We start from the raw sequence: 126,357 nt of genomic DNA, 5'->3' as shown, positions 1-126,357 counted from the left end.
CATGTTACTGCGAGTCATATGCTAGCCCCACTGAAAGCATATTTGTTACACATCACATATTATACAAGTCCGGATCAGTCAAGAAAAATTATATGCATATTCATCCAAACATTATGAGAGTGCTTTGTCGAAATTTTATGGGATTTCTAATGAAGTCAAAGATAATTTTCCGCAAAACATCATCACAGCTTCCTTGATTTAATTCCAACCACATAAAACACATCTTTCAAATGGGTGATGGGCATGGTAAAGTGCATGAATAAAAAACTCCTACGTCACTAATATTTTAAAAAGTATCTGAATGGTAATAACCATTTCTTTGCCTTGAAACATGCTTTGGGAGTTTGGGTACTAGAATTAAGACACCCTATTTTAGGAAGAAACTAAAATAACCTAATCAAAACACAGGCGACGGTCTGCAAATGAGGCTGCAGACAAGTTGGCAAAAGAGGGGGCGGATAGAGATGAGATGGTGATTATTCGGTCGGAGCATGTGGGGGAATCGAGGATCACCTAGAGGTTTTTTCGATGCTCTTCCATCTCACTGGTAGCGGCCTAGCGGGTAATACTGTTTATTGGGCTTGATGTAATACTGTTACTTTAGGGGGACATCTTGTCCCTTCATTGTGATAGACCTTGCATTATCAAAAAAATCGTTACCTTTCAAAAAAAAAAAAATCACATCAAATACACTAGTCATTCACAGATTAACTAGAAAGCGTCAACAGGGGGTTGCAAGCTTCTTTGAAAGTTACAAGAAACAACTTCAAGATTCTATAGCATGCAACTTTAAATCTGCAACTACATTTTTCATATACTGAGACATAAAGAAAAGTCTCACCATCAAGCACATATTCTATGGTACTCAATGGAGTTCCAGGGTTTAGGACCACTCCAGCTTTTGCACCTAAACTTTTAATCTGGGTCACAAAAATCAAATATATGGCAGTCAAGGAAAGAGGCATGCAAATCTAATCTTAAATTTTGCTTGCAAATATCCAGATTCAGAACTGATTACAAAAAAACACTTGCATCTGGTGATCCAAATAAAACTATGTGCCAAATTCATGCTTAATATCAAGGTACCAAGTACCACAAGATTGAGTATAGCATTACTAATCACTCGATTTTGGATAATGTAAACAAGGGCAGAAGCACATCATAAACTTGCAATTGTTTCTCTTTTATAGTATTAAAAAATTCAAATCACCATGAGAAATACTTAGAGCAATCTTAAAATTCAAATCACAGATTATAAAACTGGGAAGGGGTAGCTTGAACCAAATTATAAAATAAGGTCGTGGATGCAAGTTTTGATTTTATAAGTTCAATAAAATAATAGTAGTAATAATAATAAATTATATTAGAAAAAAAGAGAGGAAATGGTCAATACAATCATAATTTATGGTTCCCTATAAAGATTCAGTCAATATTATAATATAAGAAACTGTTGGAAATAACAAATGACCTTGACAAAAGCTTGACCCTCCATGTGCATGCAATCAATTTCTAAAAGATATCCTTTGAATTTAATTGTATTTTTGCAATGTACCTTGACAACAAGAATTTAAGCAACATCTGGTTGCACATATATTCTCTAAATAACAAATGACTGGCGTGACAGTTACATTCACATAATCATCATGGCTCCCTAAGGTATCATATAACTAATATGCAGGACGCCGCATGTAGCACAATGCACTGGCAGTTAGCTGAGGTGAAGCTTAGCACGTGGTTTGATGTATACATTCGCATAATCTTTGTAGGGCAGGCCACATGGTAGCATCCATGGCATCAAACAGAACCATGCCATGGGCAAAAGCAAAAAGAAAGTCCCATACGGATTATCTGACATTCTTCGGAACTGGTGGGCAATGATATGGTACAGAACTATTCGGATGAAACCGATGCCAAAATGGAAGCCACGTCCTTCAGGCTGGTCAAACTGAATTTTGACAGGAGCTCCATAGGTAACCCAGGTAAGGCTGGGATTGGGGGTCTGATAAGGGATGAAAGGGAATCAACTATCATGTCCTACTCAGGTCCGGTAGGAGAATGTGATGCAAATGAGGAAGAAGTAAGAGCCCTCCTCTTCGGACTGAGATGGGCTTTTGAACATGATTTGAGGCAATTAATAGTGGAAGGGGACTTGGCTAATGCAATCAGTTGGGCCTCGGATGCTTCAAGGGGTCCTTGGCGGACTCAAGGACTTATTGCTGAGATCTTAGACCTTATACGAATATTGGAACCCAGAATTGAGCATAGAAGAAGATTGGCTAATGAGGCAGCGGATATCCTAGCCAAGGAAGGAGTATTTAGGACAGCCATGTTGGTCATTGTTCCTTAAACTCAACTGATGTTGTAAACTACGTAACTACTTTAATATCTGCTTTGTACTTGGCGTGGGACACCTTGTCCCCGCCCTGATTGTTAATGAAAATTTTCATCTTTCAAAAAAAAAAGATAGAACCATGGCATGGCTTTTCATGCTTTTTACTAGTATATTAATACAAACGATCAGAAAACTTATTCTAAAAAAAAAAGAATGCCTCTCTTTAGTAAGACTTTTATTGTCTGTTCACTTTTTTTCTTTTTTTCCCTTTTTTTGGAAATTATACTTATACATAACTAAACAAAATTACCTCCATAGCAATGATACTGTGGAGAAGCAAACCCATTCCTATTCCACTAATCAAATCAATCTGAATTAGAGTATACATTCAAACATGGGTTCAAAGGTAATCTTACTAGATTAACTGTCCGATGCAAATGGATAGTGGAAGATTGCTCGCAGTGAACGCTGACAATGTCTGCCCCAGCCTTGATAAAATCAGGTACTCGCTGCTCAGGTTCCACAATCATCTACATGGTTTGATATTTTGCATGAGCAAAAAACATGATGTGATAAAGGAACTCCCAAAAATGCATCTAAAAACCACCATCTTAATCCATTATCATGCACTAAATAGAGCAGGTAGCTAAACAGAAGTATCCTTGATATTCAATGGCACGAAAGGAAGGAATGTAACAAAAAAGATACCAGATGCACGTCCAACGGAAGATCTGTTACTGGGCGCAGGGCATCAACCACGAGAGGTCCAATAGTTATATTTGGCACAAAACGTCCATCCATTACATCGACATGAATCCAGTCACACCCAGCCACTTCCACTGCTTTTACCTAGATGAATGAGAATATTATTCAATCCTGACGAACCATAAAATTTGGAGCCTTAATGATTTCTAAAATGTAAGATTAGATAACAATAGTCTGATATTTCAATATCCGATTGACTGGGAAAAAGACAAGAAACTGAAAGAAATAGGAAATGAAATATCATGACTGGGGTGGATTTAAGTAAATTGATGGGCAGATCATGTACGAAGTTACATAACCCTGCTGATCTGGAGAGGCAGAAAGGCGCGTATGTTATTCTATGATATTCAGCATTTGCCCGCAAACCTATTGAGTGGTGGGTGCTCTACTCTTTTTTAGAATGAGTTAGGCAATTAGAAAATGATGCATCTTGTTGCTAACGAAAATTTCGGAGCCTTTGTCATTTCTTTCAACTGAAAAGAGTCCAATTCACTCAAGGGATTTAATGGGCTGATAACATATCCATGTAGTTTACAAGGGAGGTTTGTCTTTCATTACCGCACACCTAAACTGATTAGGCATAACTAAACTGATTGAACTTAACATTCAGAAATGAAAATAAAAACGTATGGGATACAAATGGAGTTTGAAGAAAGAAATTTTAAGATAAGATGCATAAAGATGTATTTAATAAATAGAAAAAGAAGAGCAAATGTCCATTTAAAAAAAAAGGATTAACAAATGATGTCTTCTATACACCGTTGATTTTGGATAGCTAAGAAAGCATTTCAAGATTCAAGCTGCAAAAAATTGCATTCTTGATGCTATCAGATCTGTATCATTAGAAACAGGGATGTTTGACTATAAAATGAATTTGTTTCCAAATCAGAATTATCAGGATCAGAAATGGAGAATATGGCTGATTGCTACAATTATCATTTAAATCAAAATTCACAGAACAAGACAAGAAACTATTCCTCCAAAGAAAGGTTTTAACCATTTAGATTCACTGATGATTCATATCACAGCTTCACAAAAAATAAAATTAGTCCTAGTAACACGGTCCAGAAGAAAACCTGTTCGCCCAACTTTGAAAAGTTAGCAGAAAGAATAGAAGGGGAAACGATAATGCCACTTTTTGAGAATTTATCAACGCGTGCTGATGCTTTCACTGCAGTTTGAAACTTTCTCCTGGATTTTAGATGAAGACAAGAAACAAAGCTGTATCAGAAACAGAATTTCAATAGGCTGTGTGCAACCGACAAAGCACACCTAGATCTCTTTTATTTGTTTTTCTGAATACTTCTACCTACAATTATCTCATGTTTTGAGTTTTACCCATCCTAATAGTAAGTTTTTTTGAAATGGACCCTAATAGTTTATTAAATAAAAAACATTATATCTACTTAACCTATTAAAATTTTCAACATATTACTTATTATAATCATATTATTATGTAAAAAAATTGAAATTTGAGAATTTACTAAAACATTTTGGCGAATTCACGAATTGTTCTTTTCAAGGTTCGCCAAACCCAACACTCAGTACCAATACTGATACAACATAGCTTGAACACGACCTTCTTTTTTTCCCATATATACCAAAAGTGACCAAATTACCAAGATATTTGACACCAACAAAAGAAATCAGTACTCACTAAATCCTCTTGCCCTATACTTGAAGCTGAAACTATGAATTTATGAAATGCCTGTTTCAGTTTCCATCATTATAAATATTCCTATGTTTTGCAGATTCTAAACAAATTTTCATCAGGAAGAAATTTGTTTTGCATATTTGCAACAAATTTGCATTAGGATTAAAAAAAACCCATGAAGTAAAACTAGAAAAAGTTGAAGAAAATCAAAGGGTCAAAGGAGGAAAGAAGAAAAGGACTTTCGTTTTATTTCCATCATAAATTCACTAAAATTCTCATACTATGCTTCCATTCCTTCTTTTAAAAACATTTAAGCCTCACAAGCACACAACAACAGTACAAGTTTCGAATATTCCACCAAATTTGGACTAGAACCATAAACAAAGAAGGTATTAGTGGTCAATACTCAATAAAATCCAAAAGAGCAAGAGCAGAGATAAAAAAAGAAAAAGGGGTTTTACATGGGTTCCCTTAAATAATCACATAATTCATGAGAAATAAAAGAAATTATACTTCCTGGTACAATACCCAAAAACATTTTAGCTCCACTAGCACATTAAAAAGAAAAACGCTTCACATAATTCCACCAAAATTTCATCTATTTCAGCAAACCCATGAAATTAAACAAAAAAAATAGTTCAAGGGCCATGATTCCATTGAGATAATTTTACAAACATTTTAGCTTCATGACCAGATAGAAAGGAGTACATAGATTCTTCAAATATCTATTGAAATCCCAACAAACCAATTTAAAGCAGAGAAGATATATAGAAAAACCTGGTGGAGGTTAGTGAAGAAGGGGAGATGAGAGATGTTTTACGAAGGTGTAGTAATCCCCCATTAAATCCCTGGATTTGGGATTGAACAACCGTTGTTGACATCTTACTTTCTCTTTCTCTACGCTTGTTGGGTTGGCTCGGTCTCTCTCTCTCTCTCTCTCTCTCTTCATACCAAAATCTTATGAAATAGAGGAGGCTTGAGAGGGCGACACGTGTCTAGTTTGGATGGGTCATTTATCTGCCCAAATAAAAGATAACGCAGTGCGTCATGACACGCGCCTACATTTTACTGTTGTATTGTTGAGCAGGCGGATAAGCAAGTAGAAACCTTTTTGTTTTGCTCGCATTACGTAAAGACAATGGTGCCCTTAAAATAGCATCCAACTTTCAAAAGATTGCCCTCAAGAGGCACCATACCCTCTCTCTCTCTCTCTCTCTCTCTCTCTCCAAAGCTGGCATCTTGGGAAGTGATATGGGTGTTAACCGATCCGAAGTGGATCCGTTCGACCTATGTCTCGGTCACAATCCATTCAAATCCCTTATTGGTCAGACCGGATTCGGAGTGTTCTTCGGATCCTACTTCTCTTGTCTCAGTCATGACCCATTTCAAATCGGACTGCCTTAATTTAGGTCCTACTTAGGTTGTACACAATTAAAATTCTCAAAAGTGGGTGATGGATGAAGCGGTTTAGAGACTTAGAGTCAATGATTAGAAAAGGAAAAGAAGAGGCTGACTCAATATTTGAGACCTATGAATGACAAAGTATTGAAAATAAAAATCGCTCTAAAAATTAGATATGGCTTATTTTTACTAAAGTACCTTTGAAATAATACTTAATGATATAAAAATTGAAGGGGTATAAGTAGGAGGTGTCATTCGGATAATCCATCGGACTGTCTAGATCCATTGACACGAACTACTGAACTCAATCACTTGCTGCCGTTACTCTTCGGTTTTCTATTGAGGTCTATCCCGTAGAGGTACTCAAATTGGATCAGTGATCGATTTCTAGGTCTCGTCGTAAACCTAATTGGTTACTTCCAATTACGTAAATCAATAGTTCAAACCGCACTCAAAGGTAGGGCAGTTCCCATTGATATAGGAACTTCTGTACCAGAAACAATGGTATCTCCAATTATAGCTCCTCTGGAATGTAAAATATATCTCTTCTCACCATCCCCATAGTGTATGAGACAAATGTATGCATTTCGATTAGGAAGGGGGGTATAAGTAGGAGGTGTCATTCGGATAGTCCATCGGACTGTCTAGATCCATTGACACCCCGAGATATATCCTCCCTTTTCTTCCCCGGGCCACCACCCTCTAGTCCAAAGGGGGATAATATATCATTCCCTTTTCTGCCATTGGAAAATGATATTTACACTCTTACTTGATAGTGGCAATCCTTTCTTCATGTTTTCACTTTTCTAATTAGCCAATAAAAGCTGATAAAGCATCAAATGGCACAACCATCCAATGAGAGAACTGTCCAAGAGGGAGTCAGTGAGAGGGAGGAGTGCTATTAGCATAATTTGCCTAGAATTACCTCATGGATAAGTAGTGTTTGGTTGTGGGGAGTAAGGGTATGTGTCATTACTAATATAAACAGAGAAGAGAAAGCGTGGGAAGAGAGAGAAATAGAGAAAAAGAATCATTCATAAGATTTTTCAAGCAAAATTCCACATTTTTTGTGCAATTTTGCTTTGAAAATTATAAGGGAGGGGAATGCCACCTCAGCAGACATGCAATAATTTCCCGGTAGACAACTTAGAGAGGCTCTTGGTAGCAACCAAACGAAGAATGGCATCCCCAAGTCCAAACAATCCCGATGGCTGCAATGATTTTGGGCAACCAAACACAGAAATTACAGGCCCCATAATACTAAGGAATTTGTTCATAAACTATCTTAAAAACCGGATAGTAAATAAGTTATTTAACAACTCCTCAAAGCATAAAGCAGAGCAGCACACCAGAAGGTGATTGCTGCAATTCTATATAGAGATTCCCTAAAAATCCTTTAATTTTCACATCGCATGAAACATCCAAAATCCATTTGAAATTGGTAAAATTGAACATGTCATTCTCTGCTTCATCTGCTAACTTCTTGACTACCACCATGTTTTCTCTATGTACCAACATGGGTCCCAAAGCAAATCTAACTACCAGAACCACTCCTTTCGCCGGTCCCCCTCTCCCCACTGCAACAGTAGAAGTGTGGGAGCTTCACTCGACCGCAACTCCTGCAACATAAAGTGCACATCAAGTAAGCTTAATATGTTCATAACGTGCACATCAAATGATAATAATGAACAATGTTTGGTTTTACAAATATTAGTTCATACACGCATCAGAAATGTATCTAGGTAAGTAGAAACGAAATGGAACTATACAAAGAATATATATATATATATATATATATATATATATATAGAGAGAGAGAGAGAGAGAGAGAGAGAGAGGAAACTGTTGGTGAGCTAGCTTGCCCAATCACATGGTGGCCCACTTTGTTAGGATGATCCAAAGCATTCATTTGAAAGTCCCTTACATTTGTGTCTGTCCATTTTTGTCCTCCACAAATGGAGGGGTTAGGATGATCCTATGGAGCTGATTTTTGGTACACCCCCTATCTATGATAAGGCCTTGCAAATGAATGGTTTGGATCACTCCCCAAAATGTGGGACCCATGTGATTGGGCAAGCTAGCTCACCATAAGCTCACCAACAGTTTCCTCATATATATATATATATATGAGGAAAAGGATTGTGAGCTTGAGCGTTGGAACATATTCGTGAGCTTGAGCTCAAAAACCATTGAGGCCCACATTGTTAGGATGATCCAAAGCATTCACTAGAAAGGGCCTTACATAGATAGGGTGTGTACAAAAAATCAGCTCCATAGGATCATCCTAACCCATACATTTGTGGAGGTCAAAATGGACATACCACAAATCTGCCCATTTTTGCCCTCCACTTTTGGAGGGGTTAGGATGATTCAATGGAGCTGATTTTTGGTACACTCCCTATCTATGATAGGCCCTTGCAAATGAATAGTTTGGATCCTCACAGAAATTGTGGGACCCATGTGATTGGTGCACTCAAGCGCACCATTCCTTATTAGAGCTTGAGCGCATGAACATATTCCTCTCTCTCTCTCTCTCTCTCTCTCTCTCTCTCTCTCTCTCTCTCTCTCTATATATATATATATATATATAGAGGAAAGTGGATAGGCCGAGTAGAAACACTTTCCTCATATATATATATATATATATATATATATATATATATATATAGAGAGAGAGAGAGAGAGAGAGAGAGAGAGAAAACGGTTCCTACACATATGTGTAGATAAGTTATCTACACACTAGCTTAAAATACAGTGGGGGCCACATTATTTGGGTGATCCAAACCATTCATTTTTAAGGCCCTCACATAGATAGGGTGTCCACAAAAAATCAGATCCATAGGATCATCCTAACCGTTCGAACTGTGGAGGCAAAAAATGGACTAATTTGTGAAGGTTTAAAGACATCCATTTTACCTCCACAAATCGTAGGGTTGGGATGATCCTATGGATCTGATTTTTTGTAGACAGCCTATCTATGTGAGGGCCTTTAATATGGATGGCTTGGATCACCCAAACAATGTGGCCCCCCACTGTATTTTAAGCTAGTGTGTAGAGAACTCTCTACACATATGTGTAGGAACCATTCTCTCTCTCTCTCTCTCTCTCTCTCTCTCTCTCTCTCTCTCTCTATATATATATATATATATATATATATATATATATATATATAGGGATTTGCTAGCGTCCATTGCAGAAGGCATTTCGCGGATGGTCTGTTACATCTGACGGCAGCCACCTCGTGAATGAAGACAAAACCTGCTGAAAAGTGAGCCTCTGTGGCTGCTGTCAGATGCAACAGACCATCCACGAAATGCCTCCTGCGATGGACGCGAGCAAATCTCCACCACCCACCCACACACACACACACACACACACATAAAAAAAAGAAAAGATTATGTTTTTTTAATATCCAGGTTTTTGTGTTCAGGATGAATTTCTTTTAAAAGGATTGTCCTTTCTAGTTTCTACGTACCATGTCGATCTAAAGAAGAAATGAGACCTCTTTGTCCTACGAAAATTGCAAACGGGAAATATGAATACTAGCACCCTATTCTGTTTGGATGCACCAAAAAGTGGGAAAATCAAAGTAAAAGGACACATTTTCAATTTTCTACCATTAGTTGCCATTTACTATTCACAGGGCACTTCATGTCAGCTGTAAATTTTCCAAATACAAGCCAATTTTGTACTGTTTGACTTTCCTATCAAATCAGAAGAAAAAGGAATGAAAAGTTATGGGAATCTAAAATCCTTTCCTTCTACTTCTATATTGCATGCATCCAAATGGACCCTAGGGTGAATTCTCATTGGAATTTAAGAAATTTTAAGAGATACGAAGAAAGATTCTTTTAGTTACCAGAAATGAAAGGAACTGGACATGGTAAATGCCAACAAAGACTAGAAATTAAGTTATGTTATAACCCAAAGCGCCAACAATTACAATAAACATGTAAGTTTCATGCAACTATAGACAGATTAAGATAAATGAAAAATGAAAAAGAAGAAGAAGAGATCCGTACAATCGCTAGTTCTACCCAGTGTTTAAAAACGCGGATTTGACGCGGAACGCGGCCAAGAAAAATCCTTGTTGACTCGGCGCGGACGCGGCCAAGAACGCGGTTAACACGGTTGGCAAGGTCATAACTCGGGAGAGTCAAAGGAGTTTATTGACTCTATAAGGCAAAACGCGGAACGCAGATGTGGTGAAACGCGGAATGCGGCCGAGGTAAAAAGGAGTCGACTCGGGCGAGTTCCTTGCCGAGTCAAGGAGTTTTTAAACACTGGTTCTACCTTTGTTTCAAGATTCCATTATTTCAGGCCTAAAAAGCAGCCAAGAGCTCAGTGATAGTATTAGTGACAAAAATGGAACTGAGCCTCTGGCTCAATGGTCAAGGCTTTGTTCTTCACCCTGGAGGTCGAAGGTTCAATCCCAGATTAAACGGATCAGTGAAAAATTATTAGTGGTCTAGTTGTTGTAGTTCCTAATTCTAAGGGTGATTCTAGTTATAAAAGAAGGATATGACTTGATGATAATGAAGGTATCCCAGCTCCGCCCAGAGTTTGCGGTTTTGGATGCACAGCTCTTCTTGACAGAATTCTTACAGTGGACCACCAGCACAAGTGAAAAATGTTGGTCTACGCATTATGTGTGGAGGCAGGAGGGTCAGTGGATCACATGTTCCCTCATTGCAAGTTGGCTAGAAAGGTGAGGAGCAAAATCTTGAATAGGTTCGGCATCTCGGGGTTTTCCTGGCTAGACTTATTGTATCTCTTTGAGGGCTGGTCCTTTGTACCTTGGCAGAAGAAAGGAAAGATCTTCTAGAACATGTCACTATTAGCTATGATATGGGTATGATGGAAGGAAAGGAATGCAAGAGTATCCAGGGGGTTGGTTGAAAGCCCCCAATTCATCATCTCAAAAGTGCCTGCCTAAACCATATCCTGAGTAAAGATCCTCCCCTCTTTCAGATTCGTTTCACCCTATGAGCTTTGGCATGTGTGGAGGGAGGTTTGCTATATTAATGAATAGGTGATAGCTCCCAACAAGGAATGGGAACCACCAGGCCAAGGTAGTTTAAAACTTAATTTCAATGGATCCAGCATGGTGAATCCAGGGCCTTCAAGAGTAAGAGGTCTTCTTAGGGATGAGGATGGGATGACTAGGTGGGCCTTCTCTACCCAATCGGGATCACAGATTCAAATGAAGCAAAAAACAAATGGTCCTCCAAGGGATCAGCATAATTGATAGCAGCCTTCTCAATCATATTTTAGTGGAGGGAGACTCCCTCAATGTTATCAGGTGAAGGGAAGTCACCCTCACCCATGGAGATTTGCGCATTGGATAGATGAGATTCGGGGGCAGGTGGCGGGTTCTTCTATTTCCTTCACCATGTTAAAAGATCGGCTAACTCAGAAGACGATAGGTTAGCTAGGGAAGGCGTAGCTAGAGAGCGCCTAGAGCTATTTGATTTCCGTCCACCTTGAGGGCGATCATGGGTCTGCTTTGAGAATTTGAGAGATTCTGCTCCTTATTTGTGATCTTTATCATTAATGTTGATGTTTAATTTCACTGGTTAGTTTTCAAATCCAGCCCCTAAATGTATATGTAGATATTTAGAATAAATTTTACGAGCAAAATGATAGGAGGAAGCTCCTCCAATACCCACTCCCTGGGACAGACATTCCTTTAGTTTTTATGGTTTAATGGTTTTCACATGTTAGCGGGAAAGTGAACTCTCATGCTGACCATCTTCAAAACTAAAAGCAAATCCAGATTCTTTTCAATATCGATTACACTCTCTACCTCGCTGTTTTCCCTTTTTTTTTTCTTTTTTTCTTTTTTGTTGAAAGTTAAAAGTAATATATGATTTTCTTTTTGTATGTGAAGATTAAGTTTTGTTAATATAAAAGCAAAACGTATACAATGGAATTGAGAACTTCAGATAAGAAGAAAAGAAAGTTGCTTTCTCTTTTAGCTTCCTATCACAAAGATATCAGTTTTATTGTATGCAAATGCCTTGTATTGTGGTTTCCTCTTAACTCTAAGAACCTACTGAACACTAATAAGTCTAAGTCATAATAGCCAAGCCCAGGCATGACCTGGTGGGGGCCCTTTCCCAAAATTTTAAGGGCATTTTTGGTACGTCGAAAACAGGGTTCCTAATTGAGATGAAGGTTCAAGTATTACAGTAGGTTCCTTTGAAGTGGGCCACATAAATCGTGTTTTCTATTTTATTTTTGCTTCCTTTTTACCGTTGTATATTATCATAATTGTTTTTTATGCGGCATAATAGGTACATTTTGTATATTATCTATTTGTCACCCTAACATAATGAAACTCACTGTAGAATACTTGCAAATCAAGAAACACAAAACTGCATATCACCATTACATAGGCAAGGAAAGTGTCAAAATTCATAAACTAAATATTAAAGCTCTTACTTGCATCTGACAATCACCGGAACAGGTTTCAAGGCCTTTGGACCATTTCTTAAGCCTCTCTTATAGCGAGAAACCTGCATTTAACAAATCCTCATCAAGCATCTTCAAGCAATCAACATATTTATATAGATATTCAGAATTGCATCCTTAAATTAATCACCAGAAGAACATCACACAAGGGTGGTAAAGGATGGAGAAGAAGATAAATAGGTGCAGGCAACCACAGGTTCCCAAAACTCAAGATACAACAACGATCAAGAGGAAGATAATGTGAGTCATGTACATGCCCTTAATTATTTTGGAGATTATATAGACAGTAAGTAATTACACCTGCCCATATGGTTGCCAATTTAATTCTGCAAATCTAAAAGCAAATGGTTCATTAGAAAGCAACAAGCTTTATTAATAAATTAAATACTGAAATAACATAATGATAAATATCTCCCAACATAACATCTGCACTTGCACTTTATCTTTTGAAAATCCGAATCGAATCGTAAATCGTAATAGGGATCATCATTAAAAAAAATCATAATAGGGGTCAAATCGTATTGGATCTTAAATCATATCGTAATTCTAAGATGCATTCAAATTTATATAAAAAAGGGCGGCCCAGTGCACGAGGCTCCCGCCATTGCGGGGTCTAGGGAGTATGATTAGTCATTTAATATCATAATATAAATTATCTACTAATAAAGTCGCCACATACTAATTATCCATTTCCCATCCAAACCAATGCATTTTGGATAATAGTCTTAAAAATAATAAAAAATGCAAGTTCATATCAATTCTCAAAGTCTCAGATATCAAATGACAAATATCAATTATAAAAAACTGGTAAGTCGGCATCGTTGACCTCAATATCATCTTTTCATTCCTCGATGCCCTCAAGCACATATATTGTGCTCGAGCGAGTGCAGATGCTGCCATGCATCCCCCAAACCCAAAGAAGGCGACGAAAAAAAGTATGCCGTAGTGTTAGTATTTATCTATATTATGCATATTCAGTTTTGTAACACTGTGCACCATTAGTCATTATAAAAAAATAGAAAGTAAGCGTGAAAAATAAACAAAGAACTTATAATCACACATGGGGGTGTCTGTGTACTTGGGAATGGACTTTTGTTTGCTTAATCATTCTAGCCCGGAGAAGATCCAAGATTATATTTGGAGATGCCCACCCCGCCCCACCCACACGCTCTTATAGTAGTCTACCCCAACACATGATAGCATCCCAAACTTAATAGCATATCGTTTAGAACACATTCCTAGGAAGAACAGTCTAGACTAGAAAAAGCCTTTGAAGAAGATAAAGCAGGAAAAGCGATTTTATCTATGAATTTAAGTTGTAAATTCCATTTTGTTTCGTCTGAATCAGATGAAAAAATTCGTTCAGGAAAGAAAAACAAAACAAAAACACCAACCGAAGCGTACCGGTCAGAATTTTGTTTCGATCGGTCCATTTCAGCCCATTTCACCCGTTTGGCCCTATTTTGGATGAAACAGGGTGGCGAAACAACATGTTTCGTCTTAAAACGACTACTTTTTAGAAGAAAACAAATATGATTTTTTACTGGTAGAAAAAAATCATGATTTTAAGCCTCGACGGCTAGTATTTTTATTTTATATTTTACTATTTACCCTTATTTATGTTCATTTTATAGCTATTTGAAGGGTATTTTTCGTCTTTTTGCCTCTCCAAACAAAAAAAAAAACATATAAACCCATACAAGCCTGCATTTTTTTCACTTCTTCTACATACTCTTTCTCAATTCCTTCTATTTATTTCTACTCTCATCAAGGGGTGGAAGATCTTCCTAGAGTTGTTGTTGCGGACGACGAAGATGAGGACATTGATCTTGATGGTGTTCCTAGAGATGATGGCGGTGATGACGAGGGGTACCACTCCATTGAGTATGATGTTCGGACTTATAAAAGCCCCTAGGAGATGACTTATGTTTGAGCGATGAGAAGTAATTTTTAACATTCTTAGCATTTTGTATGATTAATTTTTCTTACTTTTTTAATGACGGTGACTTTTATTGAGAAAAATGAGAAAGGCAAAAACCCACGAGCGAGGTGGCCAGTACAAGAGAAAAAATCGTACCCATCAAAACAAAACAAAAATCAGCTTCAGTATGAAATTTCGGCCAAAATCTTGTAAAATCACGAAAACATTTCGGTACGATCATAGGCGAAATCCAGGTAAGATTCTTCACTACTGGTTTTTCTTTTTATTTTTGTACTTTATCTAGAAATATATTAAAGGAATCTCGTTGTCGTCCTCCTTTCTATGGTTGGAGTTGATTTTTGCCAAGATTTTGGTCGAAATGTCAACATTTCAACAAAAACTTTGCTATGCTTATCTTAAAAGCTGCATGTTTCGCATATTTCGGCTGAAACATAAACGAAATTTCAAAATTTCGAGCAAAGTTTGTTATTTTTCCAAATCCAAGTGGATTTCATTTCGGCAGCTGAAATTTAAAACCATGCCATGAATCTCCAAAGCCATTTCCGAAAAGCACATTGCTCCTTTGCACTAGGGTTCACAAGCATAAACCCACTCTACCAAATGTCTAAGCTTCTTCTGTTCCTCGTTTCTTCTCACAAAGGAACTCTATGTTATCCCTCCAACATATGTTATATCTTCCCATGAATACTAAAGAGTGCCATAAAATAAGTAGAAAAGTTAGACAATGCTTCCTTAACAAGTGTCAACCTACCCCCAAAGATAGAAAGCCTTCCTTCTAATCTACTAGTACTAACTTCTTCTCCATCCTTCCCACCAACAGACCAAAATGCCTTACGAGGAAAGCCCTCTCTACTCTACATTCAAAGATCCCCACCAGCTCCCATTCCCAACTATTTCAGAGCAGTCATTGCACATTCACACAACCCCAAAAATGCCTAGAACCATCTCAAAGTGAATTTCAGATCCTAAACTTGCTCCTTCGTATAACCACAAAAAACAAGTGGCATTCGACAACTGCAGATGAGTTATGAGACCCAAATCTCCCATCTCCACCCTTTGAACAGCCCCTTTCCTCTGCCCTACTCGATAATCTAAATAAGCATCTCACCAGCCAATGTAAACAAAAAGGGAGAGAGTGGACCCCTTTGGTAAGACCCAATTAATTTTTAGCAAAATAGGAAGGTAATTTATTCACCTAAGTTGAAAAAGATGCGTTTGACATGCACTCCGTCACCTGCCTCCCCCATCTCTCCCCGTATCACATCCTCCTTAGCAGAAAATCCATGAATTCCTCATCAACATGGCCAAACACATTTTCCATATCGATCTTCTAAATAAGAGCCGCCTTTTCCTCTCTTCTCTGACTCCAAGCATTCATTCACAATGAGCAACCTGTCAACAATCTGTGCACCCATGAAGGCAATAATTTGTGCGACCACGCCCTTGGGAAGGCAAAATGAGAACCCCATTATTTTCTTTAGGCATATTGACAAGATTTTGCAGTTATCATATAACAATTCCCCTCTAAGCTTATTGGTCTAAAATCCTTAATCTTTATTGCCCCTCCTTTCTTGGTATGAACTTCAAAATATGTGTTCATGTTTTTTTTTTACTGGTAATATATCATAAATAGAATAGGACTATAGGAGGAACAATGTACAAGGCAAAGCCGACCGTGTAGGTCAACCAAGAAGAAAAGAAACAAAGAAAAATAAAAAAGCATCGCTACAAACAAGACCATTAGGGGGGCAGAAAATCATAAAGCTCAAGCTCTTGACTTCGCACTCCAGCTTTCGCAAGCTTGTCTGCCTCAGCCTTCGCGGACCTTTGACATGCTTGAAGCCTACGTGTTGATGTTATTTCCCTATAAAAAGGGCGGCCCAGTGCACGAGGCTCCCACCACTGCGAGGTCTAGGGAGGGCTAGATGTACACAGCCTTACCCCTGCTTTGCAGAGAGGCTGTTTCCGTGACTCGAACCCGTGACCACCAGGTCACAATGGAGCAACCTTACAGTTGCGCCAAGGCTGTTTCTGTGTTGATGCTATTTCCCCACCAATCTCAATAATAAGTCCCACATTTTTATCTCTCCCATAACTCTAGTCATTCATTTGCAATGAGTTCCCCTTCAAGAATGTGTGTCCTCCACAAAGGCTGGCCGCTTGGAAAGGTAAAATGATAACCCCATCATCTTCATTACCCTCATGGACAAGATTGTGAAATTATCTTATAAAGATTCCCAAGTAAACTTATTGGTCTTCCATTTCAAAAAAATAAATAAACAAACTTATTGGTCTAAAATCCTGTATCTTTGTTGCCCTTCTTTCCCGGTATGAGTCAAAAGTCGTGTTGAAGCTTTTATTCAAACAACCCTGCTTGTAAAATTCCTGCATTACATCACATTTCACACACTCCCACATCTCTTGGCAGAAAGCCTTTATAAAGCCAACTAGGAGCTTTATCGCTAATCATTGCAAACATTGGCTCTCTGACTCGGCAAGCATGCAACATCATTGGATAAGGAATTGTACTAAAAAAAGTTCAGACTTACCACCAAATCAACTTGATTAGACACTAGTATGCCACTAAATCACGCTTCAAATTTTGGAGCATGATTTATTGGCATCTAATCAAACAATGTGAGCCCAAATTTCTGGAACAGCTGAAATTCAGTACACAAGATAGTCGACAACCTAAAAACACCAGCAAGACAATACTCAATTCAGGAAAAAATGAAAAAGTTACAAAAGTTAAATGTTTTTAAATGATATCATTCCCAAAAAATGACCAAATTTATTTAAGACATTCCACAAGACACCACTTCAAAAACACCTAATTCCTGAAGTACTCAAAAGCATCAATACTCAACTACGAACAAACCGACAGCCATAGATAAAAAATGATCAATCCAAAGGAAAACCCACAAAAGTCCACACTCGAAAGTGTCAAGGGAATTTTTTTATTTTATTTACTTGCTCGAAAATAGCCCAAGAAGTGCACAAGCCAAAACACATAACAGAATAACACAGACCGAAATCTCCAAACAGTCAGAAAAGAAACAACCAAAATCCAAATCACTGAAACACCCTAACAAGCACTAGCCAAAAGAACCAGGCCCCAAATATCTTAAGAACTCATAGAGCATTCCCACATAACCAAAACAGCCAACAATCAGTATCCAAGAAAATTAAAAACCCCAGGAAAAACCAACCGGAAAATCCCCCTAATGCACCCAAATAATAATCAATAATTAAAAAAAAACACAAAGAACCAAAAACAACTAAAGAAACAAATATATAAAACCCAGAAAGAAAAAGGGTAAGATGAAAAACAAAAACCTTTTTCTTGGGAACAGCCATAAGCTCCATGGAAGCACCAAAGGGGAAATGAGGAATCTCTATTCCTGGGTTTTTTTCCGCTCCTCCATTGAATTCCGGCAAAACAAAAGTAGTCTCTATAGGATGATCGATCGCCCTCTCCAATGGGGCTGCAACAGCAAAATGACTCCACCTTCTATCGCATAACCTGTACCCAATACTCAACATTGCATTTCGTAGCATCGTCCCCATTATTTGCAGCTTCGAGACCAAAACCTCAGACTGCATTTTATATGGTGTAAGCAAGCCCTTATAGTCCCGTATTTTTCAAAATTGTACTGTACGGACCACACTATAGGATGATCCGAATCGTCCATGTGATGGAAAGAGGTTGTGCACTTGTGCCCAAAAAAAAAACATTTCCATAGGAAGATCCTAGCCCTCTAATCTATAGAGGTTTCCATAATACGCAGTTCCTCTGTAGATCAGATGGGTTGTGATCATCCCGTAGAAATGATTTTTTGGGCACAACCTATTTAGGGAGAATTTATATGATGGGTGGCCGTGAAAACACGTGAAGTCTTGGAAAACAGGTATGGCCCACTTTTTTTTATGATCCAAATCGTTCATCTGTTTGGGCACAACGTAGATAGGTTGTGCCCCAAAAATCATTTCCATTGGATGATCCTAACCCTCCAATCTGAACTGATCTGAATATGGAGATTTCCAAAAACCATTTATGGAATCTTCTACAGATCGGAGGGTTAGGATCATCCTATGGAAATGATTTTTAGGGCACAACCTATCTACGTTGTGCCCAAACAGATGAACGGTTTGGATCATCAAAAAAAAGTGGGCCATACCTGTTTTCCAAGACTTCACGTGTTTTCACGGCCACCCATCATATAAATCTCGTGGCCCATCACATGCACGGTTTGGATCATCCTATAGTGAGGTCGGTACATTACTTTTTGAAAACATAAGGGACTATAAGAGCTTACACCATATAAAACGGGAATGGCTAGCGTCCATCGCAAGCTGCTGTCTCCATTCACCAAGTGGGCGGTCTGACATGCGAGGGCCTACGGTTCGAATGGTTAGAATGATCCTATGGAGCTGATTTTTTGGGTACACCCTATCTATGTGAGGGCCCATCAAATGAATGTTTTGGATCACCCAAACAATGTGGCCTACTGTATTTTAAGCTAGTGTGTGGATAACTTATCTACACTAGTGTGTAGAAACTCTTTTCTTGGTATTTTTTGTTGCATGGAAGTCTTTTCCCTTCTTTTGAACAAATGATGTCTCCTCCCTTTCACTTGTTTCATTCTTTCCTCTTAGCTCTTCTCTTAATCCTAGTTCCCAACTAGTTAGATATTAGCGTAACTCCAGGGGCCAGATCCTTGTACGTGAAGATTCAGCGCACTGGGATGAGCTCCGCCGACAACAAACAAACATGCAAAAACTCTGGGTGACTAAATCAAGCCCACATATGAACGAAGGGGATAATCAAAGAAAGCTAGGACTTTCCTATGTTAAGAATATTAGTTCTCTCGGGAGGATGAGGATTATCCTGTCATTTTTAGGCACATAACCTCTTATGGCTTTTCTTATTAGGGTATTTATACCCTTGGGGGCGGCAGTTGCTTTTCTAGTAACTTTCTTGTTGCTTTTCTAGTAACTTTCTTGGAAAGGTTTTACCATCTCCTCAATAGGGAGAGAGTATTATATTTCCAATAACTTCCCTCAGGACTTCTCCATCTCCTTAACCGGAGTAGTTTTTTCATTTCAAGCCATGGCCGATCATATTAGGTCCATCACGATGAATCGATCAAGGACTGAGATCAACACTCTTGAAGGACTTCTCCGTCTTCCTAACTGTAAACCGGGAGAGACTAGCCACTTCCAGCTATGGCCCATCACCACCAATCATACACACCCAGCTAAGTTAACCACCCTCTCATTAGGTGGTATATTGTCAATCATCTGATGAGCCACCCTCCAAGCTGGTTTACCAACTGATGTAGCAAGCACATACTCTCCCAATATTCCCAATACATATGACATGAGATTGATAAAGCCACCTAGTTGGAAATCAATTTCTAATACAAAATAATAAATACACTATAATTTGGAAAACAATGCATGTGGGTGTGTGTAATATGTGTCTGGGGATTGTCATGTGATGATTGTCACCATTACGGATCTCCAATCGAGGAATGATGGCCACACGATCCAACAATACCAACTTTAGACTAATTTCTTTATTTCAACCATAATTTTACTTATTTATAAGCTTGGATTAGTCACAAACAACTAAAATGTGCAGATAGATACTAATAGTGGACATAACACAGGGGTTGAACCTCTAAAAATAATGCGAAAGATACTTTTCCACTTTAAGATCTATGAGAAATGGCACATGAGATGAATGCTATTTACATGGAAAGTGATTTGAGTACCTAGAGCCTTTCCTGATTTCTCATTTTCCACCATTGGTTGCCATGAAACTAAAGTGCTTGTGTGTTTTTTGAACAATCTACCTGAGAAAACATCTAAAGACTTGTGAAGAAAATGGTAGCTTTATTTTTTGCCTAAATCAAACGCCTTATTATTCCCAAAACAAGGAAACGATATCCTCACTCCCTTCTTTTGGTAATGGGCTCCATGCATCATTTGAGGGTTTTTTTTATCAGAGCTTGTGTAAGTCCCCAAAGATTCCCTAACCAAAAAAGCATTTAACAATCAAAACAAGGGGTAAATGAATAAGAGAAAAGCGTTCATGTGCTGCAGCTAGGGCTGCAACAGGGTCGGGTTTTGTAAAACCCTAGCCCAACCCTAGCTGCCATTATCTTAGCCTCCTCAACCCAATACCCGCCCTATAGGGTTCAGCCCAACCCTTGCCCGCCCTGATTGGGCCGGGCCGACCCTGATTGGGCCAGGCCGGGCTGGCTCTGCTTGGGTCGGACCGAGCCAAGCAATTTTACATGTTTTCGGTCTGTTTTATTGTCAAAAATCAAAATACTTCCACACAATCTATTATTCTAATTGATATATGATTTTTGGTGATAAATACATAACCAAAACCCAATAGATGGAGAAATGAAAAACAGAAAGGCTCAAGGGTGGGCCGCGGGTAAAGTGTAAACAGGGTCGGGTCGAGTCGGGGTTGGGCGGGGCGGGGCGGGGTAAAGTGTAAAGGGGGTCGGGTTGACCCGGGGTATCAACCCGACCCGACCTGACCCTGAGTCAGGGCCAAAAAATGTACCCAAACCCGCCTTCAGGGTTAGATTTTCCAACCATGACCCTGTTCCGGCTCAGGGCGGGTCAGGGCTCACAGGGCCAAACTTGCACCCCTAGCTGCAGCGCAAGGAGCTTGACTGCGCTTAAGTGGTTTATACCGCCTCCCATTGGTTTGTACAGCGGGCCCCCCTTTGAAACATATAGCGGGTCCACAAGAAAGGAACCAATGGGTAAATTTCCTGTGCCGCAGCGCGGGGAGCTTAACTGCGCTTAAGTGGTTTATAAAGCCTCCCATGGTTCATACAGCGGGTTCCCTTTGAAACATATAGCGGGTCCACAAGAAAGGAACAAATGGGATGCTTTATAAACCACTTAAGCGCACTTAAGCTCCCTGATCTCTAGCGCAGGAACGTTTTTCTTAATGAATAATGCCATAAACTATTAAACTGTTCTAATAGTTCTACCACCGACTAAAAGATTCAAGTATATGGAGGAAAAAAAACCCATACTAATTACCTCTCTTTGTAATAGTTCCACCACCGACTAAAAGATTCAAGTATATGAGGTTTTACAGAGTTGAATATAAGCTTCTTACTGCCGCAAAAACCTCAAAACAGAGTCTCCACTCTTAAATTCAACAAATCTGCGACTGGTCTACCAATCTGGTATTTATATTAGCATAACGAAACCTTCTTTCTATCATTTTTTCATTATTATTGTACATTAAAATGCTAATTGCCCCCTGATTATGCAATCTAAGTGAAAGTTGTACAAAACCCAGATCGCAAAATGCAATTTTTCGAAGAACTCATTTCATTTCTGCTCGAAACATGTAGAAATTCGTGCACCTAGATGACGATTTGATGGACATGAAGAGGATCAGGAAACAGCTTTCTCCGTCAAAGCACACGGATCCGGGAAATGTTGATCTTTCTCGAGTTTCAGAGAGGAAATCTGGTTTAAACATGATCAGATTGTTGGGGATTTTAGTTGCTTGTTTGATGGTTTTGCCGATTCTGGTTACGGTTTTCGCTTATCGAGACCCACCATTGAATCACATTCGTGGATTTGCAGAAGGTAGAAGTTTTCAAGAAAAAACTGAAAAAGGTAGTTTTTTGGGGGGGTTTCTGTTAAAATGGGGTTTTCCCTCTTTTGGATATTTCAGTAGATATGTGATGGTATATTTTTCCTGTCCTCAGCTTTGGATAATTATATTTTATTTTTATTTTTTTAATTTTCTTGCTTGTATACTGTTTTGATTAGATCGAATTCATGAAGTCATTGATGGCGGAAGTTTCGAAGAAAAAAGTGACAAAGGTACTTCCTTTGGATTCATTTTCTGGGAAATGTGTTTTTCTCTTTTTGGTAATCAGTAGGAATTGTGGGTTAAAATCAAAGATTTTTCATGCTTCCATCCTTTATGAAGTTACTTTTTCTCCTGTGCCTCTTTATGTTTTCTGTTTGTTCTGATTTTTCCCTTGTTTTAATCAGATCGAATTCTTGAATTTTCGTTTACATTTTTTTTTTTTTTTTTTGAAATAGCGATTTGTATTAAATGACAAGGGAGCACCTGAGAAGGGGCAACCCAAGAGAACAAAAACAAGAAAGATGAAACAGGGAAGAAGAAGAAAAGATACAACAATTTTTGTTTACATTTTCTCTTTGGTACTTAATCTGAAGTCTGGACATTTTGTATAGAAGGTATTCATAAATGATATGACATGGGCATTTTCAGAAAATGTGGTTTTTATTATGATCTGTATGTCGAGATGGTTGATTTTCATGATCCCAGATCTGGATGGGATTCCAGTGTTTTCCCTTGTCTGGGATGTTTTCACTGGTATCCTGTTTTGATCAGATAGAACTCATGAAGTTCAAAAATTTAGTTAGAAAAAAAATGGGATTTTCTCCATTGGATGTTTGTACTTGTAGCACAACTTTTTTACATCGATTTTGTAGATTTTTCTTGCTCTAGGGCTAGCCCTTAAAGGAATTACAACATTTTCTCTTATTTTTGGTGCTGCCACATGTATCATGTGAGAACACTTGAAATCACATCAAATTTATGGAATTGTAGAGATTACATTCTTTTTCAGTTTTTTTTATTAAAATGTGGTTATTCTCTTTTGGGCAATTTCAGTAGGATTCACATGTGGAGATGGCTGATTTTCTTCATCTCAGTCATTAGATTCTAGGGTTGCTTTTTTTTGAAAAATGACAGTTTCATTAATATTAAGATAGCAATCGGGACCAGGAGTCCCGTCCTACTTTACAGAATATTAAAGGATAAAGGCACAGGCATACCCGAGACCAAATCGAAGATGTAAAAAGTAAGAAAAGTACAATAACCTAAACTATTCCTTACTACCTTTCAACAGCCTGATTTCTTTTCAATTCCCATAACATTCTTTGTGCACCTACAACTGTGCCCCTCTCGAACTGCTGGTCAAACTTGCACTCTGAAATTCTAGAGCTTTGAATCAAACGTGAATCTCCAAGAGTGTATGGCATGGCTAAAGTATCCAGACAAGCAAGTCTTTCTGGATATAGAAAGGAATATAACACTTCTATTAAACATTAGCTATCTTGGGTGGGTGTCAACAGGGTTTACATCAGATTCTAGGGTTATATCTTGTTTTGACAGTCACCTGAATCCTGATTTTAACCATATTTTCAGAAAAGCGTGACCCAGTTTGATGTACGGCTTGATTTTCCTCTCAGAGCCACTTGTGTGCTTTGGCACTCGAGATGGTCCTCTGGAAATTTGATTAAGTTGGATCATCAATGTGTGTTGTAATCCCTATGTTGCTGAACTATCTGACTATGGTTTTACTGTTCCATGTTATTTTTATCAAGCAATGCCTGATGACCAGGTTCTGGGTTGTTTTTGTATTCTTATTGTTGTTCTCTGATGCACTTTATACATACTCATAAACCGAAGTGCTTGACTTATACGACTCACAACTTGGTGGGTTCTATGAACCTTTTTAAAAACTTTTCTTCCTAGAGCTACTTCTAACCCATCAAAATATTCCGTACTTTTGATTCTGGTTTGTAATTGTTTCAGCAAGAAGATATCTTTCTTCTGTAACATTCTAGCATCTGAACCACTGAAAATGGAAATTTAGATTAAGAGGACAAGTGGCACTGGCTCGTCTTGAATTCCAAAGCTACTTGTGTGCAGGGAACTTTTCTGTGACTTCACTGTATGCAGGGCCTAGATACATTCATGCATGCTTGCAAACATGCATGAAGCATCTTTATGCCAACATAGTTTGGCAGTTACATATATTGTTTATATCATATAAAAAATGGATAAAAGATTTTGTGAATGAAGACATTATGGGATGTAAATCTGATTGCCTTAAGAATACGTATATATTCTGATTCTTTTAATTTACTCTACCGATGTTGGTTCTCCACTTTGTAACTGATAGGATTAATTTTGGCCAAAGTTTGTCTATTGCCTTCTTTAATGAACTTTCGATGTTCGTTTAGTTTGTTAATCTGTCATTTTTGTGTCTGATTTTTCACATCTTTTTAGGTTCAGAAGATGATTTCTCTCAGCAAGCGGAGGTTCTTAAGGACAAACTGCTTGGTGGCCTGCTTGCTGCTGGGTTTGATGAAAGCTCCTGTCTGAGCAGATATCAGTCCATCTTATATCGCAAAGCATCAACTCATATACCTTCTTCTGATCTCTTGGATAGGCTGCGAAGGCATGAAGATCTTCACAAACAATGTGGTCCAAACACTGAACTGTACAACAAAACCCTGGAACAGCTGAAATCAGGTCATAATATTGGAACTATGGATTGTAAATATGTGGTATGGATATCATATAGTGGCTTAGGGAACAGGATATTGTCACTAGCTTCAGCATTTCTCTATGCTCTCCTCACAAACAGAGTCTTACTCATTGACAGAGGGACCGACATGGTGGACCTCTTTTGCGAACCATTTCCTGAGAAATCATGGCTGCTACCACTTGATTTCCCTCTACATCAATTTAAAAGCTTTGATGGAAAATCTCATGAGAGTTATGGAAATATGCTGAAAAACAACATCCTCAATGACAGCATGAATGATGTTTCAACTGGATCGTTACCAGCATTTGCCTATCTCCATCTAGCCCATGATTATGGTGATTATGATAAGATGTTCTTCTGCAGTCAGGATCAACTCCTTCTACAAAGAATCCCGTGGTTGATCTTGAGATCAGACAACTACTTTGTGCCTTCTCTCTTCTTGATCCCAACATTTGAACAAGAACTAAGTATACTTTTCCCTGAGAAAGATACAGTTTTCCACCATTTGGGTCGTTATCTTTTCCACCCATCGAATTTGGTATGGGGCCTGATCACCAGGTTTTATCAGTCTTATTTAGCTAATGCAGAAGAAAAAATAGGCATACAGATCAGAGTCTTTGATACCAGAACTGGTCCTTTCGAATACGTGTTTGATCAGATTCTAGCTTGTGTGTTGAATGAGAAGCTGCTGCCGAAAGTTATTATCCAAGAACCCATCACTCCTCCTGTTAATCGTGGACGGAAAGTTGTTTTGATGACATCTTTAAGCTCTGGGTACTTTGAGAAAATAAGAAACATGTATTGGGAACATCCTACAGTCAGTGGTGAGATTGTGAGTATCTATCAGCCGAGCCATGAAGAATATCAGCAGACGGAAAAGCAGATGCACAACATGAAAGCATGGGCAGAGATGTATCTTTTAAGCTTAACTGATGTTCTTGTTACTAGTTCATGGTCAACTTTTGGATATGTGGCACAGGGTCTCGGAGGCATAAAGCCGTGGATTCTATTCAAGCCTGAGAACCAGACCACACCGGATCCTCCTTGTCGTCGTGCCATGTCAATGGAGCCTTGTTTTCATTCACCTCCCTTTTATGACTGCAAAGCTAAGAAAGGCATCGATACTGGGGCACTTGTTCCCCACGTGAGGCATTGTGAAGACATGAGCTGGGGTCTTAAGCTTGTTGGCCATGATGAGTGGTAGATTTTGAATGTAGTTACTTGTAATTGGGTAGCCCGAGTCAGATTTTGTTCTGCATTCTTTATACATTGCACGCTTTATTCCCGATTGACCCATGTCTTGGGAACTGTAACTGATAGTGGTGAAACAGCTTGTATCACTATATTATGACATGTTTAGGCAGATTGAATTTATATCTCTATGATTTGCATATATGGAACTCCCATAGCCTTTGGCTGCAGTAAAATGATCACAATTCTTATTCTTATAAAGTTATTATCATGAAAACCAACATGCTTATAAGTAAGAATTGTGAGCATTAACTTTATTAATAGGGCTCAGCTAAGCCTCACAAAGCAAAAGACAGAAAAAGTTGCAGGAACATAGTAAACCACTGTGCACATTCTAAATGCCACATATTACTGCTTTGGACACAATCCTTCATAGTATTCTACCCTTTTCGCCAAAATACACAATCGACCACCTGGTCAGTAGCTCAAATTACCTTAACAGGAAAGCTTAATCTATGCCAGAACACTTAATGATGGTTTCCCTCATCCATGCATTGTATGGAAAGGTAATTTGTTCATTCTTCTGCCTCCGGACATATCAACATCTACTAGGAAGTCTAAATTCCTTCCAGTTGCAAGTATCTCTAATAAGCAATCTATCTTAGAACGCGTTTCATAAATGACACACTCATTGAAAAATAACAAAACATGTTGCCAAATTCAAACCCTACAATGAATTTCATTTGATTTGGTTGGATTGGAGAAACGTTCAGGTCAATTTTCTTCATATCTTTTGAGGAAAGATGCAAAAGAATACTCAATGGTGAGCAGAATTTCATGAACCAATTCTCTCTAATAAGTTCCAATGATTCGTTTTTGCCTGGCTTTTATTAATCTTTAAAGTTGTAATCATCCAAGTCAGAAGAACATGGCAATTATAAAATTTCATATTTTAAATTTCTCATTTTTATTAATATTTAAATAATTCATGGTAGAAGAATGTGACAATGATAAATCCTCTCTAAAAATTTTCAAAGATTTGATTGAAATTTCCTTCTACCTTTGCAAGTGTGGTTTATTTTTGCAACCTCTACAAACATTCTTAAAATTTCCTTCCAAATGCCGCAGACTGAAGCAGAATGAATAAAGACCAAAGCTTCAATGGTTTGCAAGGAATCCAAGATTCCAATGTGTTTTTCAGTGAACTGCTATTTGCAAGATCAAATCCAATGAGCCTCGGATCTGTAATACATGAGATGGATTCCCAAATACAATCAGTGAGTTCAGAACTGCCCTCCCATGGAGAAAGTTCAGCAAACCTCCAACACAAGCCGCTGTGGTTTTTCGAGGGATTCCTCTCCCAAAGTAGTTGAGCTTCTGCTACTAGCAATATGAACTTCAACCCCACAACAACAGCCAAGATTCACACGATCTTGATGCCAGTTTTCAAGAAAAAAAACAGTCCAAGGATCTACATATTGGTTGCGCTGCTGCTATATGAGGATCACACTCTAACCAGGAAGGCTATATATTACAATTTGGTGTTGAACTATTGAGAAACATAAGATGTAGAGCCTGTTGTTAACCAAGTCTTAAATTAATTTCATCCAGAAATCTTCAACCATACAAGAAACTGAATTGCTCATAGGGATTCAAACCCAAAAGTTGATGCAATCTCCTTGCAGTCCCAAGAGTGAAATTGTGGATACAATGCCATATTCTGTACTATTAATGTTTAACCCAAAAATATTCAAAAGGAGATGAAGAACTCAGTTCCCTTGCCTTCTTAAGATCTCGATCTGATTGCAGTGCAGAGTTCAGCAACTGATTTCGCGTTTCAGATGAGGTTTGTGGTGATGATTTAAAGCCCACAAATGAAGTGTATTTAAAGATGGGCCAATTGGCACTACCTTGATAAACTAAAGAATATATCTAGGTACCAACTTTAGAAGCTATACAAATATGGCATACAAAACATAAGCAAAGAACAAGGTTGATACAGATCACTTCCCGATGATGTGCATCGGCTACTATCTTCAATTCTCTTGCTTTCTTTCCCAGATCAGTTTATGTCATTCCAATTTCTCCATAAGAAAATACAACCAATATAACTACCACTAAATATCAGAAGGGGAGCGAAAGTCTGAACAGCCAAATGTCAATGTATCTTTTCGACTGCCTCAGCATTTTTGAGCCATTTTCTCCCCCTAGAATCACATCTCGTCTTGATGATGTGCATCAGCTACTTTCTTCACAAATTCAGTTGATTCCAAAGCTAATTCTCCATAACAAAACACAATCATTACACCTACGACTAAATATTAGAGGAAGGGTGTGGATGCGCATGAAAGAAGGAATTTAATGCAGTTACACTGCGGCCGCTTGCAGGGGAGCACCTTGATATACAGTGAGCAAGTATAAACATCCTTTGGATGCAGAATAAATGAAAAATATTATTCCCAAAGGCTAGTCATGCCAAAAACTGGAGAGAACAAGCCACAAGCCTGTGAATCAGGGGGTGATACCAATATTGGATTAACTACAATGTGTTAGAAAATGAATCAAGTAATTGCAGAGTTAAGGGTCTTGGTGGATTAGAACCACCATCCTGTCGAGACACGAGGGACTAAGCCCCATTTCTCAAGTGAACAACTTGTTTTCAGCTTATGAACCACTATAAATATACCAGGCATGTGAAATTTTTCTTAGAAACTATCAAGAACAATTCAGAGAATCTACCATATACAGATCTACACAAATACTTTCAAAATGACTCCGATCCATATGGAATTTTAAACACTGCCACTAGACTTACTGAGCAACAACTCCAACTTTTATATCAATAGGAGACATGTTGAGCCCAAAGGAAGCTAGAAACACAGCATAAACAGGGACTATGGTTATAGAACCAAGCCAAGTAAATTTCTGTACATTGAGCTTGCATCTCCTGTAATTCAATTAAAAATGCAACGTATGTTCCTTTAACAAGTTCTGCCTTTTTCATTGAGGAAAAAAAGTCTCCAAGTTCTGGTAGAAGTAGCTCTCTTATCCCTTAGATTGTCGTTTTCAGTGAATGTTAATGGGCAAATTTCAATTTCGTACGTGTTCAATAGGACTACATGGGAAAGATAAATTAATTATGTCTCGTAGTAATGCAATTTAATGAAAATCAGTGAGATTCGTAAGTATGCAACATGAATCAAGTCATGCCCATAGCTAGAAAGAACAGGCTGCAATCCTGTGAAATAACGAGGGTGATAATACTTTTGAACTAACTACAAGGTGTTGAAAATAAATCAAATAATTGCAAAGTTAAGATCTTGGTGGATTAGAGCCACCATCCTCTTGAGACACGAGGCACTAAATCCCATTTCTCAAGTGCTCTACCTGATTTGAGCTAAAGATCCACTGGAAAAAATACTCAAGCATGTGAGAGAGAAAAAGAAATAGCAAAATACTCCATCCAAATATTTAGTAAAAAATTTCAATTGCTTATCAATATGCTTAGTTGTGATCAGATGAACTGAATAAAATGCGGAAGAATCTTTTAGTTAAAAACTCGTAGAAGGCAGGCATTCTGAATAATTACTTAAAAATTAACATAGGGTTCAGATTCATGGTCTTTAGTGATTAAATTGTCATTATGGGACTTGAAAGGATCAACATCCCCTAAATGATAATGGAAGGAATTAATCCATCCAAGGAATTGGATTTGTCAATATATAACTGAAAATTAACTGTTTTGAATAGACAAATGGCTATTATAGGTAAATCTATGCATTTATTCATTATTAATGAGTAGTCACTTTGCTATACAAATCAGTTGGAAATGCAAATTATTCCAGGTATAAACAGCTAGTCACAAAGAAGAAATTGTGTGATTTAACAACACAAATAAATTCAAGATGCATAGATAACCAATGCCTCTAGTCACTTATATGCAATATTGTTCGAATTCCAAATAGAAAAATGCAATATTGTTGGTTCTTATAAAAGCCATTCAGTTTCACCATATTACTCCATGATTTCAGTACTCAAGATCATGGCCAAATAATGTGGAAAATAAACACAAAAACAGGGAACTAAACCAATGATTTTAAAACAAAAAAAATGCCCATATCTAGGAGAAACCTGAGTTATTTCAGCCAGTCAACAAGAACTTCCATTAAATCTGATTGTTTTCAAGTGAATTCAACTTTGCTGCTATTTTTGTCACCTTGAAACCTACAATCCAAGAAGATTTCAGCTACTTAAATCACAGCAAATCACCTCCCGTAATCCTCCCAAAAAAAAGCTGTTGGTGCCAACAAAATGAGACTTTAACACCCAAATTTCACCAAAAATAATTATAGAAGTGCTTTGGATGGGATCATTTTGGAATGAAAAAATCATGTCTGGGTTCCCCAACCTGGGTCCAAATTTTCATTTTTCATGTTGCTTTTCTTCCTGAAATATCTCTTATAGTCTTTTGAATTGTTTTGATTCTAAATTCTGCATCAAAGTCCACAAGATCCCATGATGAAGACAAGCAGACCTTTAACAAATAACAGAGCTATTTTAGCAACAGCAGCCATCAATGATGAAAAATACAAGCAAGAAAAGTAACGTACATTGATATGAAAAGACAGAGACAAGGTGCATGTATAATAAAAGCAATGAATTCATATTATCAGCAAAAAATTACAATAAATCAGTAATTCGATTATTATGCCTGAAGAAAAATTTATGAAGTATGGAACAAGCAAAAGAAGACAACAGAATCATTTTCAAGAAATATCAATTTAGTTAGTTCAATTTCTAGTGACATTGTCAGGATGAAGAAATTTCCAATGTTGCAATGCTATACAGAGACCACATGGAGGCCCAAATATATTAAAGAAAAGGGAAACAAGACGAGTCAGTTATTGACAATGTATGTTAATGAATTATCTACCATGTAAAACAATAAGAAGACTACCAAATACAAAAGTCAGAATTGAGAGCACCACACAAAGTTAGAAGGAAGTGGAAGGAGCCCTTTACTTCAATGCATGACCAATCCATGAACTGTAACTGAAAAAGTTTTTCACTCAAGATTTGCTTCAATTTCACTATAATAAAAAAGGACCATCCCTTTTGGCCAGAAAATCTTTCCTTCAATTCTTTGACGTGATTTTGGATGCATGGAAGGTCTAGCTCAAGAATAAAACTATCAGAGTCTATGGGAAATTGAGTGCTTCACTCAAAGAACAGCATGATAATAGTAGAAGTAATCATCAAAATGAAGTTTTTTAATAATTCAAATTGAGTCAGTACCAAAAATATGGCATGAACAATCAAATATTTCATGGTGAGACTGTAGAGGTTACTGTAACAGAATGTACAACTGAGCTTTCAATACAAGTGTCAAGAATAATACAATCTTTAGAGAAAATAAGGAAACAAAGGAAGAACTAAGAATTGCAGAGGAAGAAGATCTTTTTCTCCAAAAAAAGAAAACTAATATAAAACTTAACATTTGCAAACATATGAGCTTCTTCCTCTATATATAGGAAACCAGACTTAATCTCACTGAAATAATAACTCGCACTCCAAGTCAAACAATGACGCCCATTCTAACCCAAACATGAATCCTATTCTAACCCGAACATGAATCCTATTCTAAGAGTGAATCCTCAACTATGAATCCTATTCAAGGAATAATCCTCGACTATGAATCCTATTCAAAGACCAGCTCTTAATCTAACTTGGACACTGCACTAAATTTGAACCCATCTGGTGTTGTGCAAGAGTCTGCGAAACTCCAACAGAGATACACTTTTCAGGCCATCAAGGAGATCATTTGCGGACAGATACTTTTTATGCAAGCATGGATATAATGAGATATTGGGTACAGAGCTGCAAATGTATAGGCATCCATACTCAATATCTCCACTACTTGTGAGAGTGATCGATCATCCCCTTCTTTGATTGATGTAACCGATTGATTTTTGATGGTTTTAAGTTTTGGAAATATTGGCAGATAGGGGCTAAGACCCATTAAAAATCACAATTTTGAGAGTAGAATGACACATTCATGGCTGATAGGCTTTAGTATTTCACTATGTTTCAGCCAACACTTTGAATTTATTGTGGACACCCGTGTTGTGTGTCGTGTCCAACACGACACCCATATCCACACGTGTTGACACTCCTTTAGACACGTTTATATGTACTATTGGAAGTGTTAGTAACAATAGTAACTTTAAATGTATGTATGTGTATGATCGTGCCACTATTTCTAGATTTTTAGGGTTTGGCATGACAAATACTCGTATCTGTGTTGAAACTCGGCATACAAGTCCGTGTTCACAAATCTTGATTATATGTTCTTCTATTTTAGCCATGTCCTTGTTTCTAAATTTTGGGAGTTTGCCGTGTCCGAGTGTCCATGCCGACATGCGACACTCTTGTCCGTGTCCACAAATCATAGGTATTTCAAAAGATGCAGAAAAGTACAAAACTAGATTGTTGTTTGAATATTTTCAAGTCTTGTTTGTGGTGGAAGGGACTCCTCCAATGTAGTCGAGTGGATGAGTAATTGACTAGATATTGATGACACCCCCTACCACTACTCTACGAGGTTGACAACCAAACATTACCCACCACTGTTCTCCTACATAAGTTCCATGCAAATCCAATGGTTGCTCCTCCCCGTTGACTGCTTATTCCTCTACTCTTCAAGTCTATATGCCAAAAAGACCATGATTGGATAATGGTGCGAATTCCATTCTTACATTTTCTTAAGGAAATGATATCAGCACAAACATGTTTTGATAATTGCACAAACATATCCTGTCTTTTACTATTGAAGGAGCTGTCAAGGGTTATTACAATTCCCAAAATGCTCTTACAAACCAATTAGAAACAAAAAGACAAGCTGCGTTTGTGCAATTGTTAAAACATGGTTGTGCTGATGTCATTTCCCCGTTTTTAAGCAGTTGCTAAGAGCTAGAGCTTTTGGTCGTGCCGATATCAGTCTCCTTTACGACTAAAGTTTAAACGTCGATCCTCATTCCTCATTTTCTTCTTTGAAAATTGAAACCCTAGAAAACCCTTTTCTGCAATTCCATTTCCGAATCCTCGCAATCCCACGATTCTTCTCCGGTACTCACTCTCTCACCCTCAATTTCCTTCTTCTTCCCACGCTTCTTCTCCGGTATTCACTGGCTCACCCTCAATTTCATTCTTCTTCTTGTTCTTAATGCTGTGTTTGGATTGCAAGAAAACTATATCTTGCCAAAAATTTTGATCTTAGGGTTTTTTTTTTGTTACCACAAATTAAATGGTAATGATATGGTTATCGGTTATTTAGTGGAATATCATAATACCTTTCAGGTCCTTGTAAATAAAATTCCTACAATCCAAACAGGGCCTAAAGGGGATTTTTCTCGTTTCTCTGTTACAAGAGATGTTTGTACTTTGTAGAATGTGAGAAAATTAACTCTGAGATTTTGGGTTTTCTCTTATTTTCTCTCAAAATTTTTATCATCATTTACCATCATGCTTTCTTGAGTTTTTGGTACTGCTTCTGTTCTAGGTTATACATTTGATTCTTTTGGATAACAATTTAGCAGATTCGTTGCTACAATTTAGTAGAAGAATTTGGTGTTACTTTTACATATACTGAGATGAGATCTACTGAGATATGTTGACACATTTATCCAGACTAACCCCTTTTTTTGAATCCCTTTTTTTTTTTTTTTCCATTTTTTTACTACTTTTTTTAAAAAAAACCAATACCGCATTAAACCCGAATTTTTCCTTTCCCTTTTTTTGCTGTATCACATTTTGCTAACTATGGTTTATACTACCAGGGTTTAATTGAGTGAGTGTGAGAGAGAGAGAGAGAGATGTCTTTCATGCGGGGAGATCTGCTTACGAAGACTCGGAAGCTGGTGAAGGGTCTTGCCAAGGCCAAGCCCGTATGGCTAAAAGCCATGGAAGAGTATGTTCCTCTCTCTCTACACCATATGCTCTTTTACCTGTCTTCTATTTGAGAATTTTTCACCCTTGTTGTTTTGAACTTTGTTGCGGATTCCAAGGACGAGTTTGAGGATTTTTTTCAAGATGAAAAAGCAAGTTTTCAATCTTGCTTCTATGATTACATTCTAATTGCGAAAGCTTCCTTATTTAAATTCCTCTTTTTCCATTCAATGCTCTGAATTTTCATGTGTTTTTCCCTTGCCCCGTCTCCCAATCTTGAACATTTCATGAAATTTTTACTTCATTTTGAGTCATTTGTCATTCTTTAGTTTTATATGTTCCTAATCCTAAGTTTTTTTAATCTTCATTCATTCTTTCAGCATAGTATTCCTCTTTAAGTCTTGGTTTAATACTTTAATCTATTCACTCAAAGTCATCTGGTTCAGTTTTGACTTTGAGTCAATCTTTTTTCACATCCAAGCTTAAGTTAAGTTCTTTCCCTTTACATCAGTTTTAATTCTCCAGCTCTTCTCAAAAAAGAAAATGAACTAGGAAACTTGTTTCCCAAGATTTGTAATACTTAGGAAACCCTTTATCGAAGTAATCTCTGGCTACAGAAACCCTTGCTTATTTCTCTGCCACTTGGCCCAAGAACTTTGAAAAAAGGATCAACTGTGCAAATTATGATAGGACCCATGCTAATGGCATAGCATTTTCACCATTTGAATTTATTTATCCAATGGAAAATGAAGACCGCAGGTGGATTGAGACCATGAAAACTTTGACAAGTATTTGTGTTTATCATAATTTAGACCATCTGTCTTGGTCTGGATAGAGAAACACTGATGGGTGTTCTTTTAGTATTGAAAATGAGTCAACTTTTCTTTCTACTAAGGTGGACAAAGGGATCTGCTTCTTGTTGGGATTAACAGTTTTGACTAATATTATTGCCACAATTAAGGCTAACGATTGAATCATGAATCATTGTTATAATAGAGAGAGTCTGTCTTTTCTTAATGGGCTAGTCTTGTTGATCAATATTGATTTCTTTATAGTACTTTTGTTAAATAGCTTAGTCTAGCTGTGAAAGATGATACATGTAATAGATTGCTGTTATGGAAAATGTTGGCAGTTTCTTGATATGTTTGAGCTTTAGAAAGTTTCTCGCCGTCTTACTCGAGAATGACTAGATGTACTATTCTTATTATTGACAGTAAGTTGGAACCAAGAGAAACGAATTGTCAAGTTTTTCTACTTGGTCAGGGAAAGATAATGAATGGTGATGGTAGAAGTATCGAAACCATTGGAAAATGTTGGAAGCTTCTTGATATGAATGTTTCTAATTGTTTAAATGAATGTTTCTAGTGAGGTGGAAGATGGTAAATGATAATCCGTAAGGTAAATTAATAGGAAGTAGAAGAAATTTGACCTGGTTTTTTATTTTATTGTTTCCTTGATTTCATTGTTTCTCATGGCTTTGATATAAAACAGGATGGGTAGCTTCCTTTTTTTAACCCAGAATTTATTTAGGAACCCAAGCTAGAGAGAGGTAAGTGAATAATGAAGGTAATCCGTGCCTTGCTGCTATTTATGCCCTTCTTCGCATCCCTGAGTGTCGTCAGATGGACGTACTTTGGAATGACAGGTGAGACTGATTCAAATGAGATGGAAGTTGTGGCTCTTTTGAGAGGGATTTGTCGTGTAGACCCCTCCCTCCTTGACACAATGATGGTGGAAGGGGACTTGCTCAATGCCATTCGTTGGGCGAAAGGAGGAGAACGAGTTTCCATGGAGATTTGCTGAAGCCATGGAGGAGATCTTGGATATGGTGGAGGGACATTGGACACCATTTTAACATGTCCTCTTCTCAACTATAGTAAGGAAGATCAGTTAGCTCGATCCGTGTGGATAGAGGGGATTTTGAGGTGTGTGATCACCTTCCTCCTTAAGGGGTTTGCTTTATCTTTTGCTTTTGTTTGGATGTTGCCCTTGACTAGGCTAGCTCAGTCGAGGTTTTCCTTTTCATTATTAATAAAGCTTCACCATTCAGATAATAATAATAATAATAACAACAATAATGAAGTTGCTGTATTAAAATCTTGAAAAGTTTCGTTTTCGAGTGATAACATCAAAATTTATTGAAAGTATTTACATGAGTGGCAGAGGTTGATTGGCAAAAGTTCAGATCCATTTACATCTTGAAAAGTTTCTTTTTCGAGTGATAACATCAAAATTTATTGAAAGTATTTACATGAGTGGCAGAGGTTGATTGGCTAAAGTTCAGATCCATTTACATCCTCTCTTGCTAACATGTCAGCAACCTCATTAGCGGCTCTAGCAATATGTGAAAAGTGATAGCATGCCCTCTACATAACTTAAGGATCTCATCAATAATATGAGCTAATTGCCTACTTAAGCAAAGAGTCCGGGCAATTGCATTAGAAGCCCCTTCCACCCGTAAACTACCTCCAAAGTGTCTGTGAAACAGGCGAAGACCAGTTTCTTGATTTATTTGAGGTTTAGAATGTTTATTTCTATCATGATAGAGAAATGTTAGATTGGTTTATACTTATTTTTGAAAAATCAGTCAAGATTAATGGGAATGAATGGTAAAAATGTTTCTCTTTGGGTAGAGAAAGGTAAGTAAGTAATTGAAGAACGTAGACAGGTTAAATTTGTAAGTAACACATATCTTTCTTGATTTATGAATCTTAAAATGTTCTATTATGGCTTTGATAGAGAACAATGAGATGGGCTTTTCCTTCTTAGAAAGGAAGTTGGAAGTTGGAAGTAAGTGGAAATTGGTTGAATCTTTCTACTAGGGTACAGGAACGCAATATCTTGAAATATTGTACCAATTTCTTGTTTTTTTAGTTTATTATGACTATCATGGTTTGGTAGACAGAGACAAATAGATTGGTTTCTCCTTATAATTGAAAGTCAATTGGGACTGTTAAAAATGAATAGTCAAATCTTTTTGCAAACGTAGATAAAGGAGTCTATTTTCTTGTCATGTTAATTGGGGTCACCATGATTTTATCAATGTCCTCGAAAGGTTGTCTGCACTTCAGTTATAGACTCTGCTAACTAATTTTGGATTCTTATGGTGTTCACTTGCATGAAGACTATTTGTAAGATGGTTTTGATTAGTGAAATATACTTTCCACTTTAGCTTGAGTATCACAAGTTAGTTTTCCATGTGTATAGTTGGTTTGATACTACTGACAGTTGATTGAATTGCACAGGGCACCTCCAGTGTCGTTTCCCCGTACTGATGGTAAATTTGAGCCAATCACTCTTCCCGAGGATGTCTATATCAAAAAGTTTTTTCAAAAGCATCCGGATTCTAAATATGAAGACGCTATTAGGTATTGCTTTCTTTGATATTTATTTCCTTTTCATTTTGTTTTTCTGTCTCCTTTACATTCTTTATTTAATTTTCTACATAAAATTGGACAGGAAAATTTTCTTTGAACAGTAAAAAAACTCCATTAACGAAGAAGAAAAACATGTTGGGTGCCCCAGAGATTGCTCCACACAGAGAGGATCTCTGTTTACAGCTTCTATCACATGAAAATCTTTGCTTCTCTACAACTATCACAAGGTTCATTTAAAAATAGACTTGGTTATTTACTTGCCCAGTCAACTACGTTGACTTGGTCATCAAGTTGATGAACATTGACATAGTACTCTTTTAACCAATTTAAGATTTATGTATGTAAACTACTTGGAATACACCAAAAGTAGAAAGCTTGCTAGAGAACTGAACTCACACACAAATAGTCCAATAGATCTTTAGAAACAATTCTATAAAGAGAAGACGATAATCATTAAAAAAAAACAGAAGAGAGAGAGATACGATGACAATAAATATGGTCAACGGATGATCAAAGCAGGCTTTTCCAAAACTCAATAAGGAAAGCTCATTCTTTATTGACCTCTGAATGTTTGACCATGTTAATAGGCACAATTATTTAATTGCTTAATCCAAACATCTATTTGATTAAAAAAATAATGAGAGGCATATTCATCACCATTGTTTCACTTTCACGCGTAGTATTATTGGAGATTTTATGTGGTGTAAGCCCGTATAGTCCCTTATTTTTCAAAAAGTACTGTATGGACCACACCATAGGATGATCCAAACCGTCCATGTGATGGGCCATAACGTATATAGGTTGTGCCCAAAAAATCATTCCCATAGGATGATTCTAGCCCTCCGATCTATAGAGGTTTCCATAATATGCAGTTCATCTATAGACCGGAGGGTTGGGATCATCCTATAGAAATGATTTTTTAAGCACAACCTATTTACGTTATAGCCCATCACATGGACGGTTTGGATCATCCTATGGTGTGGTCCGTGCAGTACTTTTTGAAAAATAAGGGACTATAAGGGCTTACACCGTATAAAATCTCATATTATTGAACTTTATCAGCTTCATCGCATAAGAAAGTTTCCCTAATAATTGCAAATCTTCCACGTCTACACCAAGGTCCTGCAAGTAAAGAATCTTCTTAGTTATACTAGTTGAATCGATTCGTATTTTCTATTTCCGTCTGTTGATCAACTCCCACTTGTTAGATCCTATTAAACCAAAATCCATTGAACTTCTCATTAGGAGAAATCAACAACATTATTTCTAATCAAAGAGATTATTTCTAAATCCCTAAGTCTACAAAATCTAGGTCGTGGTGCATTGAAGCTCTTGAGACCTATTGTTAATTCAACTATGTCATAATCTATTGCCATAAAAAATTTTCCTTAAAAAATATGAACTCCATGGAATTAGTTGTTTTTCCAATACCGAGGTCTACTGCATGCTTTGGACATACAATATTATGTGCGTAAAAGCACATTGGAAATGAGTGAGTTGCCAGAAGCTTTAAATCTTCATCTAATGGCTTGTTAAATTCACATCCCATTGTGACATGTTCCTAAAAGGTTTCTATTGAGCAAAAAGGCCTTTAGAACACATGGATCTGAGGGACATATTGACAAGTTAATCACATGTTTGATTTTAATTTAGTCTTATAACCTGATTTCCTAATACACATACACCCCTACACCTCATAAGCATCAACCATGTCTTTGAAAACACAATTCTCTCTCTTAGGATGGGCGGCAGCATTATCAACTTGATAACTTGAACATTCTGAATTGAGAGTATTATAGGGGATATTCTGTGCAGTATAAGTTTAGAATGTTTATTTTGGTTAAAATAGAAAGACATTGGTTGTTTTTTTATTGTTGAGAATCAGTTGTAAGAGAAACAAATGGTAGAATCTTTCCATTTGAGAGACATCAATATATCCTTTGGGTTTATTGGCTAGGCTCAAATTTAGGGCGATGATATTTTCACTCCCCCCTGCATTACGCGCACGCTCCCCTTATAGCGTGATTTGACGTGAAAAGTGGGCAACTTTAACGCTCTTTGACGTCAAATCACGTTACAAGGGGAGCATGCACGTAATGTAGGGGGAGTGAAAATATCATCTCCCCAAATTTATTGGTGTTTTCTTCAATTTAAGAACTGCCACAATTTCGGATGCAAAAAAGACTCTTTAAGTTGTTGGTTGTATTCAGTGTTTCGTTGTTGCTCAAAAGTTTACGTATATCTCGAAGGAGATTATACTCTTCTTTTCTTTTTTTATTAGGCTTTGAATAATTGCTCACATGCTGATTTATTATCTTTGGCCATTGAATATGGATTGTCTATGGAGATGCTAATTATTTTTGCTTTAATTCAACAGGTTTAGTGGTTTTGATCCTCCTCCGGCCCGGATTTTTGGCTGGCGTGTGCTCGAGTTAAAAGAGCAGGGAGTCAGTGAAGAGGAAGCCATGGCTGTAGCTGATGTATGTATTATCCATCTTTGCAGTTATTTTATCACGTTTTGTGCCAAGACATAGGTCTCTCTGCATTGCCATTACCTTCCATGTGATAGTATATTTTTTTTAGTGAATCGTGGATTCTTTATGACACTTGAAATGAATCACGAACCTTAGTTACCTTTCACTCCACAATTTTTTTGCTGTCACAATGTATTGCGTGTTTGGTGCAGATGGAATATCGAGCGGAAAAGAAGGCAAAGAAGAAGGCGTACATTCGGCTGAAACAGATTGCACGTCTACAAGGGAAGAAGCTACCTCCAAACCCATTTCCGAGTGCCATCAAGGAGATACAGGCCGAGGAAAGGAAATTTGTTCGTGACCGATTCACCAATCCCAAGATACTTGAGATTGTCAAGAAGATGAGAGAAGACAAAGACATAGAGATGCAAGAAAGACTCGGTGGCGGTGGAGGTGGACGTCGTGGTGGCTGGTAAATTTTAGTCGCGGATTTACTTTTCTAGTCTTGCCCTATGTTCTTACAAGCCTTGATCTGATTGATAACTATAAGGCGAAGTAACTCTTGGTTGGATACTCCATCTGATAATTGTATCCTTGTTTTGCACACCCCTGCACAAAAATCTTATTGGTATTGCTGAGTGAGCTCTCTCTGAGGGCTAATAATATCCAACACTTTCTGGAGATTTTGTTAAGAACACTTATTACATCCGATTTTGTTAAGTTACATCCCCTCTCTCTCTCTCTCTCTCTCTCTCTCTCTCTCTCTCTCTCTCTCTCGTGTGCGCAAGTACACACTATTTATATCTATCACCCAAATGTTTTTTTTTATATTTCAATGATCTCGTTTATGTTTTTACGCTAGTTATGGATGGGTATCCAGCGAGGATGAGGTGCCGTGGTGTATGTTATTTGCAGATGGCATAGTATTAATCGACGAAACCAAAACAGTAGTAAATGCTAAATTAGAGTTACGGAGAACTACTTTGGAATCTAAAGGTTTTAGACTGAGTAGGACTAAGACAAAATATATGGAATACAACTTTAGTAATGTAAGGAGGCTGGACGAGGATGTAGTAAATATGACTGGATAGGAGGTACCTAAGAAGGATATCTTTCGCTATCTTGGTTCAATTCTACATAAATGAGAGATTGAAGATGATGTTAACCATAGAATACGAGCAGGTTGGTTGATGAAGTGGAAGCTTGCCTCAGGAGTTCTGTGTGGCCGTAAAATTCCTACCAAGTTGAAGGGAAAGCTTTATAAGACAGCTGTGAGGCCAGCCATGTTGTATGGCTCAGAATGTGGGGCTACCAAGAAGCAGCATGTGCATAAGATGAGTGTAGCGGAGATGTTGATGGATGTGCGACCACACAAGGCTAGATAGAATTAAAAATGAACATTCGTAAAAAGGTGGGGGTGGTTCTAATTGAGGAGAAGGTGAGAGAGCACCGCTTAAGATGATTTGGACATATCCAACGTAGGCCTTTGGATACTCCGGTGAGAAGAGACGACTCGTGCCAAATTGATGGAGTAAAAAGAGGTAGGGGCAGACCGAAAACAACTTGGGTAGAAACATTGAGGAAAGACTTGATAGCTAGGAACATAATAGAGAACATGACCTTGGATATGATAGAATGGAAGAAAATGATCCACGTAGAAGAACCCAACTAGAACCAGGATTAGAGCCGGGTATATTTTTTACTTTCATGAATTTTTTCTAAAGGATCCATTTAGCCGACCTCAACTAGTTTGGGACAAAAGCTTTGTTGAGTTGATCGAGTTTATGCTTTGATTACCATTTTAGGTTCACTGACATTTTCCTGCATTTTTTTTTTCTAAATCTCTGAATTTTAAATTTCTTGTGGCAATCTTGAAAAAGAAAAAAAAAAACATCGAATCTGCTTCTATCTAGTCGTGGGATTAGGGGCGCGATAATAACCTGGCTTTTCTTTTCTTTCTTTATTTTTATTATTATTATTGTTTGCGTGGGGGTAGTATTTCTTATGATCTGCCCCCTTCATGTCTCCTCTCACAACTGGCTTCACAAGTATTTTTATATATTGGTAAACATTTTGGCATTAGCACCACTGAAAGCAAACAGTATTTTTTTTTATTGCTGTTAAGGCATACGAACGGTGCCATTCGGATCCTGAGTGGTACCTGTTATCTTTGGACTAATTAAAGCAAAAATTGCTAGAAAGAAAGACATTTACTGGGCCTCACTTGTGCTTCGTTTACGCTGATCTGAATGACACCAATAACTCCGGCCAAATGCCATTGTGGACACTTGATCGGATTATCTTATTCACTTGATCCGTCAAGCCTCCTGTTGTTCTAAAAGAATCAGTGATCTTGATTTTACATACATGCCTCCCTAGCCCCTATAATATCCAAATATTGCCTGTTACCCATTTATGGTAAATATGAATGGGTTGTCCTCTTTAAACACATGTAACACCAAAGCATAGATGGGAATAGGAATTACATGTACTTCTTAAAACAAGTTCCACCATTTCTTTCACAGAGCAACATACTGTTACCAACTTAATGTCCCAGACACCAGATTAAAATACTGTGCTCCATCGAAAACTACAAAGATGCACCATTATTTTTTACTCTTTTCACAATAAGGATCGCCCGCGTCCGAGTGCAATCAACTGGGCTCCATCAGTTTTTCCTTCCCTCGGACAGAATTATGTGGTACCCATGCCTGCATCATTTTCCACAAGAAAAAAGCATTAGCCATATTAACACATAAATACTAGGATCGGCTGATTAGGCCCATTAATCATCGAGGCGATTCAGCAAATGTTTTGGCATGCGCTAACAACAAAGGAAGCGGACCGTGGAAGCTAATTTTTACATTGGGTCATAGAGCTCATTAGGAAGGAAGTGAAATAAAGGCTTCTTCATGAGCTTTTGGGTCAGTAGCCAGGGCATTAAAAAGCCACTGGGTTATACAATCCATTGACAAAGTAGTACATACACGAGGAACAAAGTATGTCTCACTGGTCTAATCTGATAATGTGACCGGAGATAGTAAAATGTAAATACTCACGTTGATTTGAACGGTGCACTGGTAGCTCCAACTGGTGTGCTGAAAGCAACATCCTGGAAGGGACCTGCCATCTTCCCACGAGGAAACCATCCAAGGTCCCCACCTTTCTTTCCGGATGGACACTCTGAATACTCCGAAGCCAACTACAATATGAAGTACTTGAAAGAATTAAAATAATAATATGGCCTTAGTCATCAATTAATGTACATGCAAATGGAAGACAATCACAGTGATTCCAGTTTCTGCATTGATTTTCATTTTTGACTTGATTGGTGTCTTGATCGAGTCCAAGAAGATTCAGCTGGGTTCTTGACTACTGTACACTCCAAAATCAAGTATTCAGATAGTATTTTCTGTCATGCACATTAAAGCTCCAAATAGATGTTGGATGCGTCCCTGAGATCATTAATGAATGAAGGAGTTGAAACTTGCAAGATTGTTGAGTCTGACATTTACCTTTGCAAACTCTGCAGGAGGAACCTTGTCTCCATTGCTTAGCCAACCATCTTCCAGCTTCTTGTATGCTTCATTGATCTTCCCTTGTTTCTCACATAAGATGTGTCTTGCTGAAACAAAGTGCAGAAAAAAGGACAAAATCAAAATGTATTAGCAGCACATAACCTGTGAAATAGTTAATTCTTATGTGATGCTGTAAGGTTCTGCTCAATAGCAACCCCTGAAGGATATTATATCCTCCCTAGTCTAAATAGTTTCTCTGGTTTTACCATATTGGGAATGCTAAACAAAGGGAAGATAAAAAACATACATAAATTCTTAGATCATATTAAGATTGACAAATGCCCGAAAGAGATAAAGACTTCAGCTATCATTACACTGTTATTTAGCATGTATTTGTATTGGTGCTAGAGATGGCTAAGTGGTATTAGATATGGCATCCTGGACAACCCGGTACGTAACATCCAAGAAGGGCGATCCTTCTATAACTGTTACTTTGATAAGTAAATCTGCATTGCATCTAATCTGATCTCCTATGAGAGGACCAGCCACATTGTAGATTATTGCTACATCAGGGAGAAGGTGGCACCAAGTTTGGTTACCCCTTCTTACGTTTATTCTGGAGGATAGTTGGTTGACATTTACAAAAGACAAGGAAAGAGCTTCATCCCAGAATATTCTTTCCAAGTTAGGGACAAAATATAGCATTGTTATGACATGAGGAGTGTCACAAAATGGTGGAGTTACCCTTGTATGGTGTGTTAATGTTTTTTTTTTCTTTTCTTTTAGGCAATGTGTGTTTATGTTTACGCAGGGAAACTTTGGGATTGCCAAAGTGCCATTCATTAGTGCCACTCTTACATTTTAGTAACCACTCTAATTCAATAGAAGTAGTGGGGTGTGAATGTTTTCTCCTTTTTTCCTTCAAAAAACTCCAACGATGCTCTATCCAGCCCGGTCCTAGTCAGCCCATCTACCTCCAAACATGATGTAAGTTGATCGAGCAACCCTCAATCCTGTCCAAAATCTCTTCTACCGCATCCACCAATTTCCAAGGTTAGGAAAATACAGACTTGATCCATCGGATTACACTGAGGGAGTCTCCCTCAACTATGAGAAAATAAAGATCCGCCTCCTCCATAAAATGCAAGCTTGAAAACAGACCCAGCACATCAACACTGGTCGAATCCGAGCTACCCAATGGACAGGAAAAACCCCACTTGGTGGTGCCATATGACTCTCGCAGAAGCCCCCGACCCTCGAAGCCCCTGGATTTCCCACGCTTGATCTGCCAAAGTTGAGCTAAATACCAATTTTGATAGATACACCCTTGTTTTGATAGATACATGCATGCCTTCTATTTTAGAATTCTTGGCTGCTACAGCTCCTGAGGAATTGTAATAACCAATGCAAAAAACTTAAAATAAAAAGAGTATATCTATCTAAAGTGGGTGGAATGCATAAGTAATAGTGGGAGCGAGCTCTTACATAAGGCAGATAATTTCCGACCAGAAGTATTGGATGATTCATGGAGGCGTAACTTTGTTTAGGACCATTTCCACTAGAACTTTGTTGTCTAATCCTACTTCAAGGGGTTTTATATTCAGAGACTTACAAAGTCTTAACCAATCAAGGAGGGCCCTGCATTTTGCCAGCATGTTGGATCCTTCACCATAGAAGTGATAGAATGCCACATACACCTTTTGCTTTCTCAGCAGTATATTCCATTACCCTAGAAATATTATGCTACGCCCTCTAAATGGAATAATATGTACCATCCTTCCAAGTACAGAGATGGGTTCTATGGCCTTTGGCCATTGACATTTTGAATGCTCTTCCAATCCTACACTTGGAATATGAAGAATTGAAGACCATGTTTGTTATCTAAAGTGACACAATGCTACGTTTCTCCCATTGAACAATAAGGCCGTCCATCCATCAACGAGAAATGGAAGTTTTTCTAAGAGATTCCGTACCTCCTCAGATTTACAACCTTTAACATCTCCCATGTGCCTTTTTAGGGAATTTTGACTGAGAGAATAATTTACAACAAGAAATCTGAAGGATCTTCCTTAGACAAACGATGAAATTTCAATTCTTTTTCACAGTTATGGTAAAGCTTATTAATCACATAGAGCAACAAAGTAAGAAAATACATGAGGAGAATAGATTCCAACCCTAGTGAGACATTTACCCTAAAATCAAGAAAGATATGCATTAGAGGTCCAGAGAATTATATAAACAAAACAAACAACTAGTAATACTACATAGATTTCTACCACCAAAAAAGCACAAAAAACACTTACTTTAACGAAAACCCAATTCAAAAAGAAGGAAAATAATCTATGAAAAAATAGATAGAATGAGAGAAGAGAAAACCTTTAACATAAGTACAGGTACCAAGACCATCTGCTGCCTTGCCAGATTTCCCTTTACCCTTTGAAGCATTCTCATCGCCCCCACTCGATTGCTTTCCTTTTCCTTTCCCTGATGATGATTCTTTTGCCTTGGAATCCTTCCCCATCACTTCCCCAAACCCTAAATTCCTCTTCTATGTTCAACTCTTCTTCTTCTTATCTTGGGACACACGAGAACAAGAGTCTTTTTCATCTAGAGGAGAGATAATAAAACATAAAAGACAAAAAAGTTCGACGAATCACAAAAGTACCACTCCATTGCTACTGGGCTTTTTAAATGTGTGGCTACATAGACAAGCCCATCTCTCTAGGCCTATCTCTAACTATTCTAGGGGTGCAACTCAGGTCGGGTTGGGGCCAACGCGAACCCGACCCGAGGAACCATTTACTCAACCCGAACCCGATGAGTTGCAGCGGATCAACCCAACCCAACCCAACCCAACCCAACCCGAGGAACCCTTTTTCCAACCCCAACCTAAACCCGGCCTGAGTTCCAACCCGAGTTTTTAAGCTTACTAAAAACTAAAAATAAATAAATAAAAATGTCGGGTATTACTTGGGTCGGGTTGCCCAAACCCTCAACCTAAACCCGACCTGAACTCAACCAGGTTAGAAAAACCGAACTCGAAAGACACCCAACCCTACCCGACTTTTTCGGGTTGAAGCCGACCCTATTTGTTTTGGATTTTGAGAACTGATTGAGAGTCCAAAACCGATTATTGGACTCAAATTATCCAATAACCGGTTTCGATAATTTGAGTCCAATAATCGGTTTTGGACCCATAGTTAGTTCTCCCTCCAAATCCCAAACAAATACGACCCAAATCTTCTAACTTGCCATTCACACCTCAAACGTGTGTGTGTGTGTGAGAGAGAGAGAGAGAGGTTGCAATTTGTGTTTTAGTTTGTCTAATACTGTTTATGATCATTCAGTTGGTGCAATTTGTGCATGGTCGCTCATCAATGATGGGCCCTCCATCATTGAACGGTTACGATCAAGCAAAAGCAAGTTGTCAATATAGTAAGAAACCGGATTGGTTCACATTTTTTATGGTAATTAAGCTGGGTCCGAACCTTCGACCTCTAGGTTGAAGAACTAAGCCTTGACCATCAATCCCTGGTTCACATTTATGGGTCCTCCCGTCAGAGCCCAACTCGGCCCATCTTTGACTCCTCATCCACATTCCTTTCTTCCTCCTAAATCAAAGCCGCCCCCCACCTTTTTCTTTTATGTTTCTTCCTTTGGCCCTTTTTCTCCCTACAAAATCAGAAAAAACAACATCATCCCAAAACTCAACCAATTTCCCAATGGAGGCAGTAACAGCAGCAGTAACCCTTAACCTCCTCGCATCTTCCACCACCCACAAACGCACCACACCAACATCTCTCCCTCGCCCAACAAAAAACCTGCTCACTTTTTACCCAAACCCTAACCGTAGAAAATCCCTTCACCCTTTCCTCACACACTGCTCCACAAAACCAGACATAGACAGTGACACTTCCCACAAACAACAACAACAACCCAACGGTCAAATCAAATTCAAATTCAAATTCAGAACCCCAACCCCCATCTCCCTCCCTTGCCAAAACCCCCTCTTCTTCTTCCTCCTCTACACAAGGCCTAGTGTTTGATCTGGGTCCCAATTGGGACAGTAGAGAAATAGGATCCCCTGTAGTAAAGCGATTCCTCAGCGACGATGAGGAACGATGGTACATGTGGTACCATGGGAATAACTCGTACGCCACGGATTCAATCGGATTGGCGGTTTCGAGCAATGGGATCCATTGGGAGAGAGGCAATGGATCCATTCGATCGAGCGGGGACGCGGGTGTGGTCATGAATTGTAGTGATGATTGGTGGGCTTTTGATACCAAAAGCATCAGACCTTCTGATGTTCTGATCATGTCCAGTGCCAAGGTCAGAGCCTCGACTGCGGTCTACTGGCTTTATTACACTGGCTTTAGTCCTGAGGAGATTGAATTTAGGCTCAACATTGAAAACCCAGAAAAGTTTCTGCATAATTGTGGTAATTGTGGGTTCAGATCTTTGCTGGGTTTGGCGATCAGCCAAGATGGTCGGCATTGGGCTAGAATTGAAGGGGAACATCATAGTGGGGCGTTGTTCGATGTGGGTCTTGATGGGGAGTGGGATTCTCTGTTCGTTGCTGGACCCAAGGTCGTTTATCATCGGAGCGGTGATCTTCGGATGTATTACCATTCGTTCGATGTGGAGAATGGGTGTTTTTCGATTGGGATCGCAAGGTCGAGAGATGGGATGAGATGGGTGAAGTTGGGGAAGGTAATGTTTTGAACTTACAAAGAAAAGAATTTCAAACTAACCTTTATTTTGGTTTGAATTTTAAAAAGTAGTTACGATTAGTTTCTGATATTTCACTTTGTTTGCAACAGATAATGGGTGCTGGATTGACTGGTTCTTTCGATGAAGGCGGAGTGATGAACGGGCACGTTGTGGCAATGAAACAGGGAGGTTATATAATGGCATATGAAGGGGTTGGGGCGGACGGGAGGAGGAGTATTGGAGTGGCTGAATCTTCAGATGGTTTGAAGGATTGGAGGAGCTGTGGAGGTGGAGAAGCAGTCTTAATGCCACAAGAGAAGGGATGGGATAATGAAGGAGTTGGGTCTCCTTGTCTGGTTCGGATGGACGGTGACGATGAATGGAGGCTTTATTACAGAGGTATTGGGGAGGGTGGGAGGACTGGAATTGGGATGGCTGTTTCTGAAGGTGGTGGAGTTCTAAGTTTTAGAAGATGGACAGGGTTTCACCTGTAACAGAGCAAATGTATTTTTTTTGTTTTTTCATTTCAGGTTACAAGGAGAAAAGCTACCCATTGATTTTCTATTGGACAACTGAATTACCAGATTCAGGATTGAAGCATTCACTATGATGGGGTTTCTCCTCCCCACTGCTCACAATTTCAAAGATTTTTTCACTCTCCATCCTATTGTCCTCTTTATAAGCACCTGCAATCCAACTGGTTAAAGAATATCAACTTATCTAATCACATCCTAGTCGCAAGTATAGAATTTATATAGGGAAATCATATTTTTTAAACTTGAAACACTTGTTTCTTCTGCACAACACTATCAATCACCATTTGATCGGTCAGTCCCACAATGGGTAGGACATTGCCCCTAAAACCCCACAGATCTCATGATCGTAATCATCTGACACGAATGCTAATGGACTTAGATTGCTAAGAAACAGACCATATTCAATAGCAAAAGTTCTGCTGAGAAAAGAGCAGCACATCAGTGTGGTTCTAGATAGTATCTGATCAAAGATATATTAGATAGTATTTCCAAACAAGAGTTTGGGAGAAGGTATCTCTAGATGGGATTAGCTGAAGGATATGAAGTTCAATGGCAAGAACAACATACAAATTGATTGAATTGCTTAAAGATTTCAAGCAATTTTCTAGTCACAGATGATGTGTGAAGTTCCATTTGGATATTGATTCTTATAGGTTGAGGATCACCGTGAATATGAGGAGTGTATGTAAACTAGGTATTTCTCATTATTGTACACGGATGGTTTATTACTTGAGAAACATGATTCGAGGCATAACCAACTTCAAAACGAAGCTGATGACTGAGCCAAGAGACGTTCACGGCCATTGTCTCCTAAATAAGAACGTTCAATTACAATGAACGTTCAAATCACTTCTTATTTGCACATAATTTTTCTTTAAGTTGATCTTATTTGCAAATGGGGCATTAAGACCTCTTTGGAAGTCATTAACTATATCATTTCCAAAATGCATTCAAGATTATAAGCAAATGGATTTTATAGTTATCCAAAGAAGCCTCAAGAATAGCCCCCCTGTGATCAGATGATTCAAAGCCCTCAAAACTGGTTAGGGTTTCCCAAAAAACGTCTAACCATTGATTCTTTGCAGATCTTTCTCTAAGGGCCGTTTGGATACACTAATTTTAGAATATTGGGTTTCCTCAAAATCTTGGATGGGAGGCGAGAGAAGGAGACCATCCATTGTTTTTTTAAATTTCTCGCCCTTCTTTCCATCGAGTGAGAGAGTAGGAGATCATCCTGTGTTTCCAGGTGTTAGAAATCTCATGATGGAGAGTTTCTAAAACCTGACTTCCTACCTAAAAATCCAGAATTTTACACTGCTTTCAAACTAAAACCTAGATTCTAAAATCCACGTATCCAAACAGCCCCCTAGTTACTGTGATATCCATTTAGCATGAGACTAAAAGCCATTGTCATGAGTGATGGCCCGTCCGATCAATTGTACTCTCAAAGGACGTAGAAACCTATGAGCAATTTGGGTGCCATCTGGTGTGAAAGAACCTGGATTTCTGTTTTGTGACGTGTTGATCGCGAGTACGTACCAAGGAAATGTACATAGAAACTCATACGGCCATCTACACCTGTGACACATGATTCATATTTTGTGCATGTGTGCGGTGTATACATGTAATTGTTCAATAACAGAAATAGTGACTCACATAGTATTATTTCCCTTTGAATAAGTATAACACATTTTGTTGATCTTTTCAGTTTTTCATGCAAATCAAAATTGAACTATGCTTTGTTTCTTAATGGATTTGCTACATACATAAAAATTATAATTTTCGGTTGATTGAACTCAGTGACTTGCATGCATTTGCTTGACTGCCTCTTTATAACTGATTAAATAAGTAATCTTGACATTTGAACCTCGAATTAATGATCACCGCCAGTCTGCTTGCTTCTTATTACTTTAGAACTTGTGTGTTTTGATCAGAGCATTTGCTATTCTGAGTCAGAATCGGTTGATAAGATCTGGCGTGCATCTTTGGGTTCAACATCAGTGATGGATGATGGCGGATTGGAGTTTGGAGTTGTACTTGTGGTACCTCTGCTTCTATTCTGAGAAAGTAGCATGAAAGCTTGTAACTCAACTGATTTACATTGTAATAAAAAGAAAAAATTATAGATGTAAGCAAGCATAAAACAGGATGGCAGCAACAATAAAAGGCGCATGGATTTACATGCAAAAACACAGTAAGGGACATATCAGACTCACAAAACACATGCACATCTTTTGCTTTTAACAGAATCTTGTGAAGATATCCACTTACGACAAAGAAAAGCCCTTCTTTGGAATGATGAGAATGCGGGAGACGGGAACCTGATCCTTTTAACCTACATAATTCTCAGCAAAAGTCTACACACTAAAGCTTTAATATCCCAATTACTAAATTTGTTGAGCCATTTTAATATGTCAGGGTTTTATTGGTGCCAAACCCTATACAAATTCATGCTTCTTACCGCTTTCAGCATGGTTTTATCATTATCATATCATTTACAATTGATATTGAAATCTCAAACAGTGTATGGTACTGATGCTAACTTATGAATACCGATATGCATATGCACAACAATGGTAACATAGACCATAGTTGCCGAAAAATCCTTGACAGAGAGAGAGAGTGTGTGTTTTCAGAAATGCATGGGAAGCATATGAAAAACATGTCGAAAATATGTGGGAAACATGTGGAAAATGTATAGGAAAAAGATGGGAAACACAGGAAAAATATGTGACGAAAATATGTGGAAAATGTATAGGAAAAAGATGGGAAACGTATGGGAAACACAGGAAAAATATGTGAAAAGCGTGGAAAGTGTATGGGAAATATATGTAAAGTGCATAGGATACATACGTGAAACATGTGGGAAATGCATGAGAAACGTTTTGCAAAAATCATACCAAAAAATTGCGAAATAGATATTAAAAAGGAAAATAAATAAAATAATAATACCATTCAAATATATATATATATATATATGAGCATGCATTTGCTGCGCTCGAGCACAGAAACAGGGTGGGGCCACATTTTGGGTGGGATCCAAAGCATTCATTTGATGGGCCCTTTTATGGGTAGGGTGTCCACCAAAAATCAGCTCCATTGGATCACCTTAGGGTGTCCATTTGTGGGGCCAAAAATGGACGGATTTGTGGACAAACAGTATTTGTCCATTTTTGGCCCCACAAATGGACACCCATTGGAGCTGATTTTTGGTAGGCCCCCCATCCATGATGGGGCCTTCCAAATGAATGCTTGGGATCACCCCCCCCCCCCCCCCCCAAAAAAAAAAAAAAGACCCCACCCCCCTGTTTCTACGCGAGAGAGAGAGAGAGAGAGAGAGAGAGAGAGAGAGAGAGAGAGAGAGAAGGGTTGCTGCGCTCGAGTGCTAGAAACATGGGTGGGGCCACATTGTTGGGAGGATCCTAAGCATTCATTTGAAAGCTCTCATCATGGATGGGGTGTGTACCAAAAATCAGCTTCATTGGATCACCATAGGGTGTCCATTTGTTGGGGTGAAAATGGACAGATTCTGTTTGTCCACTAATTTGCCATTTTTTCACCCCACAAATGGACACCCTAAAGTAAACAATGGATCTGATTTTTGGTGGACACCCTATCCATGAAAGGGCCCCACAAATGAATGCTTTGGATCCCTCCAACAATGTGGGCCCACCTTGTTGTACGCTAACAGATAAGCTTACCTGCTAACGTTAGCAGGAGCCCTTTCCTCATATATATATATGAGAAAACTGTTAAGCGCACCATTTTTTTGGTGCGCTTAAGTTGTTATAACGCCTCCCATTCATTTAAATGTTTGGGTTCCGCTAAAGCGCACCAATGGGAGGCGTTATAACAACTTAAGCGCACCAAAAAAATGGTGCGCTTAAGCGCACCAACACTTCTCTCTCTCTCTCTCTCTCTCTCTCTCTCTCTATATATATATATATATATATGAGAAAACGGTTCCTACACATGTAGATAAGTTATCTACACACTAGCTTAAAATATAGTGGGCGCCACATTATTTGGGTGATCCAAACCATTCATTTTTAAGGCCCTCACATAGATAGGGTGTCCACAAAAAATCAGATCCATAGGATCATCCTAACCATTCGAATTATGGAGGCAAAAAATGGACTAATTTGTGAAGGTGTAAAGACATCCATTTTAGCTCCACAAATCGTAGGGTTGGGATGATCCTATGGATCTGATTTTTTGTAGACACCCTATCTAAGTGAGGGCCTTTAAAATGGTTGGCTTGGATCACCCAAACAATGTGGGCCCCCAATGTATTTTAAGCTAGTGTGTAGAGAACTCTCCACACATATGTGTAGGAACCGTTCTCTCTCTCTCTCTCTCTCTATATATATATATATATATATATATATATATATAAAAATAAGAAAACATCTGCTTGAAAAATAAAATATATAAGAAACATAAATAAATTATAGATGATTGCCTCTAATTTAAATAAAAAACTTGTAAATGCATGTATTTATGCGTAAAAGGTTGTAGATATTTGAAATTAACAAATTCCAAATCTACATAAAAACACATACAAAAATTAACACAAACTTATGGAAATACAAATTAAATATAATAATATGAATTGTAATTAAATAAAAATAAAAATAGGGAAATGTTATCAGCACTACTGTATTTTGATGAGGGCACTCCTCACTTTCTTAAAAGTACAGTATGGCCCGCACCATAAGATGATCCAAACCGTCCATTAGATGGGCCACAGCCTAAATAGGTTGTGCCACAAAAATTATTTCCATAGGTTGATCCTAACTCTCCGATCTATAGAGGGTTAGGATCGACACTCTAACATTCAGATCGGTTGGGTTAGGATCAACCTATGGAAATGATTTTTGGGGCACAACCTATTTAGGCTTGGCTCATCTAATGGACAGTTTGGATCATACTTTTAAAAAGTGAGGAGTGCCCTCATCAAAATACAGTAGTGCCGATAACATTTCCCTAAAAATATGCTAGGAGCATCTCTCAGATTTAGGAGGCATTCCCTATTTACATTCAAAGCATTCAGGTGAGTTCCTCTTGCGCTTTATATATATATATATATATATATATATATTTGCCTCAACGCTTCTATCGTTTTCCAAAAGTTTCTAATGCATTTCCTAAGATGGTTCTCAATGCATTTCTCATACGCTCACCTATCACTTGGTTCTCGCTTCCTCTCTAATTTTCCCCATGTTTTCCACCTCATATGCTTACCTATCATTTCTCACACGCTTACCTTCCATTTCTTGTTTCGCTTCTTGAATTCCTTTCCCAGGCAACTAACTATACTATATACAGCTACCCACTATCTTAACTGATAAAAGTACTAAATTTAGTTATATGTTTTAAAACTATCCATACGTAAATTTTAAAAGTGTACTGCCTGCAAACACCAACTTAATCAAAAAATATAATCATGTGAAGAATATTTGAAGTAGATACTCACTGTTGTTTTACTTGGCTGAGTTGTCTGGCTCTTCTGCAGCCAGATGCTACCGAGAGACATGCATGCTCCTAATAGAAAGATTGGACCAAGCTTTGGATCTTTCATGCGATCATATATATTGGCCACAATGCCCTGGATCTTATGTTTCATTCCCTTGCTTGTAGACATAACCCCTTGGGCACCTTTTAACCACACTGGATCTGCATCCTCGGGACTAAGCTCTGCAGACTTTGTTGTCTGCAGCCAAAAGGCATGTCAGTATGCATTGGTTGTAAATAGTTAGTTGAGGTCACAATAAAAAACATCACATAAGGCAGAAGCCATCTGAAATGCGAAGTCAACAATGCAAGATTCTCAAATTACGGCTAACAAAATGTGAATAAATGCACTTAAATGAACCATATATGGAGGGGTCATTCTTCTCACTCATCATTTGATTTGATGAACATGCATTCATAGATAGCCATAGAAGATGAGGAGCTAGTCATGTACCACTTCTACCAGTAACAGTTAAATTAACATTTCTATGAAACCTCTAAGCAAGCCTTCTGCCGCTATAAGTGAATGTCTGAGTAGTATCCAAGAGATGGTGTATACCTCATCCCTTTATGATGCATGGACATCTGTACCGCTGTGAATACAAATCTAGATAGGGTGAGGAATACAATGCAAAGTTTTATAAATTGGATATGGGATTTGCTAAGGTCCATCGCAAAAGGCTTTTCGCGGCTGGTCTGTTGCACGTCAGACCAGCCACCACGTGAATGGAGACAAAACCTGTTGTCTCCATTCACGAGGTGGCTGGTCTGACGTGCAACAGACCAGCCACGAAATACCTTTTGTGATGGATGCTAGCAATTCCCATTGGATATATATGCAGACATAGAGTCAGGCATTGCATGTAGCTACTGACATAGTTTCTTTCAAAACAAAAATATATCACGTACACAAAAAATTCACATGTTTTAAAGTCTACAAGGTTAGAATCTAGATATAGAGTTTATTCAGGTTATCAGATTAGATTCTGGGCGGGCTCAACCCGAACCTGACGGGTCGGGTCGGGTCGGGTTGGGTTTGGGTTCGGGTTGGGTTTTCTCAACCCAGGTTGAGTTCGGGTCGGGTTCGGGTTGAGGGCTTGGGCAAACCGACCCGAGTGAACCCGACATTTTTAATAATTTTTAAAAATTTTAAAGCTAAAAATCTTGGGTTGGGTAGGGTTCGGGTTGGCAAAAAGGGTTCATCGGGTCGGGTCGGGTTGAACCTTGTCGAGTTGGAACTCAGGTCGGGTTCGGGTTGACCAAATGGTTGCTCGGGTCGGGTTCGGGTTGGCCTCAACCCGACCCAACCCGACACGAGTTGCACCCCTAATGATAAGTGGTGCACCCAGCTCCCCTTAAAGGATCTCTTTCCGGATTTGGCAGAATCCAAGGAGGTTTTAGTGAAAGATTGTTTCGATCGAAGAGAAAACAAGGTGGTGTGTATGCCGACGTTCAGAAGGAACTACTTCGATAGAGAACTCCATTCGGTGGCCAGGTTTCTTGAGACGCTAGAAGGGTGCTACATTAAGCTGGAAGTAATAAAAGGGTTTGGATCAGTAATTCTTCCGAGGAATATACTGTCAAATCGTTCTATCTACACCTAGTGCCTTTCCTTGTGCAATCTAGAGAAGCTAGAGTATGAACTTTCTAGGCACCGCCCAAGTATGTGCTTTTGGTTGGGCTGCCCTCCTTGATAGGCTTTAGGCGATGGATTTCCTGTGAAAGAGGGATATGCTGATAGTTGACTTTTGTGCACTTTGCATAGAGGCCGGGGAATCGGTTGATCATATGTTTATGCACTGCAAATTGGCTAGGGAGGTGTGTGTGAAGCAGTATATTGGGCAGATTTGGAATGTCCTTGGTGTTCCCAGCCAAACTCAGAGAACTATTGGACTGTCGGTCGTCGGTCCCATGGAGGATGAAAGGAAAGATCCTTTGGAATGTATCTCTCTTAGCAACAGTTTGAGTGCTATGGAAAGAGAGAAACTATGAAGCACGGGTGCGGGTGCGGGGTGCGACACGACACGGGTACGCAGGTACATGATTTTCCAAAAAACTCGGGTGCGGGTGCGTTCAGGTGCGTTGAATATAATAATTTTTATTTTATTTTATTATATATTTATAAATTTTTTAAAAAATAGGAAAGCAATCAAATAACAATAACATCACCATTCACCAAAATGGAAACTGAGAGGGAGAGGAGAGAAAGAGAGAAGCCCGAGAGAGAGAGAGAGAGAGAGAGAGAGAGAGAGAGAGAGAGAGAGGGTGAGGGACGAGACAGAGAGAGGGAGAGATGCGTGAGTGAGGGGGTTTTAAAACCCCTTTAATAATTTAAACCCCCCCCCCCCAAATTGTTATTGGCAGCCACATCGTTTTTTTTATAAAAACACTTAAAAACGTGTCGGGTGCGTCGGGGTGCGCACCCCAAACGCACCCGACCGTAATTTTTTTTTTAAAAAGGGTTTTTGATTCGGGTGCGCACCCGACACGCACCCGAGCGCACCCGTGTCGGATACACACCCGATACGGGTACGCGGGCTGTTTTGAAGCACTCGTGCTTCAGAGGAGAGAAATGCTCGAGTATTTAAAGGATATACAATGAGCTCCTCTTTCAATTATTTCAAAGTGATTGCCCTAGCGATTTCCTGGGTGAAGACTCTTCCTTGTTTCAAGTTTTGTGTCTTTTGACCTGTGGAATGGTGAAAGGAGGTTTGCTTTAGCTCAGAACATAGACCCACGATATCGCAAGAATGGGAACCTCCCCGGGCCTCTTGAAACAACCCTTACCCATAAGAGTAGGCTTAGTCAATTAAATATACTTAACCAACATAAAGATAAGAGGAAAGATTTTTTAAATATATTTAACCAACGTAAAGATAAGAGGAAAGATCTTGCTTGTTATTTTTTCTTTTTTCAATTGATGAACTTTATTAGGAGAATAGAACCTCAACACAAAAAAGACAAGCTGGTCTGAAGAAAATCTTTCTTGGGTAATGCTAGCAATTTCACCAGATAATTGACCTAAAAGCATGCTCACATCCTGCTTGTAAATACTACTTACAAAGAAAGGGAGATCCCTGGAGTCACCATCCTTGATTATATTTGAGATCCACTGAGCTATCTGCCAATGAAACAGATACAGTGAAACCAAAAACGTATAATGAGAAAAGCCCATTAATTCATAATGAGTGAATTTAGCATACGTAAATTTTTAGCTCTAAAGATTCAATTACAACATGGTATACTTCTCAAAAAACTTCGTAACTCAGGATTATAAATTTTTATTTCTATTTAAATTTAAAATGATTATTATAAGAAACACCAATTCCCGAAAGTCATAAAACCTGGGATATTCAGTAATTGGCTTTTGGATCTGTGACAACATGACTTGGAAATTACGAATCATCACTTGAATATGGTCAAAGTTTCAGGTAATTATAATTGTTTGGGCTTGTGCAAATGGTGACCTACTCGCAAAGCCAATGTTTAGTTAAAGTTAGGTATTAAGTTAAGGGTCAGTGAGGATGAGCATTAGGATTTTAGAACACCTGTGTGGAGTAGACCTCTTGTGTTATGCATACCCAGCATCCTATATATATATATATATATATATATATATATATGAGGAAAGTGAAGCTACATCGCCGGTGTAGCTAACTTAGCTACACCGCCGGCTTAAAATACAATGGGCCCACGTTGTTTTGGTGATCCAAAGAATTCATTTGATTGGCCCTCACATAGATAGGGTGTCCACCAAAAATCAGCTCCATAGGATCATCCCAACCCTACGATTTGTGGAGGCAAAAATGAACGTGTAAAAACCTTCACAAATTTGTCCATTTTTGCCTCCACAGTTTGAAGGGTTGGGATGATCCTATGGAGTTGATTTTTGATGGACACCCTATCTATGTGAGGGCCAATCAAATGAATGGTTTGGATCACCAAAACAATGTGGGCCCATTGTATTTTAAGCTGGCGGTGTAGTTAAGTTAGCTACACCGGCGGTGTAGCTTCACTTTCCTCTCTCTCTCTCTCTCTCTCTCTCTATATATATATATATATATATATATATATATATATATATATATATATATATATGTGTGTGTGTGTGTGTGTGTGTGTGAGCAGAAATTTGTGATTTTATGAACAGCTGAGAGGTACAAAGATTTGGCAATAACTCTTTAGTCTCAAGTAGAATTGCAAAAACCAAGGAATTGAGTTTCCTATTAGAGTTATTAAGAGATTTGAAGAGGTGTATGTCTCTAGGGGTAGGGAAGATACAAGAATTCGGTCATGGATAATCATAAGTTTTTCTTGGTAAACCTGTTCTTCTGGGTTCTCTCATCAATAGAGGCAACACTTCGCCTTTGATAAGGGGTGGACCTTATGGACTAAGGCCACCTAAGCATTTTGTTGGAGAAAAACGTGCCAACAAGATTTCATGTATGACAAGTTGAAGAAAGGAAAAACTAGCTGAGTGTGGAGCACATACCTTAATCTTTCAGAGAGGGTTGGGTATCACAACCAGAACTGTGGACCTTCTGGAGAAAGATCTAGTGGATCTTTTTGATAAAGGTCTAGTGGACCTTTCAATGACAAAGGGTGAATTTTGTGGATAAAATTCCGCATGCTATGGGAAATTTGGAATGAAAAAGTAGGATTATAATCAGAGATGAAGATATCACCTTTGAAAGCTAACATGGAAGATCAAGTGTTTGATCATTCAATGTGCCCAATTACATGAGTTTGAAGGATTGTGATGCATGAACTACAACAGAAGCAATGCAAGGTCATCATTTGAAGACCAGGAGTTGGTCAGTGGCCAGAAGGGTGGCACCTCTCATCATTTGAAGACCAGTAGTTGGTAAGTGGCTAGAAGGGTGGCACCTCTAGGAAACACTGTCAAGCTTAATTTTGATAGAATCTCTCCTAGAAATAAGGTCCAGAAGGAATAGGGGGAGTGTCGAGAGTCTAGACATGATAGAGGGGAAATGGTGAGAGTAAACTCCAGTCCATGAGGGGTCGATAAAGCAAGGCTTGACATTGTCACTATTCAGAGGATATTTTGTAGCAACTTCTTTCGTAAGCTTCTAGTGGAAGGTGATTCATAATGCATTGCTGGAAACAAAGTAAAGCTTTCGTAACTGGAGGACATTCCATGTTTGCTGACATGTTAGATAAATTCGAGGTAAAGATATGGTATTTACACACATCTTGATGGAAGAAAATGAGTTTGGTCATTAGATAAGGGGTGTAGCAAAATGGAGCGGTGAATTATACAAGCTCTGGCCTTGTAATTTTTTCCCAAAAAGCAGCAAAAAATCAGATCATCACAACTGAAAGGGATATTTTTGCCATATCTGCAATTTCTAATAATTAACAGCAGGACAACTTTGTTTACACAACATACTATGAATACAAGAAGGATAATTAATAGATCCAAGACCATTATGCTTATAATTACAGTTGGCACTAAGATAAGTATCTAGCAACAGAGCAAGTGCATACCTCTGAAATGTCCATTGAACCGTTATACCTTGCCACAAGCTGGGATGCAAGATTGGTATCCACCTCTTCAAATGAATCCCAGATAGTTTTTCGTTTTTTCTCAACTTTCGATTCATCTTTTGTAGAATTTCTTTGGTAACGCACAATAAATAATTGAGGCAAATCGGTAGGATCTTCATACCTTCTAGGTCCACAAGTTTGATAGCTGTCCTCTGAATGGAGGTAAAAGAAACAATATTGCTGGATAAGAGAAGACAGTGTTAGTGCGTAACATTATTACATTACAGAAAACTAGTATTTCAAATGCCAATTCATACACACTTCCATTGTGAGTTTCTACAATGCTTTGGAAAATGAACTATATTAAACTTAAAAGAAAAGCATGAGAAAAAAACGAACGATGAACCTCGCAGAAAAAAAAGTTTTGTGTGCTTATCACTTGTCCATTGAACACAGAATGACAGTTCTAGTGCTTGCATCAACCACAACATACATATTTTAGTGGTTAATCATTTTCTCATGATGACAATCACAACCTGGCATGGGTTTTGCATCAACAGTCTTCTAGACGGTGGATCAGGCTGCCATAAGGGAGGGTCTTGCCCAAGGAAGCAGGATTCGTTCCTCTAGGCGGGGAATCGCGATTCCCCGGAACGCGAATCCGATTCGGGATTCGATTCAAATCCCCGAAAATTGGGAATCGGGGTTCAGATTCGTCGGAACCCCGATTCCCACTTTATAGGACCCCGATTCCCAGGCGAATCCCCAGCGAATCCCAACTCCCCAGCGACTCCCGACGATTCCCCGACGAATCTCCGTTGACTCTCTGGCAAACCCACGATTCTCGCTTCCAACCATCCCCGGAGCCTTCGATTCCCGCTTTCGAATCCCGAATTGAATCCCGCTTTCGATTCCCGCCCTGGCAACCTTGGTCTTGCCACCAACCAACACAGCCCGGAGGGGAATCTAGTTGGCAATTTGTGGTTGCTCTCAATCTAGTTGGCAATTTGTGGTTGCTCTCTGGTCAGCAACAAATGCTGGAGTTGCTCTCTGTCGCGCAAGGGTGCCCTCACCCTTTGGTTGCCGACGATCAACTGATTTGCCAAAGATGCTCTTTCACACTCACCAGTAACCACCGGAGTTGTCAAAGATGCTCTCTCCATTCACCACACAAGGTCTGAGAAGTTGGCTCAACTTGCAAGGCAATAGGGTAGTGTTTTATTTAGAAATTATTTACCTGTGTAGCTGATTCATTCATTTCGCACTAGATACGTGGCTTGCCTATATTCCGAGCAACTATAAACCTGGCAGTTCCTCAAATCATTATTCAAACATACAAAGAAGAGACACCACTTCCATTACATGACAAGTCTGTAAGTATCAATGACCAAAATCGTGAATGTCCATCTTAACAATCTCAGGATGCAACAGTGATTCTGTAAGGGACACCCACATTCAATCTATTGAGTGATTGTATAGCAAACAAGTATGCAGCATCTGTAACAAAAGATGTTACAAAACCTTCATTTTTAATAGAAGTTATGAGTCTGTTGACAATGAAACTTTAAAGTAATGTATATTTAGAAAGTAAAGCATTCATGCATGTTACCAAGTGATGCCATACTAGGGAGCTGATGGAGGCTAGTGAGCATGTAGATCATTACTCTCAAAAGTAGAAGGCAAAACCCTCACATTTCAGGTGCACAATTATAAAAACTAATTAGAAGCAGAAAAAAAAGAAAGAATAAAAAGTGTCTAACGTCATTCACTTTCTACTGTAAAACACCAATGACAAACAATCTCCACTGCGGACGACGCTATAGACACTCAGAACTAGGAATCATGATGGTCTGAATACAAGTTAACTCGAGACATGGTTGAATAATCATGTGGCTACTTGTTGAGCACTCAATCTTGTCCAGGGCCAGCTGCATAGTCACTCAATCTTGCCAGGGCCAGTTGACACTATGCAGTATGTCATACATAGATCTTCACATTTAAATACATGCAATTACGTATTAAGTGATTGCTTTTTACCATAACCAGAATGCTAAACAAACTTTAGTATATGCAACATAGAGAAACAACTCACTTTCTGGGCCTCTCCATCAAGCCATGTAAATGTCAAACGCTTCTCTGCCAATGCATTTGCAGCTGGTTGTGCAAGCGAAAAGTTATCCTTATCGCCAGGATTTGACACAACATCGTTTAATACATCTTGGACCCTGCGAATGGTCTATGAGAATGTCAGGTCCATGCTGTACATTATAAGTTGACACGAGAGCATGATGATAAATGTAATAGAAACAAACACTAGATATTTACTAATAAACTCTAAGTATCTTCAAGAATTTAATCAAGTGCAAATATTAAGTTAGTAACAAACTAAGAAACAGAGCTTAACTCTAATAAACGCAGGTGAGAAAAGAGAGCTTACTTCACGCATTTTACCAAGTTCAAGGCTTGTCCTCCCAGCAAGAATCACACAATACCAAGTCATAGTACTATTTCCCGCACGGGAATAGCCTCTTGCATCACAACCCAGCTCCATCGAAGTTACACTTCTTAATTGGGGAAGATCTGGAGAACAAGAAAAACGAAAATGCATGTTACAACTTTAATCGGAAAAATATATTTTATTGGTACTTGGGTTGATCCTTTTTCTTTGTAGCGCTAAAATTTATACATTAATTATGACAATAGGTGTCTTTTTTGTGTTATTTTACATTTAAAACTAGAAAAGCCTCAATCTTTCCTTAAACATAGACCAGTCCATGACCTAACTTTCGAAACAAATTTATTGATTCACATCAACTCTAGGTGTGTTTGAACCTGAAGTGGGTCAAGCACTGAAGACAAAACTTATCCAGGCTGTACTTAGCAACTCAGATTACACTATATTCTGAAAAAGAGTGATAGGAAAAAGCACTAGACGAAAGAGAACCTTTTTAAGTATACAACACAACAAACCTAAGCCGGAGGAGTTTTCCAAAACTGGAGTAGCCAAATGCACATATAAGGTTTAAAAATGATCACTAGGATCAGTACATAATCTCAGAAGCAGCTATCCTTGTTACCATTCCAACAGAACTCAGCTACCAAAAGATACTTTTTACATCAAGGCTGAAGCAAACCATGTAGCTTACAAATGCAGGGCAACATCTATGCATACAAATATTAAGGTTTTAGACCAAATTTAATCTTACATTCCCAGAAATTAAAGAAGTACCTTGGTTTTTATTTTGTTCCATTACATTGAAAAACCATGAACTATTAAAGGCTCCTGAAATAGAAAGGGAAAAAGAGTAGCTTGTTAAACCCAAAAGGCAACTTTTTATTCCAGGCCATACAAGGAAACAAAGGGATAGTAGCATGCCATGGTACACAACAGGTTTTGAGCCGGGATCTTTTAGAAACACAACAGCAGGGGCAGACTCCACCCCAAACCTGTTACAACAACAAAGAAGAAATTTCATGAGTTGTTTGTGATACGGAATCATGAATATTTAGGAACAAGACAATATACGACACTATATTTGACCATATATCCTAAAAAAATCCCCAAATGGATGTTTTCAGAGGTTAATCGCAAAAAGACCAGAAAACAGAAATCACAGAAAAAGAATTGATTGAGTATTGGATTTAAGATTACTACACACCAAAACACAAGACAATATATGACACTATATTTGACCATATATCATTCAAAAAATCCCCAAATGGACATTTTCAGAGGTTAATCGCGAAGAAACCAGAAACAGAAATCACAGAAAAAAGAATTGATTGAGTATTGCATTTTAGATTTCTACTCACCAAAACGTTTTAATCTCAGGGACAAAAAATTCAAAAAAAGTTTTAGGTTCTTGTCATTTAGGAGAAAAATAATTGATTGACTAATGCACTTTAAGATTACTACACACCAAAACCATTTTGATCTCGGAGATAAAAAAAATTCAAAAAAAGTTATAGGTTCTTGTCATTTAGGTCTACATAAGGTCCCTATCGGTTTGGTAGCTTCAAAGGCATTACATTTTCTAATAACACTACACCCTGAAGACCGAAATAAATTCAGCAATGTTGACATCCTCTTAGCACACATATACATTGATACCTATGATTTAGCCGACACTTTGAAGTTATTGTCGACACATGTGTCCTGCTGTGTCTGACACAACATGCATGCCCACCCACGTCGACACTCCTTGGGACACTTTTAAATGTACTGCTATAAGTGTTAGACTTAATGTGAGTGTGTGGGTGGACACATTTTTGTGCCATGTCAAGTGTGACATTCTATTTTATTATAGCATCTTGTGTTTACCTATTTTATTATAAATTGCTTTTAGCTCTTCTTTAACTAATATTTGTTGTTATATCATATATACTTTTTATTTTAGCCATGTCCCCATTTCTAAATTTTGAGTGGTTACGGTGTCTGACACTCCGTGTCTGTGTCCACAAATCATATAGATTGATACACATTCACCATTGACAGAAATCTAAAGTTGTCATGCATCTATTAGAATGTGCTATTCACAATATATCTATATAATTTTAGCAAATAAGTCCACTTCTCATGGGTGAGAGAGCCCCCTTCCCCTTTGGATGAGTGAGCCCCGATACTTTTCTTGTTTGATGTTGTACTTGAGTTTTATATTAACAAAATTTTCTCTATTCCCCTTTTTTACGGTTGTTAACTTACCAACTTCTCCAATAGCTTAAGTTGTTGGAGAAAGGTGTTATTTATCGTTTATACTTTAACACTCCCCCGCACGTGTGGCCCACTTGGCAAACACGTGGCACATGTGATCCCACTTTGGGCTGACCATTGCATGTGGATTTTCGCTATCCGAGAGGTTTGAACTCGAGACCTTTGGCTCTGATACCATGTTAACTTACCAACTTCTCCAATAGCTTAAGCTGTTGGAGAAAGGCGTTATTTATCGTTTATACTTTAACAACGGTATTCTACTTTTCTTTTCCGCTTTCCTTGTTGAAGCAATAAAGAAGAGGGAACAACCTAAATATGGCGGTAGAAACTTGCAATACCATCATTAAAAGATGTTTCTCAAGATTCCTATTATTTCTCAAACATCAGTATTTCTGTTTTTTGTTTTTTGTTTAGACAGTAACAGACAAGGGTTCGGAGGTTTGTTTGTAGAATCCGAACATCAGAGGTAAGAGTAGCTATAAAAAATATGAAATTAGGTAAGGCTAGGGGGGCTGACGATATTCCTATTGAGACTTGGAGATGCTTGGGTGATGTGGGTTTGGTTTGGTAAACTAGATTATTTAACAATATTTTGAAGACTAAGAAGATGCCTGATGAGTGGAGGAAGAGTACATTAGTACCTCTTTATAAGAATAAAGGCAATATTCAGAGTTGCACCAATTACCGAGGAATTAAGCTAATGAGTCCAACCATGAAGCTTGGGGAGAGGGTAATTGAGCATAGACTAAGAAAAGAGACAAAGGTGTCAGAGAATCAGTTTGGCTTCATGCCCGGACAATCGGCTATAGAAGCTATCTTCTTGATTAGGCGGCTAATGGAGAAATTTAGAGAAAATAAAAAGGACCTTCATATGGTTTTCATTGATTTGGAGAAAGCGTATGATATGGTTCCCAGGAGTGTTACATGGTGGGTCCTTGAAAGGAAAAAAGTGCCTACTAAATATGTTAATGTGATTAAGGATATGTACGATGGAGCAGTAACTAGTGTCAAAACCACAGATGGAACGTCTAGTAAGTTTCCAATTACAATAGGACTGCACCAAGGATCAGCTCTAAGCCCTTATCTTTTTACGCTAGTTAGGATGAGCATACACGGAGGGTATCCAGGATGAGGTGCCGTGGTGTATGTTATTTGCAGATGACATAGTATTAATCGACAAAACCAAAGCAGGAGTAAATGCTAAATTAGAGTTATGGAGAACTACTTTGGAATCTAAAGGTTTTAGACTGAGTAGGATTAAGAAAAAATATATGGAATGCAACCTTAGTAATGTAAGGAGGCGGGATGAGGATGTAGTAAATATGACTTGACAGGAGGTACCTAAGAGGGATATCTTTCACTATCTTGGTTCAATTCTACATAAGGAAGGAGAGATTGAAGAGGATGTTAACCATAGAATAAGAGCAGGTTGGTTGAAGTGGAAGCTTGCCTCAGGAGTTCTGTGCGACCGTAAAATCCCTACCAAGTTGAAGGGAAAGTTTTATAAGACAGCTGTGAGGCCAGCCATGCTGTACGGCTCAGAATGTTGGGCCACCAAGAAGCAGCATGTGCATAAGATGAGTGTACCGGAGATACGAATGCTTACATGGATGTACGGCCACACAAGGCTAGATAAAATTAAAAATGAAGACATTCGTAAAAAGGTGGGGGTGGCTCCAATTGAGGAGAAGATGAGAGAGCACCGCTTAAGATGGTTTGGACATATCCAACGTAGGCCTTTGGATGCTCCGGTGAGAAGAGGCGACTCATGCCAAATTGATGGAGTAAAAAGAGGTAGGAGCAGACCGAAAACAACTTGGGTAGAAATAGTGAGGGAAGACTTGACAGCTAGGAACATAACAGAGAACATGACCTTGGATAGGATAGAATGGAAGAAAATGATCCACGTAGAAGAACCCAACTAGAACTAGGATTAGAGCCAGGTAGATTCCTTTTACCTTCTTCATGAATTTTTTCTAAAGGATTCATTTAGCCGACCCCAACTAGTTTGGGACAAAGGCTTTGTTGAGTTGAGTTGAGACAGTAACAGACAAATTTTTTTTGATGGGCAGTAACAGACAAATTTATTTATGAAGAAAAGCAAATTTTCATTTGGGGCAGAGGTTGCCCCGCATATAGTACATCCTATGAACCCCACATTTAGCAAGCATGTCAGCATTCTCATTAGCAGTATTAGCATAAAAGAAAAGGAAACAGCCCTCACTCTTGGCCAAACACCACAGACTTGCACTCTTACATTTTGCCCACAATATCGCCAACAATGCCCCATGCATACCCCCCAACTCATCCATTAATGAATGCAAGCCCATAAGAGGTTCCATAGCCTCCACTTCAGTGTTTGGGACGGGCAAGGCCAAAATCACTTCCTCCAAATGATTATGAAAACACCCTCCAAATGATTATGAAAACACCCTCCAAATGATTATGAAAACAGCCTTCAAATGATTATAAAAACACCCCCAAATTCCCAACTGTCAATGGATCTTGAGAGATGAGTCATCAAATTTAAGTTTGATTTCTTTAGTTCGGAAGGAAGCCCATCTCGCCTTCCGCATACAACTAGGTTTCTGATGTCAATCTGTAATGATGACCTCCTAACCCTTTGAAAGAACTTTGAAAAAATAATCATGCAAGTCCTCTTTTCTTATGGCCCAAATTTAAAATTGCACACTTAACCTCTCAAATAAGCTTAGCCACCGAAAATTATTTACCTTAACATAGGACTTATAAGGTTTTAATCGAATAATTACAGTTGACAAGAACCAGCCAATCCATTAGGAACTCTAAAACTAAGACAACTAAACTTGCTGTAGAAGTTTTAAGCTTAAAACGTAACATGATAATTAGTCACCATGTTCTGTAATGTTTTATCTCTATTGGCGCTTTGATTGAAGAAATTTAGTTCCTGGAAGAGAAAAGTCTGCAAAATTATTGACTAGTATAGTAAGTATGATCATCAGCCCCATTTTCTTAATCAGTAATCACAAAGCTTAATGTTTTTCCTGCTAAAATCAAAAGCACAAATTGGTTGTATTGAAAGTTTATGCACATACGTGTTCCACCAAACGGAAGATTCCTCCTCCCTCCACAGCACAAATGCAAAAGAGGCATAAGCCCAGTAGTCCTTGGCAGCTTGCCGCAGGAATGGAGCAGCACGCTCCCCTGTTTTGGAGAAGAAAATAACTTTTACCTGAGTAAAAAGTTATAATACAGTGAGTATAAATGACAAGGAGATGACTGTATACAGTAATAAGTGATAAACTGAAAGCTAATGTTTGAAAAACTTACTACACACGTGTCTTTGGGATATATAAAACTAGTAAAACAACAAACATTACCGCCATATATGAAATAGTTATATGATCGTCAATTAGACCAAGTGTGTGCTCATGTTTCTTGAGGGGAAGGGTTGGGTTGGGGAGTTGGAGAAGTTGTACAAGAGATGAACATGAACCCTTTCTATACACCCAAAAATTAGGCCCTTACTTTTTTTGCTTACTTCTATTTTTTCTCATATTCATTTCTAGATTTACCTATGTTTGGATAACTTTCATCAAAGAACTGCTCTGACATCTAAGCAGAGACTTGTTTTAGCCTTTAGTTGAGTTCCAGTTAAAAACTATTTGAGCAAAGGCATGTTAAAACGTTCTTATGGAACGGGTAGTAAGTAGAATAGCCTATAATTTGCATTTATAAGAAAAATTAATGGGATTGGAGAAGAAACAGTTTCAATGACCATAGTGTGGCTACAATGAAGTTAACTAGGGTAATCTCTTTAGAAATTTTAGTCGCAGAAACCAATCTCATTGTTGCAAGCTTGCTCACGAAGTTCAATTTTTGAAAACTACAACAACTATTCAAATGAAACAGAATTGTAAATGCAAGATGGACATATAAACAAGATCATTCACAGGAAATAAATTAAATTAACATAATGAAAAAATACAGATAAATATAACATACAGTTGCATGGGTAACATTGAAAGAGTACTAGAGTATAGAAAAAGGTCATGTTTGAGACAAATAGAAATGGTTCCAAGTTCGGCAGCAAATGTGCAATAGACCTACAATTTTATTTTCAAGAAAAAATGTCTAGAAATACTAGAACACATGAAGCATGTTTATCAAATGTAACTATTCAGTTGTCATCAAAAGAAGTGTTTCTCAATGTTGCTACTAGTAGTTGGCTCCTATAAACAGAACTAATTTTATCTTACACTAAGCAAGTTATGGTTCAATATTACAATTTATCTTTTTTCTATGATTTAGCCGATACTTTGAATTTATTGCTAATACACAAATATTAGGCCTAAATAAGTGGCATATTTGCCAATTAGTATTTTATTAGGGGTATTTTAGTCATTTGGTTATTTAGAGTTCTTATTTTAGTAGGCTTCTTTAAGAGTTCATGTTTTAGTAGGTTACTATTTCCTAAGTTATTTATTTGCCTATATATAGGCCTCTTTACAATTTATTTTGTAACTTTGATTGATATTGAATAAATATTGATTCTCCCTCTACTGTTTTCTTCTTCTCCTCCTCTTCTCATATTCTTCTGTTCTCCCCTAATTTCGTCTCTTCTTCTCTTCTTATTCTTCTTCTATTCTTCTCCTTCTATTCTCTTATTCTTCTTCTATCCCCTTTCGTCTATTTCTCTCCCCTTTCCTCAATTTCCCTTCACGGTGCTGCATCAAATTGGTATCAGAGCAAAAGGTCCACGGATTCTTGTGTTTTGCCGAAAAATCTGCGAAGAAAATCAGCGAAGAAGGTGTTTATCTTGGTGCTGGGTTGACTCACCCAGTCAACTCAGTTGTATTCAACCTTTTGAAACCCTAACCGTCATCTCTTTAACCCAATCATCCTTCAAGAACCCTAACTTTCAGCCATAACCCAGCCCCCACTTGCATCTGTGTATGGCAGATTGAAGGAAAAAAAATATCAGTTTTGAAAACCTACAACCTATCCCCTTTTTTATATCAGCCATTGAAAACCACTTGGTAGCTGCTCCAATAATCCGAACCCTAAAGAATCAGTTCACCAACCGAACCAGTTTTTGGCAATCCATCTTCAGCCCAACTTGAGATCATCCACCTCTCAACACCACAAACCCACTCTTTCCTTGCCTGTTACCCTCTCTGTTTCAGCCCCACTTCCATAGTAAACCAGTCCCAGTTTTCTTAGTTTATGTGATCCCAAAAAAACCTGCAGATAATCACCCGCAAGATCCAACAGGGAGAATTATCAGTTGCTGTTTCATGGAAAGAGAAAAAACCCAGAAGGCAGTTTCTACTTTTGTGATTAGAAATTAGAAAAGAGGTGACGTTGCCTTCTCTCAATAGTGACTTGGAAAGGATGACTTGTCGGACAAGTAACCATATAGGAACAAATAAACAGGGTATCGTGAGTCGTGCCTTCTACACCAAACTCTCTGCCAAAAAAAGTAAGTATAACTTTTTGAGAAGGAAAGAGGGCATCGTAACATTATGTAATTTCTTGCCTAAAGTTTATGTGGGCCCAAAGTAGATTTTTTTATAGGTTATTATTAAAAGGTAAGCTGCTCTTTATTTTCTATTTGGTAAGTGACACAAGTACCTGGTAACTTGTAGTTCAAGGCAACGAAAGAAAAGCAAGACTACTTTTACTAGCCCCCTCTTTCTTCCTTCGGGCACCCCTCCTCATATTAGTACTACTTAGATTTGACACCCCTCCTTTTAGCTTTAAACACCTAAAAAAAAATCGAAAAAAAGAAAAGAAAGAAAAAAAATAGAAATAGAGTTTCTTTTTCTCTCTCCTCTCCATCTAGCTTCTCTCTTGTTTTCGGGCTATTTCCACTCGAAATTGGCCGGCGACTTCAACACAAAAGTTGAAGTACTTGATTAGTAGAGCACACCCATATCAGTTTCAGCAGCAGACAGTGACTTTCAGCAAAATTTCAGGAGCAATCTCAGCCGTCGATTACGTGCCATCATCCGGTCATCACCTTTTCGTCATCTGATTTGAGATCCGAGACAGGCATTGTATTCCATTCGACATGACAAACAAATCAAACGGTTGATTTCAGTTCTCGACGCCGAACCCAATGGCTCCGCCCTATGTTCCATATTTTGTTGGGTACGACGAAAGCTATTGGAATGGCCGCACTCACTTTCGCTATTATGAGGATGCATGTTTACATTGGATTGATGCTCTAGACGCAAATCATGAGTACAATGGCCATGATCACTACCAGACTATCTATTGGGCTAAAGAAACTGTGCGACGACAAGCTCGATGCTCATGGAGCCACATTGAAACGAACCGTCGTAGAAGACGTGAGCAGTCAATCTGTCGTTGGGAGGATGTTCGTGATGCATTTATGAATATTTATGCGCTCGACATCATGAGCGAGAATATAGAGTGTTGTGTAGTGTTGAAAGTAAAGTCGAAGCCCTCCTTGAACAATTAAAAGAAGACCGTCATTATATATGCGAAGCTAAAATTATAGCTGAAAATTCAGTGCGTCATATACGTGAGCAGAGACAGCTTCACACTTCTAAGGGAAATATTGTGGTAGATCCATGTGAGGTTTTTCCCTTGACTGAGTTGATCGAACATCATCCTGAGCCAGAGCCGAGTGACATGACTGTTGAGCGATTACCTGAGACAAATGATCGCGAGCATATTACAGAGGATTGCCCTATATTTACGCCGATTGATCAGATTGCCGAGACTTGTGCCGACACAGATCATCTTGTTCCGCAGATTGATCATGAGGTCCATCAGCCCGACATCACTGCCCCAGCTTCAGTCCTAGACGCTGATTTTATCATTGATTCTATTGAGCCTGATAAGATACCATCGGATGACTTTCATGTTGATTCTCCTGCGCCTACTGAGCTACCAGTTGATGTTGATTATGTGGAGGAAGTTCACCAATCGGTACCACCCATAGTTGTTTTGCCGATCACGCCAATCCATGACGAGTACATTGCCATCTTCCCAGCTTCCCTGATTCTCACGAAAAACTTGTATTTTGATGATTTTGCATGGATGTTTTCTTCCATATTCCACCGCCAGCCTTTCAGACCACTTTCATTGCTATCTCGAGCATTAGCCATCAGGATTGCTTCAGACGGATTGCGCCTCGTTCTGCTTCATTGGATTATTTTCATATTTGACCCAGGCGGACTAGAACTCAAGGGCGAGTTCTTTTCAACTGGGGGAGAATGATGCAATTATATTTGCCAATTAGTATTTTATTAGGGGTATTTTAGTCATTTGGTTATTTAGAGTTCTTATTTTAGTAGGCTTCTTTAAGAGTTCGTGTTTTATTTGGTTACTATTTCCTAGGTTGTTTATTTGCCTATACATAGGCCTCTTTACAATTTATTTTGTAACTTTGATTGATATTGAATAAAGATTGATTCTCCATCTACTGTTTTCTTCTTCTCCTCCTCTTCTCATATTCTTCTCTTCTCCCCTAATTTCGTCTCTTCTTCTCTTCTTATTCTTCTTCTATTCTTCTCCTTCTATTCTCTTCTTCTTCTTCTATCCCCTTTCGTCTATTTCTCTCCCCTTTCCTCAATTTCCCTTCACGGTGCTGCATCACATGCCCTGCCGTGTCTTACACAACACGTGTGTCCACCCGTGTCGACACTCCTCTGGACACTTTTAAATGTGTTTACCTCTTTTATTATTAACTCTTCTTTTAGCTCCTCTTTAACTAATATTTGTAGTTATATCTCTTCTTTTAGCTCGTCTTTAACTAATATTTGTTTTTAAATGGAGCCGTCATTTGGGCCTTCTCGGGGCAATAGGGAATACAGATGCGAGTGAGGCAGAGGTAAGAGCGGCACACCAAGGAATGAAGCTTCTAGATAAGGCCTTATTGAATAGAACTATTGTAGAGGGAGATTTGTTGAATGTGATACATTGGCTAAGAGGGATGGTACATGGTTATGCCACCTTGGTGGTTTGCGCGTTTTTTTATGAGATTCAGGACCGGATAGGAGGATCATCAATCGTCTTCAATCACGTTAGAAGATCGGACAATAGTGTAGTGGATAGATTGGCTCGGGAAGGGGTTGGAAGGCAGGGATTAGAGATGTTTGATTCCCCCCCTCATAGTTTTTATTTTCTTTCTTGTCATTTGTATTTTTTCTCTCCTTTCTGTATTCTCTCTGGGTCGACCATCTCGGTCTTCCATTTGATTCAGTGAATTTTTACCATTCAAAAAAAAAAGAGCTCTTCTTTAACTAATATTTGTTGTTATATCCCCTCCCCTAAACCTAAAAACCAAAACAAACTCTTATTCCAGTACTAGATTTATTATATCATATTGGTCTCCCATTCTCGTTGTATATTGGAGATGAAAGAGAACTAGATTAAATTGATGAATGTGTTGTTATTTGATTATCTCATGTTTGTTTTAGAGTATAGTTCATTAATTTTAAAATTTATTAGTTTATTAAATGAATACCATATTTATATTATTACAAATTATGATACTAACTAATAATTTTATGTATGTGCGTGTCACCATTTCTAGATTTGAAGATGTTGCCATTATTCCTTGTCGAAACTCAGACGCGAGAAACTGTATTGACAAATCGTGATTAGATATACTTTCTATTTTAGCCATGTCCCCGTTTCTAAATTTTGTGGGTTTGCCGTGTCCGACACTCCGTGTCAGTATCGATGAGCGACACTCACGTCTGCGTCCACAAATCAGTCTTTTTTTAATGGACAATAATACAATTTATGCCATTCAAAAAATAATAATAATAATACAATTTATGTTATCATGAAGATTGATCTAGACTTGACAATAGAGGATCTTGTGGCTAGGAAAAGTTGATCATTACAAGTACCACATAAAGAAACATTGCAATGCAAATATATATATATATATATGGGAAAATTGTTTGTGAGCTCAAGCTCATACGAGCTTGAGTGCCACAAACACATGGGTCCCACATTTCTTGGGGTGATCCAAAGCATTCATTTGGAAGGCCTTTACATAGATAGGGTGTGTTCCAAAATCAGGTTCATAGAATCATCCTAACACATCCAAAAGTGGAGGGAAAGATGGACAGACACTGTTTGTCGACAAATCTGCCCATTTTTGCCCTCCACTTTTGGAGGGTTTAGGATGATCCAATGGACCTGATTTTTGGCACACATCCTATCTATGATGGGGCCTTGCAAATGAATGGTTCGGCTCACCACAAAAAATGTGGGACCCATGTGTTTGGGCACTCGAGCTCACAAACAGTGAACCCTATATATATATAGATATATATATATATAGAATTAATGCAGTGGGAAAAGAAATGTATTTTTACCTTATGTTGTCCACTCTTAACAATGCAGTGGGAAAAGAAATGTATTTTTACCTTATGTTGTCCACTCTTAACAATGAAATTTTGCCTCTGAAATTTGAAAGAGAGTTCATATTACTTCCAGTACTATGAAACAAAATAAGCTCATAACACTTTCAGCTTAGAAAAGACGACAAACAGTCCAAAAGATGAAATACAAAGGTAAATTACGAATGCATGTTAGTCGATGTTATCATGCAATGTTATAGGAAAATCTTCTACCGCAATTTTCATTGGGAAATCGTTATTAGTAATTGCTAAAGACATTTAAGGAATGGTCTCACATTTTCATTAACTCTTCACCTGATAAATATGGAAGTATTTTAGTCATGTTTGATAGAACCAATTACTCTCTTTGGGAGTTCAAGTTTCATTTTTTTGTTGAAGGGAAGGGGTTGTTAGGGATGGTTGATGGGGCCAAGGTGAAGCCTTCCACAGAAAAAGAATTGGCCCCTTGGAATATGAATTCTGAATTCAGAATATGGTAGAGCAAGATATATCAAGTTATCAACAAGCCAATCGGACACGTCTCTCAAGGACATTAGAGCATATTATTCAGGAAGCCCATCTCAAACATGATAAAGTCCAAATTAGTGAAGATCCTAATGGGTGTGTTTGGATTATCTACCACCCCAAGGACTGACCTCGAGAAAGACTCGTAACCTCTAAGCTGAATATGATAGTAACAAATTCAATGACCTAACCATGCCATTTTGTTCTCGCAGCACCCATTATTTATCAAGGCACATGTACAAGATCAAACTAGTAAATGCAATTTAAGGGAGACAAAATATTCTGAAATTATGTAGTCACCAAGAGAAGATATTTACATTTTAGTCAATGGAAGATGTTTAAAACTAGATTGTTAGTAAAAGAAAACGAGGTTAAAGAGAGGTGGAGAAGTTACTTCGATAAGTTGTTTAATGGAGAACCCGTAGCGATTTTGGGAGAACTTGATAACACTTTTGATGATAAAACCAGAGGCTTGTCCATAGAATCCAAACATCAAACGTAAGAGTAGCTATGAAAAAGATGAAATTAGATAAGGCTATGGGGCCTGACGGTATTCCTATCGAGGCTTGGGTGATGTGGGTTTGGCTTTGTTAACTAGATTATTTAACAATATTTTGAAGACTAAAAAGATGCCTGATGAGTGGAGGAAGAGTATATTAGAACCTATTTATAAGAATAAAGGGGATATCCAGAGTTGCACCAATTACCGAAGAATTAAGCTAATGAGTCACACCATGAAGCTTTGTGAGAGGGTAATTGAGCATAGACTAAGAAAAGAGACTAGAGTGTCAGAGAATCAGTTTGGCTTCATGCCCAGACGATCGACTATGGACGCTATCTTCTTGATTAAGCGGTTAATGGAGAGATTTAGAGAAAATAAAAAATGACCTTCATATGGTTTTCATTGACTTAGAGAAAGCATACGATAGGGTTCCCAGGAGTGTTATGTGGTGGATCATTGAAAGAAAAAAAGTGCCTACGAAATATGTTGATATGATTAAGGATATGTACGATGGAGCAGCAACTAGTGTCAGAACTACAAATGGCATGTCTAGTGAGTTTCCAATTATAATAAGACTGCACCAAGGATCGGCTCTAAGCCCTTATCTTTTTACTCTAGTTATGGATGAACTTACAGAGGATATCCAGGACGAGGTGCCGTGGTGTATGTTATTTGCAGATGACATAGTATTAATTGACGAAACCAATGCAAGAGTTAATGCTAAGTTAGAGTTGTGGAGAACTACTTTGGAATCCAAAGGTTTTAGACTAAACCAAAGCAGGAGTTAATGCTAAGTTAAGAGTTATCGAGAACTACTTTGGAATCCAAAGGTTTTAGACTGAGCAGGGCTAAGACAGAGTATATGGAGTGCAACTTTAGTAATGTAAGGAGGCAGGGCGAGATTGTAGTAAATATGACTGGACAAGAGGTACCTAAGAGGAATATCTTTCGCTATCTTGGTTCAATCCTACATAAGGAATGAGGGATTGAAGAGGATAAACCACATAATAAGAGCATGTTGGTTGAAGTGGAAGCATGCTTCAGGAGTTTTGTACGATCGTAAAATACCTACCAAGTTGAAGGGGAAGTTTTATAAGATAGTTGTGAGGCCGGCCATGTTGTACGGTTCATAATGTTGGACCACCAAGAAGAAGCATGCGCATAAGATGAGTGTAGCGGAGATGCGAATGCTTGGATGGATGTGCGGCCACACAAGGTTAGATCGAATTAAAAATGAAGACATCCGTAAAAAGGTGGGGGTGGCACCAATTGCGGAGAAGATGAGAGAGCACCGCGTAAGATGGGTTGGTCATATCCAACGTAGGCCTTTGGATGCTCCAGTGAGAAGAAGTGACTCTTGGGACAACGGCTTAGTTGAGTTGAGTTGAGTTGAGTTGTTTAAAACTAAGCAAAACAAACAACAGTTGCAAAAGTCAATAGAAAACTTTTAGACAAAAAAAAATGTATCAGACACTGGTCACACAAATTACCAGTGATTCCTTCGTGTAGTAAAGAATGCGAGGTAGGCCATGCATGCTTGTTGCAATCCAATCGACAACAGCATCCACTGAGAGATCTTCTTGGTACCTAACACCAAAATTTAAAGCAACTAAGCTACTAGTTAAACATCTAAACTAGCAGGAACCAAAGTATATGAAAGTAGACAAAATATTCAACAAACATTTTGACCTCTCGCATCACGCTATGTTGAAGGGACACGCAAACACTAATAGAATTCTGTAAAATAATGCCATAAACTCACCTAACGAGACAATCTGTGCTTCTACAACCTTGGGGAAATGCAACAAGGGAAGGAAGGCCTGCAAGGAATATTAGTAACTAGGGATCGTCAAAGTTAAAAGTATGTAGGTAAACATAGAGCTAGCAAGATACCAATTTGAAAACACCACCATTGAACAATCAATTGGCAATAATATAAGAAGGCTCTATAGGCGTTTCATGTGACCTGCTAGTTTGGTGAATTTTAAATCTTAGGGCGGTTCCAATTTGACAATCCAAGATGAAATACGCCACTGGAAAATTAAATTAATAGAAGGACAAAAGGCATGGTAAGGAAATAAGGAAGCACAAATAAATCCCAGTTCAAGCCAGTCTACTAAAATATTTTTTTATATTACTTTCATAGCCATTAATCATTCTTTGTTGAATGGGAACTTCTAAAAATAATCTAGTATTCATATTTTAAAACGCTGCAAGTGTCAAAAACATGAAGCCCATCAAACATGATAGCAAGTGACCAAAAGGCTTTAGGTCGTACTCACAACAATTTTTTTGGATAAATAAAGAAACAACCAAATAAAATCCTCGATACACCTGCGTAACAACCCTTTGGAGAAAAACCATGGATTTAAAGTTCTCTGAAATTTCCCTGAAACGACTAAAATGTTTCCATTTCCATCCCCACCAAAACAAAATCTCAATGAATTCCTTCCACGCCATTATTTACTCGAAATTTCGACTGAAATTCCCGGAATTCCCAAAATTCGACTGAAATGGTCTAAAAACAAAAAAGGGAAAGAATTTATGATTTGCATTTCATTTCAATTCATTTATGTAGAAAATGATATTTGGTAGGCAACATCATTGAACTGCACATCAAAGTAACCGTATATTATTCATCGGATGTCAGATCGACATGGGATCAATACTACCTTGACATAGAATTGGGGTCCACGAAGGGGAGACCAGTCATTGTACTTTCTTATACTTCATTACATTGTACTTATTTATTGACTTTATTGTTCCAGACATACGCGACAAGTCAACAACGCAAGTCACTAGGTGTTTAATGTGATTTTTTTTTAATGATTGATGTTTAATGTGATAAGCCACTATGGATGGTTTTCTTGCTTATGTAATGGTTTCTAAGTATGCATTTGTGCTTATTCTAGCATTTCCCAAAGTTTCATCTGAAATTTCATCATTTGCATATGTTTCCATACGTTTCTGTGATTTTACAAGATTTCCATCAAAACCAAAATGTTTCTATTTCCATGCCGACTGAAACCGAAATCAAAACTTAAAACCTTGGAAAAAACACAGTAGTAAGTCTAATACTTAGAGAAATAACTGAGAAGTTTCCAACAGCAACAACTATTCCAGTTAGCACAGCAGGATATTTGTAGCATATGATTCCAACAGCAATAAATGTTCTAGTGAATACAGCGGTATCTTTGCAGCACATAATCAACCGGGCTCCACATCATTATAGCCACCCACATGGACAGCAAAAGATAATTCAAGTAAAAGATTGGCATTGACTGAGTTACGTTGTGAAGTAAGCACTAGAAGCTTTAGCTTAGAAAGACCAGAGGAGTAGTTAGATGTGATGCTTTGGGGATAAGTATCTATAGAGGCCATTTATAACTTGCATTCTTCTTCTCTTTTGGGTTTTGATGCTAGGCGGAAAGTCCTCTTCTTGTATGTTTCTCATTTCATTAATAAAATCTAAGGCGCGGTCCTGGAAATCTAAGGTGCCAACTGCCAACCTGGGTTCCTAGATAAATTGCAGGTATAAATGCACTCAATGAATGGTTCTCATTGATCTTTTGTTGACTGCAATTAGGTGAATCAAACAGGTTTCACCAATGTTCCACCCACTACTATCTTCAGAAGAATTTATATGCCATATTACACATGGATAGTAACAAGTAATAAAACTTGACTAAATAGAACTCTCAAACGTAACATAATTTTCCTCTTTATGAAGTTCCCATAGAGTCCAGTGAATGTGTATAGAGCATAAATACAGATATGATTTTAGTTTTAACTCATTCTTTTGAAAGAGAAGCATAAGAACATACATTATGTTAGCAAAAATCATAAAATGTATACATAATGATAGCTACATGAGTATTATTTTATTCTAATGCTATCATTGCTGTATGCTCAACAAATTGGGCAATCCCAAGTGCTAGTTTCCGAGTTCCTAAAATTTCAAAGGAAAAATAGGATACAGAATAAGAAAACAGGTTTCTGAAAAGTAGAGAATGGGTTTCTGAAAAGAAGAAAAGGAGCTTCCTGAGAAATAGGAAGTGTTCATTATTTTCAGGAAACACATTTCTTGTTGGGGAAACAGGTTCGGGCACATCTCTTTGGGGAACGAGAAATGGGCATCAAAAAATTTTCTAGAAAAATTACATCGATCTATAAAAAGTTTCCGGGTAACTATGATATATACCAACTTGTTATGTTTCTGCGGTTGTGATAAACAACCACCAAAAACCATCCTTCTTAGCACAAGACCCTAGGAAATCAGAATGTAAAATTTTCACATGTTTTCCTTCCCCTGATTTTAACTTGAGTAAACATTTTTTCCACTCCAAGAATTGGTGGAATACTTTGAATTACCCTACAAACATGTACGGAATACATCTTTTTTTACAATTTCCTTTTATACCTACACATTCAAGTACATTTGCACCTTCACCTATTTTATTTCTATCACCCTCACATGATCCCAACTGTAAATACAACTAAAAAACATGATATACATTTTTTCAGCACTTCGCTGCCAAATTAACATTCACTGGTTGTGTAAGTGTAAGAGCAGCATCAAGTGTCAAATCCAGCAGTATATTAGCATGATATATACTTAATGAAGTCTCTAGTCTTTTTTTCTTTTCTTTTTTTAATGGTAATGAAGCCTATAGTATTGTCAATCAATTCTACAAAAATAATAATAATAATAAAAAACTCAGAGATGGATCTCACAAGACACGATAAATTGGGATTGTAATAATTGTACAAGGCGCATTACCATTTCGAAAGAAGGGTTGCCCAGTGGACCTCCTCTCTGCAAGGTAAGTTGCAAGCTGACTTTCTCCAAGTTCTACCATACCGGTGCTTGCAACACCATCCAACAAACTTGCTGGATTGCAAAAGCACATAAATTTCTTAAAATAGTGAAAAAATTAGAACGGTACAGTTAACAACATATAATATGAGAAGAACAACTAATTTGCGAGAAAGAACCATGCAAAAGAATGACTAAAAATTAGGAAGCCCAAACATCAAATCAAGCAAATAAAATGCTTTGAAATGAAACCTTATCATCCTCAAATTATTAGAGACAACTCAAAAAGCACCAAGAGAAACTGTGAGAAGTAAAACCATAATTGATTGCTGCAGAAGAATTCCTTAGCTTCCAACATGATTGAAGGTCAGCAATGAATACGAATTTTACACCATATTGTAGAAAAAGTATGGTTAAGAACAGGTATAGTAGAATAACATGTTTGTGAGCTTATGCACGGTTGTTCATGACTTCATTTTTGAAATAAATAGTTTTAGACACTGGTGTGGTCTGTCAATAGAAATTTTATACCATATTGTAGAATAAGTAAGCTCAAGTGCATGCATAACAAGGTAACAAGTTAGTGAGTTCATACACGGTTGTTCAATGATTCACTTTTGACATGCATAGTCGTAGACACTGGTGTGGCCTTTCAGTCAATTATAACTGGATGTGTTGAATATATGTTGATTTATGCAGAATAATAATTGTGATAAAATTTTGCTTAATTTATGAGATGTTGGCATTGCTTATTATTGCAAGCTTGACGTAATGCATATCTAATTGATGATCATCGACATGATGGTTTGCTACCCACACTACAGGACTAGCATATCATGTGACAATACATTAGTAGTTGCAGACCTGATCATTGGTCAATGTTCTTGATTGAGATCAAATAGTCATATGGCATGCACATAGATTGTGTGAGATTGGAACTAATACACTTCAAAGTGTGTCATGTGAGTTTAGGGAGGGCCGGATGGAGTGGGGATGTTGTTGTGTTGATTATATGGAGATCTGTACGGTGCACTAAATTTTGAGAAGGTACTCTCAGTGTTGAGAAGATGATTAAGGCTCAAAGTCCCACTTAATTGCGTTAGTATGAGAGATTGGGGCTAGATACTTTATATGAGAGCAATTCAGAGTTGGTTTGGTGACATTTGATTAACTACTTTCTGTGGAAAGCAATCCAACAATCTAAGGGACAATGACAATCTTGTAAATAAGTCGAATATTGTGTCTTTATTAATGACAGGCTCGTAATACTTAAAATTCAAAAAAAAAATTTACTCGTAATACTCAAGAGAAGGGGAATTTGATATTCTCCAAGTGTAGAGATTTTGGGGGCAATTAAATACTTATTACTAATTCTTATTTAAGTGAAATTAGATAGCTTTCTTTCTAGTAAAACTTCAACTAGAATCAGGAAACCTAGTTGGAATTTATAAAAACCAATCTAGGAATCACTTCTGTTAGAGACGTGGAAATCCGATACCCTAGGATTCACTCTCCTTCCTCTGCCCTCCCCCTGATCTCCTATCTTGTATTTCTCTTCGATCTTGGTCACCCATTTTTATCTTGCCTGAGATCTAACGGGTGTAATGCTACAAGAACTCGGGAAGTGCAAGTACACAACCACTTCGGTGTGCCAATCGTCTTCCACTCCATCTTTTTGTTGTCTCATCACGACCATCTACTTATGAGTGTGCGCATATCAATCATATTGTATAATTACAAGAAAGACTTTTCCAATTCACTCATCTGGCTATAAATAATGGGAGAAACAATACAATGTAGGTATTAGGGTGGGTTTGGCCACCATCTGTTAGCAAATTTGTATCACATGAAACTCTTCCAACACATAGGATCCTTATGTCAGGTTTATAGACATCCTTTCATTTAAGAATGCGTGAAAACACATGTCATGTGTCATATAGTGTTTGATGTTGTTAAAAAATTATGAGTAGTTGTTTACTTATGTGATGGTTTTTCCGAGATTATGTTTGTGTACTTCCTAAAGTAATATCTTACATGTCCAACATTTGCATATTTTTCTATATGGTTCCGTGATTTTATAGGATCTTTACCGAAATGTCCATCTAAAACTGACATGTTTCCATTTCCATCACGACCGAAACACATACCAAAACCTTAAACATTGACAATAAGTCTTTCACTCAAACAATTGGGGAGGCAGTCATCTCACACCAAAATTTCAGTCACATACAGCTTCGTCTTATTATCGTTTTTCCTCCCAAGTATGAGTCATCTGTGCCACCAATCACCATTCAACATCTTAATAGTGTAAGACTTTGTGAAGCACGTAGGTCAGCGGACTATCAGTGTTTCGCTTCTAGCTCACCAATAATGAACAAAGTGACACAGGGGATCAGCATTCCAAGCCAAAGAAATTGGCCTGATTCCTAATTCAAGCACATTAACTTTTATCTCCAAAGGAAGGTTGGTTTCGGGACTACATCAATACATCTTTATTCATTCATGACTTCATAAATCAATCATGAAAAAAAAAATCATTTAAATTATAAAATTTAATCACAACCATTCAAAAACTCAAATTTGAAAAAAAAAAAAAAAAAAAAGGCTCAAATTAATCATTTAAGTTACAAATCTCATTTTTTTTTTTTTGAAATGGCAATATATTGAAAAAATGGAACCGAGATGGTCCACAAAAATACAAAGAAAAGAAAATTACATAAAAAAAAAAGACTAAAAATACATTTCACGGAGGGAGATCATCAAACCATTCAAAAAAAATTACACATCTCATAATTATTAGAATAAGGAATTATAATCATTCAAGCTAGGTAAAAGTAAACAAAAGCCAAAACAACTAACCATCCATAATTCCATCAAGCCATTGAACCATCCTTGTAGTCGCAAAATGTTAATCAGAAATAACATCCACTCAATGATCGAAGTTGCAGTGATATAATCACTATCAATAATACCCAAATGTGAGGTGTCATAGGCAGTAAATTTTGGGACAGGACATACTCAGGTGAATGGTTAGGCACACTTGGGTACACAAATTAGAAGTTGTGCCCACCTAATCGCCAGTTGATGCGGAAGGGGCGCCAAACGCCTGACATATGTTTAGGATGTGTGTGGGCTTAAAATGACTTTGACAACATTATGTTAATGTGAGGTTTAATCCTACTATAGCCCAAATTCATAATAAGCAACTCAAAATAAAAATCTATCTAAATTGAGAACATTACATTAAAGTGAGGTTTAATCCTACTATATCCCATATTCATCATAAGAAACTCAAAATAAAAATCTATCTAAATTGAGAACCAAACCAAATTTCAGGAGTTAAAGTTGCAAACAAAATTATTCCAAAATTAATAATCTTATATAAAATGAACATACCAATTCTTTTCCAACTACTAGAAAACTGCGCACAGCGGGTGCTACCAGATGAATAGACCTGAGTTGCCACCAACAGATTCATCAAGTCCAAGTAGTTTAAAATACATAATAAACTAGTTCAAGAGCCACAACGAAATAACATAAATTTATTGAATCAACAATCTTAAAGGCTACGTTAATGTTATAATTTTACTTGAATTAACAAATGCCCATATTACAGCGTAAATATAGCGTTATAGGATAATTAACAAACACACCTGAATTAACCATGTCTTATTATTCCCAATGGTAGACACAAAGTCCTCGACTGTGAGTATGTTAAAAGCATGGTCTGTTGGATCTACTAAAAAAGAAAAGCTTTAAATATTATGCATTACCCATTAAGCTTACATTGCCAAAATAAGGAAACTGAAAACTCAACCATTTTCAAGGCAACTAATAATCTTTATCAATCAAAATATAAAAAAATATAGGATGAAGCATCTTGACCAACCAGAGAACGCATCCAGTAACGGGATTTTAACATTTGAAAAGCTTTCGGTGTCATATAGTCCTTTCGCCTTGTTAAGAACATGCTGTGCAAAGAAAATAACACCAGTCAGATATCTATTAATGTTACATACGGTTATGTAGAAAGCAATATAAGAAAATAAAACTCACCAAGTGCTCATCAATACCAAATCTATCATAGTCTCGCTTCCATATTAGGTTGCTCAAAAGCTCAAATGCATAACGAATCTGAAAATATCCCAGCATATGCATAACAGTAGAATCATTAAAAAGAAAAAGGCCCACAAGCCCTAAGTTAAGCGTAGAAAATCACAGCCACCAATATAAATCCTTTTTAAATTGAAAACTTTCCTCTTTCACACATCTGCATAACTTTTCAAAAGAAACATAGAACATCTTGTCACACTTCATAAGGACCTAAGACTATAAAAGGACCTTTTTCATATTTCTATACTAGCCAAACTTATAGAAGATAAATAAATTGTAACTTTTTTGCACAAACCAATTTATATTTCAATTTCAAGTCCTCATTTTGTCCCGTCAACAACGATCTCCAGGATAATAGAAAAAAAATTGCTTTACTCCAATTTCATCACTTCATCAAGTGTGTGTGTGTGTGTGTGTGTGTGTGTGTGAGAGAGAGAGAGAGAGAGAGAGAGAGAGAGAGTATTGGCAGTTGGGTTTCCCCCCTTTCTCTGGGTTTTCTTTTGATTCTATTGCATTAAAAACTAATAACCCAAGATTAAAATTTAGGTGGGTAGGGTTTTTCCACTTTAAACCCGACCCGACCTGAGAATAACTCGGGTTTCTGAATCCCAAACCCAACCCAGCCCGAGACCCATTCCCTTTAAACCCAACCCTTGGGTTTTTTGGGTCGGGTAAAACCAGACCCAAGTTGCAACCCTATTACTCTTTTTCTTTTTCTTTTTGAGAAAGAGACACAATAACCCTAGGGCTCTGATACCATGTTGAATGTTAGATCGAAAGAAGAGAGAAAGAACTGAGAGAATAGAGGAAGGTGAGAGTTATTCAGGCCCTTTCACCAATATGATATATATGTAGGCGTACAGTTTGCTAGGATTATACACAGTGAAATGACCAGTATATCCTCACCCTGCTATACAAACTACATTACTCATCTAACAAGATTTAATATGAAGACAATTGCATTTGTTTTTAAAAGTAAGTATATATTTACATGCTACAAACATGGAAATTTCATGATCACCAATCATTCCATTTCATTAGAAACAAGCTCAATGAGATTTACAAAGAAGACAACTGCATCCATTTCTAAAGAAGTATGTATCTCACCATCTTTGTGAATCTATGATTTGTGAACAACAACATGACAACTAATAATCTGATATATGGCACCTAATCCAAGTGTTTGAAAAGAGACATACTGACCTTAACAAAATCAAATGTCTTGGGCACCTCAATGCCAGAGCTCCTGAAATTTTTCACACATGTTAATTTAATAACAAGAATGAGTATTCTGTATTTAAACTAATAGAAGCTTTATTATTAGAGAAAATGTTATAACACTCAAAACTCTATAGAAAATATCATAAAACAAAGAAATATCGCTATGGTAACTCATGGTGCTTGAACCATTGATAATAAACACTTGATCAAACTTCATACAAAAAGAAAGAAAATAAATTTTGCTTGATGTGAAGAATTTTAACTCAACCAAGAAATGAAACATGTAGACCATATTAAACATAAATTTTGCTTGGCATTGCTTAAGGGTTTGAAATTGTATCTCCAAATGTAAAGCGAGCTCTTTACCCTTCTCTAATACGACATTTGTGCAATGCTTTGAAGTTATATCTCCAAATGCCAAGTGGTCTCTCTACTCTCTCTAACAAGACATTGGTTCTAGACCTGGCAAACGGGCGGGCCGGGCTGGTTTTGACCCGGCCCATACGGGTCCAGGTCAAACGGGCCGGGTCAAAATGACCCGGAAAATTTTACGTGTCACTAAGGTTAGACCCAGACCCGGACCGTACGGGCCGGGTCGACCCGCGGGTCACCCGGATATTTGACATATTTTTTAAGATTTTTTTTATTTGTAGAGGGATTTGCTAGCCACCTTTGCCAACCATTTATGTTGACTGTTTGAGAGATTTGTCTTATTGCCGTGTGGTTCAAAGTGCAAAGATTTGGCAGAAGTACGATTTGTGAAAAGGCGGCTAGCAATAAATAATAATCATGGGGTACTAAGTTTTAAATGAGAAATTACCAAAAATGGAACCAAAGTTGAAAAATTACAGGAAAAAAACTGAAAAGATGTTCTAAAATATGACAATTAGGGAAAACATTACATAGAAAAACGAAAAGTTATGACAATGACGGAAAAAAATACATAGAAAAAGTAAAAGTTATGACAATTACCGAAAAAAAAGTTCCAAAATAAAACCTTTTGCACTTCTACGGGCGCCCGCGGGTCCACCCGGCCCGGCCCAGTTTTGAAGGGCCCTCACTTTTTGCCAGGTCTAATTGGTTCTAGTGGACTTTCCAATGTTGGGGATCACAATGACAAACATTGTTCTTGGTAATTTATTGACTCAGATATTTATTGGGATAATGTCAAATTTTATCATGATAACATCTAGAAATTATCGTGAAAAATTAAATATATAAAAATTTCAAATAGTAAATGAAATTTACTAAAAGATTGTATAATGAAGAATGTCACGCTATTATTGTGATATTAAATATTCATTTCCAGCAATAAAATCAATTTATCAAGGAATTATTGGATAATATTGTTTCAAATAATAATGACGATCAAGGTTCAAAATATCAATATCAATATGTGCACAGATAGGAGGGCGAAACAATATGTATTGACCATATCTACGATAATATTGATTGTATCGACCATGAATTTAAATTTCGGTTTTGGTTTCGGACATAGCCAAAACTGAAATTTCAGCCGAAATTCGGTAAAAAATCAAAGCAAATTTCATTATTGTACCGAAATTTTGTAAACAAACTTAAAAATCAGATTTTTCCGAAAATTCGTCCTACAATTCTGAAATTTCATCCGGAATTTGGAACTTTGGACGAAATTTCGGTATTTCGGCTGAAATTTAAAACCATGGTATCGACAATATGCATGTGAATCAGGTTATACATATAGATATAGATACCAATGGTCCCAAAAATAGAGTGATATGCAATGTTTCAATCATGTTTTTTGTTGAAATACAAGGTATACATATGAAACAAAGAGGTATTTATGTAATTTTCAACTTTTTCACTTATGAATGGCAGTCTTGTAATTATGCAAGTCATTTAATATAAGAAGGGAAGGGCGAGAAGTCAGCATTGCTTCTATCTCCCCTTTCTCTCTTCCATTTCTCTTTCTTCTTTCAAGAGATTTGATCCAATTTTACACTGGGTATCAGAGCACGATCGCAAGCTTTCTCATTTCGTGCAAGGTGTTGAACACATCTAACAATGATATGGTGTTCTCTTTGGAGTTCCTCGTGGTTTGGCTTCATAATGTAAGGTGCTGATCCATTGATAAATACATGAAGAAGTGTGGTTGCAGACCGTATTAGAATAGTAATACATCTTTGTGGGTTAATCAATTAGGTATTTGTTTCTAAGATTTGGAATTTTTGTTTGAAGCATATTTATAACTTATAAGGTTTTCATTTACCCCACAACAGTAATTCTTTTTAATGAAATTTTAACTATGGAATTATCTTTCCACCCATTGAAAAAAAAAAACTAAAGTTTTGGCCCCAGATTCCAATATTAAAGGAGGGTCTATTTTTTGAAATGGGTGCTTTTTCCAGGTGTTCGGCATGCCTAAAAATCAATCAAGACTGCCAATTCTTGTTGGACAGTAATGATCCCAAGTTTGGGGTATCCATTTGTGTAAATCTATACAAGAGAAAGTGTAGATGCATGTGATCTGAAAATTACAAGGATTATTTAGTGTGTAAATAGTGCAGTTGTGCATTTTCTAAGTTTTTGGTGTGTGCCGGGTCTTGAAATATAGCGTAAATAGTCCAGTTGTGCATTTTCTAAGTTTTTTGGTGTGTGCCGGGTCTTGAAATATAGCTACTATTTCAAAATATTGTTTTTTATTGTTGCATCACAAACAGGACATCAATGTTACCATACTCCCACCTAGCATCGACTTGTGTCTATGGATGTCACTTTTCATGAGTTTGATCATTTCTTTGCTTCGAGAGGGTCCACCCTTTAAAGTAAGAGTTGTGCTAGCAAAGAGATGGACTTTATGGACTCGACCTTTCTTCATATTCCTTTGGTGTTATCTTCACTTGGCAGAAGAGACACAAAGGATAACACTAATCTGCAAAATAGTGAGCCTGAGCAGTTGCACGTCTACAAGTGGAGAAAGTCAAAATGGGACTAGTTACCTCTTGAGAGTCTACCATTGGATAAAGGTATGCTTGATTCGTTTCCTAGTCCTCATTTTGTTCTTGATACTCATAGATAAAGGTAAGAACATTTGTACATGTTGAAGGAGAGGAGAGGAGAGGATGAGAGAAGAGATTGAGAGAGAAGAGTGAGTTAGGGATCTCTCCCCTTCACTAATGTATTTATACATGTTGAAGAAGAGGAGAGGATGAGAGAAGAGATTGAGAGAGAAGAGTGAGTTAGGGATCTCTCCCCCTCACTAATGTATTTATATAAAAGAGAAGGGTACAAAGACAAAAGTGCCCTTCACACATATACACCTGTTAACACTCCCCCTCAAGCTCAAAATTGGTAGATCTTTATAAAGGATAGAAACTAGTGGGATGCAAGTGGGTATACACTATAAAGTATAAGCATGACAGATCAATTGATAGGATTACGGCTCGTCTTGTGGCCAAAGGATACATATGGACTCATGGCATTGATTGCCAGAGACATTTTTCTCAGTTGCCAAAATAAATTCCATCATACTGATATTCTCTACTGTTGCAAACCTGGATTGGTCTCTTCATCAATTAGACGTAACAAATGCCCTCATTCATGGAGACCTAGAAGAGGAGGTCTAGGCTTTCACTTTTCAAGCGCACAAGAAAAGGTGTGCAAGTTTTTTTTTAAAAGCACGTTATGGCCTCGAACAGTCCTCAGGGCATGATTTGAGAGGTTTAATAATGCTGTAAAAAAGCTGGTTATTCACAATACCAGGCTGTTCACATCTTGGCCGTTTTTTTAACAGTAATCACATCGTGTTCATTAAACAAACAGTTCAATGCATAATTGCTCTGATTGATCGTGCATGTTGATGATACAAATTAAAGAAAGCATGTTATGGCCTCCAACAGTCCTCACGGGCGTAACGTGAGAGGTTTAATATGCAGTGATAATTTGGTAAAGGAGTTGGTTATTCACAATACCAAGCTGATCACACCTTGTTCATTTTTTATTTTTTTTTAAAAGTAATCGGTGTATTAAACAAAAAGTTCGATGCATAATTGCTTTGATCGTATATGTTGATGATATTGTGGTTACTAGTGATGATTGTGAAGAAATTCACAGGTTGAAAATTCATTTCAGGTCAGAGTTTGAAATTGAAGATCTAGGTAAGTTGCAGTAGTTTCTTGGATTGAAGTAGCCCATTGCAAGAAGGGTATATCCATTTCCCAAATAATATATATTCTAGATCTTTTGCAGAAAACAGACAGCCTTGAAGCAAACCCGGCAATGACACCCATCATGCAGAATTTCAGGCTAAGTGATGAGGACAGTGAGAGGCTAGTTGATACTACTCGTTTCTAACAATAGGTGGGTAGATTGATTTACCTATCCATTGCCAGGTATGATATTGCATATGTCGTGAGTGTTGTCTGACAATTCATGCACGTAACAAGGACCACACACTGGGATGCAATATATCGCATCTTGATGTATCTAAAGTCTTCCCCTGGAAAGGGGATTCTATTCCAAAAACATGGTCACTTGAGAGTTAAGGCATATATAGATGCTGACTGGACTAGATCTGTTATGGATATGCCATTGACATCTGATTATTGTCCATTTGTGGGAGGAAATCTTGTAACTAGGCACGCTAAATAGTCAATGGTTGTCAGATCCAGGGAAGTGGAATACAGATCTATGGCACATGGAGTATGTGAGCTAATATGGCTTAAGATCCTAGTATCAGAGTTAGGAGTTTCTACATTTGACCCAATGAACTTGTATTGTGATCAAATCTGCCATCGCTATCACACATAATCCAATTCAGCAAACATATTGATACTGATCGTAACTTCATACAAGAAAATCTCAAGCAGGGGCTGATTTGTACTCATTATATTCCTATTCAAGCACAGCTAGCTGACATACTTATAAGCAGCGTACCAAAATATGGATGTGGATCAAAACATGATCAAAGAAAATCCTAGTCGTCTCAGCACGACGCGGTCGAGTACTCGGTTTACGTGTCTGAGTACTCGGTTGACGCTGTCATAACTCTGGAGAGTCAAAGGAGATTTATTGACTCTATAGGGCAATATGTGGAATGCGGTGGCATGACACGAAACGCGGCCAAGGGAAAAGGTAGTCAACTCGGGGGAGTCCACGATGATGCGGGGAAGGTTTTTAACTATGCTTATAAGAGTTGTTACTGTAGACCATTTGTGTCAGACAGTTGGCAATTTGGGCATGAGTGAAAGGAGTGTTGAGATACAAGGTATATATATGAAATTTAGGGGTATTTATGTAATTTTTCCCTTTCTTTTACTTAAGCAAAACTAATCCTTTGAGTGGAATCATTAATCTCAAGAAAAAGAGCCGGGATTGTTCCTGAGAGTACATTTCGGATGATTTAGAAGCCTAAAGCTATTCAGAGATAAAAGTTAGAATGGTGAGAGCTCATAAAGAAATTTGGATCTTCACATAACCCATTCACTTCAAAGCAAATTTGGTGAGACCGGACCCATTAAAGACCTTAAATTCATACCACAATGGGATCCAAATTTCTATAGTACTAATCGAATGTCCATTTTGCATATGATTATGCAAGCAGACATGAATGAAAATAATCATTGAGGAATAAATTTCAACTATTCAAAAAAATATTAAAGCAGTTGAATGCATTTATTTCCCAACAATAACAATGTATATCAATCTCGAAAAGTAAGAATCATACACATTTTCAAATTCGATTTCATTAACAAAAGACTAAGCTAGCAGCAAAAAATAACATGTTCTTCAACAACAGGGCACTCAATAATAATCCAATTTACGCAATTAAGAGGAGGAAAAGAATATAGTCCAAATATATAAATACATTTTATATAGACCAATGATATTGACACTACAGTATTTTGATAATTGCACAAATTCATCTTGTCTTCTACTGTTTAGTTCAATTATCAAAACATGGTGATGCCAACATAAATAGCCTATACCATAACAAATCTAAGTATAAATTCTTCTTAAATTAAAAAAAAAACTCAGCAGAATAAAGGAAACAGAGAAGATCACCATCTGTACGTAAATTTCTGATAGGCTTCGGTGACTTCTTCAACGGATCCAAACTGTTTAATGCCGAGAACTAATCACAAGAGAAAACCAGAAGGAATAAAGTATCAGTACTAGCAGAGCGAGTTGAAAGAAGAAGGAAAAAAAAAACCTAAAAAGCAGAGAGAGTATGATGAAGAATCGATTGGACCGACCATCATAGTGAGAAGGAGGAAAAGCAGAAGGGATCACGAAGAGTTGGAAGAATATGGCGAGTGAGAGTAAAAGAAGAGGAAGAGAGTATCGTTTCAGAAAGGGAACGATATCAGCCATTTCCAAACCCTAGCAGAGGCAGATGTAGAAGAGGATTTGAATAAGATTCGAAAAATTCTCCGTTTATGAGGAAAGATATTGACTCTTATTTTGATCCCTCCACCCCACGCCGGAAGTTTCTTAATTTATCAATTGCGTTGGAACAGAGTTGGGAATATTTTCTGAAACGGAACAAGGAAAGAGAGGTTGGGGATTCTGCCGTATCGCGACGAAACTCGTCTCTCATGCGGACCCACAACCATTGTCTGTGGGGGCTATAATGACCACGTCATCCAAGAATTGTGGAATTAAGTTTGATTAAGTTTTAATTTTTTTTCTTATTATTAAGTTAGATTAAGTTTTAATTTTTTTTTCTACACGAAAAAAAAACTTATTTCTATAATTAGAGATTCGTGACTAATTTGGAACAAAGGCTTAGTTGAGTTGCGCAACTAACTTTCCGTCTGTGTTTTTCACAGCTTGTCCTAAGCCAAGATACTTTGCCACTCGCCTATGAGATGAATCTTATAGAAAAATCGTCGGGCGTAACCCTGTTAGCAAAGCGCTACATCGGCGCCTGGATGTAGTGTTAATGAGCAAGGGCCCTTGCACCTTCATGGGCGGGTGCAAGGGTGAGGAGGTTAGTCTACGATCATCACCCTCAGTGACGCACCACATCGGCGCCCGGGTGTGGTGAAAAATAAGCAAGGGTTCTCGTACTTTACTGGATGGGTGCAATGGGCGAGGAAGCTAGTCCAAGAGAATATGATTCGTTTAGCCAGTTGGAACATAGGTTCACTAATAAGTAAGCTAAGGGAATTAGTTGATGCGCTGAATAGAATGAGAGTTAATATAGCTTCCCTTCAGGAGACTAAATGTGTAGGAGAAAAAATCTAGGTAAATAGAAAATACGGGATTCAAGTTATGGTATATAGGGAATGAGAGGAATAAAAATGATGTAAGGATTATAATAGATAAGAGCCTAAGAAATGAGGTTGTAGATGTTAAAAGGAAGGGTGATAGAATTATTTTAATTAAATTAATATTAGGTGAAGAGACGATTAATGTTATTAGTGCGTATGCCCCTCAAATAGGATTAAATGACTGTGGCAATTTTGGGAGGATATGTTAGTTCAAGGAATACCACATGGAGATAAGTTATTTATAGGAAGAGACTTAAACGGGCATGTGGGATGAACTGGTGGAGGTTTTGAGAGGGTTAATGGAGGACTGCGTTTTGGCAATAGAAATGATGCAGGAGAAGATATTTTGGAGTTTACAGTGGCATATGATTTGATGTTAACAAATACTTTTTTTAAGAAAAGAGAGTCACGCTTGATATCCTTTAGCAATGGCACCAACTGTAGCCAGATAGATTTTATCCTCACTAAGAGAGTGGAAATAGCTGCGTGTCACCTTCTTCATGAAAAATTTATAAAGGATTCTTCAGCCGACCCCAACTAGTTTGGGACAAAGGCTTGGTTGAGTTGAGTTGAGTTGAGTTGAGTAGAGGTTCGTGATTCAGTGTGGCCAAGAACTCAGCCTTTTATATTTATGTGAAGAGAATGCTAGATTGAAGGGAGCCCTTGCAAAAATAAGATGAGAGGGCTCCCCCATTGGCTGCACGTCATTCAAAAAAGTAAAAGGCAACGAATGTTAAATGCACTTAGGTGATGTGCAGCCAATGTGAGAGCCCTTTCATCTAATTTTTGCGCGGGCTCCTTTCAGTCTAGCATTTCTCCTATGTGTAAAAGACTCAGATTAATCTCACTAAAAAATGCTTTTTAATCTATGCCCTTTACAAAAATGCGGAAGTCTGATTTTTGTAAAGGAAAATTGTGGGAATTGATTTTAGGAGGATTTGGGTTTGGAAATTCGTTTTTCCCCAAGAAATTGGAGATCTATCTATGATTAATAAACCCAAATCACCCATGGATCAAGGGATTAGTCATGAGGATGTTATATATGTGTTTAAAGAGATAGAAAGTCCATTTACTCTATTATCTGTGGATGTCAAACAATGTTGGCTCGTGAATAATTATTGAGATTGGGGGAACTCCTGAATTTTTATGGTTAATTAGTACGTTTTCAGCTCATTGCTCTGAATATATGCTAAGCATGTTTGTTGTTAATCCGGCCTTGCGCCCTATGGTTGGTTTGTGATATGGGCGTGTGGCACACTTACAAGGACCTCAGTTTGGGGCGTAACAGTATCCATTAAAATGAATTAGCTAAGAAATTTTTTCCCAACATCCCCAATGAGAAGAGAAGAGGAAGAGACCAAGTGTCTCAGTTTCTAATCCTTGGAACTGCTTACTCGATTGGTTGCTAAAGGAATAAATAGGACAGGGGCCGCTTCTCATTGGTGGTGCTAAGGCTACATCTTAGTTGTGCATCACCCTAATATAACTCAATGTTTAGAGTACAATTAGATTTAAACCTATATTTTGCCCACATATGGAACAGAATAGGACATGAAGCTGAGGTTTTGCATCTTATATGTGGACTAAAGAAGAGCTTTTATATAAGATTTTCTTCTTTTTTTATTTCATGCATGTTCATTTGGCTATTACTCGAGGTTTACAACCAAAGGTGTCCATGCTCGTACTTCCTAAAAACTTCAAGAGAGACTTAAGAGTGTAAAACAATGGTTTATGCACTCGTGTGCTGCTTTAGAAAAGTTAATTAAAAACTAAGAAAATTGAGAACAATAATGACTTATTGTTTAGCGCTTTCCATATGATCAACTTAAAGTCATGATATTTAAAACTAGGACCTTCACCTTATTTATGTATTTATAAATATCTAGATTTAATATCTTTCTATATAATAATAATAAAGCCAACATTTAAATACTAAACCTACTCACAAATCAAAATCTTCAAATATTCTTAAATCCCTTATTGCAGTAAAAAATATTCTTTTAGCAAAGACACACCAAACCTAATGAAAAGTCTCTCTCTCTCTCTCTCTCTCTCTCTCTCTCACACACACACACACTCACACACAGTTATAGAAATAGGGAAATGATATCAGCACTTCAATGTTTTGACATCCACGCTCTCCTTGCTTGTCTTTTAGTATTTAATGAGCTTTTACAACTCACACACCCTAACGTTTTCCGTTAAAAGGGGTCGATTTAGGGTGTGTTCTTTAACCATTATCACGATTCTCGTTCTGGAAGCTAGAATCAATTCCTATTCTTTGGTATGTTTCTAGAATTAGAATTACGTTCTTTAACCAAAAAAAGAAAAGAAAAAGGAATCACATTTGCATTTTTTCTTAATATAATCATCTTCTCCTTTCTCCTGTCAATGTAAAAAAAAAAATTTGGTTATGATGTGCTAATTTGTGGGATATACATGACAAAATACCTATCTAATACACGTGAGGACTACAAGGGTTGAAATAGAGATGCGTAAAATGTTAGGAAGTAATCCTAACGGTGGATATGGCTGTTGCAAGATCGACGGTCAAGATCATTTGGTGTGAAAAGGTATAAACGTTTAAAAAAAGAGACGTTTGGGGAGAGGGATCGGCGCGATGAGGAGTCACATCTCTTCCCACAAACGCTTATAAAAAGGAACTCTTGGGTCCTATTTGCTCACAACAAATTTGTTTCCAAACTTTGAGAATCCACGCTTGAAGAGAAAGGAAACCGGTCCCCATCACCGACTATTGTGTAGCAAAGAGAAACCTTAAGAGAAAGAAAAACAAGATTCATGGCTTCCGGTATGTCTTTTTCTCATTTCAATTTATTCCATAATTTTATCTGTGATTTTCTCAATGTTGAATCACTAAGATCCGTTGCCGGTGTTCATATTGTATCGAACACTATCATGTGGTATCAGAGCCACGGTTCTAACAAGAAAACGGCGAGAAAATCAGATTGAAATAGAGTTTATGAAAATTTTATTTTTTTTGGGATTTTTTTGACATCGCCGGAAAATGGCGTGCCGCCGGAAAACGGTTGCTCCGACCGGTGATTTTCCGACATGGATGTGAAGTTCGTTGAGAGATGAGTCCAATGCAACAAACGGTGCCTAAATCCGATATCAAACGAACCCAGAAAATGAAATCGAAATTTGTTGTTTTTTTTGAATTTTTCTGGAATTTATTACTGCTGTTGGAGAAGACGATGAACAGTGATGGGCCGATGGCCTGCGCAGGCCCGTTAAGGATCCATCAAGGATCCGCGATTTTAAGAAAGGCTCAGTTGACCTATAAGGCCCACAAAACCCGTCTGGGCCCAGCAGACCCGTCCAATCACTATTTTAGGCCTAGTTTGGCCATTTTTGGAGTTTTTTGGCCCGTATAATATTGGTTCTAGGGGTTTGGAACCCTCCTGAACCCATTTTTGGAGTCAGTTTTTACATTTGAGCACTGTATTATATGGTTACAGTGTAAATTCAACATAATTTGGTTTTATTTGTTTGATTTTGAGTAAAAAAATTTTGGGTTTTGGGCCAGGTAAATCCGGATTTAGGGGATTTCCACCCCTCTGAACCCAAATTTGATGTCTGTTTTGGCATTGAATTATGTTTTTTTCATAGAACTTGAAAACGGGTTTTATGTACACATGTTTGTACACTTTGTTTATTTTAGTTGAAGTTGCACTATATCTTGTTATAGAATTGCTTAAGGGTTAGTGGTTAAATTAACCGTGTCGCATACAATGACACATTTATGGACTATGAACCACTTTCAATTGCGACTATTTGTCCAAGAGCAACACTTAGCCTAATGGATGACTGTTGTTTTGCACAAATAGGCGGTGTGAGAGGGCTAGGCCTGGATAACTTGGTTTGGGGTTGTGCTTCTGCCCAACGGTGATGTGTACCTTAAGTATAGAGTTATTTAACCCTAGTTAGTCTCATGGATGAGAGCCAAATGTGTGTCGCGGCACGGCCCAACGAACGACCCATGATGATATGCTGGTGTCTCCCTAGAATCACATTTATGTGTTTCTGTGATTTTAGGCAATCCAACTGACTTTCCTAAAGATAAATTGACTTAAAAATGGAACCAATTGTGTATCGTGGCATGGCCCAACGGACATCCCACGGTAACACACCGGGTGTTCCATCAAGAACACACTTATGTATTTTGTGTTTCTGTTTACTTTAGTAATTTATTTTAAAGTTGGATTACATTAAATAGTGGATTTTACTGAATAAACTCTTTTTGTAGATTTAAATGGTGTCTTAGATAGTGAGCAAAATTGTAATTGTCTGTCTTTTTCGTCTACAGCATTGAACCCTAGTTCTATCTCTAGTTATTTGTCCGGGATCGAGGTTTTGAGTGGGACTAATTTCAGAAAATGGAAGGATCATATTCACATAGTCTTAGGGTGTTTGGACCTAGATTATGCACTTAGGAATGACAAACCTGAAGTGCCTTATAATGAAAGTACTGCTGCAGATTTGGCTACCTATGAAAAATGGGAACGGTCAAACCGCATGAGCCTTATGATTATGAAAAGCACGATCTCTACCTCTATCCGAGGAGGCATTCCCGACTCAGAGGAAAATGAGGAATTTACTGCTAAAGAGTACCTACAGGCAGTAGAGGATCAGTTTAAGGGATCGTCTAAGGCTCTTGCCAATACACTGATGATGAAGATGATCACTATGAAGTACAATGGTAGTAGTGGTGTGAGAGAGCACATTATGCGAATGAATGACATAGCCTCCCAGCTAAAGAAAATGAACATGGAGATCTCTGAGGGTTTCCTTGTTCATTTCATCATGACATCTCTTCCTGCGCAGTTTACTCCATTTAAAATTAATTACAATACGCAGAAAGAGAAGTGGGAAATGAGTGAACTCATAGCCATGTGTGTTCAAGAAGAAGAGAGGTTGAAGACCGAGTAACCTGAAAGTGCTCATTACACCACAGAGGGAACATCGAAGGGTCACTTCAAGAAGAAAACCAAAGGAAAGGGCTTTGGGAAAGGCAAGAAGAACGTAGCAAATGGTTCGGCTCAGCAGGGCTTGACCGGTGGGATGAAAAGTCGCATTATGTGCCATTTCTGTAAGAAACTTGGTCACATAAAGAAAGAGTGCTCAAAGTATGAAGAGTGGCTGCATAAGAAAGGTAATAATTCAGTTTTTGTTTGTCATGAATCTTTCCTTGTAGATGCTCCTAGAAATACCTGGTGGATAGATACAGGTTCCACTATTCACATCTCGAATTCCTTGCAGGGATTTCAAGAGAGACGGAGACTCAGGAAAGGGGAGCGAACCATTAAGATGGGAAATGGAGTAGAAGCAGACGTCAAGGCTATTGGCACTTTTCGTCTTGTATTAGATAGTGGCTTCATTATGTATTTGGAAGACACATTTTTCGTACCTGCCATGAGCAAAAACCTTATATCTATATCCAGACTTGATTCCTCTGGATTTGAATTTAAGTTTGGGAATAAAGGTTTTACATTACTCCATGATTCCAATGTTGTTGGTTCTGGTACTCTTGCGGGCAATCTATATATGATTAATTTAGATAGTCCGTTTGCAAATTCTCTGTTATCCATGCATGTGAATGAGGAAATCAGTTACCGTGGCAATAAACGGGGTCGAGTTGATGAAAACTCTTCCAGTTTGTGGCATAAGCGTTTAGGTCACATTTCCATTAGTCGTTTGGAAAGACTGGTTAAAGATGGAGTTCTTCCTCCTCTTGACTTTTCTGATTTCGGGATTTGTAGGCAGTGTCTTAAGGGTAAACAAACCAAAACTATAAGAAGGGCGCCACTAGGAGTACCGGCCTGTTAGAAGTTATTCACACTGATATATGTGGGCCATTTCCTACTCCTGCCTTAAGTGGCGAGAGATATTTCATTACCTTTATAGATGACTTTTCACGTCTTAGCTACGTCTATCTCATCAAAGAAAAGTCGGAAGCACTGGAGACCTTTAAGATCTATAAGGTTGAGATTGAGTTACAACTTGACCGGAAGATTAAGGTTGTGAGGTCCGATAGAGGTGGGGAGTACTATGGCAGATATTCCGATACGGGCCGCAGTCCAGGTGCGTTCACACTTTACCTACAGGAGAACGGTATTGTCGCTCAGTACATGATGCCAGGTACACCTGAGCAAAATGGTGTTGCTGAGAGACGAAACCGTACTCTTATGGATATGGTGAGGAGCATGATTTGCAATTCATCATTGCCTGAGTCCTTGTGGGGAGAAGCATTGAAAACAGCCGTTCATATCCTAAACCGTGTACCGAGTAAAGCTGTGGCTAAGACCCTTATGAGTTATGGGCCGGTAAAAAGCCTAAGCTAGGATATTTGCATGTTTGAGGCTGTATGGCTGAAGCCAAAATATATAACCCACAGTTGAGAAAGTTAAACGGTAGGACCATCTCTTGTTACTTCATAGGTTACCCTGAACGGTCTAAGGGTTATAGGTTCTATAGTTCTACTCATAGCACCCGGATTGTAGAGACTAGATACGCTGTATTATTAGAGGATGGTGATCTCAGTGGGAGTTCTGTGCCTAGGTCACTTACTTTTGAAGAGAACCGGGTATTTGTTCCAATACCGGTAATCCAAGAAAGAGTAGTGTCGATTCCTCCACCTGAGGATATTGATGCACCAGATGGCACATTGGAGGTTTCGCCCCACATTCCTGATGCTCCAACGACGATTGTCGTTGAGCAACTTGTGCGTAGATCACAGAGAGAGAGGAGGTCAGCCATCTCAGATGACTATATTGTCTATCTAAACGAGTGTGACTACGACGGTGAAATGGATAATGATCCACTTTCATTTGGTCAGGCCATAAATAGTGACCGATCAGCTCAGTGGCTTGAAGCCATGAAGGATGAGTTGCTCTCGATGGAAAAGAACCGTGTCTGGGAACTCACCGAGTTACTGTGGGACCCGATCCCGCGAGAGGGGTGGGACGCGAGCCGCCGCGCGCTCTCTCTTGGTCTCCCGTACCCACGCGATTGGCGTGTGTATTTAATTATTGATTTGAATTCGTCTTTCATGTGAACTTGGGATCACTAAGGCAATCCGAATTCCACACGAAAGAGACTGACAGAGTCGCCACCTAGATGTGGGATCTAGGACCCGAAATTAACCAGAAATCTAGACTCGCTACCTGGTTACGAGAATGGAAGGTATGGGGAGTTATCCGCCACATGCACCATTCCTGCCCGATAATCGGTCTTCGATTCCAAAAGCTAACTCTTTTAAATTTATTTTAAATGGCTCATTCAACTCTATGTTAATGTGCGAACTAAGTGACATGCATCCTATGATCTAATTTCAATGAGAATCCTAAATGTGTATCTTGATTTATTAATTTGTCTGGATTCAATCTAAGTGAAAGTTCTCCTAGAATTCTAATTTCATGGAAAGTCCTAAGTGATTTGATTAAGTATTTACAAGAAAATTAATATACAAAACACCACAATTTGTTGTGGTGCCGACTCGCGGGTGGTATGCCATCAGACATCCAAGCTGCCTACGTACCCAAGCCTCACTGGGATCAGAGTCGACGTAGTTCGGTGCACCTAAGCTAAGCTACTTATGCCTAACTCAACTAGGACACCAACCTAGACGGGATTGACTGTTTCAACAGTTTTAGGAGAAGTTATTTAATTCAAGTTGAGGATTTTATTATCTTAGGATTTCATCTAAGATGCTATATGATTCTCATCTAAATGCAAATGGTCCCTTAGACTAATGCAGGTTTGCCTACATCCTAGTTTACTAGGCTTGTCCTAGGGAAAGATTGGGTGACTAGTGTAACTAGACCTATGGCACGGTTGCTATACATAGCAAACGTCCGTGATGAGGCTGGACTCCTAACTCTAGGACTCCCTAAAACCTAAGACTCCCTAAAACTTAGGACACGACACGACACCGGTGTTCCTAAATTAGGCTCTAAGGGTCCTTACGACGGAAACCGTAATCCAACGGTTCCGAGAGACACGAGGTGAATCGATATCAGTTCTTGAGGTTAGTGAAAAAAGGGATGGAAGAGATGATGAAATAGTGTGAGGGAATGAGAAAGATAGAGAAAGGTGCGACTGAACTTGGGAGTGCCAAATTGCCTACGTACCCCGCGATGGGGATCAAGCCACACGTAGTTCCGCTGGGGAGGTTACTTGGATTTTGGAAAACAGAATTGGTATTTGGATCAGGAATCGGGTTTTTATTTCAGCATTGGACTTGAGATTCAGAAACATTGATTTAGCAATGGGATTTTGGAATTAGGAATTTGCATCAAAGAATTGAGCATATAGGAATCATCAAGGGTTTGAATTTTGGGAATTCAAAATGGGCGGGATTATGAGATTCGGCCAAATGGATTCAGACATGCGACTCAGATTGTGTTGGGATATGACTTGGTTAGGCAAAAGGGAGGAAGTTCTATTAGGTGTAAACGGGCATTAGTAGAATAGGGGAATGACTCGGTTGTGACATGGAAGGCCGCCACTTGGTCGAATGCGACTCGGTTGCATTGGGATGGGTTGATTAAGGAATTGGATTGAGTCAACTAAGGGGAGAGTCCAATCGGTTAAAGAGGTTGAGCATACTCGACTAGAGAGTTGGGTCAACTCGACTAGGGAGGTTGGCTAGAGTTGACTCAGTTGAGCTGGGTTGGGATCCCACTTGGTTGGATTGTATTGGGGCGATTTGACTTAAGCTGCAGGTGGCCTGGCTGGGTTAGATTTAATGTAACCAGATTTATGGATAAATGGTGTGCCTCAGTGAGTGGACAAAGGTATGGCTTGGGTTGATGTGACTCGGTTATAGGGTTTAAGGCTTATGGGTATGGGGTTTAGTGAGTTGGGTCTAAGTTAGGAGCAAACCCGAGACTAGCCATGGTCTAACCAGGAGGAGGCAGGGTACAAACCAGGGTGCACCAGGGTGCGAACCAGCAGGGAACCAGGGTGCGAACCAGCAGGGGAACCAGGGTGCAACCAGCAGGGAACCTGGGTGCAACCAGCAGCGAACCTGGGTGCAACCAGGGTCTAACCAGAGTGCGAACCAGCAGGGAACCAGGGTGCGAACCAGTATCGAACCTGGGTGCAACCAGCAACGAACCTGGGTGCAACCAGGGTCTAACCAGAGGCTAACCAGGGGGAACCATGGTGTGAACCAGGGTACGAACCAGAGTACAACCAGGGGCTGGCCAGGATGCGAACCAGGGTGCGAATTAGTAGGGAACCAGAGTGCGAACCAGCAGGGAACCAGGGTGCAACCAGTATCGAACCTGGGTGCAACCAGCAGCGAACCTGGGTGCAACCAGGAGCTAACCAGAGTACAACCAGGGGGAACCATGGTGTGAACCATTAGGGAAAAATAAAAATGAAGATCAGATGGGTTAAGAGAAGAGGGAAACATGTATAACTTCAAAGTCTACCATCAAGAAGAATATGAGTAAAGATTGATCCTAGATGCTTCCTAACATGGTTTTTCTTTTAAAGTAAAAGATATGCATGAAAACAGACCCTACATAAAATTGAAATAAATGTCTACCTCTTTGAAAACCCACTTTGTGTTTGATTTTTCTTTGATGTTAATTCCTTGAAGATGATTCCTTGCTTGATAATGACCGCTTTTGATATATATCACCCAACGTATAAAATCACCCGATCCGGCAAGGATGGCCGAACCCTTGAAGAGATGAGGGAGAGGGATGAATTTTCTAAGAGAGGGGTTCTTTTTTTCTTCTCTTCTTCCTCCTCCTCATTTGGATGGTGGGATGAGAGGGTATTTATAGGAGAATGGGATAGGAGGTTAGGTGAGGTTAGGTGAGGTTAGATGAGGTTAGGTAAGGTTAGGTGAGGTTAGGTGGTTAGGTGAGGTTAGGTGAGGTTTGGATGGTTAGGATGAGAGGAGAGGTTAGGTGAGGTTAGGTGAGGTTTGGATGGTTAGGATGAGAGGAGAGGTTAGGTGATTTTGGATGGTTAGACCTAGGTCGAGATCTGCCATTGATCTAACGATTTACGGAAATCGGGTCTCGGAATGGAATCAGGGTCCGGGCTATGAAGTGACCCTAGCTTATTTTGTCCCGATTGATGATCCGTAAAGTCAGATCAAGATATTAATGACCTAAAACATATAAATCAATGATAGAGGGGGTTCTCACATGGATTTAACACACTAAATTCACCAATCAGGGTATTTTTCAATTTTTCGGGTCTAATCATCTCACCAGGTACATCTCTTTATCATTTTGTTTTTTTCAAAAAATTTGAGGATGCATACTTTACCAATGAAATTCTACGGATCAATATATTAGGTTATTGTTGGTTAAAGTAAGGCAAAATGTGGGTGTCTACAGATGCCCCTCTTTGGTAGAGACGACGTAGTCATCGAATACCAAAGTCAAAATGACAGAACCATTTTGCGTAGCTTTAATCGACAAAGAACCCCCTAAACACAATGCAACCTAATATAATGCAAGACCTTAGATGAAATCCTAGAATTGGAATGCAATAAAACAAACCCGCTGCGGTGCCGCTGGCAACGAGAGAAATGGGATACCATTTTCAAATGGATTTTCGGAGGGAAAGGAATATCGCTTTTGAACAGCTTCAGAGGAAATGAGACGTCATTTTCAAATGGTCTCAGAGAGAATAATGGATGACTTTTGAAAGATTCTTAATGAAAACGCAGCATCATTTTTGAATGGGCTTGGGCAAGATGAAATACCGTATTTATACGGATTCGAAGGAAATGAGACATCATAGTTGTATGATGTTCAAAGGGTATAAGAGACCATAGTTGTATGGACTCGAAGAGAATGAAATACCGTATTTGTACGGATTCCAAGGAAATGAGACATCATAGTTGTATGATGTTCAAAGGGGATAAGAGATCATAGTTGTATGGACTCGAAGAAAATGAAATACCGTATTTGTACGGATTCCAAGGAAATGAGACATCATAGTTGTATGATGTTCAAAGAGGATAAGAGACCATAGTTGTATGGACTTGAAGAGAATGAAATACCGTATTTGTACGGATTCCAAGGAAATGAGACATCATAGTTGTATGATGTTCAAAGGGGAAAAGAGACCATAGTTGTATGGACTCGAAGAGAATGAAATACCGTATTTGTACGGATTCCAAGGAAATGAGACATCATAGTTGTATGATGTTCAAAGGGTATAAGAGACCATAGTTGTATGGACTCGAAGAGAATGAAATACCATATTTGTAAGGATTCCAAGGAAATGAGACATCATAGTTGTATGATGTTCAAAGGGGATAAGAGACCATAGTTGTATGGACTCGAAGAAAATGAAATACCGTATTTGTACGGATTCCAAGGAAATGAGACATCATAGTTGTATGATGTTCAAAGAGGATAAGAGACTATAGTTGTATGGACTCGAAGAGAATGAAATACCGTATTTGTACGGATTCCAAGGGAATGGGACATCATAGTTGTATGATGTTCAAAAGGGGATAAGAGACCATAGTTGTATGGACTCGAAGAGAATGAAATACCGTATTTGTACGGATTCCAAGGGAATGAGACATCATAGTTGTATGATGTTCAGAGAGTATAAGAGACCATAGTTGTATGGACTCGAAGAGAATGAAATACCGTATTTGTACGGATTCCAAGGAAATGAGACATCATAGATGTATGATGTTCAAAGAGGATAAGAGACCATAGTTGTATGGACTCGAAGAAAAGAGGCACCGTTCACAAACGGGCTCAAGGAGAAGACGAGACCATTCACAAATGGATTCGAGAAATGAGGCACCGTTCACAAACGGGCTCAAGGAGAAGACAAGACCATTCACAAATGGACTCGAGAAATGAGGCACCGTTCACAAACGGGCTCAAAGAGGACACGAGACCATTTACAAATGGACTCAGAAAATGAGGCACCGTTCACAAACGGGCTCAAGGAGAAGATGAGACCATTCACAAATGGACTCAGAGAATGAGACACCGTTCACAAACGGGTTCAAGGAGAAGACGAGACCATTCACAAATGGACTCGAGAAATGAGGCCCCGTTCACAAACGGGCTCGAAGAATTTAGATATTTTTTATGAACTTGAATTTGACGTAGGATTGGATTTTTTTTTTTTTTTTAATTAAGGATTTGGATTTGATAAATTTTTTTATTTTTGGAAAATGAGGTACCGTCCGCAAACGGGCTCAAGGAGAAGATGAGACCATTCACAAATGGACTCGAGAAATGAGGCACCCTTCACAAACGGGCTCAAAGAGGACACGAGACCATTCACAAATGGACTCAGAAAATGAGGCACCGTTCACAAACGGGCTCAAGGAGAAGATGAGACCATTCACAAATGGACTCAGAGAATGAGACACCGTTCACAAACGGGCTCAAGGAATTTAGAGGTTTTCATGAATTTGAATTTGACGTAGAATTGGATTTGATGAATTTTGGATTTGAACTTAATGAAATCGGGGACATTATAGATCGTGCCCAGTAAAGATATTGGAAACCAAGACTTTGACGAATGATGAGACGACCAACCTTATGAACGAAGAACCATTAGTAACAAGAATGGATTAGGAACACTTTTATGAAACTTCAACAAGATTTTTCTCAATGAGACTGTTGGTCTTGTCTTCTTGGGATTTTGATAACTGAAACCTTGAACAAGACATTTGAGATTGGTAATTTAGAACAATGGCTCTCTTGGATATAATCATGAAAAAGTGGGATTTGCCTCTTGACAGGTGTTTAGATAAACATTTCTTGACCAGGATAGTATTTAACTAACTGGAAGGAGATTCCGAATTTTAATGGTTCATCTTTCTGAGAAATTGGCTCAACCACCATTGCATCTGGGGCTCTTCCAAGCTTAAGGTGCCTTCCTGGGGTATGATCTTTTTACGGAAGCTGGGCTTTTTGATGTTTCTACTTCTGAACTCTTCTGAGTTGATCTTCTTTGAAATGTAGCTGTTTGACTAGATTCTCGAACCCTTTCAGGTATAATTGCAGGGAGCTGCCTAGGCCGGGCCTCCTTTACCAAGACAGTTACATCATTTGGACATAGGAACGACGATTGACTCTTTCTAAAGAGAAAACTTAGATGAAAGGCACTACTCAAAGGATTGAGCAGCCCTGAATGAGTGAACTTAGAATGACAAAGATTGACTAACTACACTGACAGACACAGTAATGCTTCTGACTTAGTTAACGTTTTATTTGGTAAGTCTATCCTTTCGAGGAATGCTTTTTTTTTTAAATCGTAAACACTGGACTTCTTCCTTGAAACAGTAATGCCTCAAGAATTTAATTACGACCTCTAAGATTGCTTAGCTTCAATGCACCCAGTTTTGAGGATGTCACTTGAATTTGCTTGAACTTCAGTTGATCTTCAGTCTTGATACCGGCTGTAGCCTTCTTATACTGATTCTCTTACCGTGACCAAGTCACCTCTTCGGGGTTTTTAACTTGGCGGACCGTGCTAGCCTTAACTTTTGCCTGAACCACCTTTCTAGGTTTTTGATCCAGCAGGCTATCTCCTTAGCTTCTGCCTAAGCCGCCCTTTCGGGTTTTCAACTTAGCAGGGGAATGATCTTAAATTTTGCCTAGACCGCCCTTTCAGGTTTTCAGTCTAGCAGATCTTCAAACTCCGCTCTTTTTCTTATTCATCATTTTTTTTTTTATTGTGTCTCGGGATCTAGCTCATTAGTTCTGAACACCAGAAGGACTTTTATAGGTAGGATAGGGCTTTTCAAAGAATGGCTTAAGGCTCAACAAAGATTTCGACCGAACCTGTGAACAGGTCGCCTACATATCCCAAGGTAGGAATCAGGTCGTGTGTAGTTCAGGGCGAATGCCCCTAGTTTGAAGATAAATTGTTTGAAGGTTAATTGATTTTTTCCTTTTTTTTTTCTTTCTTTCTGGAATAATTGACCTCTCTTCTACTGGAACTTGTCCCTCTTTTTTTTTTTTTGAAATGATTGAATTTCTTTTCCTTTTTGAATCGACCGAACTCGGTTCAACCGAGTTGCCTACGTACCCCAGTATAGGGATCAGGTCTCGCGTAGTTTGGGGAAATGCCCCTGGTTTGATGGGTTTTCAAGAAAATTTTATTCAGGCTCGAAGGGTTTGCAAACCGGTATTCTTTTGACATTGGTTCTGATTTTGGGATTTATTCGGCCAAAGGGGGCCTTCCGATGTTCAGATTGGCTAGAGTCCGTCTGGTACTGATTATTTTTTTCTTTTTTGTTTTGTTTTGTTTTTTTTTTTACGGAGTTTGACGGCATTTCCAGGTAAGAGATAATGGATCTTCTTCTTCCAAGATTCTAAAGTGTGCTTTCGACTTTCATAGAGCGAAACTTGTTCTTTGACATCCTCCATCTATGGATTCGTTCTAATGATCACTTTTCAATGCTTGCTCTTGAACTTCTTATCTTGAATTTGTTGGCTTTATGTTATGAATTTGAGAACCAAGGTCATTAATTGGAAATATGAAAGTTGTTTCCACTCTATGCCCCTTGTATAGCATATATCTTCTCACTTTCTTCATTTTCTTTGAGCTTTCCAACTATGTCTTGCCCCTGGTATCGGTTGTAGCTTTTCTAGACAATCATCTTATTCTTGAAATAATTTTATCAATTCTTCACACTCTTCAGAGGGTAATGTATTTTCAATCGGCATTTACTGAATCAAAGTTTCAGTGCCAGCGTTTACCACTTCAATTTCATTTTTGAAAAGCTGGGATTGGCGCTCCTCCTCTTGTTCAAGTAATTGCTGTGACTCAAGTGGAGTTTCGTCAATTTTGTCCTCATTTGAGGAGGGAGTCTTATTTTAAGATCAGAAGCACACTTAAGAAACAAACACAAGTGAATTATTGGACACGACCTATCCTGAACGTGCTCAGGATTCACAACTCTAAATAAAAAAGAGAGATGATTTGCCTGGACTAGGCATTGACCTTGAAATGTAAGACCGGACTCAACAATTGTACTGACCATGATGACTGATTCGCATAGGGGAATGCCCCTAGTTCAAGGATTATGATAGTGAACTCTGAAGGACTTAGCAAAATATTCTTGAAAAAGGTTGCCCTTAGAGTAAGAAAGGACTAAGGGTACAAGTAAGATTGGATCATCTGGACCAGGCATGATCAGATCATGAGATTGCATAATCGAAAGATTGTGAGATTCTGCTCCTGCCAGTTAGGGGATGGCATGAAGATACGATCGAATTGTATGACAGAAGAATGAAAGACGCACGATCAAGAGATTAGATGAGATAGCATAAGATTGCTTTCAACGGATAGATCATGAATGACTAATCCTATGAGATCTTTGAAAATGATGGGATTTATATCCTAACCCCAAAGGGAAAGTTTTTAATCTTCACACATTTTAACAGTGTTACCTGAGGGAATCTGTGGACCCCGATCCTGAGAGGACGACGAGTGCGGCGAGGGACGCGAGGTCCCCACAGCAATCCTCTAAGATCTCCACAATGTGAAGGAGAGCTCTGCCAAGGAACTCTCGAAACGGATGCCACCCTCACAGCATAGCACGAGTGGCGATACAAAACGAATGAGATACATCCTGATCAGGAGCCAGGGCTCGAAACCGAGATGTACCTAAAAAGAACTCAGAGTCGCCATCCATGGATAGGCCATGGAACCCTAAAATCAAATCCTCTGTGCAATGGATAACCAGAAATATATATGGGTTCGTGCCTGGTTACGAATGGGGAAGGTCTGAGAGCACCCCCAATTCGCCCGAGTGCAAGCACTTGGTCTCTTATGCCATTTTCATTAATTCCAAAGAAGTTTGAGTAAAAATCATGTGAAATGGGAACAATCCTCAGGAATCGTCTACCTAAGCATGCATTTCCTGAGAATGGAGAAATAAACACGTAAAATGAAATGAAAAATGTGTCACCTAAGCAAAGCTAGGTTATGAGTGACATGCCTAATGGGTGTCTAAGTTTCTGGTGGACACGCACATGCAAGCTACAACCAAAGGTATAGTATCAGTACAAGAAAGTAAGAAAACATATCAAAACATGAGACACAAATCTATGCTATGTATGACGGGACAAGACAAGTCCTAACTCTAATGCAGGACTGGACTCGGACCAGAATGGCCATCCATCCTAGCTGCGCTACGTATCCCGGCCTCGGGAAGAATCGGAGCCCACGTAGTTCGATGCCCTATTCTAAATTATGATGCCTAAGACATCTAGCCCTCTATCCTAGACTCGATCTAAAAGACCGAACCAGTTATTAAAGGTTCTTGTATGATTATTAAAATTCCAGTGAATTGTGGATTTTAGGACACCCTATATGCCCTAACTAATGCAAGTTGATTAGCCTTAGGCTAATGCAGGTGGTTCCTACAATCCTATGTGTAACTAGGCTGTGCAACCTAATGAAAACCACGGGCTGACTATATGCCTAGTCTAGCCATCGGTTCGACTAAATGTCTAACCGATCGACTCGAGGCCTCCTAACTCTAGGGACACTCACACGACAGGACATACCATATCAATACAAATCAAGACAAACTCCTAACTCTAGAACACAACCTAAACAGCTAGGACATACTCCTAACTCTAGAGGAAGATCTTTTTGAAAATGGTTTGAATATTTTTGTAACTTTGAAAAATTTAAAATTTTTATTTTTAAAGGTTTGGCTGGACTTGGGATGTGGATCCCAAGCTGCACTACGTACCTCGTGGAAGAGGATCAAGCCAACGTAGTTCGAAACGAACTCTCTACCTATCAAACACTTACGGCAAATCAACTATGCTCTAATAATACTATTATAAGAGCAAATGAGTCAAAGACTCTCTAATGACAGTAACTGGAGAATAAATGAGTCAAAGACTCTCTAATAAAAGCGACTAAAGGATAAACGAGTCAAAGACTCTCTAATAAGAGCAACTGATAACACTGAAATGAGATAACGAAGTCAAAGACTCTCTAATAATACTGCAAATAAAACAGATGAGTCAAAGACTCTCTAAAAACGGAAACACGAGTCAAAGACTCCAATGACACCAACTAAAAGATAAATGAGTCAAAGACTCTCTAAAGGAAAAGAAACACGAGTCAAAGACTCCACTAACATTAACTAAAGGATTAATGAGTAAAGACTCTCTAAAAGAGATGAAAAACACGAGTCAAAGACTCCACTAACACCAACTAAAGGATATATGAGTCAAAGACTCTCTAAAGGAAAAGAAATACGAGTCAAAGACTCCACTAACACCAACTAAAGGATAAATGAGTCAAAGACTCTCTAAAAGAGATGAAAATACGAGTCAAAGACTCCACTAACACCAACTAAATGATATATGAGTCAAAGACTCTCTAAAGGAAAAGAAATACGAGTCAAAGACTCCACTAACACCAACTAAAGGATAAATGATTCAAAGACTCTCTAAAAGAGATGAAAATACGAGTCAAAGACTCCACTAACACCAACTAAAGGATATATGAGTCAAAGACTCTCTAAAGGAAAAGAAACACGAGTCAAAGACTCTACTAACACCAACTAAAGGCTAAATGAGTCAAAGACTCTCTAAAGGAAAAGAAACATGAGTCAAAGACTCTACTAACACCAACTAAAGGATAAATGAGTCAAAGACTCTCTAAAAGAGGTGAAAACACGAGTCAAAGACTCTACTAACACCAACTAAAGGATATACGAGTCAAAGACTCTCTAAAGGAAAAGAAACACGAGTCAAAGACTCCACTAACACCAACTAAAGGATAAATGAGTCAAAGACTCTCTAAAAGAGATGAAAACACGAGTCAAATCAGATAATATAAGATTGAAAATCTGTGATCAAGATGAAATGAGATAGCATAAGATTGCTTTCAACGGATGGATCATGAATGACTAATCCTATGAGATCTTTGGAAATGAATGGGATTTACATCCTAACCCCAAAGGAAAAATTTTTTAATCTTCGCACATTTTATCAGTGTTACCTGAAGGCATCAACCCTAACCCTAATCTAGCGGAGTGGAGAAAGGATCTCGACTCATGACTTTGTTTGTGTACCTAGGACCGATCGTAGCCATTGGAAGATGGACTACGGCCTAATCTAGACACAAATGGGTAGGATATCCTAAACTAGGCTCACACACGTGATGCACATGTGTTCGTATACTACATGCATGTGTGGGTTAATCTAGGGGTAAGGCCAAGAGTTCCCTTAGCGCGAATCCATGTTCGATATACTGTACCAGTGTCCGGCGTATCAGTACGTGAACAAGAGATCCGTTTACGTACCATAAAGGTACTAGGCTAAGGGTGGAATGCTTCTCTAGCACAGAGGCACCAGGTGATGAAATCCCAGTCAACCATGCTAGATAACACTCCGGGTTCCTAAAATAGGACGTGTGTGCATGTGAGATGCAGGGGTTTAGATGCAAGTGATGTAAGTGTGTGCAATAAGTTCGCGCAATCTATGATACCTTCAGGTTTTGTTAGATTAAGTTTGAGTAAATGTGATTTTATCAATGGATTTTATCAATTTTAATTTCGAATTTCGAATGTTGAAAATCACTTGGTAGTAATTAATTTCAAATTTTCAATGGATTGTATCAATTTTAAGCATATGAATGATTTTACAAGTGAAATTATTGCAAACGAATTCGAAATGAGTTGAAATTTCTACAGCAGCAAGATGGGAATGTATGTAGCTTAATAGATGAGTTTTGCAGATTTTTACATTAAATTCATATTTAATCTTGATTTAACAATTAAATGACCAGATTGCCAAATTAACACAGAAACTACAAGAAATAGACATATAAATTCTATGAAATTTCTACAGAAATAAGATATCAATAAAATGAGCATACGGTGAGAATTTCATAAATTATAAAGACTATTTACTACCGATTTCGGATTTTACAATTTTCAGACCAGATTAAGAATTAACACTACATCCCATATGAAAACAGATCCAAATCACTCGAAAAGTTTACAGTAACAAGAAATATGGAAGATAAGACTACTGTAAAAATTTTAAGAATTTTAAGGGTGATTTGATGTCAGTAACAAGTCTCACAAAATCTGATAATTTTCAAAGAAAGCATTAAATAATATACCAAATAAACTCCAAAAATCCTTAAAAATTCATGGTAAAATGAATCAGTACCATATTAATTTCCCACGAAATTGCATTAAATTTGGAATCTGTTTGGTATATAATTTAATTTTTCTTCGTCAAAAGATGTTTTTTTTGAAGAGTTTTCTATTTTTAAAACACAATTTGCGGAAAAAATCAGAAAAATTCGGAAAAATACAGAAATATTTTGAGAAAAATGCACCTACCTGTGGTGAAGATCTTGCCGCCGCCGATCCGATCCGCCGTCTTTCGCTTTCTCTTAGAGGGAAGGATTGGGAGGTGATTGGGAGAGATAATGGAAGAAGAATATAGGGAAAGGGATTTGAGGGAGTGATTGGAAGAGATAATGGAAGAGAAAGAGATAATGGAAGGTAAATCTCCTTTTTTTCTCCTCTTTTTTATGGATGGGAAGGAAGATATATATAGGGAGAGAAAGAGAGAGAGAGATGTGTTGGTGGAGAGCTCATCATGTTGTCCCTCTTAGTGGAGAATCCATCATCATTCTTCTTAGTGGAGGGCCCATCATGTTTCTTAGTGGAGAATCCATCATCATTCTTCTTAGTGGAGGGCCCATCATGTTTCTTAGTGGAGAATCCATCATCATTCTTCTTAGTGGAGGGCCCATCATGTTTCTTAGTGGAGAATCCATCATCATTCTTCTTAGTGGAGGGCCCATCATGTTTCTTAGTGGAGAATCCATCATCATTCTTCTTAGTGGAGGGCCCATCATGTTTCTTAGTGGAGAATCCATCATTATTGTTCTTAGTGGAGGGCCCATCATGTTTCTTTAGTGGAGAATCCATCATTATTGTTCTTCATAAGAGGCCTCACAAGAGGCCCTACTGAGGCCCCACAATGTGGGCCCCACAACGCCGGCCCCACAACGTGGGCCCCACAATGTGGGCCCTCGGTTGATTCGAATTTTAAACAAATGTTCAATGCGGGCCCACCAAACGGGTCTAAATTCTCCCTCGCTTGGATTCTTATGAATAATCTCTCTCAACCTCTCACGGAAAAATGCGAAACATGGCGGAAATGATCGGATGGGGTTTCTCCCAAGCATAGCGAACTTGGGTCCGGTCAAAATGGGGTGTCTACAGAATCAACCCTAATCCTAGTCTAGCGGAGTGGAGAGAGGATCTCGACTCATGACTTTGTTCGTGTATCTAAGGACCGATCGTAGCCATTGGAAGATGGACTACGGCCTAATCTAGACACAAATAGGTAGGATATCCTAAACTAGGCTCACACACGTGATGCACATGTGTTCGTATACTACATGCATGTGTGGGTTAATCTAGGGGTAAGGCCAAGAGTTCCCTTAGCGCGAATCCATATTCGATATACTGTACCAGTGTCCGGCGTATCAGTACGTGAACAAGAGATCCGTTTACGTACCATAAAGGTACTAGGCTAAGGGTGGAATGCTTCTCTAGCACAGAGGCACCAGGTGATGAAATCCCAGTCAACCATGCTAGATAACACTCCGGGTTCCTAAAATAGGATGTGTGTGCACGTGAGATGCAAGGGTTTAGATGCAAGTGATGTAAGTGTATGCAATATGTTTGCGCAATCTACGATGCCTTCAGGTTTTGTTAGATTAAGTTCAAGTAAAATGTGATGAGAAAATAAAACAAGACAAAGTAATCTATCAAGTATAGAGTTTTTATGAGCCAGTTAAATTAAATTCAAATGAATTATCTTTTGAAATTTTAATGAAGTTAGGTGATCCCCAGCAGAGTCGCCAAACTGTGGGACCCGATCCCGCGAGAGGGGTGGGACGCGAGCCGCCGCGCGCTCTCTCTTGGTCTCCCGTACCCACGCGATTGGCGTGTGTATTTAATTATTGATTTGAATTCGTCTTTCATGTGAACTTGGGATCACTAAGGCAATCCGAATTCCACACGAAAGAGACTGACAGAGTCGCCACCTAGATGTGGGATCTAGGACCCGAAATTAACCAGAAATCTAGACTCGCTACCTGGTTACGAGAATGGAAGGTATGGGGAGTTATCCGCCACATGCACCATTCCTGCCCGATAATCGGTCTTCGATTCCAAAAGCTAACTCTTTTAAATTTATTTTAAATGGCTCATTCAACTCTATGTTAATGTGCGAACTAAGTGACATGCATCCTATGATCTAATTTCAATGAGAATCCTAAATGTGTATCTTGATTTATTAATTTGTCTGGATTCAATCTAAGTGAAAGTTCTCCTAGAATTCTAATTTCATGGAAAGTCCTAAGTGATTTGATTAAGTATTTACAAGAAAATTAATATACAAAACACCACAATTTGTTGTGGTGCCGACTCGCGGGTGGTATGCCATCAGACATCCAAGCTGCCTACGTACCCAAGCCTCACTGGGATCAGAGTCGACGTAGTTCGGTGCACCTAAGCTAAGCTACTTATGCCTAACTCAACTAGGACACCAACCTAGACGGGATTGACTGTTTCAACAGTTTTAGGAGAAGTTATTTAATTCAAGTTGAGGATTTTATTATCTTAGGATTTCATCTAAGATGCTATATGATTCTCATCTAAATGCAAATGGTCCCTTAGACTAATGCAGGTTTGCCTACATCCTAGTTTACTAGGCTTGTCCTAGGGAAAGATTGGGTGACTAGTGTAACTAGACCTATGGCACGGTTGCTATACATAGCAAACGTCCGTGATGAGGCTGGACTCCTAACTCTAGGACTCCCTAAAACCTAAGACTCCCTAAAACTTAGGACACGACACGACACCGGTGTTCCTAAATTAGGCTCTAAGGGTCCTTACGACGGAAACCGTAATCCAACGGTTCCGAGAGACACGAGGTGAATCGATTTCAGTTCTTGAGGTTAGTGAAAAAAGGGATGGAAGAGATGATGAAATAGTGTGAGGGAATGAGAAAGATAGAGAAAGGTGCGACTGAACTTGGGAGTGCCAAATTGCCTACGTACCCCGCGATGGGGATCAAGCCACACGTAGTTCCGCTGGGGAGGTTACTTGGATTTTGGAAAACAGAATTGGTATTTGGATCAGGAATCGGGTTTTTATTTCAGCATTGGACTTGAGATTCAGAAACATTGATTTAGCAATGGGATTTTGGAATTAGGAATTTGCATCAAAGAATTGAGCATATAGGAATCATCAAGGGTTTGAATTTTGGGAATTCAAAATGGGCGGGATTATGAGATTCGGCCAAATGGATTCAGACATGCGACTCAGATTGTGTTGGGATATGACTTGGTTAGGCAAAAGGGAGGAAGTTCTATTAGGTGTAAACGGGCATTAGTAGAATAGGGGAATGACTCGGTTGTGACATGGAAGGCCGCCACTTGGTCGAATGCGACTCGGTTGCATTGGGATGGGTTGATTAAGGAATTGGATTGAGTCAACTAAGGGGAGAGTCCAATCGGTTAAAGAGGTTGAGCATACTCGACTAGAGAGTTGGGTCAACTCGACTAGGGAGGTTGGCTAGAGTTGACTCAGTTGAGCTGGGTTGGGATCCCACTTGGTTGGATTGTATTGGGGCGATTTGACTTAAGCTGCAGGTGGCCTGGCTGGGTTAGATTTAATGTAACCAGATTTATGGATAAATGGTGTGCCTCAGTGAGTGGACAAAGGTATGGCTTGGGTTGATGTGACTCGGTTATAGGGTTTAAGGCTTATGGGTATGGGGTTTAGTGAGTTGGGTCTAAGTTAGGAGCAAACCCGAGACTAGCCATGGTCTAACCAGGAGGAGGCAGGGTACAAACCAGGGTGCACCAGGGTGCGAACCAGCAGGGAACCAGGGTGCGAACCAGCAGGGGAACCAGGGTGCAACCAGCAGGGAACCTGGGTGCAACCAGCAGCGAACCTGGGTGCAACCAGGGTCTAACCAGAGTGCGAACCAGCAGGGAACCAGGGTGCGAACCAGTATCGAACCTGGGTGCAACCAGCAACGAACCTGGGTGCAACCAGGGTCTAACCAGAGGCTAACCAGGGGGAACCATGGTGTGAACCAGGGTACGAACCAGAGTACAACCAGGGGCTGGCCAGGATGCGAACCAGGGTGCGAATTAGTAGGGAACCAGAGTGCGAACCAGCAGGGAACCAGGGTGCAACCAGTATCGAACCTGGGTGCAACCAGCAGCGAACCTGGGTGCAACCAGGAGCTAACCAGAGTACAACCAGGGGGAACCATGGTGTGAACCATTAGGGAAAAATAAAAATGAAGATCAGATGGGTTAAGAGAAGAGGGAAACATGTATAACTTCAAAGTCTACCATCAAGAAGAATATGAGTAAAGATTGATCCTAGATGCTTCCTAACATGGTTTTTCTTTTAAAGTAAAAGATATGCATGAAAACAGACCCTACATAAAATTGAAATAAATGTCTACCTCTTTGAAAACCCACTTTGTGTTTGATTTTTCTTTGATGTTAATTCCTTGAAGATGATTCCTTGCTTGATAATGACCGCTTTTGATATATATCACCCAACGTATAAAATCACCCGATCCGGCAAGGATGGCCGAACCCTTGAAGAGATGAGGGAGAGGGATGAATTTTCTAAGAGAGGGGTTCTTTTTTTCTTCTCTTCTTCCTCCTCCTCATTTGGATGGTGGGATGAGAGGGTATTTATAGGAGAATGGGATAGGAGGTTAGGTGAGGTTAGGTGAGGTTAGGTGAGGTTAGGTAAGGTTAGGTGAGGTTAGGTGGTTAGGTGAGGTTAGGTGAGGTTAGGTGAGGTTTGGATGGTTAGGATGAGAGGAGAGGTTAGGTGAGGTTAGGTGAGGTTTGGATGGTTAGGATGAGAGGAGAGGTTAGGTGATTTTGGATGGTTAGACCTAGGTCGAGATCTGCCATTGATCTAACGATTTACGGAAATCGGGTCTCGGAATGGAATCAGGGTCCGGGCTATGAAGTGACCCTAGCTTATTTTGTCCCGATTGATGATCCGTAAAGTCAGATCAAGATATTAATGACCTAAAACATATAAATCAATGATAGAGGGGGTTCTCACATGGATTTAACACACTAAATTCACCAATCAGGGTATTTTTCAATTTTTCGGGTCTAATCATCTCACCAGGTACATCTCTTTATCATTTTGTTTTTTTCAAAAAATTTGAGGATGCATACTTTACCAATGAAATTCTACGGATCAATATATTAGGTTATTGTTGGTTAAAGTAAGGCAAAATGTGGGTGTCTACAGATGCCCCTCTTTGGTAGAGACGACGTAGTCATCGAATACCAAAGTCAAAATGACAGAACCATTTTGCGTAGCTTTAATCGACAAAGAACCCCCTAAACACAATGCAACCTAATATAATGCAAGACCTTAGATGAAATCCTAGAATTGGAATGCAATAAAACAAACCCGCTGCGGTGCCGCTGGCAACGAGAGAAATGGGATACCATTTTCAAATGGATTTTCGGAGGGAAAGGAATATCGCTTTTGAACAGCTTCAGAGGAAATGAGACGTCATTTTCAAATGGTCTCAGAGAGAATAATGGATGACTTTTGAAAGATTCTTAATGAAAACGCAGCATCATTTTTGAATGGGCTTGGGCAAGATGAAATACCGTATTTATACGGATTCGAAGGAAATGAGACATCATAGTTGTATGATGTTCAAAGGGTATAAGAGACCATAGTTGTATGGACTCGAAGAGAATGAAATACCGTATTTGTACGGATTCCAAGGAAATGAGACATCATAGTTGTATGATGTTCAAAGGGGATAAGAGATCATAGTTGTATGGACTCGAAGAAAATGAAATACCGTATTTGTACGGATTCCAAGGAAATGAGACATCATAGTTGTATGATGTTCAAAGAGGATAAGAGACCATAGTTGTATGGACTTGAAGAGAATGAAATACCGTATTTGTACGGATTCCAAGGAAATGAGACATCATAGTTGTATGATGTTCAAAGGGGAAAAGAGACCATAGTTGTATGGACTCGAAGAGAATGAAATACCGTATTTGTACGGATTCCAAGGAAATGAGACATCATAGTTGTATGATGTTCAAAGGGTATAAGAGACCATAGTTGTATGGACTCGAAGAGAATGAAATACCATATTTGTAAGGATTCCAAGGAAATGAGACATCATAGTTGTATGATGTTCAAAGGGGATAAGAGACCATAGTTGTATGGACTCGAAGAAAATGAAATACCGTATTTGTACGGATTCCAAGGAAATGAGACATCATAGTTGTATGATGTTCAAAGAGGATAAGAGACTATAGTTGTATGGACTCGAAGAGAATGAAATACCGTATTTGTACGGATTCCAAGGGAATGGGACATCATAGTTGTATGATGTTCAAAAGGGGATAAGAGACCATAGTTGTATGGACTCGAAGAGAATGAAATACCGTATTTGTACGGATTCCAAGGGAATGAGACATCATAGTTGTATGATGTTCAGAGAGTATAAGAGACCATAGTTGTATGGACTCGAAGAGAATGAAATACCGTATTTGTACGGATTCCAAGGAAATGAGACATCATAGATGTATGATGTTCAAAGAGGATAAGAGACCATAGTTGTATGGACTCGAAGAAAAGAGGCACCGTTCACAAACGGGCTCAAGGAGAAGACGAGACCATTCACAAATGGATTCGAGAAATGAGGCACCGTTCACAAACGGGCTCAAGGAGAAGACAAGACCATTCACAAATGGACTCGAGAAATGAGGCACCGTTCACAAACGGGCTCAAAGAGGACACGAGACCATTTACAAATGGACTCAGAAAATGAGGCACCGTTCACAAACGGGCTCAAGGAGAAGATGAGACCATTCACAAATGGACTCAGAGAATGAGACACCGTTCACAAACGGGTTCAAGGAGAAGACGAGACCATTCACAAATGGACTCGAGAAATGAGGCCCCGTTCACAAACGGGCTCGAAGAATTTAGATATTTTTTATGAACTTGAATTTGACGTAGGATTGGATTTTTTTTTTTTTTTTAATTAAGGATTTGGATTTGATAAATTTTTTTATTTTTGGAAAATGAGGTACCGTCCGCAAACGGGCTCAAGGAGAAGATGAGACCATTCACAAATGGACTCGAGAAATGAGGCACCCTTCACAAACGGGCTCAAAGAGGACACGAGACCATTCACAAATGGACTCAGAAAATGAGGCACCGTTCACAAACGGGCTCAAGGAGAAGATGAGACCATTCACAAATGGACTCAGAGAATGAGACACCGTTCACAAACGGGCTCAAGGAATTTAGAGGTTTTCATGAATTTGAATTTGACGTAGAATTGGATTTGATGAATTTTGGATTTGAACTTAATGAAATCGGGGACATTATAGATCGTGCCCAGTAAAGATATTGGAAACCAAGACTTTGACGAATGATGAGACGACCAACCTTATGAACGAAGAACCATTAGTAACAAGAATGGATTAGGAACACTTTTATGAAACTTCAACAAGATTTTTCTCAATGAGACTGTTGGTCTTGTCTTCTTGGGATTTTGATAACTGAAACCTTGAACAAGACATTTGAGATTGGTAATTTAGAACAATGGCTCTCTTGGATATAATCATGAAAAAGTGGGATTTGCCTCTTGACAGGTGTTTAGATAAACATTTCTTGACCAGGATAGTATTTAACTAACTGGAAGGAGATTCCGAATTTTAATGGTTCATCTTTCTGAGAAATTGGCTCAACCACCATTGCATCTGGGGCTCTTCCAAGCTTAAGGTGCCTTCCTGGGGTATGATCTTTTTACGGAAGCTGGGCTTTTTGATGTTTCTACTTCTGAACTCTTCTGAGTTGATCTTCTTTGAAATGTAGCTGTTTGACTAGATTCTCGAACCCTTTCAGGTATAATTGCAGGGAGCTGCCTAGGCCGGGCCTCCTTTACCAAGACAGTTACATCATTTGGACATAGGAACGACGATTGACTCTTTCTAAAGAGAAAACTTAGATGAAAGGCACTACTCAAAGGATTGAGCAGCCCTGAATGAGTGAACTTAGAATGACAAAGATTGACTAACTACACTGACAGACACAGTAATGCTTCTGACTTAGTTAACGTTTTATTTGGTAAGTCTATCCTTTCGAGGAATGCTTTTTTTTTTAAATCGTAAACACTGGACTTCTTCCTTGAAACAGTAATGCCTCAAGAATTTAATTACGACCTCTAAGATTGCTTAGCTTCAATGCACCCAGTTTTGAGGATGTCACTTGAATTTGCTTGAACTTCAGTTGATCTTCAGTCTTGATACCGGCTGTAGCCTTCTTATACTGATTCTCTTACCGTGACCAAGTCACCTCTTCGGGGTTTTTAACTTGGCGGACCGTGCTAGCCTTAACTTTTGCCTGAACCACCTTTCTAGGTTTTTGATCCAGCAGGCTATCTCCTTAGCTTCTGCCTAAGCCGCCCTTTCGGGTTTTCAACTTAGCAGGGGAATGATCTTAAATTTTGCCTAGACCGCCCTTTCAGGTTTTCAGTCTAGCAGATCTTCAAACTCCGCTCTTTTTCTTATTCATCATTTTTTTTTTTATTGTGTCTCGGGATCTAGCTCATTAGTTCTGAACACCAGAAGGACTTTTATAGGTAGGATAGGGCTTTTCAAAGAATGGCTTAAGGCTCAACAAAGATTTCGACCGAACCTGTGAACAGGTCGCCTACATATCCCAAGGTAGGAATCAGGTCGTGTGTAGTTCAGGGCGAATGCCCCTAGTTTGAAGATAAATTGTTTGAAGGTTAATTGATTTTTTCCTTTTTTTTTTCTTTCTTTCTGGAATAATTGACCTCTCTTCTACTGGAACTTGTCCCTCTTTTTTTTTTTTTGAAATGATTGAATTTCTTTTCCTTTTTGAATCGACCGAACTCGGTTCAACCGAGTTGCCTACGTACCCCAGTATAGGGATCAGGTCTCGCGTAGTTTGGGGAAATGCCCCTGGTTTGATGGGTTTTCAAGAAAATTTTATTCAGGCTCGAAGGGTTTGCAAACCGGTATTCTTTTGACATTGGTTCTGATTTTGGGATTTATTCGGCCAAAGGGGGCCTTCCGATGTTCAGATTGGCTAGAGTCCGTCTGGTACTGATTATTTTTTTCTTTTTTGTTTTGTTTTGTTTTTTTTTTACGGAGTTTGACGGCATTTCCAGGTAAGAGATAATGGATCTTCTTCTTCCAAGATTCTAAAGTGTGCTTTCGACTTTCATAGAGCGAAACTTGTTCTTTGACATCCTCCATCTATGGATTCGTTCTAATGATCACTTTTCAATGCTTGCTCTTGAACTTCTTATCTTGAATTTGTTGGCTTTATGTTATGAATTTGAGAACCAAGGTCATTAATTGGAAATATGAAAGTTGTTTCCACTCTATGCCCCTTGTATAGCATATATCTTCTCACTTTCTTCATTTTCTTTGAGCTTTCCAACTATGTCTTGCCCCTGGTATCGGTTGTAGCTTTTCTAGACAATCATCTTATTCTTGAAATAATTTTATCAATTCTTCACACTCTTCAGAGGGTAATGTATTTTCAATCGGCATTTACTGAATCAAAGTTTCAGTGCCAGCGTTTACCACTTCAATTTCATTTTTGAAAAGCTGGGATTGGCGCTCCTCCTCTTGTTCAAGTAATTGCTGTGACTCAAGTGGAGTTTCGTCAATTTTGTCCTCATTTGAGGAGGGAGTCTTATTTTAAGATCAGAAGCACACTTAAGAAACAAACACAAGTGAATTATTGGACACGACCTATCCTGAACGTGCTCAGGATTCACAACTCTAAATAAAAAAGAGAGATGATTTGCCTGGACTAGGCATTGACCTTGAAATGTAAGACCGGACTCAACAATTGTACTGACCATGATGACTGATTCGCATAGGGGAATGCCCCTAGTTCAAGGATTATGATAGTGAACTCTGAAGGACTTAGCAAAATATTCTTGAAAAAGGTTGCCCTTAGAGTAAGAAAGGACTAAGGGTACAAGTAAGATTGGATCATCTGGACCAGGCATGATCAGATCATGAGATTGCATAATCGAAAGATTGTGAGATTCTGCTCCTGCCAGTTAGGGGATGGCATGAAGATACGATCGAATTGTATGACAGAAGAATGAAAGACGCACGATCAAGAGATTAGATGAGATAGCATAAGATTGCTTTCAACGGATAGATCATGAATGACTAATCCTATGAGATCTTTGAAAATGATGGGATTTATATCCTAACCCCAAAGGGAAAGTTTTTAATCTTCACACATTTTAACAGTGTTACCTGAGGGAATCTGTGGACCCCGATCCTGAGAGGACGACGAGTGCGGCGAGGGACGCGAGGTCCCCACAGCAATCCTCTAAGATCTCCACAATGTGAAGGAGAGCTCTGCCAAGGAACTCTCGAAACGGATGCCACCCTCACAGCATAGCACGAGTGGCGATACAAAACGAATGAGATACATCCTGATCAGGAGCCAGGGCTCGAAACCGAGATGTACCTAAAAAGAACTCAGAGTCGCCATCCATGGATAGGCCATGGAACCCTAAAATCAAATCCTCTGTGCAATGGATAACCAGAAATATATATGGGTTCGTGCCTGGTTACGAATGGGGAAGGTCTGAGAGCACCCCCAATTCGCCCGAGTGCAAGCACTTGGTCTCTTATGCCATTTTCATTAATTCCAAAGAAGTTTGAGTAAAAATCATGTGAAATGGGAACAATCCTCAGGAATCGTCTACCTAAGCATGCATTTCCTGAGAATGGAGAAATAAACACGTAAAATGAAATGAAAAATGTGTCACCTAAGCAAAGCTAGGTTATGAGTGACATGCCTAATGGGTGTCTAAGTTTCTGGTGGACACGCACATGCAAGCTACAACCAAAGGTATAGTATCAGTACAAGAAAGTAAGAAAACATATCAAAACATGAGACACAAATCTATGCTATGTATGACGGGACAAGACAAGTCCTAACTCTAATGCAGGACTGGACTCGGACCAGAATGGCCATCCATCCTAGCTGCGCTACGTATCCCGGCCTCGGGAAGAATCGGAGCCCACGTAGTTCGATGCCCTATTCTAAATTATGATGCCTAAGACATCTAGCCCTCTATCCTAGACTCGATCTAAAAGACCGAACCAGTTATTAAAGGTTCTTGTATGATTATTAAAATTCCAGTGAATTGTGGATTTTAGGACACCCTATATGCCCTAACTAATGCAAGTTGATTAGCCTTAGGCTAATGCAGGTGGTTCCTACAATCCTATGTGTAACTAGGCTGTGCAACCTAATGAAAACCACGGGCTGACTATATGCCTAGTCTAGCCATCGGTTCGACTAAATGTCTAACCGATCGACTCGAGGCCTCCTAACTCTAGGGACACTCACACGACAGGACATACCATATCAATACAAATCAAGACAAACTCCTAACTCTAGAACACAACCTAAACAGCTAGGACATACTCCTAACTCTAGAGGAAGATCTTTTTGAAAATGGTTTGAATATTTTTGTAACTTTGAAAAATTTAAAATTTTTATTTTTAAAGGTTTGGCTGGACTTGGGATGTGGATCCCAAGCTGCACTACGTACCTCGTGGAAGAGGATCAAGCCAACGTAGTTCGAAACGAACTCTCTACCTATCAAACACTTACGGCAAATCAACTATGCTCTAATAATACTATTATAAGAGCAAATGAGTCAAAGACTCTCTAATGACAGTAACTGGAGAATAAATGAGTCAAAGACTCTCTAATAAAAGCGACTAAAGGATAAACGAGTCAAAGACTCTCTAATAAGAGCAACTGATAACACTGAAATGAGATAACGAAGTCAAAGACTCTCTAATAATACTGCAAATAAAACAGATGAGTCAAAGACTCTCTAAAAACGGAAACACGAGTCAAAGACTCCAATGACACCAACTAAAAGATAAATGAGTCAAAGACTCTCTAAAGGAAAAGAAACACGAGTCAAAGACTCCACTAACATTAACTAAAGGATTAATGAGTAAAGACTCTCTAAAAGAGATGAAAAACACGAGTCAAAGACTCCACTAACACCAACTAAAGGATATATGAGTCAAAGACTCTCTAAAGGAAAAGAAATACGAGTCAAAGACTCCACTAACACCAACTAAAGGATAAATGAGTCAAAGACTCTCTAAAAGAGATGAAAATACGAGTCAAAGACTCCACTAACACCAACTAAATGATATATGAGTCAAAGACTCTCTAAAGGAAAAGAAATACGAGTCAAAGACTCCACTAACACCAACTAAAGGATAAATGATTCAAAGACTCTCTAAAAGAGATGAAAATACGAGTCAAAGACTCCACTAACACCAACTAAAGGATATATGAGTCAAAGACTCTCTAAAGGAAAAGAAACACGAGTCAAAGACTCTACTAACACCAACTAAAGGCTAAATGAGTCAAAGACTCTCTAAAGGAAAAGAAACATGAGTCAAAGACTCTACTAACACCAACTAAAGGATAAATGAGTCAAAGACTCTCTAAAAGAGGTGAAAACACGAGTCAAAGACTCTACTAACACCAACTAAAGGATATACGAGTCAAAGACTCTCTAAAGGAAAAGAAACACGAGTCAAAGACTCCACTAACACCAACTAAAGGATAAATGAGTCAAAGACTCTCTAAAAGAGATGAAAACACGAGTCAAATCAGATAATATAAGATTGAAAATCTGTGATCAAGATGAAATGAGATAGCATAAGATTGCTTTCAACGGATGGATCATGAATGACTAATCCTATGAGATCTTTGGAAATGAATGGGATTTACATCCTAACCCCAAAGGAAAAGTTTTTTAATCTTCGCACATTTTATCAGTGTTACCTGAAGGCATCAACCCTAACCCTAATCTAGCGGAGTGGAGAAAGGATCTCGACTCATGACTTTGTTTGTGTACCTAGGACCGATCGTAGCCATTGGAAGATGGACTACGGCCTAATCTAGACACAAATGGGTAGGATATCCTAAACTAGGCTCACACACGTGATGCACATGTGTTCGTATACTACATGCATGTGTGGGTTAATCTAGGGGTAAGGCCAAGAGTTCCCTTAGCGCGAATCCATGTTCGATATACTGTACCAGTGTCCGGCGTATCAGTACGTGAACAAGAGATCCGTTTACGTACCATAAAGGTACTAGGCTAAGGGTGGAATGCTTCTCTAGCACAGAGGCACCAGGTGATGAAATCCCAGTCAACCATGCTAGATAACACTCCGGGTTCCTAAAATAGGACGTGTGTGCATGTGAGATGCAGGGGTTTAGATGCAAGTGATGTAAGTGTGTGCAATAAGTTCGCGCAATCTATGATACCTTCAGGTTTTGTTAGATTAAGTTTGAGTAAATGTGATTTTATCAATGGATTTTATCAATTTTAATTTCGAATTTCGAATGTTGAAAATCACTTGGTAGTAATTAATTTCAAATTTTCAATGGATTGTATCAATTTTAAGCATATGAATGATTTTACAAGTGAAATTATTGCAAACGAATTCGAAATGAGTTGAAATTTCTACAGCAGCAAGATGGGAATGTATGTAGCTTAATAGATGAGTTTTGCAGATTTTTACATTAAATTCATATTTAATCTTGATTTAACAATTAAATGACCAGATTGCCAAATTAACACAGAAACTACAAGAAATAGACATATAAATTCTATGAAATTTCTACAGAAATAAGATATCAATAAAATGAGCATACGGTGAGAATTTCATAAATTATAAAGACTATTTACTACCGATTTCGGATTTTACAATTTTCAGACCAGATTAAGAATTAACACTACATCCCATATGAAAACAGATCCAAATCACTCGAAAAGTTTACAGTAACAAGAAATATGGAAGATAAGACTACTGTAAAAATTTTAAGAATTTTAAGGGTGATTTGATGTCAGTAACAAGTCTCACAAAATCTGATAATTTTCAAAGAAAGCATTAAATAATATACCAAATAAACTCCAAAAATCCTTAAAAATTCATGGTAAAATGAATCAGTACCATATTAATTTCCCACGAAATTGCATTAAATTTGGAATCTGTTTGGTATATAATTTAATTTTTCTTCGTCAAAAGATGTTTTTTTTGAAGAGTTTTCTATTTTTAAAACACAATTTGCGGAAAAAATCAGAAAAATTCGGAAAAATACAGAAATATTTTGAGAAAAATGCACCTACCTGTGGTGAAGATCTTGCCGCCGCCGATCCGATCCGCCGTCTTTCGCTTTCTCTTAGAGGGAAGGATTGGGAGGTGATTGGGAGAGATAATGGAAGAAGAATATAGGGAAAGGGATTTGAGGGAGTGATTGGAAGAGATAATGGAAGAGAAAGAGATAATGGAAGGTAAATCTCCTTTTTTTCTCCTCTTTTTTATGGATGGGAAGGAAGATATATATAGGGAGAGAAAGAGAGAGAGAGATGTGTTGGTGGAGAGCTCATCATGTTGTCCCTCTTAGTGGAGAATCCATCATCATTCTTCTTAGTGGAGGGCCCATCATGTTTCTTAGTGGAGAATCCATCATCATTCTTCTTAGTGGAGGGCCCATCATGTTTCTTAGTGGAGAATCCATCATCATTCTTCTTAGTGGAGGGCCCATCATGTTTCTTAGTGGAGAATCCATCATCATTCTTCTTAGTGGAGGGCCCATCATGTTTCTTAGTGGAGAATCCATCATCATTCTTCTTAGTGGAGGGCCCATCATGTTTCTTAGTGGAGAATCCATCATTATTGTTCTTAGTGGAGGGCCCATCATGTTTCTTTAGTGGAGAATCCATCATTATTGTTCTTCATAAGAGGCCTCACAAGAGGCCCTACTGAGGCCCCACAATGTGGGCCCCACAACGCCGGCCCCACAACGTGGGCCCCACAATGTGGGCCCTCGGTTGATTCGAATTTTAAACAAATGTTCAATGCGGGCCCACCAAACGGGTCTAAATTCTCCCTCGCTTGGATTCTTATGAATAATCTCTCTCAACCTCTCACGGAAAAATGC

At 38.5% G+C, this 126,357-nt stretch overlaps 8 protein-coding genes across 13 annotated transcripts in view; 4 read left to right on the top strand and 4 right to left on the bottom strand.

The window, feature by feature from the left end:
• RPE (D-ribulose-5-phosphate-3-epimerase) overlaps positions 1–5,690 on the bottom strand; it is an 8,390-nt gene extending 2,700 nt beyond the window's left edge. For both annotated transcript variants that reach the window (XM_077356661.1, XM_077356660.1), the window contains exons 1-5: positions 5,529–5,690; positions 4,174–4,288; positions 3,041–3,181; positions 2,749–2,862; positions 842–920 (exon numbers count right to left, since the gene is read on the bottom strand). In XM_077356661.1, the coding sequence (XP_077212776.1) occupies positions 842–920; positions 2,749–2,862; positions 3,041–3,181; positions 4,174–4,288; positions 5,529–5,632 (553 nt within the window). In that variant the 5' untranslated portion in view covers positions 5,633–5,690. The remainder of the gene's footprint in view (positions 1–841; positions 921–2,748; positions 2,863–3,040; positions 3,182–4,173; positions 4,289–5,528) is intronic.
• A 1,710-nt stretch (positions 5,691–7,400) lies between these two features.
• Positions 7,401–18,185, bottom strand: LOC143848404 (Ribosomal L32p protein family). Its single transcript, XM_077357347.1, has 3 exons — positions 17,905–18,185; positions 12,597–12,670; positions 7,401–7,771 (listed from the first exon to the last, which is right to left on the bottom strand). The coding sequence occupies exons 1-3, from the start codon at positions 18,169–18,171 to the stop codon at positions 7,687–7,689; spliced, it is 426 nt and encodes a 141-aa protein (XP_077213462.1). The 5' UTR covers positions 18,172–18,185; the 3' UTR covers positions 7,401–7,686.
• A 3,415-nt stretch (positions 18,186–21,600) lies between these two features.
• Positions 21,601–26,325, top strand: LOC143848319 (galactoside 2-alpha-L-fucosyltransferase-like). 2 transcript variants are annotated; one of them, XM_077357232.1, is made up of 4 exons: positions 21,601–21,791; positions 21,963–22,203; positions 22,390–22,443; positions 24,671–26,325. In XM_077357232.1, exons 2-4 carry the CDS (start codon positions 21,990–21,992, stop codon positions 26,134–26,136), a joined length of 1,734 nt encoding a protein of 577 aa, XP_077213347.1. In that variant the 5' UTR covers positions 21,601–21,791; positions 21,963–21,989; the 3' UTR covers positions 26,137–26,325. The 2 variants fall into 2 exon arrangements, with proteins under 2 accessions (XP_077213347.1, XP_077213346.1); XM_077357231.1 differs by having other exon boundaries at positions 21,602–21,791; positions 21,963–22,233.
• Positions 26,326–33,093: 6,768 nt separating this feature from the next.
• On the top strand, positions 33,094–40,642 carry LOC143848752 (uncharacterized). Of its 2 annotated transcripts, none has more exons than XM_077357788.1 (5): positions 33,094–33,248; positions 33,959–34,089; positions 37,313–37,435; positions 39,822–39,924; positions 40,131–40,642. In XM_077357788.1, the coding sequence occupies exons 2-5, from the start codon at positions 33,995–33,997 to the stop codon at positions 40,392–40,394; spliced, it is 585 nt and encodes a 194-aa protein (XP_077213903.1). In that variant the 5' UTR covers positions 33,094–33,248; positions 33,959–33,994; the 3' UTR covers positions 40,395–40,642. The 2 variants fall into 2 exon arrangements, with proteins under 2 accessions (XP_077213903.1, XP_077213902.1); XM_077357787.1 differs by having other exon boundaries at positions 33,132–33,300.
• A 1,744-nt stretch (positions 40,643–42,386) lies between these two features.
• Positions 42,387–46,033, bottom strand: LOC143848602 (FKBP-like peptidyl-prolyl cis-trans isomerase family protein). The gene is made up of 4 exons (XM_077357575.1): positions 45,813–46,033; positions 43,434–43,543; positions 42,978–43,120; positions 42,387–42,629 (listed from the first exon to the last, which is right to left on the bottom strand). The coding sequence occupies exons 1-4, from the start codon at positions 45,955–45,957 to the stop codon at positions 42,587–42,589; spliced, it is 441 nt and encodes a 146-aa protein (XP_077213690.1). The 5' UTR covers positions 45,958–46,033; the 3' UTR covers positions 42,387–42,586.
• A 998-nt stretch (positions 46,034–47,031) lies between these two features.
• LOC143848418 (Arabinanase/levansucrase/invertase) lies at positions 47,032–48,809 on the top strand. Its single transcript, XM_077357362.1, has 2 exons — positions 47,032–48,149; positions 48,260–48,809. Exons 1-2 carry the CDS (start codon positions 47,565–47,567, stop codon positions 48,641–48,643), a joined length of 969 nt encoding a protein of 322 aa, XP_077213477.1. The 5' UTR covers positions 47,032–47,564; the 3' UTR covers positions 48,644–48,809.
• A 1,504-nt stretch (positions 48,810–50,313) lies between these two features.
• Positions 50,314–91,508, bottom strand: LOC143848788 (DNAJ heat shock N-terminal domain-containing protein). Of its 3 annotated transcripts, none has more exons than XM_077357850.1 (20): positions 91,197–91,508; positions 91,006–91,075; positions 84,946–84,988; positions 83,686–83,763; positions 83,519–83,600; positions 83,283–83,368; positions 83,026–83,083; positions 79,594–79,704; positions 76,576–76,633; positions 76,304–76,400; positions 73,763–73,849; positions 67,493–67,629; positions 63,084–63,154; positions 62,937–62,990; positions 62,145–62,287; positions 61,800–61,943; positions 59,708–59,947; positions 57,261–57,320; positions 54,162–54,398; positions 50,314–50,744 (listed from the first exon to the last, which is right to left on the bottom strand). In XM_077357850.1, exons 1-20 carry the CDS (start codon positions 91,312–91,314, stop codon positions 50,628–50,630), a joined length of 2,091 nt encoding a protein of 696 aa, XP_077213965.1. In that variant the 5' UTR covers positions 91,315–91,508; the 3' UTR covers positions 50,314–50,627. The 3 variants fall into 3 exon arrangements, with proteins under 3 accessions (XP_077213965.1, XP_077213967.1, XP_077213966.1); XM_077357852.1 differs by having other exon boundaries at positions 73,814–73,849; XM_077357851.1 differs by having other exon boundaries at positions 83,283–83,365.
• A 4,804-nt stretch (positions 91,509–96,312) lies between these two features.
• On the top strand, positions 96,313–97,166 carry LOC143847907 (uncharacterized). The gene is made up of 2 exons (XM_077356693.1): positions 96,313–96,358; positions 96,544–97,166. The coding sequence occupies exons 1-2, from the start codon at positions 96,313–96,315 to the stop codon at positions 97,164–97,166; spliced, it is 669 nt and encodes a 222-aa protein (XP_077212808.1).
• The last annotated feature ends 29,191 nt before the right edge of the window (positions 97,167–126,357 follow it).

Source organism: Tasmannia lanceolata, unplaced genomic scaffold (assembly GCF_043159265.1).
Source record: "Tasmannia lanceolata isolate RefF3 unplaced genomic scaffold, GAP_Taslan_0.1 ptg000016l, whole genome shotgun sequence".
Taxonomy (NCBI): Eukaryota; Viridiplantae; Streptophyta; class Magnoliopsida; order Canellales; family Winteraceae; genus Tasmannia; species Tasmannia lanceolata.
Note: the sequence above shows the minus strand (reverse complement) of the source record. Positions and strands in the feature narration are given on the sequence as shown.

Bases quoted from the DNA above. Each gene is read 5' to 3' on its own strand.
- LOC143848319 (XM_077357231.1), top strand. From the start codon at position 21,990: ATGGACATGAAGAGGATCAGGAAACAGCTTTCTCCGTCAAAGCACACG. The intron at 22,234-22,389 runs GTAGTTTTTTGG...TGTTTTGATTAG, and splicing joins TCAAGAAAAAACTGAAAAAG to ATCGAATTCATGAAGTCATT. The intron at 22,444-24,670 runs GTACTTCCTTTG...ACATCTTTTTAG, and splicing joins CGAAGAAAAAAGTGACAAAG to GTTCAGAAGATGATTTCTCT.
- LOC143848602 (XM_077357575.1), bottom strand. From the start codon at position 45,957: ATGGGGAAGGATTCCAAGGCAAAAGAATCATCATCAGGGAAAGGAAAA. The intron at 43,544-45,812 runs GTTTTCTCTTCT...ACTTTGTTTCAG, and splicing joins TACCTGTACTTATGTTAAAG to CAAGACACATCTTATGTGAG. The intron at 43,121-43,433 runs GTAAATGTCAGA...TTCATATTGTAG, and splicing joins CTCCTGCAGAGTTTGCAAAG to TTGGCTTCGGAGTATTCAGA.
- LOC143848404 (XM_077357347.1), bottom strand. From the start codon at position 18,171: ATGCAGTCTGAGGTTTTGGTCTCGAAGCTGCAAATAATGGGGACGATG. The intron at 12,671-17,904 runs GTTTTTGTTTTT...TGTTAAATGCAG, and splicing joins TGGCTGTTCCCAAGAAAAAG to GTTTCTCGCTATAAGAGAGG. The intron at 7,772-12,596 runs GTAAGAGCTTTA...TTTATGTTGCAG, and splicing joins CCGGTGATTGTCAGATGCAA to GAGTTGCGGTCGAGTGAAGC.
- LOC143848788 (XM_077357850.1), bottom strand. From the start codon at position 91,314: ATGGCTGATATCGTTCCCTTTCTGAAACGATACTCTCTTCCTCTTCTT. The intron at 91,076-91,196 runs GTCGGTCCAATC...TCTTGTGATTAG, and splicing joins TCCTCCTTCTCACTATGATG to TTCTCGGCATTAAACAGTTT. The intron at 67,630-73,762 runs GTAAAAATACAT...CTTTTTACTCAG, and splicing joins TTAAGAGTGGACAACATAAG to GTAAAAGTTATTTTCTTCTC.
- LOC143847907 (XM_077356693.1), top strand. From the start codon at position 96,313: ATGGAACCAATTGTGTATCGTGGCATGGCCCAACGGACATCCCACG. The intron at 96,359-96,543 runs GTAACACACCGG...TTTCGTCTACAG, and splicing joins GGCCCAACGGACATCCCACG to CATTGAACCCTAGTTCTATC.
- LOC143848418 (XM_077357362.1), top strand. From the start codon at position 47,565: ATGTGGTACCATGGGAATAACTCGTACGCCACGGATTCAATCGGATTG. The intron at 48,150-48,259 runs GTAATGTTTTGA...TGTTTGCAACAG, and splicing joins GATGGGTGAAGTTGGGGAAG to ATAATGGGTGCTGGATTGAC.
- LOC143848752 (XM_077357788.1), top strand. From the start codon at position 33,995: ATGTCTTTCATGCGGGGAGATCTGCTTACGAAGACTCGGAAGCTGGTG. The intron at 34,090-37,312 runs GTATGTTCCTCT...TGAATTGCACAG, and splicing joins TGGCTAAAAGCCATGGAAGA to GGCACCTCCAGTGTCGTTTC. The intron at 37,436-39,821 runs GTATTGCTTTCT...TTAATTCAACAG, and splicing joins AAATATGAAGACGCTATTAG to GTTTAGTGGTTTTGATCCTC.